This window comes from Magallana gigas, chromosome 4 (genome assembly GCF_963853765.1).
Source record: "Magallana gigas chromosome 4, xbMagGiga1.1, whole genome shotgun sequence".
Taxonomy (NCBI): domain Eukaryota; kingdom Metazoa; phylum Mollusca; class Bivalvia; order Ostreida; family Ostreidae; genus Magallana; species Magallana gigas.
Window position 1 is genome coordinate 3,769,256 of NC_088856.1, and position 144,179 is coordinate 3,913,434.

General features: G+C 32.8%; 6 protein-coding genes and 1 long non-coding RNA gene across 13 annotated transcripts in view; 6 read left to right on the forward strand and 1 right to left on the reverse strand.

The window, feature by feature from the left end:
* Positions 1 to 11,452: 11,452 nt before the first annotated feature.
* Positions 11,453 to 19,481, forward strand: LOC136274714 (uncharacterized). The gene is made up of 11 exons (XM_066082217.1): positions 11,453 to 11,477; positions 11,974 to 12,045; positions 12,577 to 12,648; positions 13,104 to 13,175; positions 14,140 to 14,217; positions 15,042 to 15,176; positions 15,390 to 17,198; positions 17,286 to 17,357; positions 17,840 to 17,917; positions 18,247 to 18,312; positions 18,846 to 19,481. Exons 1-11 carry the CDS (start codon positions 11,453 to 11,455, stop codon positions 19,055 to 19,057), a joined length of 2,691 nt encoding a protein of 896 aa, XP_065938289.1. The 3' UTR covers positions 19,058 to 19,481.
* Positions 19,482 to 26,912: 7,431 nt separating this feature from the next.
* Positions 26,913 to 44,008, forward strand: LOC105338315 (receptor-type tyrosine-protein phosphatase gamma). The gene is made up of 28 exons (XM_066082219.1): positions 26,913 to 27,108; positions 29,879 to 30,130; positions 30,393 to 30,527; positions 31,367 to 31,504; positions 31,814 to 31,951; positions 34,016 to 34,153; positions 36,300 to 36,440; positions 36,728 to 36,865; positions 37,200 to 37,340; positions 37,443 to 37,576; positions 37,741 to 37,838; positions 37,972 to 38,018; positions 38,114 to 38,334; positions 38,858 to 38,945; positions 39,083 to 39,156; positions 39,606 to 39,642; positions 39,831 to 39,928; positions 40,387 to 40,515; positions 40,801 to 40,949; positions 41,185 to 41,320; positions 41,501 to 41,647; positions 41,734 to 41,827; positions 41,979 to 42,052; positions 42,209 to 42,337; positions 42,467 to 42,586; positions 42,687 to 42,829; positions 43,562 to 43,697; positions 43,828 to 44,008. The coding sequence occupies exons 1-28, from the start codon at positions 26,913 to 26,915 to the stop codon at positions 43,903 to 43,905; spliced, it is 3,549 nt and encodes a 1,182-aa protein (XP_065938291.1). The 3' UTR covers positions 43,906 to 44,008.
* A 794-nt stretch (positions 44,009 to 44,802) lies between these two features.
* On the reverse strand, positions 44,803 to 47,921 carry LOC105338314 (uncharacterized). The gene is made up of 4 exons (XM_011443374.4): positions 47,763 to 47,921; positions 47,122 to 47,185; positions 46,003 to 46,148; positions 44,803 to 45,668 (listed from the first exon to the last, which is right to left on the reverse strand). The coding sequence occupies exons 1-4, from the start codon at positions 47,821 to 47,823 to the stop codon at positions 45,424 to 45,426; spliced, it is 516 nt and encodes a 171-aa protein (XP_011441676.3). The 5' UTR covers positions 47,824 to 47,921; the 3' UTR covers positions 44,803 to 45,423.
* A 3,397-nt stretch (positions 47,922 to 51,318) lies between these two features.
* On the forward strand, positions 51,319 to 60,884 carry LOC117682412 (heat shock 70 kDa protein 12A-like). Its single transcript, XM_034449869.2, has 5 exons — positions 51,319 to 51,473; positions 53,995 to 54,316; positions 54,443 to 54,661; positions 55,641 to 55,800; positions 59,249 to 60,884. The coding sequence occupies exons 2-5, from the start codon at positions 54,002 to 54,004 to the stop codon at positions 60,307 to 60,309; spliced, it is 1,755 nt and encodes a 584-aa protein (XP_034305760.2). The 5' UTR covers positions 51,319 to 51,473; positions 53,995 to 54,001; the 3' UTR covers positions 60,310 to 60,884.
* A 740-nt stretch (positions 60,885 to 61,624) lies between these two features.
* On the forward strand, positions 61,625 to 64,785 carry LOC136274363 (uncharacterized). Its single transcript, XR_010712670.1, has 2 exons — positions 61,625 to 62,235; positions 64,483 to 64,785. It is a non-coding gene; the product is annotated as an uncharacterized lncRNA (long non-coding RNA).
* Positions 64,786 to 79,810: 15,025 nt separating this feature from the next.
* On the forward strand, positions 79,811 to 95,504 carry LOC105327030 (heat shock 70 kDa protein 12B). Of its 4 annotated transcripts, none has more exons than XM_066080962.1 (6): positions 79,811 to 79,997; positions 85,244 to 85,305; positions 86,020 to 86,349; positions 86,451 to 86,669; positions 86,812 to 86,971; positions 93,286 to 95,504. In XM_066080962.1, exons 2-6 carry the CDS (start codon positions 85,294 to 85,296, stop codon positions 94,344 to 94,346), a joined length of 1,782 nt encoding a protein of 593 aa, XP_065937034.1. In that variant the 5' UTR covers positions 79,811 to 79,997; positions 85,244 to 85,293; the 3' UTR covers positions 94,347 to 95,504. The 4 variants fall into 4 exon arrangements, with proteins under 4 accessions (XP_065937034.1, XP_065937033.1, XP_065937036.1 ...); XM_066080961.1 differs by lacking the exon at positions 79,811 to 79,997 and adding an exon at positions 83,495 to 83,629; XM_066080964.1 differs by lacking the exons at positions 79,811 to 79,997; positions 93,286 to 95,504 and adding exons at positions 83,495 to 83,629; positions 91,727 to 92,130.
* A 33,851-nt stretch (positions 95,505 to 129,355) lies between these two features.
* LOC105334140 (heat shock 70 kDa protein 12A) overlaps positions 129,356 to 144,179 on the forward strand; it is a 17,743-nt gene continuing 2,919 nt past the window's right edge. The window contains exons 1-5 of one of the 4 annotated variants that reach the window (XM_066080968.1): positions 129,356 to 129,752; positions 130,358 to 130,433; positions 132,624 to 132,902; positions 133,006 to 134,306; positions 134,417 to 134,632. In XM_066080968.1, the coding sequence (XP_065937040.1) occupies positions 133,980 to 134,306; positions 134,417 to 134,632 (543 nt within the window). In that variant the 5' untranslated portion in view covers positions 129,356 to 129,752; positions 130,358 to 130,433; positions 132,624 to 132,902; positions 133,006 to 133,979. Of the gene's footprint in view, positions 129,753 to 130,357; positions 130,434 to 130,541; positions 130,808 to 132,623; positions 132,903 to 133,005; positions 134,307 to 134,416; positions 134,633 to 144,179 lie in introns of those variants that run through there. The other 3 variants (XM_066080967.1, XM_066080969.1, XM_066080970.1) reach the window with 3 other exon arrangements.

Genomic DNA, 144,179 nt, shown 5'->3' on the forward strand with positions numbered 1-144,179 from the left:
ACGCACTCGCTTGTCACCGCTGCGACCCGAGTTCAATACCCGTGATCGACAGTGGTTGTATGTGATAGGGTATGGCGGTCGCCCGCTTGGACACGTGGGTTCTCTCCGGGTACTCCGGCTTCTTCCCACACCAATGACCCCCTCGCGCTAACATCCGTGCCAACGAGAGATATTAATCATGTTAATATAAGTTGTAGAACTTGCTTATCAATCGTTGTAAAATAAATATGGTTCAGGGTTTTTTTTCAATACGTACATGTATATGACCGCAAAAAATGAAACTACTGCAAAATTTAAACAAGCATTATAAGTGTATTATATTAAAGGTAATAATTTTTTCTCTAACTTTTATTTCCATAACTATTTGCTATTCAACATATGAACTATTAGGAACTGGTCAAACGACTGTATTAATAAAATTAAAGATTTACTATAAATTACAAAAGAGGTAGGGGACATTTACTTTTAAGTTGAAGTTTCTGACTAGCTTAATAATAATTCAGATGCTAAAAAGTCAAGTGAAGAAAAAGAGTAAAAATAGATATCAAAAACAGTTTTTGTGGTTAAGGAATAAGGTGCACCATCCAGTCTTTAATCTATCTTCCTATAGACTATCAGATGATGAATCAAATTGCCTTAAAAATAAGCCCCTTTCTGAGTTTCACATCACTTTATAGCAAGATACAGGAATGTCTATTGAGAGCAGTCTGCAAAAATCCAACCCAGAATATTGGTAACAAAAAACACTAAATTCCTCTCTGACACAAACAAAGAAAACTATTTCAGGGGGAGGGGAATGTAGCAGCTCTTCTCATGACTTGAGGGTGGTACATTTAAAGGAAATATTCAAATTCTAGATGGGGAGGGGGGGGGGGTTTATCTGGATGGAACAATGCATATAAAAAAAATGGGAGGTGAATAAACAAGGATGTTTTGCAAATAGGGCACATGTTGAAACATTAGATTGAAGTCATCATGTTAATACATGTAATTCATGAATTGTTCATGTCTAGTTGTCTATTTCTTGAACACCCAGCTAGCTACATGTACATCATTTTGACTATGTCTGTGGTTATCTGAATCTAAGATCAAGCAAGAGGAGATTTGATATTAGTATTGACCCAAATTGTTGTTTTAAAAATTACAAGAGCGTTTTTTTTTGTTTTTATTACAGAGATAAAACAAATACATACATGTATGGAGAACTCTATCGGTAGTGTGTGCATGATGTACAAGTTGTCTAATTGTGTGGTCAAATTTATATTTGGTTGGACTGACAATTTATGAATATGAGCAATTTTACTTTCTAAATTTCTGTCTAAAATGTTAATTAATTAAACCTTAAAATGAGTTGTTTAATCTGCGCAATTCTCATCTGGTTTAAGGTCGAGGCTGACTTTAGTTTGCATTGTTCATGTTTTTGTGCATTCTAATCGAGTAAAATACAGTGAATTTCAACCTTTTATTATTTTTATTTAGATATCATTTATTAAATTGAACACAATAAACACATGACAAACAAAATACACATAAATATAGATTTTTAAGGAGAATTTTTTTTCAACAATTTTTCTGTGGTTTGGTAGGTGAGCATTGCCATTGATCTTGCTTTATATGATGTTATGATAAAATGAAGCTTTGTAGGAGTATATATAGGGAAAAAAAAAGTAAAAATCGTAACCCTTTGAAATTGTATACACTAAATGATGATATCTCCAGGGTTATTTTGCTTCATTTTGAATGAATCCATCATAGCAATTAATCTACATTTGTAATACATGTACTCCAAATACATGTATATATAGCAAAATTTATCAACATGTTCATATTTTGAGATGACCCTCACTTAAACAAGATGGTAGAATTTAGTATTTTTTACATGTAAGGTACAAAATGATATCAAAGAAAATCTCTATTGTAGTATTTTTTTTAAATCTGCTTCAAAGTGCGGAAAATGAAAATTCCCTAAATATTCCTATAGAAAAATATACCTGTATTTTGAGATTGCCCCCAAAAACTTGCTTTTTTTTAAAAACTAGAGCTGATGTAAATTACATATGGTTAAACATAAAGAGGTTTTCTAATGGGGTTATTTATACCCCCCCCCCCTTCCCCAATCGACCAGCTTAAGTTATACTTGAGTTCAGTTAATCAGGGACATATATTTCTCGCATTATCACTGGTGTGAGATCAGTTTGTCCAGTGTGAGACAGCAGTGTGAGATTTTTCTGTCTTACACTGTGTATTATTACGCCGCTTTAAAACATAAACAAACGTTGTCTGCTGTAGGGAAATGCAAAATCATTAATTGAGATTATTCACTAAGAAATTGTTTTGCTAAGTTAATTACAATTTATTATATTTTTATTAATAAAACTGTCGGGTGCTCTTAATTTGACTTGCACTATTTGAAGCACGCGGAGGGTAAACCGAAAGTAATCTTTTGAACGTCATGACAGAAAGTTGTCAGACATGGTTTTTTAATGTAAAATAATGCGAGAAAAATAATCATTCATTATATACTTGTGTGAGATAGTGAAATTCCACCTCGGGGCCAAGATTCACGGTTTAGGACTCGGCAAAGCCTCGTCCTAGACCGTGAATCTTGTCCCCTCGGTGGAATTTCACTATCCCACACTCATAATAATGAATGATTCTATTAGTACACTCAGGTGCCAAAACTATGTCAATTTATTTTTTCTTTTCACCATATATTTCATTGAAATTTTTTTTTTTAAGAATTGTTAAAATGAAACCCTTTGACCATGTACATTGAAAAGACTTGGATTGATACATAAAGAATTTTTCTAGCTCTTTTTGCATCTTATTTGAATATTTTTCCAACTTCTGTTACTGAAATTTAATATAAACAGTTCAAAGTAAGATTTTTCGGCTCACACATTGCAAAGAATATATAGTAGAGCTCATAAAAACTATCTCAGTGTTGTGTTTGAAATATTCAAATTTTACAAATGAGTTGTCAAAAACTAATTTGTTGTATGACAACAAGTGGAAATTGAATCTACTATGCTGGTAATCAATATCAACTTCTTCCAAATCTGACCAATAATCACACCTGAAAACCTTTTTAAAGAAGTCTTGTTCTCAATGAAATATATAGGGAAACACAAAAAATTGACATACATTTGGCGTATTAGTGGACAATCATGTAATAATGCCGGATATTCATGGTCTGTGTGTTGCCTCTTTACCAATCTTGTGCAGTAAGTTTCAGTAACATATACATTATTTTATACATGTGAATCAACCCACTTTGTGTAATGAGTTTTCTTGCAACCAACATTTACCATGCACATCTGGTTGGTTGCATTGCCAACAATTTTATGTATTTCATATGCACATGTAGTGTCAATTTTCTTACCAATATAATATATATTTCCTAGACACATATAGCAAGTTTCCCAATTACACCAGTATAAATTCACCTCACAGATGTAGTGAGTTTCATTGCCAATTAATGTACATTCCTACACACATGTAGTGAGTTTCCTTGTCCATATTCATTTAGATTACCACACACATGTAGTGAGTTTCATTGCCAATATACAGGTAGCTCTCAATGGCTCGAACTTTGATCGCATCAAAGTTCTTGATCGCTGGAAGTGACTCTAGGGTCCCGATTTTTTTCCCTATATAACTAAGCAAATTTACTTTTATTTTCTCAAACTCTTGATCTCTCGGAAACCCTTGATCTCTCTAAGTCAAACTGCAGTCCCGTTCATAATCTATAGTTTCTTACTCTCAATGCCTCGAAGTCGCTGTGTATCTCCAAGCGCTATACCTAATTAACACCTACTTGGTCATTTAATTGGCTCCAGGCGTTAGACGTGGGACTTGTGTCACGAGTTGTTTGTTTGGCGGCACTTGTCCTGCAAGGTGATAATTGTTTGATGACTGACTTAATACCAATACCTAATCTATGATTATCTCAACCGTTTTACGATATTTGGAGACGCAATGAAAATGAGAAGTTAATTGAGATGAATCGATAATATTGAGCCATGGTCAAATTTTAGAATTATAAAACTGTTAAAAGTATGCTTATTTGCATCATTGTCATTGTAATCATTATTGCTGAACAAGTTCTTACAGCTGGTGAAGGACCCGTACAGTGGGAACAATGAGTGATACTCAGTTATCACATTTATGACATTTCGATCGTCTCGCAGTACAGTAGTATTGAGCAATCTGGTCTTAATATGATGCATAAAATAAATAATTATATTATGAATTTATTCAATAGTTGTTTGAATTTAGTTTTAAAAACATCCAGTTCTGTATATTTTACTGAAAAGAAAACGTTTAAGCATGAGCGTAAGGTTCGCACAAAATAAATGGCTTAATCATAACATCCGGTAAGACTAATTTTAAAACCCATTGGTCAACCCGGAAAATTCTGAACTCTTGAAAACTCGAACCCTTGAAACTTCAAAGTTTTTCCTCGGTCCCATGGACTTCCAGCTATCGAGAGTTAAATACCTGTACAACCCTACACACATGTAGTGAGTCTCCTTGTCCATATTCATTTAAATTACCACACACATGTAGTGAGTTTCATTGCAAATATACATTTCCACACACATGTAGTGAGTCTCCTTGTCCATATTCATTTAATTTACCATACATATGTTGTGAGTTTCCTTGTCCATATATATACATTTCCACACACATCATGTACATCTATAGTGATTTTCACTGAATTCAATTTCATGTGATAAATCAATAGTCATCATGAGGTGATAATGATAATAATAATTAAGGTGAAAAGTCAATAATTATCCACCTTATATACATTTAGTATAATATCTCATAACTCACATTAATGAAGTATGGCATCTCATATATTAACTCACATTTTAATTTGTATTGGCAATTTCATGTATAACTGTCTTGACTTCTTCTTTTTTCTAGCTAGCTTATGTAAGTTATAAAGCAGTCAACTAAAAAGATGGCAGCTTATTCAAGGGGGAAAATTGCAGTAAGTGAAATTTTTAACATTGCACATACAGTTGAACGTTTAAGGTATATTTCAAACAACAGTACATGTGTATCGATTACCATTGATATGTTAAAGTTATTTGGGTGTGCATATCTCTCATTCTTTAAATAAACATTTTACCGGTGATATCTCAAATTCTCAGATATTTAGATGTTTATTCTTGTTTTTGCTGAGTGTGACATATTGAAGTTTTCTATAATTATCGTTCGTTCAGCGTTCACTTATTGTTCGAATTCAGTCCGTTTTCATTCATTTTCATTCGGAACTCCAAAAATGAAAGAATCGTTCTCAGCAAAATGAGAAAAGAACCCTTGCGTTAAGGTGAAAGGAAACTAATATTACACATAAAGCATCATTTTAATAAGAATTTAATCCGTGGAATTTAAAGTACACATTCTTGAGCAGGTCAGTTTTTTGTTGTTGTTGTTTTTTCTCCTAAACGGGCATTATTTTTGTTGATCCGAAAATGGTGCAAGTATGCAGTTACTGTGAAAATATTATGTTACACAATACAGCGATAAATTGCTAAACAAATAATATTTAATGATTCATTTTAAGACAGTCAGTCCAGTCGTCTAAAAACAGAAGAATTCAATCAACTAACGATTTGACACACATATATATAAATATAAGAAACGTACATTGTATTTGTGTACTTTTCACGATTCATATAATAACTCCTTTAATGTCAAATCACAAACATATTCATGTTTGACAATAAACTGAACAGATCAACTTAAGATAGTAAGCATAAATGCGTGTTAATTTATAGATTAACAATGGTTTTATGTATTAATTAGACATTTTTATCATTACATTACTCAATTATCTGTTGATAAAATTAAAATTATGGTTTTAAATTTTGTTTTATTTAACTGTTATTCCTAAACATAAATGGTATGGTATAACTTTAAAGATAATACAGGATAGATATCATTTGCAGGATAGTCGATAGGATGGGATTGTTTTGTCAACTTTCAAGATAGCACCACTGTACGTGTAGTTTGTTAGCTTGTTTTTTCTGATTTCCGTCAAAATACAATGTAAGGATAACCATCGAGGCACTCCGAATAAATCGTTCATCTTGCGTTCACATATCGTTCATCGTTCAGCGCTCCATGATGATGTTCACTCTGCGTTTGCTCATCGCTCACTGTTCATTAGCGTTCACCAGATTCCGTTCAGCGTGTGCTCACGTAGAATGTTTAAGGGACTGTTTGTGTAAAGTTAGCATTCTAATTTATGTATGTAGTATATCTTTTATATTTATGCACGGTGTCAGGGCTCTACATTAACTTTTTTTACTACTTGTCCATTCAGACAACTGATCATAACCGTGTGCATTATATAAGTAATATTAATAAAGTTTTTATTTTGATCTTGAAATAGTTAAAAAGGAGTTTGCAAACCAAAATGGAAGGCCTTAAGGTAATTTGATTTTAAAATCAATGTGATAGTTTAAATGACAAATTTTGCATATTTTGAAATAAAACTTTTTTCTAATGAGTAAATATTTATTTATGTGCTAGAAACAACGAATAAGCCCTAAAAGAGAGGCAGAATTTATGTGTCGTTCTGGACTGGACAGTGATGCATTAAAAGTTGAATTTATCAACAGAAGAATTGGTGAGTTGCATCTAATACTACTATACATTAAAATAATAGACTGTCTTTTGTTCTCTATTTTTAAACATCATTGATATTTGAAGATTACCAGTTTGTTTTTATTTTTTCTCAATCAAGCTTCGCTTATTAATAATCAACAAAAATTCCTTCTAAAAATCCGGAAGTCATCTGGATTTTTTTTATTTTACAATCTTGCGCATGTGCATTCCATTCACGCTTAATCACGGGAGGCTCTTTAGTTTATGTTTCCACAATATCACACTTGCATGGATAAACTCAGAAACGATAATACAAATATGTTTAAATTTTCATTAAAAATTTGCTATATCCTGAGAGTTTGAATGTCAACATGGTGTGTTAATTCGAAGTGAGTAAAAACATTGGTAAAAAAGTGTTGAATTCTTCATTACCCGTAATATGAATTAATGAAATTTTTTAGATGAAAGGTATTTACAACCTCAAAATGGTTTGTTATGAATAATTTGACTGTTATTAATCGCAATGCAGCTTCATTAATTTTCTCCAAAACTGTTTCGGAGGGATTATGCAATTTTGCTACATTACGGGTATATGAGAGGCATTTCAACTGTGGTGAAGGCCTGTCCCGAGACACAGTTAGATTATTCTAACTACCGGTAAGCAGAGTGTAGTGAAATTAATAGCATTATTGTAGGCTTATAAAGCTTGGTTATGTAAATATGGTGTGTCGATGTATTTTTTTCGTGAATGTCCGATATCATATGCAATATGTCAAACTGTGCATGCATGGGTCAGAGTCTAGTGTAATAGAAAATAGTATCATTTCTTTGTTTTTATGTACCAATCTACTCAGTTTCACACATTTGTTTCCCTTAATTATGCAGATCCTTAAATGAAAAATGTCATTAGTTTCTGGAACAATTTTATCCCTTGCATTTGATTATAAATCACAATTATACAAATAATTCCATAATAAAAGGCTTTTATAAATAAATTAGGTTTGTACATGATTTGTGAACACACTGTACAATCATGTAATGCAAAATGTTCACCAATATTTTTTTCTTGTTTTAAGGATATGGGGTTTTTGCAACTCAAAATTTTCCAAAAGGAAGCTTTTTGGTAGAATATGTTGGAGAGAGAATTGTGCCCAAGGAAGCAGAAGAAAGAGAAAAGAAGCGCAAACTAAAACATAGTTATATGTTTTACTTTAAGTGGAATGGTCTGAAGTGGTAAGCAAATATAATATATTTATTGTGATTGTTATGAGAGAGAGAGAGAGAGAGAGAGAGAGAACTGTTTTATTTTTTTGTAATACAACTTTTTCTGGTTCTTATGAGAATGTGAAATTGATATCCATATACAGTTTACTGGATGCTGGGAATTGTACAATTTATGTCAGATTTTGATGACAGAAAATTAATTAGAAGAACTGCGAACGCTAAAACCGTTTCCCGCCTACATTTTACATCCAAAAATTTCGGAATTTCTGTCAGATATTCAAAAACTAAGTTTTCTACTAAAAAGTATAATCAAGTCCTAATTAATTCATATCAAAGCAAAATTTTTAATAAAATTATTTATTTTTAAACAAAAGTTTTGCTAACTCGGGGTCTAAACAATTTTTCATTGAAATCGGTCTCTATGAGTGAGAAAAATTTTATTTAGCAGGCAATAGTGCATAAAAACTTAATAATAACATATTACGATATGTATTAAAGTAAAATTTCACTTTAATTCAAATCTGTTTATTAGTTTTAGAAAATTTACAAAGCAAAATTCTTTTTTTGGAATGTATTTCGGTCTGTAGACATATGTTCCCCTCCCCCCCCCCCCCCCGTGAAACAACAAACCCTTTGGTAAAAATATGCTAAATAACAATAATTAAAACCCCTCAAAAGGAATTTTTGTTTCACGGGGGGGGAAAGATGTTTTAAAAAACATTTCCGTTTTCCGTTATTTTCTATTATGAAATGAGCTTTTTTAACCCAAAATACAAAGTTATCTCGCTTTTTTTTACCCAATCATTTATATTTAATGAAAATATACACAAATGTTTACATTATTATAAAAAAATAACTTTAATTTGACAACTTTCAAAAAATGACTTTTAGTTAGGCGGCTAGACAATGCTATCGTTCGCAGTCCTTTAATAAAAATATTGCGTTTGAATATTCTCACCACCCTGGCAATTTGTTTTTAGAATTTGCAGTGTTTCGGGCAGGTTATGAGTTCTGAGAATTGGCGAAAAACCATTGTTACGTACATTTCAACTAAATATGGAGATGAAAATGATATTCTATATAACTATTTGCACTTTATAAAGGAAAGTAAAGTGAGCATGAGATAAAAAGTTTTATACAATGATTAGGTATTTTCTATTACCATAATTACACTATAATTCAGTGAATAAATCATTTTGACATCTTTGCTTGATGACTAAAATAACACAATGCATATGTAACGGGATTGGAAATATAATGGCGGACCAGACAGAGATTTGAACCAGGCATCCAGAATCACTAGATATGTACTCTACCAACTGAGCTATATATAGCCACCGATGATCAAACCAGTCCGACTTTCACACATATATGTGTAAATTCATTTTCATTAAATACCCACCCTGCAAAAATCTATGAAATTGCTTTTTTTGTTTTTAGCATTGATGCAACTAACACTGAAAGAAAGGGGAGGTATATAAATGACGAGGAAGTCGGAAGTCCGTTGAATAACTGTGTTATGCGCCTTTTGGTTATCGAGAATTATCCAAGGCTCTGCCTCTTTGCAAATAGAGATATTAAAGCTGGAGAAGAGTTAAGATATGATTATGGGGAAGCCAACCTACCTTGGCGACAAGTATGTGACAATTTTAATAATTGTTGATGTGTTAATGTGATTAAAATGTCAAAAGCATTTCAAATATATATATATAATTTAACATTTCATATTGTTTTTACAACAAGAATTAGTATAATCAGTGAATCAATTAATTTGTAACCTGTGTAATATTTTCAGAGTTCACTGCATGAGAGTACACGTAGTTCAGAACTGCACAGTAATAGATACCATTAACATATCATTAAATAACATTTCATTCATGAATTGTTTACATATAGTTTTAATATTTTAAAAAATTCAAACTTGTTACTTTTATTCAACCAAAAGTTATATACATGTACAAGTAATACTATAGATTCCTAATTAAATTCTAGAAACTATGAAAAAAATTTGGCGTTCGCAATTTTATATTCTTGTGATTTGATGCAAAACAGTTAAATGGCTGAAATAAGGACTAGCTTAAAATAAGGAATCTATAGTATTAATCGATTTTATATTAAAATATGATTTCAGCACACTTTTTAATATTTTGAATTATGGATTTTAAAAAACTGTAAGGGATTGTCGGAAAATTTTAATTGAATAAACCTTTTTTACTGACAAAAATGCAGGTATATGTAGGCAATGACAAATATTTTCATATTAATGTCACCAAAAACTGTTATACATTTCATAGCGGTCAATGCTTGTTTACTGCAGAGCTTAAACATAATCATATTGACTTCATTTTTGAGACTTATTAATATAATACTTCATTTATTACTCTTGAAGATGACAAATAATTGTGCAATTTAAAATGAAAAAAAAATTAAATTGTGATTTAAAATAGTATATGTCTCGGGCAGCTTTTCTTTGATTTGTATATGTGGAAGGGGGGGGGGGTTACATAAACTCTTTAGTGTTCAAGAAAAAGATTAATTCTTCATCACGAAGACTGCATTCTTACCGATAATTTGAGACATTTGATTGGCTGAATAACTGGGTTATGTTCTAAACTCTGAATGCATTGCATTTCTCAAAGACTGCTAAATGGAATTATGCAAACTTTGGAAAATGATTTAATAATGGTCTACAAAAAAAACCTCTTTTTTTAAACTGAAATTTGGGTTTATGAATCCATAATCTAAGATAGAAAAGCTGCGGCCTTTTCAAATAATCATTTGTTTAAAATTTACAAATTGTATGTTGCAATGTTCATATTAAACTTTTTAAGCTTTATTATTCAAATAATATTACCTTTTACATTGTACTATGTTGCACTTTTTCAGAAAGTTATAAATCTTTCTAATTCATCATTACATTGTATATTACAAACTTTGATAAATTATATCATGTTTCCTCTCTGTAAACCATTCGGCGGCCTCCTCATGCATATAAGCCCTATACAACAAGCATTCTGAGAGTATTGCATAAGCAATACACGTCCCCTACCGGTTTGTAGAAATTTGTGAAAACAATGCACTGGTAGTGCAGAATATCATTCTTACCGTCTTCTGTACCCCGAATCAACAGACCAACCCGATAACGAACCCGATTGTAATATACAAAAAACCCTGTCGATTAAATTAATAACACAATGCTTGAAACTATTTTATAGAACTTATTTGTTTGTTAGAAACAATAAAAGGAATTGTCCAAGTAATGCACGATATTATTACTTACTACATACTTTCCTTGTTTATTCAATACACATCGAACCCGATACCGAACCCGAACATTAAAAAATTGGAATATAAAAAATTAATTTTCTCAAAAATATGTCAACCAGACACTACAAAAATGTAAACTTGATCTGTAGTTTGATATTTTGAAGCTGTTCAGCAAATTTCATGTCATTCCTCAAACTCATAAAGATCGAAAAAAAGCGTGGAAAACTGAAGTGGGACAGACAAACGGACGGACGGACAGACAGACTGACGGATGCAGAGGAAAGCTATAGTCCCCTCCGGTGAAACCGGTAGTGGACTAATAAAACATGCATACAGAATGTGCCAGGGTTCACCTACTTCTTGTATGTTTTTAAACGGTGACCAAATGCGATGTTTTTACAAAGTTTGTGAGCCACAGTAAGGTTGACATCTAAAATAAAAGTTAAATGTGATTAACAAAAACCAGGAAAGTTTTTTTTAATACAGTTACCATAATGTGCAAATCATAAGAAATTATAAATTTTTGATTTCGATGAAATTCACAATTTTCTGTTGGGGAAAAATCTTTTAAACAAGTTTATTAACGGTATGTAAGTTTTAATTCATTTGTTTTCCAATATTTACTAAAAATCAATCAAAATGACTGTATTTTATGTATACTGTAAAACAGATGAAAATTTATATTTTCCTTGTAAGACAAAAACTTTTTTTTTAGCATTCTAACCCCTGCTTTGAACTTCCTTTTGCATGTGTCTTGCACTCCTGAGATTCCATACTCAGCTTCAAAATATTGAAATCTTGTACTGTATTGATTTTGACTTATTTCTTTCAATTGTTACAACTATTTTTCTCTTTAAGATTCACCTGATGATAATCCATTTGATGATAACCCATTTGATGTCAACTATGACAGTGAGGAGAACGATGAAGGTTACTTTTACTTAATGTTTCTAGTGTTCATTTTGATTTGATACATGTACATGTATTAAAATGTATTTAATATTTATGTGTAACATGTCATAACAAATACTGGTACACATTTCCTGCACATGTGGTGAATTTCCTTTCCATTTTGCATGCAATTCTCACACATATGAGTGAATTTCTTCGCCAGTGTACATTTACTACACATGTAGTGAGTTTCATTGTCCATATTCATTTAAATTACCACACACATGTAGTGAGTCTCCTTGTCCATATTCATTTAAATTACCACACACATGTAGTGAGTTTCCTTGCCAATATACATTTCCACACACATGTAGTGAGTTTCCTTGCCAATATACATTTCCACACACATGTAGAGAGTTTCCTTGTCCATATTCATTTATATTTTTCAGTGTCTTTGCTTGTGATAACATGATAACATAGTTAATTTTGTACTATACAGTCCATTAAATTCAAATAGCGTATAATTTGGGTGCAAGCAGGGTTTGCTTATTTATATTTTCTTCAATATAGAAACTATTGATACTGACACAGAGAGTGAAAAAGAAGTTGATGATGATTCCAACACTGCATCCCCTGTGGAAGGTACTTTTCATTCAGTTGATTAGATACAGATTTTTTTTAATATTTCAGAGTTAGGTGGCTTATCATCAACTATTAAGCAGGGTTTGCTTATTTATATTTAAATATTTAATTGTACAACTGCTGGAAATTGTCAAATCCATCATAAAGCTCTTCGACCTTCATTGGATTTGATCATGCCCCGACCAAAATTATCACCCCATAATACTGAAAGAATGATTCCTTATTCCTTAATAACTACCACACACATGTAGTGAGTTTCCTTGCCAATATACATTATCTTCACACACGTAGTGAGTTTTGTTTTCAGTATACATTTATCACGCACATTTAAAAAGCAGACTTTAATGAAATTGATTATGCGGACAAAGGTTTGTTTATAAATCATGTTTTTATTTTCTGTCTATTCCCCAAGAATTTTCAAGGCTGTTTATTGATGTGTCTTTTCTTCAATATAGAAACTATTGATACTGAAACAGAGAGTGAAATAGAAGTTGATGATGATTCCAACACTGCATCCCCTGTGGAAGGTACTTTTCATTCAGTTGATTAGATACAGATCTTTTTTAATATTCCAGAGTTAGGTGGCCTATTAAAGTAGAAGGTATTGCAACAAATGTTTCAAATATAAGTAGTGTGTGCACTGTTCAACCTGCCAACTGTGCAATCCCGTACACTGGACATTCTGACCTCATACTTGTATTTTATTCCTAATTTTTTTATAATGTATCTAGAATAAAACACTGTACACTGTAAGTTTCATAACCTGAGGGTTTTTTTTTTTATCAAAGAACTTTGAGTAATTCAACACATTACACAATGTACATGCACAGTAATTGCTTGTTGGTTCAGGTTACATAGATGTCCTGTAAGGTTAAAAGTTATGGTCGTTTTAGAGCATAGTTAATTACATTTTCTAGTTAATAGTAAATACAGTAAAACACGCTTATAACGAAGTGCCAGGGACGTGAGAAATTACTTCGTTATAAGCATAATTCATTATATCTGTCAAGTTTACAATATGTAATAAAGTCTCAAGGAATAAAAATCACTTCGCAGTAAGCATCAATTCATTATGAGCGTGTTCGCTTTAACCGTGTTTTACTGTAGTGTGTACTGTGTAATTTCATACCTTTTGTGCTACTTGAGGTGAATTTTTATCGAGATGTAATTAACATTGTATATTGTATTGCAGTTCCATGTAATAGTAGAAAGCTAAGCACAGAGAGATCATCATGCCCACCCCATGCAAAACCTGAGGCTCAAGGACAAGGTATTATCTTTGATTATATAGATTTAAAACTTTTTACGGACACCACCTGCCAGTTGCCATTAGTGACAGTAACTTAATTGCATATATTACAGTTTATTATTATAGAATTTTAATTATACAAATATTATTCAACTAACTAAAGGTGATCAGTTAATTACCGTTTGTGCTGCTTGAGGTGAATTATTATCGAGATGTAATTAACATTGTATATTGTATTGCAGTTCCATGTAAAAGTAGAAAGCTAAGCACAGAGAGATCTTCATGCCCACCCCATGCAAAACCTGAGGCTCAAGGACAAGGTATTATCTTTGATTATATGAATTTTCATTCTTTTAGGGACACCTCTTGCTAGTTGCAATTAGTGACAGTAACTTAATTGCATATATTTCAATTTAGGTGAAGTGATAACATGATAACACAATTGATTTGTACTATACAGTCCATTAAATTCAAATAACGTATAATTTGGGCGCAAGCAGGATTTGCTTATTTATTTTCAAATATTTAATCGTACAATTGCTGAAAATTGTCAAATCTATCATAAAGCCTCTCGAGCTTCATTGGATTTGATCATGCCCCGACCAAAATTATCACCTCATAATAATGAAAGAATGATTCCTTATTCCTTATTAACTACTACACACATGTAGTGAGTTTCCTTGCCACTATACATTATCTTCACACACGTAGTGAGTTTTCTTTCAATACACATTTATCACGCACATTTAAAAAGCAGGTACATCAATTATCAGTCATTACTTTGCAATAAAGCATTCATGCAATAGTAACTTTGAGATAGAGTAAATCACAATGTCAGTAAGTTAAGAGGTAGGTTATAATGTAAAGTGAGACTGCATTAAGACTTTGGGGGATCAAGAGTTTTGAGAGATTTAGAGTTTAGAAAGTCGAGATTAAATTTATCTAGTTATATAAGGAAAAACAATTGGCACAGGAGAGTCCAAATAGAAGATAGGCTGATTATTTTCACTGGCTAAAATATTTCAAACATGATTTGTTAGGAATATTTTTTTCCATAGGTTTAAATTTATATGTAATATTAAATTAAAAAAATTTAGTTTGTGGCAATAAAAAATGGACATAAAATTTTCAGAAATAATTTCAGAAATTTTAGAACACCCGTCTGATGATGATTGTGATGAAATAGCTGAGATCAGTGATTATGATGATGACAGAGATGATGATTATTATCCATCTGAAAATGAGAGTGAGGGAGATGGTGATCTATTAGTTGAATCAGGTATATTCCTTGACCATAATTTCATGCTGTATTTCCTAACACAAATTATTATTTACTTTCATACAATTTAGAACACAAACACTTTCATAATTTCTGTCTTTTTTAATTAAAAAATGCTAAACTTAAAGAAACATTAAAAAAACCCAGAAATATATTGCATTTTGTATATAATGTTCATATCAAGGCTATGCATGTTTTATTTTGTGTTTGTAGATGATTCTTATGAGACCCCTAAAACTACACATGTCAGTGACAGTGAAGAAGAGAAAGATGAACATTCCTCAGTCAGTCAAGTGTTTCCAATGTTACAGGGGACAGAGAAGGCAATAACTTTTATGAAATCAGATAAATCAGCAAAGGGACATTACAGTAACAAAAGGCATGCTTGTCTTTTCTGTGAAAAGGTTATGCCAAATATGGCTAGACATCTGTCACTAAAGCACCATGAAGAAGCTGAGGTTGCCAAAATTCTTATTTTGCCCAAAAAAAGCAAGGAACGAAGACGCCTATGGGAGGAAATAGTCAACAAGGGAAATTTCCATCACAATTACTCTGTTATTGAGAAAGGAAAAGGAATAATTATTCCCAAATACAGGAAAGACGACAAATCTAAAGCTGATGTCAAAGATTATGTACCATGTTATTATTGTAAAGGATTTTACAAACGAACAGAACTTTGGAAACATACTGCTTCTTGTGGAGGAAAATCCAAGGAACTTAAATCACATACACGGAACCATGTGAAACTTGGTCGATTGTTACTTCCTACATCATGCAATAATGTGCAGTTTGAACTAAAAGTGCTGAATGTAATGAGAGATGATAAGGTGAAATCAGTTGTCATGACAGACAGACGTATTATAGATTTGGGGGTTAGAATGTTTCAAAAGCATGGTCACGAGGAGCATAAATACTTATACATATCCCAGAAAATTAGAGAACTTGGGAGATTGTTGTTGTTTTGCAAGAAGAGATCTATCAATTGTGTGGATGATTTGTTGAAAACAAGCAACTGGGATATCTTGATAGAATCAATTAAGTCAGTATGTGGTTTTTTAGATACAAAGAGAAGCTATACTGCTCCATCTCTTGCAATAAAACTTGGTCAAAGTTTAGTGAAGTGTGCAAACTACATGAAATCAGAGGGGTTAAAGGAAAGCAACGAAGAGAAGGTTAAAACTGCTGATGCTTTTCTCACCTTATATGAAAATGAATGGACAGAAAGTGTTTCATCCCATGCACATTCAACTTTAAATGAGAAGAAATATAACAAGCACCTTATTATTCCACTGGTTGAGGATGTTAAAAAGTTAAGCAATTTTTTGCATCAACAAGCATATGAGCTGCGCGCAGAAATAGAAGTAGGGAAATCAGACTTGTATCCTGAACTTGCTCAGGTGTGTTTGGCACAAGTCATTCTATTTAATCGGCGACGTAGTGGAGAAGCAGAGAGAATGACTGTGTTAGCCTATAATGATGCGTTGAAGGGTAGTGGAGAAACAGATCCTGTTATTTTGAGTACCCTCAATGAGTTTGAGAAAACGTTATGTAAATCCCATTTACGAGTAGAGATTAAGGGAAAGAGGGGGAGAAAAGTGCCAGTACTTTTTACAGAAGAAATGAAGAAGTCTATTGACATTCTTCTGGAAGCTAGAGAAGAAGCTGGTGTCACGCAACCATATCTGTTTTCAAGGCCAGGGATATCCAAACCATATAGAGGCACAGACTGTATTCGAAAGTTTTGTAACTTAGCTCAGCTTCAGAACCCTAGTGCAATTACTTCAACAAAACTCCGAAAACAACTTGCGACACTAGCTCAGATCTTGAACCTTAGTGAAACTTCGCAAGATATTCTTGCCACATTCCAGGGCCATGATATTAGGGTGCATAGGGAGTTCTACCGGTTACCCGAGAGTACACTACAAGTTGCCAAAGTCTCTAAAATTTTACATGGAATCAATAATGGGACCATTGAAAAATTCAAAGGAAAAGACTTTGATGAAATTGATTTCGCTGACAAAGGTGTGTTTATAAATCATGTTTTTGTTTTCAGTCTATTCCCCAAGAATTTTTAAGGCTGTTTATTGATGTGTCTTTTCTTTAATTTAGAAACTATTGATAGTGAATCAGAGAGTGAAATAGAAGTTGATGATGATTCCAACACTGCATCCCCTATGGAAGGTACTTTTCATTCAGTTGATTAGATCCAGATCTTTTTTAATATTCCAGAGTTAGGTGGCCTATTAAAGTAGAAGGTATTGCAACAAATGTTTCAAATATAAGTAGTGTGTGCACTGTTCAACCTGCCAACTGTGCAATCCCGTACACTGGACATTCTGACCTCATACTTGTATTTTATTCCTAATTTTTTTATAATGTATCTAGAATAAAACACTGTACACTGTAAGTTTCATAACCTGAGGGTTTTTTTTTTGGTCAAAGAACTTTGAGTAATTCAACACATTACACAATGTACATGCACAGTAATTGCTTGTTGGTTCAGGTTACATAGATGTCCTGTAAGGTTAAAAGTTATGGTCGTTTTAGAGCATAGTAAATTACATTTTCTAGTTAATAGTAAGTAGTGTATACTGTGTAATTTCATACCTTTAGTGCTACTTGAGGTGAATTTTTATCGAGATGTAATTAACATTGTATTGCAGTTCCATGTAATAGTAGAAAGCTAAGCACAGAGAGATCATCATGCCCACCCCATGCAAAACCTGAGGCTCAAGGACAAGGTATTATCTTTGATTATATAGATTTAAAACTTTTTACGGACACCACCTGTCAGTTGCCATTAGTGACAGTAACTTAATTGCATATATATATATTACAATTTAGGTCAAGTATTATTCAACTTAGGTGATCAGGCGATTTCCTTTTTGTTACAGTGAAACTCCTAAAAACTAGCAGAATTTTCAGTTCTTTATAAACCTAAGAAACTACCAATCTCTTAAATCTTACCATTTATAATTTGGTTTAAAAAGTGGATGTTGGAGAGAAATTTCATGGTAAAGGAATTTAAAGGAATGCTAATATTACATTGTATGTCTGTTCAATGTTACAGGCTTTGCAGATGGAAAACCGCTGATGGAACCCAGTTCATCTAGGACGTCAGGAGGGAGAAAACGAGGTATGTAGAAAATCTAATATCATTTTGAGGATAAATTACACAAATACTTTTTCTATTGATTCCGAATTAACAGATATTTTTATAAAACTATTTTAAAGTAAACCCATTTGTAGTGTCTTAAGGAATTAGTCCAGGACCTATTAAAATGGTAGGTCAATGATAGGCATTGAATATTTAGATAGCAATATTTTCAATGTTCAGGTTCATAAATAGTTTAATTTTTATGTAGCTTAGAATGTGGGTTTGAGCCTTCAACACACAGTAAATGTACAATACCTTTACTTAGATATTCAGTTTTATATCTTTTTTTATATCCAACCTAAAAAAAATTCCACTACTTTTTTAAATTCTTGGATACAATGAATAAATGAATATCTTTTTACTATATTTCATACAATTATAACATTCAAAGGAAGCATACCAATTTTTGAATGAAGACTATACATTTGGGCTGAAGAACAAATAACCTTAATGACAAAAATATGATATAAATACAGCAATTTTAAAATAATAAAATCTTATTTCTTTTACAGCCAGTGTTCAACGTCACACATGGACTGCTGTAGAAAAGGCATCCTTGGAGCGACAGTTTAATAACTTTATCAAACTAGGGAAAACTCCTGGTCAGCTTGACTGTTTAAATGCCATTAGGAAGGAAAAGGCATTATCAGGCTTCACTTGGCGCAATGTGAAGTTTGCTGTCAAAAACATTATTACCTCTCGTCTGAGAAGTTGCAGAAAATGAAATTCCACGTGGTCACAACGTTAAATTTCTATGTGTTATAATTATGTTACCGTAATGAAGTTCGAATGCATACTGTTTGTGCTGGATTATCAATTTGTTAATAGCATTATGCCAGTATCTAAATTTAATACAGGGTGCATGCATTTGTGACAAATGCTTATTGGCTTATACAAATGTACATTTTTTTTTGTCTGTTATTCTACTTCCTATTCCATGAAACCTTTTGAAATGGCAGAAATGGGTAGACATTTGACATTTTAATTGATTAAATATGATCAGAAATGTAAAGAAGGGCACGCATCATGCATGCTAATGTCATTAATTGAATTCATAAACAAAATTTCATATATCATGAATTACTATGAAATTATGTACTTTTAAATTTTAGCTTAAAAGATGTTTGATCCTTAAATAAAATGAATTATAATTAAGATTCTGTAGTTGATTTATGTTTTGTTTGAAGAAGTGTTCAAAGTCCACAGGTCTAGATTATACAAAGCAAGTGGCAAATAGGAATTTATTTAATTTAAACAGTATATGTTTTTAAAGAAATGAAACACACATGAAGACTTTTCAATTCAATTAGATTTTCTTATAAATTCAGTCTTGATAAGCTGCGTAAAAATCAGCAAAAAATCGTAATTATTTAAGTCATACAGTAAATGTGTAAAGTCTTTTATAGGCAAAACAGTTAATAATAAAAGCATACAAGTTGCAATGGTACTAGACTGTGCATGTCCATTGACAAGAAATATTACTCGTATATGTTTCAAATTACAATACTTATAACATAAAATGTGGAATGAATTTACACAATTGAATTATATATAATGTAATTAACATAAGATTCTTTGTATCGAAGTAGGGTTTAGTCCTAAATATAATGTAGTTTAAATAGAAAACGTGCATACGTGGAGAAAAGTGTGAAATGCAGTTCAATTTTATTTATCCAGAATTCTCTTAGTATATATTGTTCTCCACAAATTTGACAATATATGCGTCTTGAGTATACCATGATGAATTGATTAGATTAGCCTGAGGCAAATGTTAAGGAGTTGATCTAGAGGATGGAGTTTATTCATGTATTAGAATAATTCGTCTTGCAGCTTGCTGAAATTATTAGATCTCTCTCTCTCTCTCTCTCTCTCTCTCTCTCTCATTCTCTCTCTCTCTGTGTTCAGTAATAAATGGTTTATGTGGTAAATTTCCTTTGAATCTTCAGTCGATCACATGACTAGCTAGATGTATTGACTTTCGGGTAAATTAGGAAGAAATACACACTGTAGTGAGTTTCTGGTGTGTATTCACAATGAGTCATGTGACCTCATGTAGTGACTATCAGGTATAAAATCATAAACTTTTACAAAGAGATTTTGCTTATTTCAAATAGCAGAATAGTAAAAAGATGTCTTATATTACTTAGAAATATTATTATATATTAAATAGCACAACTAGAACATAGTGTAGCGAATTTCAGGTGTAAAGTCTGATGTAGTGAGTTTCGGCATAATGCAAGTATGTGTGTGTGTGTGTGTGTGTGTGTGTGTGTGTGTGTGTGTGTGTGTGTGTGTGTGTGTTATGCTTTAAGTATTAAAGCATTATCGATTTAAATGCCTGTGTACTAAATTTTGTAAATTGCCAGGTGAATCTTGTTGCAGATATTCGGTTTTAAGTTAAGTTTTTGGTGAATATGGCTACGAGCTACAATTCCATATATACAAAATTGCTAAAAATTAGTTAATAGAAATGTTACCGCATTCTAAGTTAAACCATTGGACAGGTAAAATGATCATTTAATAACTAATTGGCTTGAATTTGATTTTTGAGCAGGATTTTCCACCTATTTGAGAGTAATCTAATTTTTTTTAGAGTCAAACGAAAGATTAATTATGTTTTTTAAATCATTCCAGTCTAGCAGCACTTACAGAATAACAGTGTTCTTTTTCTTTGTGTTCTCTAGACGTTTCAATATTCACTGGCTTATTGAAAACTAACAATTGTCCGTGAAATCGTCGTAAGACAAAACAAATACTTCGGTACGATGGACTTGTGACTCAAAACGCGGATGTTAGTTCTGCAATTAGGAAGGCGAATTTACGTCTGTTGCATGACAATCGTAAAACGTAAATATAGTTCCAACGGGCATGTTGCGAGTCGCAATTTGTCTCCAAATAATACCGTACAAGACACCTGCGACTGACACGTCAAACGTTCGTTTGTCTTACGTTGTACTTGCAATCACCTTAATACATTTTCTTTGCTACGATTAGCCACGACTTTAACGAGGCGATTTATATAAATCAAGTGAATTTTGGCAGTTAAAATTTAAAAGACTGATATCGTACATATGTATTGAAATTCAAAAAAAATCAGAAGGTAAAGAGAAAGGATATATATGATGTAAAGATGAATGTTTCACTAAAAAGACAGTTTTAGTTATGGGTGCATGGTCCAATTGTTTTTGCTCTTAAGGTCAAATAATTTTCCATACAAACCAATTATCTTCGAAAGTTACAGACTTTCGCTCATTGACACGGGCAGAATTGGTTATCTTTCAAAGTTAGAAATATTCAAAGTAAATAAAATAATTTCTTCATGGGCAAAACAAAAAGCTAACAAAACTGCATCATGTGAATATTTAGAAAAGGGAACCGTTTGGTTTCGTCCTCAGAACGATTGCCAATGGGTTTATCCAACCCGCATGTTATGCATCGACTGCAACAGACTTTATGAATATTAGTGAACAAAATATACACTGGTTTATTTTTGATTTGCCAAATTATCATAACCTTTATATACAGCGATGTCTAAGTCGTCATACAATTACAATCGCCTCGACATCGGGGGCGAATCGAAATTTGGTGCGAGGCGAAATAACGCGGTACCTCTTTATGTCGTTGGTTTTGTAACCGTAATGTGTTTTAAGTTCTGTTTTCTTACATCATCTTTGATACCATTTTAACACCTGAGTACATTTTTTTAAATTCCATTTAATTTATAAATGTTGTACATCACGCTCCACGAGAACTTTAAATTGTATTCTTTTGTAAATCTGGAGCATAAATATCACCCTGGTGAAATGAACTATATACAAAAAATAATAAAAACAAGTGATCAAATAATTTGATTTGCTCCATTACAAGGAGTAATCAAAGTACTCATAGTACTGAAAAGCGCTAACCCAGCTTCTGAATGTATATCAAGGATAAACAGTGTATGTATATAGCATTGCAGCTTCTGTATTGCCACTATACTGTATTTCCTCATCACTGCGTGACACCCCCTGCAATGATGCATGTAAGCCCCGTACATTAAATTTACAATAGCGCGTATGATTCACAATAGCCCGTGCAGTTATGTGCATAAACTTGGGCCCCTGAAACTGGTTCCCTAACCAGTTTAAATGATGTATACTTCTGTTCATAGGGGCGGTTATTCGATGCACCGGAAGTAGACGTCTAACGACAATAAAGCGCTAGGCTATGCTTAGCACTTTAAAAATAAAATGTGAACAAATCCCGCATTTTATTAAAACAAGCACATTGCAAAAGTACAAAGGTATCAACATTGAGAATTTATGTACATGTACTAAAAGACGAATGATGTTAACATATACTGTAAATTCCTTATATTACGCGAGTACTTAATTCAGCGATCCTGCTGGTTTGAATCAAATCGTGGGAATATAAAATCGCAAATATGGACTTTTTTCCTCTTTTTCTTCTGGTTCTCAATCACAGAAAATAATGGCGAGATTTTAAATTCCGCGGAGGGTGCTTCTCGCAATTTAACGCGGATTATAATTCCTCGCGTTTAAAAGGGAATCTACAGTAATAAGGGTGCAATCATAACTATTTACAATGAGTTACTATAAAACAATGTATCCAGTATATGTTGCTAATATTTAAAATAAAAATTTAAAAAATGAAAGAAAGAAAAAACAAAACAAAACAAAAAAGCAGTGAAATCAAAAGCATACTGTTAGGGCAGATGCTAACAGTAAACGTTAGGGAAATGTTGACAAGATTTGATAGGCAATAAGGAAAAGAACGGAACATGGAATAATATATGATACCGAGAATAGACGCTGGATACAGTTTGACCATGTGATTCGACGTGACAAATATATGATCATAAGAAGAGCTGTTAAATGGTCTTCACCTGGAAAGAGGAGGTCTGAGAGAGCACATAGTATAGGATCATATAAATGGCTGTACTTAAATAAGATGAAGTGTTTACATACTTTATTGATGTTGTATTTTTAGTATATATCTAGTGAATTTTTACTGATAAGCCAAGAATGTCACTTCCTTAATAGAGTTAGAACTACAAGGCAGGAATGGATGCTCCGACCTTTTTTGTTCATGTATTCTTATTATTATTTGGTTCAATATACCCATTGATGTTACGTGAGTATTAATCTGTTTGTTTCTCTTTTGGGTTCTGATACATATGTTCGATTTCCCGAAGCCGCGACGCCAAAAATATGCATTTTAAAATACAGGCAGGTTTTTATCTTCGCTTATTTATCCATGTGTGTGTGTCTAAAGACTTAAGAAAAAAACGGGTATTTCTTTTAAAGATATGATCGGCATGTAATATCATTGGTCGTAATTCGAATGCATTAAACATGATAAATAAGATATACAGCACCTATTTGTTTATTTCCGAAATAGCAATGCATGAATAAACTTTACTTTTAGTAGGCGAATTATTCCTCCGATGAATAAACTTACGCATATGTGAAGAAAAACGTGCATTGATCATTATGCATGTAATCTTATTTTTTACTATGAAAGCAAATGCATAAGAGTAACATTTTTAGTAATTTACGTGTTATTTAAGATTTAAATGAGGTTGTCATTGCATAGCAAAGCGCAATGCGTGTGCAAATAGTAAAATTTGCTGGATGCCTCATATGGACACAACTGTGATCAGCCGAAGCCATTCACAAAAACTCATACAAGTAAAAGCTTTCCAAAAAGCTTGCCTGACTAAAATTATTCAATGGAAGCATGCACGTATCATTTAGGCCATCTTATCAGAAACGAATTTTAATTTTCGCTGCTGATCATAAATTTATAAACGGAACGTGTAAATTTAAGGCGAAATGTCAGTCTTTTCTTCGATCTAGAACATGTACATATATATCACTTGAAATTAAATCATTTTACTAATTCCATTTTTTAGGAATGTACACATATCATATAAGTGCATGTAGGCTTGAAAGCTGCAGATTGAATAGTAATTTGTTTTAAAATTATATTTGTTATATAAGATGCAAAATGAAATGAAAGGCATTTTAAAAAATTTCCAACCATTTGAATTATAAAAGGGTATACAAACCAAACACGTATTTTTTTTTTGAATATGTGTGGGGCAGCTTCATCAAAATCATCTTGACAAGCAATTAAAAAAGGGTGAATTCTTAAATTCATGAAAAAACCTTAACCTTAATGATAATCCAACACCAATTATTACTTACATTGTACCGTAATAGACAATATACAACTTGTTGCGATGACCCCCTCCCCCTTTTCCACCGTATGCTGATCTATTTTTAAATCAACATTAGACTGCATGGTGAACGTCCCTTTTACATGAAAACTCTTGTTCGCTGTTGTTATTACATCCCATAAAACATTTTCATCAATTGTGAATGTAAATGCTGACACCATAAACATTGTTCTGCAATCGTTTTTATGAAATATGATATAATTGCTTGCTCCCATTGTCTGCACTGTTTCGGAGAATGCAACTTTTAAACCTTAGATATGCATGACGTTATGACGTCAGGCAATTACGTTGTGTGGTTATTATTGATTTATTGATTTATGAATAGTATCTTTCATTTTTTTTATTTTATAAGGAATAGGCACGAGAAAAGGATGATTTTAAGCTTAAATTGAACGGGTACATGTATGCTGATAAAAAACCTTGATACTATAGACGGAGGAGTACTAGTACCAAAATGATTTGCGGTGATAAAGATAGCATATGTGTGTGTTTACATTAGTGGCGAAATTATTTGACGTAGATTAATTACCCTTAATATTAAAACAAGATTATGATCTTATATCACCTTTCTCAACATAAAAACACGGTTTTCAGTATTAACATCTACTTTGCAATCATCACCGAACATTACTCTATTCCATCATTATCAGCAGCTTTACACCTTTAAGTCTACACTATAATAGCCTGGGTTTTTTTTTTTGGCTTCTCGTATTCTAGCATAATCCGTATAAGTCTTCACTTCGTTGATTACATGTAGTTATTTTTGTTCAAATGGAATCCCAGTTCTCGTTAAACTAAGCTATGATGTTAGATAGGCTTCTCCTAATTCTTTCTTTCACTAATCATATAGGGACTTGAAATCGATTTGAGATCATTATATATATATATATATATATATATATATATATATATATATATATATATATATATATATATATATATATATATATATATATATATATATAATAAACTGGTTTACTTGTGCATTTTGAATGGTTGACCAATATTCAAATGTAAGAAGTCAAGTTATAAGAGCGATAAAGAGGCAAGAATTCATTGATAAAGCAAAGCTCGAGTCTTATATTTATTTACAAAAATTATAAGTAGGGAACTACCATTTTACGCCAAACAAGATAAACTGATTCAATGTTTTCATAAATAATATCATCAACACAACAAACCAACATTTGAATGAAAAGTATATTAGTACAGTAAATATGTAAACAATACCCATATATACTCGAGCTTTGTTTATAAATAAAAAAAATTCAAATTCTTTATCATTCTCATAACTCAGTACTTGACTTTCGAATTCTGACAAAGCATTCAATAAATATAGAATATCACTCTGTTGTTTTGATCTCGGCCCTGGTATCAGCCCGCGTGGTTGGTATCAGCCCAGCCCGAAAGGCTTGGACCGATACAAACTGAGGGCTCTTTACATGGCGCTATTTTTGTAATATTATTTTTCAATTTTCAGCAATAAATAAAAATATTCAGACGTGTAAGGTGATGCTTTGGATTATTAATTTGTTATTCTATCGTTATTTTACAAACTAGTCTTAATTTAAAACAAAGATATTTGGAAAATAAGCGATTTTAAGCTTGAGGACAATACACCCCTTTGACGACGGGCTGAGACAGAGAAATATCAGCCCCGAGGGCGATACGGCCCTAGCTTCCAGCTGCTGTCTCACCTAGTCGAAAACATGTGTATTAGGGCTGATACATTACTAGGTATATGATATACCCATATTTACCCTTCTAAAAATAAGAAATAGCAAAAAAAAAAAAAAAATTGAGCTCAAAATGTGTCCAAGTCTCTTTAAAAGGTTATGAATATCTTTCTTAATAGATTCTCTCTGCTTCCCTTTCGACGATTTATAACACTTTTTCGCTCACAATATCGGTAAACTACAAAAAAGAGTAGGATTTTTAGTCTTCTGCTTCTCCGAATAGTACTTCTTTTAACCTCTTCTAGCTATGTACTCGATTTTCTACGGACGACAGCCATGTTGTTTACAATAGAAATATACAGCAGACGAAGATAGTTTTGCTGCTTTATACATTATGATATCTGTATGATATCTGATAGTATCGCTCAAGATTTAGACAAATTAGGCCAATAAAGACGACATCTTTAAATGACAAAACGTTGATCAGCGCAGGCGAACAATTACGTGAAATTTATTTATTTGGATGATCACCGATAACAAATCAATCTAGCGAGCTGGGAGAGTTTTCGATATCTGATTGCTTTAATTGTATTCAAGATACTTTTACTTATTTTCAACTGTTTTTACTTTCAGCAAACATTGCTTTCAATAAATCTACATATATGTCAAGTACTTATAATCCAAGTACTGCATCTGATAACGCTGTGGACGGGGATAAGACAGATCTGTCTCATACCGGGGGTCAGTGTGCTATATCAGCTGATGGACATAAAACAGCGTTGTGGTGGGTGGACCTTGGTGATCTGAGCAGCATCACCAACATCACCATCTACTACAGGACCGATAATGCTCCTTGGGGTAAGTAAATTGAAGTTTTAGTCTTAAGGATTAAACTGATGCCTTACAGCAGAAATCTACCGATGAGTATCATACGTTAGTAACTGGTAATAAAAGAAACTGTTCTTAAACTTTTAAGTAGAATAAAGTAATGCGATGTTGCATATATATGAGGGTAATGTTAACACGATCATTTATTCCAAATTATAGAACTTTCAACATATTTTTGTGGCAGTATTCTATTGTTAAACACATGATTATAAGGGTCTTCTGTTGGTTACCAAAAGAAACCCCTCTTGTTATTCGTCGGTTTCCTTTTATTAGGGTTATCCGTTGGAAGCTATGGAACTATTATTCTTGTTATGCTACAGTCTCTTTTCTTCTACATTAGGGTCTTCCATTTTATTTATTTTTCTCCTCTTTCCTTCTATTATTACTATTATTAGGGTCTTACATTTCTAACAGAGGACACTCTTGTTATTCTACTGTTTCTTCCTATCATTATTATTTTTTCGGATTTTTTTTTACGCTATTGCTCGTGAACTACAAAACCAATATCCGTGATATTTTTTTAGAACTGATAGTGCGTTGAAAGATCCTGAAGTAATAAAACTTTGGGCTTATGACGTCGCTTCCGTTTTGAGATTTTGAGGATGTAGTGAGTTTTTAAGGACAATTTGGTCCACTTAACTCCTCCAAAATCAAATGAGATAAAAACATCAGACTTCCGGGGGATAGAAGATGAATGTCTGTAGCCGATTCTATTAATTTGATATTTTGATAAACGTGCAAGGCGCCAAACTTTGCCAAAATGCGATAATTTGTACCAATTTATTTACGAAATTTTCGCACACATTTAAAATAGTTTTGAATGTGTAAATATTTAGTTAAAACATGTAACGCAAAAGTCGTTTACATTTACACGTTCTTTCATTTGATATAAAGAAATAGGGCTGATCCCTCAAATAAGGTGCCTCATGGGCTTTAAAAGCTAATAACTTTTTTTTAACAATAATTAACTTTTATTTATCAAAACCAAAATATTTTGTTTTGGAAAGCATAAAACCAAAAGATCAGCAACCCAGACCTCCTCACATAAACTGTTGTAAAAGCTTACCGAAAAGCTAACGATTACCCAAGTTAGACACAGATTTTGTCCATAATTATTTGACAAATGGTGCTACATGTATGAATTGATGTTGTTTGGTTATAAGTGTAACATGAATTCATTGATGATAATAATAGTCGTCTAATAGCGCTTCACATGAATTGATGATTTTATTTGACAAATAACACTACATGTATAAATTGATGATATTATTTGGCGAATATTGACACATGTATTAATTGATAATAGTTGTCTAATAGCGCTACATGTATGAATTGATGGGTTTATTTGACTAATACCACTACATATATTAATTGATTATATTATTTGGCCAATAGTGGTACATGTGTTAATTGATGATACTAGCTGTCTAAATTTAACAACACATTTCAATGTATTATTCTTAAATTACCAAACAATTCACAAATTTTGTAACTTTTTTTTTCTGAAAATGAAATACTCTATCGGATGTATTCATTGAATGTTGAAATTTGCCTGCCTGTATTTCAATATTTTATTTCATAGCATTTTTTAAATGGCTAGTCATATTTTACGTAAATAACTGCAATAATTGGTCTTTGTTCTTAGTTCCAGTTGAAACAAAAGCTATTTTGAAGTATTTCCTATTAACAAGCGTTACATGTAGGCCTTATAGGAGGTTTTTTCATAGCAAGTGGTTATATGCACTTTGTTACGTTCATTACTGTAACAAACACTCAATAAATATTAAACATGTTATTATATTAAGTTAAAAGATTTTTATAAGTTGTGTTTCTATCAAATATCATTTCAACAAAATGCTAATGTTGTAAACTTTGCTTAAAAAAATAATAGGAATTGTTTGATAAGTATACTCATTACATTTGAATACATGAAATATGAAATCAATTGCTATTGTATCTTCAAACAATATAAGCTCCAATTTTCATGTTGAAACTATTTAATACGAAAATGTTAATTTCTACGAAAATGTCAAAAATATCATGTTTTATATACTTTTTCCCCATATTTTTTTAAAGAAAATCCGTTGAATAACCTTAATTTGAAAAACAAAATGAATTATTGTCGTCCTGTACAAAAATCTGCTATATATTCCTTAGAAGAAAAATCTTTTTTCGGACAAACATTAATGTTTTTCAAGCCTTATTTATCATAAAAGTTTAAGTTATATGCAGACTTATCATACTAGCAGGTTTTTGCAACAAAAAAAAATTATAAATAATTTAGCTCATATTGCCTTAACAGTTTTATGTCAAAGTGGATACCCATATATGTAAGGTAACTTCTCTTGAAATAGGATAGTGTCATTAATAAATTGAGAAACCAATCTATTAAATATGATAGCTATTTTTTTTCATTATTGCACAACGTTCATTATGAAAACCTATATTCAGGTAAGTTTTCCAGATAAATTTATTTGTGGGGGAAACACATTCTAGAAAACAAAATTGCGTGGGTGGATCAAGAGAAAAATCCAACCAAATGGGGGCAATATTGTTTAAAACCATTTACAGTAATAGATCTCTTTTTCCTGAACAAAATAATGTATCACATGCATTTCAGGAAACATGTGTAATACATGCCGAATACATATAATTTGTATGTTAAACGTTGATCAAGAATTTATACAAGATCACATAATTATTTACTCACTATAGTAAGGTCTGTATGATGTTTTTGTAGGAGAGAGCAACGGCTTCACGTCGCGATTTGTTGGTTTTTCTGTTTTTGTGTCGAATACGACAAATAAAGAAGATGGATCACTTTGTTTCCATGACAGTGAAATATTCAACCGATCAACCATTCCGGCGGTCTTAACGTTAGACTGTGAAATGCAGGGGAGATATGTAATTTATTTCAACCAAAGAAGTGGCTCCCAACCATCATACTATTTCACTTATGCCTATGTTGAATTATGCGAATTAGAGGTTTATGGTGAGTACAGATATTGAGAAAAACTGTTATAAAAAGTAAGCTTCTACTTGGATACTCTTATAATCTTTGTTAAGAGGTACATGTAATAAAAGATAATATTTGTTATATGAATTTTGTTCAAGTGTCACAAACCGAACACAATGTTGCTGATAAAAAAAGGATGATGAAATCGAAGCATGACATTATGCAACGATGACGTCATTATATTACTATTGAACATTTTTAATGTTCTGCTTTAACAACATTAAGTATATCTTTTTAGGATGTATACGCGGCAAGTATGGGGAAAACTGTATTAGAGAATGTCCTGTCAACTGTTTAGATGACATCTGCAATATTTTTTCTGGAACCTGCTATTTGTGTGATGATGGATATAAAGGGCCAATTTGTAATAATGGTATATGTCTTCTTTGTAGTTGTTTTCAATGGAAAACATTATGGGTTAAAGGGATATATCATTCATCACTTGAGGGCTATATTTGTTTTTTGTAGAATTTAATTAAGGTATAATGACAACAATTGTTCAAATACATATTAAACTATGGCTCTTAAACATTTTTTTTATTTCGTTAAATTACCCAAACCTCGCTTGAGCTTCAACAGTAAGTCATCCGCAACATTCATGAAATTCATTCAAATATACATTACAATTAAAAAACTTTACAATGTAAAAAAAAATGAATCGGTTAAACACAACAATTTTTTTAGGTTCTTTAGACACATAGAATTAAAATGAAATGCATAACCAATTTTATCAATGATACTAAACATTACATAACGATTGTTGATTGAATACTACTGTAGACTGTTTTCCAATGATAAATTTAGATCTGTAAAAAGTCGGAAAACTGTTTGTTTTTTTTTTTACATACAATAACGAGTTTTAAACATATCTTTCTTAAAACAATAAACACAATCAAGGAAGTAAAAGGACTTTATAATATATACATGAGCTGAGACATGTTTCAAAGAATAATTAAACATGATAACTAATTCAGAAGATAAAAAAAAGTAAAGGGATCGCACACATATAAAAGATTTTGTCGAATATGAACTGATGAACGGTTATATCCAAAGTTATTTTAAATATATGATATTTTTGAAACGATTATTCTAAAATATGACTTTAACTGCTTTCTTCACAACAAAACATTTAGATAAAAAAAAAATACCCTTACGTATCAAGCAGGTATATAATTTAAATATTTAACTATTATGATTTTGTAATGATAACAGAGTGTGATGGTGGGAAGTACGGAAGAGGATGTAGTCTGACCTGTGGAGCTTGTATTAACAACACACCATGTCACCACATCAACGGGAGCTGTTTACAAGGGTGTGGTCCGGGGTTCAAAGGCCAAAAGTGTGACGAAGGTTTGTGGTCACTCATTAGATTGTGTATCATACTAAGATATCAAAGACATTGACTTTACAATTTCGTTAAATGCCATTGCAAATGGGCATATTGTTTGAATATCACTTTTTGAAACAAAATAGTAGAATAGACTGTACCGTGGGGATGTAGTATTCAAAGTATTGGCAAACTTGTTTTGTCTCAACCTACATAGATTGTCTTTGAATGAAAGTATTTAATGAAGTAGTGTCATATTATCGATGCAATCAAGTATTATCTTAATATCATCTTTTATTTGGTGCAAAAATGTGCAAGTTTTTATTCTCAAGAATGTGACGGTAACAAATACGGACCAGAATGTAGTCTGACCTGTGGGGCTTGTATTAACAACACACAGTGTCACCACATCAACGGGAGCTGTCTTCACGGGTGTGATCCAGGATACAAGGGACGAACGTGTGACAAAGGTGCGTCGATATCCTAGTCCCAACTAAATAATTTCTTTTCAAGGAGTCAATCCAAATGTGAGGTAAAGTTACAATGAATGGAAAACGTTGATCATATTTATTATCTTGTCTTCTACTGTTTTACATCGAATGCTTGGTATGCTATATAAGTTTTGTCGTCTAAATACTTTTAAACCTTACGTTTGTCAGCATGAACTTTTTTGGACAGAGGCTTTCATTTGATTTACGCAAAGAAATCTTCTTTCAAATCCTAATTATCTATTGGATATCCACGCATTGCCATATTTTTTTTTCTTTATTTAAAGTATATATTAATGTATTTCAGATTTAATGTTAATTTAAAAATTATACAATTTCAAAATCATGAACAATTTTAGGGTCAAACATCTGCCTGGATATCTTTTTTTTTTAGTTTTCGAGGCTTTCAAACTCACTTTTCATGGCTTTAAGCTGTGGACTCATATATTTTTGTAAATATATAAAAATATTTAGATAGTTAATGATTTACAAGCTAAGAAGAAGCTTCTCCGTCGTCCTTCTCTGGGAATTTGGCAGGACAACAATACATATAACTATAATTGTATAACTAGGACACACTCAGTTTAAACTCGCAACTTACGATATGCTTGAATTGAATGTGTATCTGGGGTAAAATTAATAAGACTCAGTCTCGTAAAAATCAATTCTATATATGATAAAAATCCAAAAAGTTAGAGGAAATATGAATACATTTAAAATGTTTCCATTGTAACTTATATGAAATTTAAAAAAAAAATTCTTCATTATTTTTAGATTTGTTATATAAACACGATTTATTTTAATTTTTGGTTTTATCTGCCTTGTAACCACTAATGACACATAATTAATTAACCAATAATAAAGTAACACTGATGGTAAGTGAACTCACCATTTATGACAAATTATGATAAACGTTGATCATTATTGAAGTAACAAGCCGTTTATAAATGAAGAAATATTATTTAAGAATTATGAGTGGTGCTCAATATGTTTTTGAAAGTAAGAAAGATTTATTAAAAATTATGGTGACTAAACACAGTAGAGGGTCTGTTGTTGCCTAAAAAACCATAAACATAAAGAAGGTTTTATTGCAAATGCAGCGATAACATGAGGATACATTTTATATCGTTAATGTCAAATATCAAGTGGGAGAAGAGATCGAAAAGATTAGTTTATGTGTATGAAGTTCATGTCTTTCTTGTCAATGGTCAGTTTGTTGTAAAAAGCTCATTTATGTTAAAAGGAATTCGAGTTATATAAACTTGAATGAAATATCTTCGTTATAACAGTCCTGAAAGAGGTTTGTTTCTTTGCTTATAGTCTGACAATTCTGCAAAATTTATTTATTTGTACTATAAATCCATAGTCTAGACAAACTTACTTTATTTAGTTTACCTTGAAATAGATTCATATGCAGACTTGTTAGAAGTCATGATTATTAAAAGTATGTATCTTAAAGATAAAGTGAATATAAGCAAATATAAGTTGATATAAAGCTAATATAACCAAACATTGCTAAAGCAAAGTAGAAATTGATTGCAAAAATGTATCTGATGCTTCGTTCATCCAACATCAGACATGAAAATGCAAAATGTAATACAGTACTAACTCATACATAATTGTACCATTATTGATTGAAGTCCATCCACAAATACAATAAAATATCATCAATGGTACTTATTTTGGCTTTGTTTTTCATACTATTAGTGGATTTAGATTTTAATCGTTCGTGATTCAATTTTGAAATTATATCACTAATCATAATGGTCGACATAGTATTTTGATAATGAAAAAAATACTCATACATCATTAATGGTCTTGATGTTGACCACTAATGCAACTTTATACTATTAATGGATACTGTATCATTAGAGGTTGCTACAGATGCTTTATCCCTGACGACCATGCAAGCAAGATGTTACCAAAGGATAACATATTTAGTTTTCAATATGAGAAGAAGGGTTCTGATAAAGATTATTAACATAGATATTATTTAAATAAATTGTACATTGGTTAGGTGCATGTAATTATGATTTTTCGTTCTAGAATGTGACGGCGGGAAGTACGGACCAGGATGTAGTCTGACCTGTGGAGCCTGTATCAACAACACACAATGTCATCACATCAACGGAAGTTGTCTACAGGGGTGTGGTCCGGGGTTCAAAGGTCAAACGTGTAACGAAGGTTTGTTCAGACTTCCATCCCTTTAGTTATAGCATTTTTTTTAAAATTTTAAATGCCTTCCTATTCCTCTTTGAATACCCTTTATACAACGTAAATTGCTTTAAATCTTTCTTTCTTTTAAATGAATGAATTAATAAAATTATAATTATGCTTATTTAAAAAAAAAAAAAAACAATCTATTTTCGGTCCCTTTTTTCTGAGTAACACTCTCGTTAATTGGTACCTATACTACTGATATTGCTACTACATAATATTGTTCCTATATGTAATCTAATGTATTCTTAACTTTCTGTCATTAGTTTTTATATCTACGATGGTTGTCCCAAAATATTGAAACCAAGCGGCTTTTTCCGTAAATTAAAGTCACAGAGAAACTTGACCTTACTAAAGAAGACATAATTAAGAATAAGAACATGATATTATATCAAGAACAGACAATTGAGATCTTTAAAATACGCGTTTTTCATGTAAAAATCTTAAAAGGCGACGCAATGTCAAAATGACAAAATTCATCTGGATTCATCTTATAGAAATTATGACCGCATGCAAGAGTAAAATTAAATGTTATTAATTAGATAAAAACAATTAAGAAGAATTTTGAAACCTTGTCTAAATTTCAATGCTATTTTTTCATGACGCGATTTTTTAAAACTTTCATGAGGTATTTTGCGACGGGTAAAATCGTTAGGTTGAAGAAAAATGGCGGCGTCAACGTCTGAGGAGGCGCACCAGAACGTGACACTATTTGGTAAAAAGTCTTTTAATATTACCAACGGACACCCATAAGAGGCGGAACGAAACAAAAGCTAGCAGAATATTCTCCTGCTGTAATATTTAAGTGGCAAAAAAGATACACAAATAGAAATGGCAAACAGAACTTGAAAAGAAGGGCCGTTCGAAAAAAAAAATGGACGACAATATAATTAAAATCTTTTTATGACGTCGGACAGTGCGGGAGATGAAAGAATGTTAGGGATCTGCAAATCGTCAATTCACTGCATACTATCTTAAAATCTATGAATTCAAAGGGTAGGCACATGCTTCATCGTGTTAAATGACGTCAAGAAGATATTTTGGATCGCATCCTAACGACAGAGAAAACTGAAATTCTAGTGTTTTTGAAACACTTTAATGCCGCCACAAAAGCTGTGGGTTAGAGTATGTTTATCATGAACATACACAGCATTATTCTTTCTAATGGAGTCCCCCTGGACACACTGTTAATGCTGCCAATTAACCTACGGTTGTGCGACGGGACCTTATACATGCACTCAGGAAAAAAGAAACCGATATTGGCTGCAAATAATAGAAACATAATTTAATACCAGGATAATACAACGAGCCACACTGCAGAGCAGACAAATCTTGGATTTGACTAACTCAAATCCAGCAGAAAAAAACAACCGTACAATCTAGACTTGGCACCGATGGTTTTTGCTCTATTTCTTTATCAGAAGGCTGAACTAAAGGGACACTGATTTTCGTATTCGGAGGAAATGAAATTAAAGACATCACGAATCCTTGCTCAATTGGATCAGGCATTATATATTGTTTTAAAATATATGTCGAAAGAAGATTTGTCGACATAATGAATGCATTGAATATAACGAATAACATTTTGAATAAAAAGCTAGAAAAGCAACCTCTGTGAAAATTTCGGATTGAAGGCCTAAACGGACAATTCCTTATATACCAACATTTTCTTAGTCATTTATTACAATAACCTAAATTTCTTGAGTATACCAATCTATTGGGTTTTTTTTCTCAAATTATATTCAAAAATTGTACTTAAGACCTGAGTAAAATGTTTTATACCCGCAATTGCTCTGGTTATTTTTTCAGTGACGTGCTGATTCAACAAAGACGTTATCGCGTTAACTTTTTTTTCGTACATTGTGCCGCCGTTTGCTACATTAACGTACAAGGGGTGTTTTTCCAAAAACATGATCAAGATTTAATGAGATAATTATCAACAAAAACACCATAAAGTGACCGAAACAGTATAATTGGGCTTAATGTTTTTTTTTCTAATTAATAAGCTCAATCTACGGTGTTTTGTGAAAACTTGTGAAAAGATGCAAGAACTTTACCTGTAATGCAGGAAGATTGCAAACACGGAAATAAAAACTCTCATTTCGTATTGTAGAATGTTCCCCCGGTACATATGGCATCAACTGTAGAGAAGCATGTAGCACGAATTGTAACACTCCTCAAAGCTGTAACAGAACAACAGGAGAGTGTATTGGGGGATGTCAGCCCGGATGGAAGGGATTGCATTGTGATCAAAGTATGGTAAACTTGGTGGCATAGAGTATTTGGTTTTTTTTTTTAAATTCTCAGATTAATTTTTAGTTTACGTTTACTTGGAATAACTATAAATATAATATCACTTATTTTTGTAATATCAGATATGCCAAAACAACTACAATAGTATAGGATTGTAAGTTGTAATAAATTTTAAATTGATTTCCAGAAAGATTCAATGCAATTTTATACAAAGATGTAGTTAAGAATTAGTATCAAAGGTGTTTTTAAAATATGCAAATTTAAAACGTCTTCAAAAAATGTATTTAGAATGCAACCATGGAGCTTACGGGAAGGATTGTAAGTATGAATGTGGCTCCTGTATTAATCAAACTCACTGTTATTATGTGAACGGATCTTGTTTAGAAGGATGTGATCCGGGATACATGGGCGATAAATGTGACAAAGGTAACATACAGCCACGCATTCGTTAAAAGATACATACCACGTTTCAAATTGATAACAACATTTCAGAATAAACACTTTCCTGGAATTTATAGCAATAAAAGAGAACTGGAGCATACTTTCAAAATAAACTACTAATTATCACCTAGATACATGTTTCGTCATCGTGTACAATTCGACATTTCTCTCTCTCTCTCTCTCTCTCTCTCTCTCTCTCTCTCTCTCTCTCTCTCAAAACACTTACAACACATTGACATGTTGATTTATAAGTAATTTTGAAACTTTACTTCTTAAAATGTGCGATAATACAAACTAAACTAACACACTTCAATTCTAGACTGTCAACCGGGTAAATTTGGACAAAATTGTAAATATACATGTAGCGTCAACTGTAAAGACTATAATAGCTGTGACAAGACATCAGGTGATTGCGTAGGTGGGTGTCTACACGGATGGCAAGGCAAACACTGCAATAGAGGTACTATCTGTTTATAAAACATATACACTTGTTATCAACTATTTATGTTTTTATATAAACACTGCTTACGTTTATTTCTGATACTTATCTGTTTAATTGGAGAATGTAACAACGGAACCTATGGGGACTGCATCCAAACATGTGATTATTGTCAGCAACAACAGTGCCACCATACAAACGGTTCCTGTTTATCCGGGTGTTCTCCGGGTTATGAAGGAGAAACGTGCAAAGATAAGGTATTATAGATATGTGCCTTAATGTTCGAAAGACAAACATCAATCTATGTTGACTTATAATATTTGATTTATTACATGTGTACGATTATCAACTTTAAAATATATTCTCTACGTCTATCTCTTATTTATGAGGTTCTTTTGTCATATTAGACTTTAATTTGCAGATAAAAAATCCTACCAATATCGAAGCAATCGTTGGCGGTGTTCTCGGAACAATATTTGTTGGGGCAATAGCTTTCATCGTCGTTATCATGTATAAAAGGTTTATTATTTTATATAAATTTTCAGTTTTGATATAAAAAAAAATTATCATCCTGTGCTTAATAGGCATTGGTCATGTTTGCAATAAATCCCTACATTATAAATTATTAATTTATGTTTATTTTTGATTATAGATGGAGATCAGGAAACAAGTCGCCAAAATCAGATCGACCTCTAGTCTGTATGAATTAACAATATTATTTGATAACGTGTCTAAAATATGTCTTTGGTATGGTTAACACAACATACATTTGAATTGTTTATTTCTTTATGAAGACAACACACAATCTGCGAATCAGGGGTTTTCCTGTTTGCCGGAAACCGACCCGAAATCATCATCTCTTAGGTTAAGTAACCAGTTAACTAGCAGTGTAAAAGATGTTGGGGATGTGTATGAAAATGAAGAGCATGTGCCAGATATATCCATAGATCAAATAAAACAGACTATTGACGAGAAATCAAAAGATAAAAATGCAGGGTTTAGCAAGGAATATTCTGTAAGTCACAAACAGTATTTGCAAGTTATTTTTTTAAAGAACGGCAAATCTTGAACATGGATATTTAATCTTGCAAATGTATCCGATTACTTTGGATAGTATAGTCAAGTGTACACTTTGCAAAAGTTGTTTCCCTTTGCAGGGTCAACCCAAAGGTCAAAAGGGAAACACTAAACTTTTTCCTGCGTTATGCTACCAAATTATTGGCGTCGTGTGATAACATTTTGTTAAATTGAACTTATTCCTTCAATATGTGGGTTGTGCCATCCTGGGACAATCAAAATACACAAAGAAAACAGAATTTAAGTGTCAAATGACAAAGAAACTAAACTCTAAACTACAAAGGCTACTGTAAGAAACCATTGGGATTTTCCCCAAAGATGGCGACCAAGGGACATAACTTTTCTAAAGTGTGGATTGGTCTTTATCACATTAAATATCAAAATAACATCATAGCTGTACGACAAAAAAAAAAATGAAATACCATGATATATCAAGAACGATAATGTATATCTATTTTTAGCTCATTCCATACGGCGAGAAGTTCCCATGTTCTGTTGGAAAACGACCGGAAAATGCAGCAAAGAATAGATTCAAAACAACATTTCCCTGTAATACTACTTTACTGATGTATTTTTTAAGTTTAAATATGTTGAGGTTTGTTTTAATTACAATGCTTATATATTTTGATTTCATTATAATGCCCTTTGTTTCTTAACAATTACTTTAATATTTATTTCATGAGAAGATGACCATTCTAGGGTTGTTTTGAAAGTGGACAATGCTATTCCATCGGACTATATTAACGCTAATTACATTGATGTGAGTTATAATATATCAAGATTGATTTTGTTTTTAAATTTTCTAAAGATTTATCTCAATGGTATTGAAATGTTTTTGATATTTTGTCCGTCGTTGTGTATTCTAAACGTCGCAATTATGTATGAGTTTAAGTAAGTATTTATTTATTTAAAGTGACATGTGTATACATTTTCAAGTGTAATATTAATAGCAAAAGGCAATACGATTTGATGATATGATGGAGAATATACACGTAGTCCGTTAGAATTCTTGAGTTTGTAGCTCTTGTTTTGACTTCACATTTTATATAATACAGTTACATGTAATCTTATTTTCTCAACAATGGTGTTTATAGTTCCTTACTAACGTCTGCAACGTTCATGTAATATAACATGGATAATGTACTTCAGGACTATTGCGTTAACTACTCATGGGCTTACAATTCACGATTTGATTTATTTATCATAAAGGGTCCTCAGAGGGAACGGGAATACATAGCTTCACAAGGTGAGAGACAAGTTAACGTGTGAAATACTTTTACAAATGAAACCCCCGTTATTATTACATGATGGTATATGTTATAGCATTTAACTATTATCTGAAAGGCCTGAGATTGAGCTCTTTAAAGACTTTACATAGAAAAGGAACCTTACAGTTCGATGTACGTAAAAAAGATTTAACAATTTATCTTACAGGACCAAAACAGAATTCTGCAAACGATTTCTGGGGAATGGTATGGCAGACGAACACAACCCAAATTGTCATGTTAACAAACCTAGTGGAAGGAACAAAGGTAAGTGCAAAGTGTCATGTTAACAAACCTAGTGGAAGGAACAAAGGTTATTTCAAATTGTCATGTCAACAAACCTAGTGAAAGGAACAAAGATAATTACAAATTGTCAGGTTGATAAACCTAGTGAAAGGAACAAAAGTATTTACACATTCTTTCATTTTTTTTTATTCAAACTGTAATTAGGAAAAATCTGCGAAAACGGTTTTAAATTACACAATATAATTATTATACTGTTCTATACGTAAATGTAATTTTTCAGGTTTTTGAGTTTTAAGGTCTTAATTATTAAAAATCAATGTCATAAACATTAGTGTTGCATATGCTTTCATTCAAATATTTTTCTAACCAAATGAAGCTAAAAATAATTTTTTTTTACACACTTCTGAGCATTTATTGAATATGACTTAATTTAATTTTGATGATGATGATATTCTATGATAATTCTAATTTTCTAATAGGTAAAATGCGCCAAATATTGGCCAGACAGTGGTGTTGAAAAAGAGTGTGGAAACTTAAGAATAAAATTGGAAAAAGAAAATCAATTTGCGTTTTATGTAGTAAGGAGTTTCAAAGTCTTTCACAAGAAGGTAGGGTTCAGAGTAAACTGTTTATCTCAGTTCTTAAATTTTATATAGTAGTAAACTGCCAAAATGTTTTTTATTATTAATTGCTTTGCACTTTACCATTTTCTTTTCACTATAAATCACTATGAATGTCAAAACACGTAATTTCATATATGTTTTAAAAATATTTGCAGTAGATTTATGGTAATGCTACAGATACAATTTCCTATCTAAAATTATTAAAGACATTGTTCATGAAAACATGCATATATACATGTACATATGTGATGACGAATTGCAATTCTCTAGGCCAACACCTCGCGAACTTTGACCCAGTATCACTACACCAGCTGGCCTGACCATGGAACACCAGAGCCCCTTTTCCTTGTGATATTTCACCATCACGTGATTGCCTCCAGATCACCAAAGGATACGTCTCCAACAATCGTTCATTGCAGGTACATGTATATATGACATTGTCTCCAAAAATAGTCTCGCACTAAATAGATGTTTCATATTGGTCGTCTAGTATTCCTTAATGCGTTTCTATTTAAATAGGTAATTACCACTGTATTTTTTAAATATATTTTTAAAAAAATTTAAATATTTTAAATATTTCTAAAAGTCTTTTAATTTTTCCTTTAAGAATTTTAAACATTTGAATTTAAAAATGTTTCGTGAATTTCGTTAAAGTGCCGGAATAGGAAGAACTGGAACTTACATAGCATTAGATGCTCTATCTAAGGCTGGGAAGATGACGGGAAAGATAAACGTCACAGAATACGTTAAGTCCATGCGGACAGACAGAATGAATATGGTCCAAACTCACGTGAGAAAAACAATAATGTCTTACTGTATCAATAAAAAATTGAAAAAGAGATCGAAAGTTTGAATAAAAAAATAAAAAAAAAGTAAAAAATGTACAATATTCACAATCTCCGAATGAAAAGTTTGTATTAAATCAACAAATATTTTACGCACTCAGAATATAAGAAAAGTTTTCTTGCAGGAACAATACAAGACAATATTCCAAGCTCTCCACGACGTTTTCAGAGCACCAATACAGTCTTTAAACATTTCTGATTTCGTGAAGAAAGTAGAAAATATGAGCAAGGAAGAACCTGCAAACTGGACCGTAATCAGAAAAGAATTCCAGGTAATTTAAATAAATCAATCAATATCTCAGCTTACTACCGTTAGGTGTTTTATGTTTATTATTCATTTGTTATATTTTATTTTTAGCAACTTTTGGCCATCCTTCCTGTTTATCAACAAGAAGATTATAAGTTGGCAAAACAAAACAAGCCTCCAACATGTTCCGATAAAATTCTTCCACGTAAGAAATTTTGCAATTTCTTTTTTGTTTTTCATTTTTCCTATAAGAGAACAATTTTTGTTTAGGTGATGATTCTTTTTATTGTTGTTCTTGTTCTTATCGGTTTGGTGGCTTTTTGGTGTTTTAATTTTCATATACTTTTTATTTACAGTTGATAAGTTCAATCTGAACCTAACACCACTCCCAGATCACAGGAGCTGTTTCATCAACGCCATTTATGTTTCTGTACGATTTCTTTCACTAAAAATCATACACATAATTGTCAACATTTATTAAATAAACTTTTCAGAATTTTTTTTTAATCTAAATGTATTTCATATAATTAATGGAAGAACATATGCATGTGGAATGAAACGCTTATTTTTATATTGTTCATTATAGTCATACACAAAGGAACACGTCTTTATTGTGACACAATACCCAGAGAATGCCGTTGACTTCTTACGACTGCTAAATGACCATGAATCAAATTATGTCATTCTCTTGGATCCTTCGGATGAAATTGAAAAGGTTTAACAATTATACAATTCATGTGTGTTAAGCTGACAAGAAATATTCATGGGTTTTTTTCAATCAGTGATTTACGTGTCTACCTACCATCTATCTTAAATCATTTATAAAACTTGAATTATATTTTAGGTAAATACATGGCTACCAAGCACTCCAAAACCTGAGTTTATTTCACCCTTTACATTCCGTTTCCAGTCTGTTAGCAACACAGACTTAAAATTGAGGACCTTTCTTGTTGATCAAAATGAGGTACGTTCATCTGAAAAATTATACACATTCATTCTACATCTAGGTGAAACTATGTCACACTTATGCTATGGGTTTATATTTACTCTTAAACGTCTTACAGCAGGACACTAAGACAATCGTTGTGGTCGAACCAAATAAGTCGCTTAAACTGGAGAGTGGGAAACAAGACACATCGTCTGTAAGAGCATTGGTGAACTATACGCTTGGCTTTTCTCCTGAAAATACCATTACTATTGTGAGCAAGTAAGGTTCTATATATACTTTTTATCACACGTTTCTCTGCATTTACGGTAAACATTACAAGATATATCATTTAATCATAAATTCCATTTGTATCTTGCGTTTTGACTTTATGGATGTCATACAGTCCTATTTTTTTGATAAATTAAAAAAATGTAGTATAGTTTTTAAGTTTGTATGAGTATATAATCTTATAGGTGTAAAATTAAGTCCATACACATCGAAACATTTTTCATGTACATGTAATCTCCCATGTTGTGGAGTGTATCTTCGTTGGCCAAAAAATATCTAACAATCAAAAATCGTTGTTCATTATGGCTTTAAATTTGAGTAAGTGCTATATTATTTTGGATTATTAATGCACCTTCGATTAAAGAACAATTACAAATATTAATATATTTTTTTTACTCATTTTGACTATAGAATGCATAATATATCACAAAACATTTTAATTTTTATTACTTTATAATTATGTTCCCGAAGCAAAACAAAATATTTTTAATTATTTAGAAAGATTGTTTAATGTGATCATTTACGAACTACCATCAATCTTTAGAATAAAGTATATAGTCTGTATGAAAAAATAGGTTATATTCAAATTTCAAAGCTTTTATTTTTTATATTTTTTTCACCACTAGATTTAAGATATAAATTGCTACATAAATAATTTCTAGAAGTTATAAGGTACATCTGGGGGATAATTTGACCACACATCTTCCTTGATTTTATTTTTAGAGACGGTGCTGAGCTTTGCGGAATGTTCTGTGCTATCCATAACTGTATGCAGCAGCTACACATGGATGGTAACATTGATGTCTTCTCAACAGTTAGACAACTGCAGATCTGCAGACCAGAATTCTGCTCCTCTCAGGTTCATTTGGGGGTTTTTTTCAATTAGATAAAGAATTATGCCAAAAGCACTATTTTTGTTAAAATTAGAAATATTTATCATGACTTCCAAAGTCATATATTATGTATTCTTTGTTTATTTTGTTATTTAGGATGAATACAGCTTGATTTACAAAGCCATAAAAGACCAAATCCAGAGCGAAAATGAAAATCTGTATAGCAACATGTAAAATGATGGATCCAAAAAGACAATAGTGATAAATGAAAATCTGTATAGCAACATGTAAAATGATAGATCCAAAAAGACAATAGTGTTAATGTTTCAAGATGGAACAATATTTTAATGCTTTGATCATGGAAAAATGGCAGAAATATCCATAAAAATTTTGTTTCGTGTACCTTTGGAAACAAAATATTTCAATGTTTATCTATAGTTTAATTTTTTATTTGAATATTAGGACACGTTCTTCTATGCATCAATTTGTTAATGAAATTACTTTAAAGATTACCTAATTCATATTTCTTTTTGTGAATAGTGTAATGATATGCACCTTATATAGTAGACCCATGATGATATTGAAATGAATCTGTTCTTTTCAATTTGATAAATGTTTTCAATAAGAAATTGTTGAATTTGACCCTTATAATTCCATTAGTTAGTATTTGCAGTGAAATATGTAGAAAATTAGACGACTTGTCTTTAAATAAGACACGAAATAATACCATATATAAACGGAACCTCGATTAATTTTTCATTTTGTATGATTAAGTAGAACGTGAAGAAAATACAGCATTCTTTAGCCAGCCAAATTGCAATCAACAATCTCTTCTTCGTGTAATACACATACGTTAATTTTAATACTTACATGTTATGATATTGTGTGTCTTACTAATTTGATTCTGTGATGATCGATCTTTATAAAATACAGAAAATATTTTTTTTATTGTATATGCATAATTTATACTAATAGCCTTGAAAAGATAGAGATCAACAACAAAATGTTAGCAATAGTAACACTGTCTTCGTTTCTATTTACTGTACATTTTGAAATTAATATATATTCATTTCTTACAAATGCATGAATAATCTTTATGTGTTTATGAATATTTCATATTAAAAACAAACGCAGAGAAAATACTTGTTTTAATATAATATGAGAAGAAAACAATAACTTATGGTATTTAACCTGAGCTGTAAAATTGTTAGTCAGCAAGACCACATATTTTAATGTATTCTAAACGTAAAGATCTCATTGCCGATGTGTTTGGCATTAACCTTAGCTGAAGGACGGATATGAAGACAATCCAATAATGGAATAGATTTATTACCTTTGAAACGTAACTTAATTGCACATGAAATATTTAAGTGAAAAACATGCAGTTGGCAGATGACTATACAATGAAAATCAACTATGTTTTCTGCTAGGAGTTAGTTTGAAGTATCAACTTCAAATTTATATTCTGATAAAATTTTAAAGCCCTGGTTTTGCAGTTGAGTTTGTTTTTTGTTTTTTAACTATTGCTGAGCAATGTGCATCCTTAGTTCTACAGTTACTATAAAGCATTTACACGGATTAAAGTATGTCTTAAAATATGATGTTTTAGGTTGCTCTGCTGTATACATGCACAATGCGTACAGGCGAGGAATGTTTTGGAAAAATGGGTTAGGTCTCTTGCTGTTTCAAACAAAATTTCATTAACTTGTATAGGTCGAAAGCGTCTCCAAATTATGAAGTTTTGAGATTATGTCAATATTTAGGCGGAAGTGGATTGTTTGACACAGATTCGTCGTACGTTGGAGGCGGAGGGACGTCTCCAAATCGAGTCCCTGTTCCGGAGTAGGAGCTAGGTTCGGAGTATCCCGTGGGTTGGGGTTCGTTATTTTGGGAAAAGGACCAAATCATGGGAGGGGCGGATGGGGTCGAGTAATAGGTGTGAGTACTGCTGAATCCACGAGCCTGGAGATTGGTGGATTGTGTATGTGTTATTTGGTCTGCAATAGAAAATTATATATTTTTAATACATGTATAAAGGTTATTGTAAAATCCAAATGGTAATTTTCTCGAGGCTGTTGCATGTTAAAGTCAAACTTCGAGTATCAACATCTTTTTCACAGTTTTCCGAAGGAAAAAATAAAGAAGATGCGGTGCTTAATTTTGAATTATTATACAAAGATTGTTTTAATTCCCAAAATAACAGTGCAAATGTGTTTTATTATTCACCTTACCTACTATAAAACCTGTCAGTATCTTATAATAAGATAATATGTTGTTACAATTTAACAGTAGATATTAACAGAACAGCAGCAAGTGATTTAAAGTGCTTACTTGTGTTTCCACCACTAGGGCTGATTATGGCGCCATGTCTTGTGTTTTTGCAGCAACACTTGACGCAGATAATTGTGGAGATCGCAGCAATCAGTAATATGGCAACTGTACCGCCAACAATAGATCCCATGATTGCATCAATGTCTCTAGATTAACAAAATGACAACTTACATGAAGGCATTAATCCGCAGTACTGATGAATACAATTTCTTTTTTAACTAAAGTACGATTGGGCAACTTTTCCTGATTAGAGTATAAGCAAACTATTATGTATGTGCAGGAGTGTAGGAATAATCACATATTTTTATATCATTATTCATATGATGATAAATTCCCTGCATAGAAAATAACCCACCCACCCCCCTCCCGTCCTCCCTGGAAAAATTATCTGGACCCGCGCTTATGTTATGTAATAAACCCAAAACTAGGAGAGATGTTCTAAACAACACGGTTCTGTTAGCATATATAGGTTGGGGATTATTGCCAAGCAATACCACTTACTTTTAGGTTTATTTCTTGGTTAAGCGTGATTAAAAATATGTACTCTTATGGTGTGTATTCTTCAATGCGTGGTGTACATGTATCTTTTTAACACACACAAGTAAAATGTTGACCTATATTTAGGCATTAGAATATTACATAATAAATTGAATTAAGAAAATCATCTGTTACCACAAAAAATGAAACAATATCAAACATGTTAAACAGGAAAGAAATTTTGTGGGATGTGTAACATTATTATTTGACAAAGCATTAATACATTTAAACTTTAACAGTAGTGAGTGTGATGAAAAAGTAAAACACCCTTGTAACAAAGTCACAGGAACGGGTGATTTTACTTCGTTATAAGCGTAATCCGATATATATCCGTCAAGTTCACAACATGAATTAGTGTCTTGGGAAATAAAATTCACTTCGCTGTAATCGTTCATTAAAAGCATGTTCGCTTTATACGTGTTATACTGTAGTTCTGTTGATAATGTATGAGTTTGTCTTATCTATACTCGTATTTGTTAAATGCATTTATATCCAAAAAGAATATACAAGACACAACAGTAAAGGTAATGTGTAAATGATAAACCGTATACGATGCACCTGAGATGATATATAGGTACTTACTCTCGACAGTAGATGTCATACTTCTCCTCCTCCGTATTACAATCATGATCTGCGCCAACAAAGTCTGTAAAGTTACAGAAAAGAGATATGTTGATTGGTGGCCTCAATAACTAGTTTACAAAAATAGCTAATCATATACCGGTATTTCTTGAAATTAAGTTAAATCAGCTAAGCAGATGATTCTTGAAAATTTGATAGTATAAAAAAGTTTTACGTATACGTAAACATTACACTATTGCAGTAGTTAGATCTATTTTTCGTAAATAAATATGAATATATATCAAGTAATAATATGTACACATGTTTACTATTACTAGCTGGTAGTTAGTCAATGTCGTGTTTCAGTAAATGTTTTCTTTAATTGAAAGGTAGATAACAGTCATATGAAGACAGAAAAACAACAAAATAGGGATAGGAATTTCAAACTTTTTTTTGAAGTTTTTTGTTTACTAAGGCTTTGCAGACATGTTAATATTGTCCTGAACTGCAGTGTGTAAACAGCGAATAAATCAGATTTTCTAAAATGAAAGTTGCCTAGTGATTGTTCCAACAACGACTTAATAACAAATTGATCGTAGAAGTACGACACAATATGTTTGATAAACAAAACACCATTATATCATTTTTATGTTGATACTTACCTACTAACCTCACTAAAAATAAACAAGAAAAATATGCCAGTGAATAATATACAGAATCCATTTTGAACAAGTTCAAGTTAACAGATACACTTCATTTACAGCCAGTTTAAACGTCCCTGGGTGTTTTTGTGATTTGTTATGCATGATGCATCGGGATCGATAACGGTGGTTTAAATGCCACCGATCAATGCTTTTAATTGATTTCCTAACCAGTGGTTACAAAAATCTAAAGAAATACTATTTCGAAATGATTTTGTCCAAACACAGTTGCATTGATTAAGCGATTTGGATTCTTTACATATGGAAAAACAACAACTGCACTGATTCACAAGTTTAATCATATTCATCTTCTTTGGTATTTAGCAATACTGCTTCTTTGCGCTCCTGAAAAGTGCGTGTAACAGAAATGGATATCAATAATTGTAAAGTAATAAATATACTGAAGGTACACTGATTGTCTTGCTTACATTTTGATAAAATTAGAAACAATTCGAAATGATTATTAACTTTTCATCCTTCAGTACAAGAAAACAGTGATGTCTTTATATGTAGAATATATACCTAATGTTCATGAATGGGATTTAAAATCAAAGTACTGAGAGTACTGAAAGACGGGGTCTTGAAAGTTTGAATTTGTAATTGTCCTGGATTTCCTCGAATATGCTTCCAAAATTTATGAGTTTGAATTGGTTGTTACAATCTATGTTAATTCGGCTTTTTTTACAATTGTCTGATACTTTGTCTAAATTTTACTCAATCCCGGCCTTCATAATTGTAGAAAATTGACACAACGGATTATATCATGTAAAACAAGCATTCTGAGAAGAGTAGTGCATAAGCAATACACGTCCCCTACCGGTTTGTAGAAAATTGTGAAAACAATGCACTGTTATGCAGAATATCATTTCTTACCGTCTCAACAGACCGACCCGATTACGAACCCGAGACTGGTTGAACGAGACTGGAGTTCAATATCAATAGTGCTTGGATTCATACAATTTTTAGAATTGTTTCGATTACTAATACATAGTTTGAAATCTATCTTTAAATATTACACAACATGATTCATATGAGATTTCTCGAAATTCTTGTCTGAAAAGTCTAATTAAAGTTCATATTATAAAAAGTGCGTAATTTAAATACAGACTAAAAACTAATTGCAACGCAAGATAAGTTGATTTTAGAATATATGATAATCGATAAAATCAACTCCCGTCAGTACTTCAGTACTTTGATTTTAATCATTAGATTTATTCAATTTTGTGATCCAAGGGAAAATCCACAAGTCGGACGGTATCCGTAATAAAAGTTTTATGAAAACCCCGAAAACTCTAAAATACTGAATTAACAAACAAAGTGAACGTTTGTATACCGATAAACACAGGCACCTGACGTTAGAAATATTTTTTTTTTACAATAAGATTCCAAGAACTTTGACAATAAAAAGATTTGTCACGGTCGCCATTTTGATTTTTTAGACCGACTTATCCGACACGATTTTCTCCATTTGCGATTCATGCAAAATTAATAGGTAAAAATAAATCCGTTCGCCACTTACTACTTTTTTGTGTAAACTCGTCACCTACACACATTACAATACAACCGTTCCTTTCATTAAAAATCATACTCCGAAAATCAGAGACATAAATAACAGAGATTGTCAACCCCGCCATTAGCGTGTAAATGTTACGGGACCAACTTTACTTTGAGAACTACAAGTGCAACAGCAATCTTGTATAAGTCATCAAATTTGAACCTGATAGTGAGCATGAACCTGTAAATATTTTAAGCATGTTTTATTTATCAAATATTTACAAAAACTCTTTATTTAGTTTTTAAATTACTATTTTAAAACTAATCGACTTTTCACAAAGTAATTGTAATGCATTACTTTACTCATGTAATGGTAATGTAATGCATTACTTCAAGAAAATTAAGTAATAGTAATGGTAATTTAATTCATGAAGCAATGGTAATGTAATGCATTTTTTTTACAATGTAATTCACTCCAAGCCTGATTCCAACTAAGCCGGAAAACATGAACATTAACATTTAACTTGGTTCTTCAATCGATAATATTGTAATACTATATATTATATGATATATAAGTCTTCCAAAATGTATAATCTATTTTAGATTATGCTTACAATGCATTGTTTAAAATTTAAATTCAGTTTAATCAACTAAAGAGCCAACGAACGAGAAGGCAAATTCAGACTTGTTTTTATTTTCTTCGTACAAAATTCCTTTAATGACGAACAGCAGTCATACCGCAAGTAGACTGGAAGCCAATGAAACACCTATTTAATTTGAAAAACATCTGTGTATAACCCGTCCCGATTTTAACTTCGGCTTGCACATGAATCGAAGTTTGGTAGTATTCAGGTGAAAGATTGTCAAAATAAAATTAACAATTTTTTTCAAAAATGGCACATTGCGTTTGGGAACTTTAATTTCGATTCCACCACAAACCTCTTCTATTCACGTGACCCCGTCTAAAAAGAAAATAGCATTATTGGACATACTTTTGTACTTCTCTTGTAGTTCTTCTTGAAGTTCTTATTCGTTACTCTGTCATTTTATTCCCAATGAAAAGGATAAGCTGTATAAACATAAGTTTTCGTAGTAATAATATTTTTCGGGATCTCTGCAACAAATATTCTAGACACCATTCCTTACCATGCAAATCACTTTAGTCAAATGCTGCAGCAATGATGTGGACAACGGGTTTTAAAAATTGAAAATGTATCACATAACATACAACTATTTAACACCTGAGGAGGCAAAAGAACGATAGTAAATCATTACAACATTCCCTCATCTTTTTTCCTGAAATATTGTGGACTAATATATTGTAATCCATTGACCAGCGGTCCCAGAGATTGCAGTCAGTTGACTGGCAGTTCAGGTTTCAATAGTTTAAAAACGGTCAATACACAAGAATACATATACAGAAAAGACGAAAAGTTTTAATCTGTAATAAAACAACAAAATCCCTTTGATTAGGTAATGTGTTTAATTTACTAGAGTCTGTCCTCTTATAAATTAAAATGCTTTTGACCGACCCTTTTTTTACTATCAAAGCTCATAATTTCAAACTAGCATTTTAATGCAGATGTCAACAATTTCGAATGCAAGTTTTGCAGGGAGATTATACAAATTTGAAATGCTTCGTAACACTTGCTACCCTTTATTCACGATTTGACGTAAAGGTTGAAAATACGCAACAGTTGCCTTCAGAAATTCCGCTTGCATCCTTTTTTTTTGTTCTACAGAAAAAAACAACACACAAATATTATATAATTTTTCACAAAAAAAATAAAATCAACAACAACAAACAAACAAACCGAGTGCCCTTTATCGTGCCCATGGTGTGCTGACTCGTGTTCACAGACTGTGGAAGACATTTTCGTGACGCACTGACATCCGAAAAAACCAAAACGATATCCTTATAAACGCACTTGCCATATTACTGCGTCAATACTGCGATTATGTGTGATACATAAGCGCGCCAACATATCTCAATTGCAAGTGGCGCTGCAAGAAACTTAACCGCGCTGCAACAGAGATCACTCTTCGTTTCTACTGCGCATTGATCAGGACGCAGAGCCACGACCCGTACTTTGAGCATGCTAATAATATGGTCCGCCAACTTTCGGTTTGTATATAACTTCCTAGTAACAAACTAGGATAATCAGACCAAGAAGACAGGTAAGTGTATCGTATATAACTGATCTTATATAATTTCAAAAAATGTGTTTTGCATAGTTTAATGTAATTTACCGTAAAAACATGTACTACATGTAAAAATGAAAGAAATGAATTCTAAGGGCATGCCATTATGTCATAGGAAAATGACATTTAATATTTGTTCGACATCAGTTCAACTGATGTGTACGATAACTTTAGCCAAGAACGTTCTTAAATTGGTCTTTAATAATCTTAAATAATCTCATAGAAATAAGTTTTACGTAGTCGCAAACAACGACGAGGTCTTCCGTCGAATCCTAAAAGATTATCTGAAAACATTAACACATTTCTCAATTGCAACAAGACTATGCAGTTTGAACTTAATGCAGTTTCTTGATACTTTAAAAGTGAAAACTGTTTATTTTAATCCAATGTTTACTTGCTCATCTACCATTATTCTTATTTCTAACCGGAATATTTGCAATGTCTAAGACTAAGACGTCATCGGACATGCAATCTGGCCACTTCTTTCGAACCGGTCATATATACCAATTCGAAGTTGTTATTATTGGGTTTTTTTAAAGATTTTAATACCGTGCTCTGGAAAATAAAGCAGATTTAAAAATTCATTGAACAGACACTCTTCTATCATATCGTAAGCCCTGCACTCATCACTCCGTAATGACTGTAAATATTTCAGGATGAAAAAAAAACTTTAACAAATAAAATTTATGCAACCATTTATGCCACAAAGTGATTCTGACCTAAGCCCATTTTGGAAAAATTTTTCTATGTTAAACATTTTTATATGAACATACCTTTTTATAAAGGTCAGTTTGTATACGCCGTCGCAATTCCGGCGATTAGTCATCACCATTTTAATAACCTTTTAAATCTGCGAAAAAAATGAAACTATTTTTATAACGTGAAATGTTAAAACTAAAGAGATGAAATAACAGGAAAAAACGCAACAAGATTTATTCATTCTTAAATGAATATAAAATGTTTTCCGTAGTATCTATACTACTAGATAAAATAACGAACTGGAATTGTTATGTGAAGAAATGCCGGTAAGTTGGGGGAGGTGGTGGGGGCTTTCAGCTGTTCGTGATTTCATACGCACTGTACTTTACACACAGCTTTCGCTTTATATGAGTTTAGTAAATAAGCGAATCTACATATTGACCATTGTTAAGGTCTACAAAGGACTGTGCTGTCCATCACTGATTTTAGAATAAAATAATTTTATTAGAACACATTTATACTAGGAATATGGTTCGGACATCACAACATCGCCTTTGCTTTAAATACGCATGTGCGTATGATTCGCAAGTGGTGGTCGTTTTAGTCATTACATGGAACGAAACTTTTTTATTGATAACATAAATTAAAAATACATTAAAACATTTTAAAACAAGAAATTAATGTATTCAATCTTTCCCCCTTGAAATACTATTTACAGTGGTGTAGTCAGTACTAGTCACATCGGCCGTGAAAAGTTTCATTATCAAATTTTCATTTTAACAATTATATTCAAATGTCACGAAAAGCAGTCGAAAATAAGAACATACTGCACATTCGAACAAAACATAGAGTAGCGGGACTAGGAGGTGAAAGCCATCAATCATTCAACCCCGGAGGAGAAAGGCAACTCTCTTTAATCTTAGTCTAAATAATGAATAAGAAATCATTCTTTGAGTATTATGAGGTGATAATTTCGGTCGGGGGTGATCAAATCCAATAAAGTCCGAAGGGTTTTATGATAGATTTGACCACGCTCCGACCGAAATTATCATCTCATAATATTCCAAGAATGATTCCTTATTACTTATACCGTGGAATCATTAAAATTCGTGGGGGCCAATTTTCGTGGATTGCTTAAATTTTACTGGTTCAAGGGGACGTAATTTCGTGTATTCTATTACACCTACAAAGGGAGATATGACTTTTTAAACCTAATTTGTATATTCGTGGAGGTTGTTAATTCGTGGATGAGAGGTACCCACGAATTCCACGAAAACTGAGCCACCACGAAATCTGATGATTCCACAGTATTTATATAATTTTAAGCCATAGTACGATTAAACATTTTATTATAAATAAACAAACCCCGCTGGTGCCTTAATTTGGCCTCATTTGTATTATGGGTTATATAGTACAAAATCGATAGGTAGTGTTATCACAAGCAAAGACATGGGAAAATGTAAATATAAAATTTTTTTTTTAGAGAAAGATGGATAGAAAGGGTATCATTCTCTTGCTTTTCGCAATACTTGAACCGTCTCTTTTTACAAATTTTGTTTATCTAACTTGATCGAGTGGTTAAAGTCTTATTAAATTTTTTTCAGTAGCAGAAATGGACCATTTTCCTTTTAATCAAGCATTGTTTCCCGATAAATTCAAATGAAAATTAACAATCTTTACATTGATTTCAATAAGATAAAAAAAAAACGCACACACCAAATGACATTACATGAGCAAAATGCTAGAACCAACATGTTCTGAGTACACTTAATAATAACCAGATGAATGTACCTTACAGATACAAAATGGCTTCAGGCAAACAAGACAGTTACTTGCTGGTTGCAGCGATCGACTTCGGAACAACATATTCTGGATACGCTTTTTCTACCAGACATGATTTTAAGAGAGACCCAACAAATACGTTTTTAAAACAGTGGGTGGATCCAACAAGTTCAATGATGAATAACAAGACATCAACATGTATTTTGTTTACTAAAAAAAAGAAATTCAGCAAATTTGGTTTTGAGGCTGAGGCCAAATACTTGGATCTTATACTTGACAAAGACCATATGAACTGGTACTTTTTCCGAAGATTCAAAATGTCTCTTTATGATGTTCAGGTAAACTCTGAAAGCTCTTTTTAAATTTACCATTTGTATCTTTATTGACAGAGTTACCCTGTTTGGTTTTTAAAAGAAATATGCATTACGGGATATTTTATTTATATTTATTTAAATTCCTATTAGTCGACCGATGAAGAAGTATATCTTGAAGATGAAACAGGAAAACCAATGGCTGCTTTGATTGTATTCACCGAGTCTCTCAAATACCTGATAGATTCTCTCCTTAACGATGCAAGAAAGCAACAATCTGAAATCCACCTGCAAGACATCAAGTGGATACTCACGGTACCAGCTATATGGTCAGACCCGGCCAAAGCCTTCATGCGAAAAGCCGCTGTCGGGGTACATGTAATCTGTTAAATAAACTGTACGATATTATTCAACAACAAAATGCTGTCTTTAGTGATTCATGCGTGGGCTATAAAGGTGGTGATATTGCAGAAAATGCATATTTGTGGATCGAATTTTAACATATGAATACAAGGAGATACATTTTTAATAAAATCGTCTCTAAAACCCATTGGCCAGAGAAGCTGTAACCTCAACCAGTGTAGATTTACGTTTTACGTTCGTTTTCTTTCTTCAAATTATGATCTTTATGGGTAGAATCAGGACACAATAGAGGGTCGAATCTTTAATATATTATGCAGAGAAAATCCTTACAAATCTTTTTCTGGGAAACCATTTAACCGGAAAACCTTAATTATGTGTGAAACCGCCCTTCAATTCGTCATTATAAAGGCATTTTTCACACCATGTACAACCATTCTCTTTAATTAAACCATGATTCCTGCTGATGGATTGGTCTATAAAAGGGGGATTTTAAATAAGAATTCTGAAAATTCTCCCCTTAAATACTATTTAATTTGACAATTCAGTACAGAATTGTTTTTTTAAATGTAAAAAATAATAAATTAAATTGTATCCACTTTTGTTTTTTAATTTGTCGAATATTAAACCCTTTTGTTGTTTTAGTATACACGGGAAGATTTTACCGTACAATATTTCATGCATATTTTCTGACAAACAAAATTACTGCCAGAGTAGATAAATGACAGGGTTATGTGCAAAGGTCGTTTTTAAAAGTTGTGTTTAAGCGTTTAAAAGTATGTAGTCTTAATGAGTACTTGTGTACTTGCGTGTTTTAAACGAACACAAAAATTATTGGTCCCATCAGAAATTTTTTGCATCAGTTAACGCTACAATGATAACGCTATTTTTTTTTATCGATATCTGTGTAAACATTTTTCAAGTAAATTCATATTTCAAATTACATTGTTCAATACTTGTATATTAAGAGTGTCAATCATTTGTCACACAGGCAGGAATAGACACTGAGATGCTAACAATAGCATTGGAGCCTGAAGCGGCGGCCATGTATGTTAAACACATTCCTTTAGAAAGAAGTGTGGATGGAAAAACAGGCGATGTGTTTCAAACATTCTCTCCTGGGTCAAAATACATTGTGGTCGATGCTGGAGGTTTGTAATGAATTTATTCTAAAATTAGGAAGTTGAAATCCGGTAAATAGGGTGTTAACTGGCAATTGCTTTAGGTACTGTGAATATTGTGACGTATATCTTTAAGTCAGTACGAAAGCCAAGAAGGCTCATTCGAGATTCAATGTCTAAATAAACCAATTAAATCGTAGATCTTAAAACATGTACCCAATCAATATCTAATGTTTTAAATGCACATGGTCTGTACACGTCCTTACGTACAAATAAATGTCATATTTTCTCTCATGTAAAGGTTTTCAATGGTTTAATTAATTTTGATTAATTACCATAGACAGTATAAATAATTAGATGAGTGATAATACTGTGTGTTTTGCGAATCTAAGTGAATTTGCTTGCCCTTTGTATATTTTTCTTGCATATTATTGTGTAAAAATCGGATCGCCAGAAAAAAAAATGAAAAAATCTTTTAATCTGGATAATAAAAGTAAAATATTAATTTTAGCTATAATACGAATTTTAATGAAAAGATCGACCTATATAAATAGAGATTACAATGAAGGTCCGATATCATGATTCGAAAAAAGTTCTAAAATAATGAAAGTTTTACAACTTCATCGACAAACATGTTTCTGACTCTCAAAAGGAAACATAAATTTATGTTTATTTGGAAGAAGAGGGGGTATTTTTAGTAAAGATAAGCATCGGAGCCTAAATCCACAATAGCTTTTGAAATAATAAGCATTACACGAAAACAAAATATAACATGTAAATGAATTATTTATGTTAAAATGTGATTAAACATACAGCGACCTTGATTTGTCGGACTATGTGTTGTGTAGTAGTATAAGTACAAAAAACTTTGCAGTGGATGTATACATCTTTAGAGCGTAACAAAAATACAATGTGCATATATAATTCAAATTTAAATGTCCATTTTTAATATTTATTGGGGGGGGGGGGGCAACATAAAAAATAACTAAGGTGTGATACCAATGCCTGCAAATAGTGCATTTCATTCTGTTCTTTACTGTCGATAGAATGAATTATACAAAACTAATTATAAATTTTAAAAAAATGCAAGCAATCAAATCTTAAAGTTATTAACATTTTTGGATGTATATCGGGATATAAATACGGGTTGGTCACGTGATCAAATCTCATAAAGCCCGAAGGCGCCAGACGGCGAGGCGAAGCCAGTCAAAAATAAACCTTTTATGCAAATTATGACAATAACAAAGCTCCATACTTTTTCTTTTGTAATGACCAAGAAAGCCACTTCGATTACGATGACGTAACAAAAAATAGTGCAACAAAGTTGCAAGAATTTGATTATCGTGATCAATAAATATGACACTAATTTCGACAAGACAACACTTTTTTTATTATTAAAAAGGGAAACAGAAAAGAAAATCCACTTATAGATTTGAAGAAAAAAAACGATTGAAGCTTGGCGGAGTAGTACCACCTCTGTTGAGGTCGCAGAGCGGTTAGAAATTTAAAAAAACGATTGAAAGTTAATTTAAAATTAGATTCTACTTAGGCATTTTCAGGGGAAATCAGATTCAAGAGCATAATGATTTCCTCCGACATTATAGAGGAAAGCCATTTTAACTTCGAAATTCTTTTCACGGAACAAATCGGACAGAAAAGCACAAGGAGTTAAATTTGACCGTGATCCGTGAATGGACTAAACACGAAAGGTCTGTGATATTGCGTTTGCAATTTTGACCGAGTCTTGTAATAGAGTCAGAAATGAATTTTAACTGAATTAACTCCTTTGACAAATTGCGATTGTAATTTTCAAGAACGCCTCGTTACGTTGTCGATCCATAAACATTTTGTTTACAGGCCTGATGTGTTATCTAAAACATGAGTCATTTATACCCGCAATAAGTGTTGTATTTTTTAAAAAAATGAATGAATAAAACTTCGTATAACAAAATACAGATACTTTTATTTTTTTATGCCTAAATTATGTTTTCATTACGATATCTAAATAGGTGTGTTTCAGCACAAGTCGGTTAGCTTTTGCAAATAGAAAAAGTAGTGACCTAGATTATTCATGCGCTACTTTGACCTCTTGACCCATGATGATGTTATACAGAAAACAGCATATTGCGCAAACAGTATTATATAAGGGAAACATTTGCAAGTGTAAATATTATTGATTAAATATCATGAAATGTCGAGATAAGCAGATGATGCGTCGATCATATTGCCGACTATTAATTCGCACAAGACGGACTTACAGATATATCCGACAGTCACGTGTTATGTTTAAACCAATGAAAGTTTGACATATCAGTTCCGGACCCCTCCATTTTAAATGGAAATTCCGGTCTTATGAAAACTACATAGTAAATTACCTCGGGTTTATAGGGAATAAAATATACTCGGGTTAAAACGCATCGGAAGGGAATACACACGGTGCGAGCTAATACATAGAAGATTTACTTATCTAAATAATTGTGTCTGTTCTCTGTAAACTAAATCATACAAATAGTTTTTGCTATGGACAAAATAACATTTAATGATATGCAATATCAAATACGATTGGTCATTTTTTTTAGACCAGGTTTTTAAAATGATCCATGATTTCATCGGTTGATATTAAATCTCAAATTTGGAATCTCCTATTGTGAATCCCTCTTTACGAATCTCGAATCCAGAGTGAACCTTCTCGGCCTTCGAGAAATAATGTTTAATTTTTTTTCAAATGTTAAGAATTTATAAATCTAATATAATGATCCGCAAAATATAAGTCATTAAAAAATCTGGTTAAAAAAAATTCGAACATCGTTATTGCCAAAATCTGAGCTTCCCTTTTATTGATTATAGTAAGTGATGCGAATCCTTATTTTAGGTTCCTATAGTGATTGCATTCTTTTAGACATCTTTTAGTGCATTAAAGTATTATTTTAAAAAAAAGAACTTTAATAGTTTACATGAAGGCGAAGAATAAAGCTAGAATGTCTCTTTAGATGTACTTACATGTACAAGCCTTGAATTCGCCGGGATTTAAGGCAGAGCTGTAACATTAACCGATTTTAATTTATTCATAGCAAATTGAGTAATATGCATTAAAAATCTAAATTAAATCTCTAAACATCACATTTTTGTCTTCTGAAATATAATTTTAAATAGCGTTGTCAAACACATGAAATAAGTTTGAATCACATTTAAGTTTTAATTGTGACTTGAAAAAGGGTGAGAGAAAGAAAGATTTATTACACATACGTACAGAATGCTTAAACCACGTGAAAAGGATCTCTAAATGTCTGTGTGTAAAGACCATAAACCATAAGAGAGAAACATTGTCATTCATTTTCTTCGAACAAAATTGTTTTTGTAGAAAAAGTATCGAGATAAAGGGTACGGTTTTGGCAATATTGTTAATATTACCTGTTTACTTAAACAAACTCTGTATCATAAATTACTGAAAAATGTGTATATATTTATTTTCTTAAAGGTGGTACAATTGATATCACGGCACATCAAGTCATGGAAGATGGCAATGTCAAAGAACTCATCAAAGCTACAGGAGGGGATTGGGGAGGCACTAGGGTAGACGGAGAATACATTGATTTAATCAAATGTCTGATTGGTAGAACAGCCACAGATGATCTCAACCAAAACGCACCTAACGTATTCTTCGAAGCTTGTAGGGAGTTTGAGTCAGCTAAAAGAACAATCAAACCAAAGTCTGATATAACATTCAATGTACGTATTCCCTCAGATATAGGGGAAACCTACACGAGGACGCATTCGGGTAAAAATTTGAAGTCTGTCGAATATGTTACAACAAAGCGTAAAAAACAATTCAAAATATCATTTATCGGGGACAAATTGAGATTGGCATCAAGCGATGCAGAGAAGTTCTTTGCCAAATCCGTTAAAAAAATTACTAAGCATCTTAAAAAAGTATTTAAACAAAAAGATGGAAGAAGTATTTCAACCATTATTCTTGTCGGTGGGTATGCCGAGTCTTTAATCCTTATGGAAGGGATTAAGTCATCATTTCCACACATGCGCACCATTATTCCACAAGGGGCAGCATGGTCCGTTCTTCGAGGTGCGGTCATCTTTGGTCACGACCCGAGTCTAATTAGACAGAGACGGAGCAAATACTCTTACGGTATTGATGTTTTTGAAACATTTAATCCAGCCAAGCACGATGATAACCGTAAGTATGAAAAAGACGGGGAAATTCGATGTGGGAAAATATTTAGTAAACTTGTGGAAGTTGATCAAACGGTTACTGTTGGAGAATATCAAGGTGAAGGTGTTTATACTTTACATGCGTTTGGGACGAAAGGAGATGTAAAACTTTATTCTAGTACAGCAACGAATCCCCAATACGTCGATGATGAAAATTGTTTCTTTATTGGATATATTCTGAAACCTGGACATAGCTTTCTTCTAAATGAAGATATAGTTATCAAGATGTGTTTTGGAGAAACAGAAATTGAATTCAATGCACACCAACCAAAAAGTCAGAAGACGGCCAAGTACTATCTTGGACAAAACTAGCAAAAGCCTGCCATATAATTTGTATGTACAAGATTTTATCCTGCATCCTACATTTTCTTCAGATCATAAACTATAAAAAAATGTTATGTCATATCAACATGTACATGTCTTTATAAATAAGTAAAACCTTACACTTTTCAATGAGGTATTCTTCTTTCAATTAAAAGTAGGTCAAAAATACTTTAACATACATGTACCATCTTAATTCACAAAATCATACCTTTATAGTGTCCTCTCATAGTTTCGTCTGCTTGAGTCCATGATTTACATGTACTGTAACGGCGAGGCTGGCTAGCGCTATTCAAGGATTCATAATATACTGTATAAAATCCTCTTCAATCTTTTACCGATAAAGCGTTTTAGATTATTGACCATCAGAATGTAGAATACTTAAGACAGCTACCAATTCCTAAAACCGTTGTGTTTCCAGCAACAGATTTACCATATAAGTACCACAATGACTATTTATTTACAGTGGCATTTGGGAAAGTTGTTCATGCATACTGCTAGTATTTTATGTCGACGTGTATTTAACTTGTTTATTTTTAATTTTCACTTGCAACGACAGCCAGTTTCTTTTTAAGGTCTTCCGTTTCCAACGGAAGACCTTTCTATTATTGTGCGGGAAAGATTATTTTTCTTTTTAGGGTTTTCCGTTTTCAACGGAAAACCCTTTTGTTATTCTACGGTTTCTTTTTAGGGTTTTCCGTTTTTCAACGGAAAACCCTTCTGTTATTCTACTGTTTCTTATTATTATTTTTTTTTTTCCCGCAAATTTTGTGCACGAGATTTCTCGAACATTTTTTGTATGATTGCTATGAAACTTTCAGGGTATGTAGATGATATTAATATCTCTAGACGTTTTTTTCAAATTTTTAAAATTCACTTCCGGTTATGAGTTATTGCCCTTTAATTGAAAATTGGGGGGTCTTTTGTCCAGAGTTGATCTCGGGAACTACAGATGATAGATGCATGAAATTTGGCGAAATTGTCGGTAACATTTTATAGTTTTGCTGGCATGAAAATTTTGGTAATTTCTTTGTTAGTTTTTGAGCTATTTGTCGCCAAAGTTTAAGATTTTTTCGGGGCTGAAATTTTGTTGCTTTTTGTATTATAACCTTTAAACTAAAAATATTTTGTTAATACATATAGAACAAAAGTTGTTTAGAATAACGAGAGCTTTCATTTAAAATTAAGAAAAAAGGGCTGGCCCCTATAATTAGGGGTCAGCAGCTCATACACGTATTTTTCTGATAGCAAAAATCGTTATCATTTTATGAAAAAAAAATAATTCAGTTATTGTTAATATATTAAATAATGTCATTTGGTATCAAATTTAAAAAGTTCTGTGCCCTATTTTTTTCAAATTTCATAAAACAAATATGTGTGAATCGTAACGTTACATGAACGAGTTAATTTGTCTACATAGAAACACAAGCGAACAAATGCCACTTTAAGGCCCAGGCATATACTGCATTACGTTGTGTTGCGTCTTAGATAAATAGTTGTGATTCAATTTCATTTTTTTTCATCTATATCATTTATGAATTCAATGAACACACATTATTTTAACGTTCTATGTGCAACTATTTGTCGGGGCGCCCCTGTTTGTAACCCCCGCGCGCGCGCCGAATGTAAACAGTAACGAACGGCATTGTAGAAAAGAGAGAGCCGTAATGCAGAAGAGAAGTTGTGTATTCTTTCGACGTACAAATGCATTTTCAATTTACTGTGAAACATATGAACATGCACAGGGAACAATACTACATATTTGTTTAAGGAGGATATTTTTCTCGTGTGAATCGTTTACGAGGAAATTCTGACAGCCACACTTCTGTCGACGATCAGCCGTTGATAAGCTACGAGTAATAAAGGGGAAAAGATGGACATTAAAGTGTGTGATTTATGTGGATGTTACTGAAGAAGGTGAGGCTTTTACTCCTTTTAAAGTTTAAAAAAGTTAAAGTTAAAATTTAGTATATAGTATAGATGTACATGTAAGTACGTGCACACTGTTTGTTTTTGTTATGGTGTGGGTGTTTGTTTACTAGGCTAACGTGTAATTTTTACATGTTTCATGGATGTTTAGACTCGCTCGAGGTTCATGGGGGACTGGAAAGGGTAACTGAATTTATCTATTTAAAAAAATAACAGATTGTGAATTTTCAACTCAAAATTCAAAGCAGGGTCTAATTAGAAACATATCATATATTCTTGTGCAGAAGACTCCAAATGTAGTCATGAATATCCTGTAGACATAACTTCAAGTAAATAAAATTGTATACTTCAGACTTCAGAGTTAAAACATGACTTTAATATCTTTATGATGCCAATCATTGTATCATTAGAAAGGTTTAGCAGACCAACGGGTACCCGGTACATGTACTTGTACATGTAGGTTACAAGTTAGAACTATGCGTACTATTCTACCAGTTCACATAATTTTTCTTGTTTAGCAGTTATGATGTGTACTTAAATTGTCCTTGTTAATGTTTTAAATGTAATTTTTTATTCTCTTTTTTTAATCTGACTACTGGCAGTACTGGCCTGCGAGCAGTTCTCGTCGAGGACCATTTCTCGCTGGTGCACTGTAACATCATATTTTCGTATATAATTTTATGTGTTGATAAAATGACGTAACAATGCACTGGTGAGAAATGGTACTCGGCGAGAACTGATCGCACACCAATATTGATTAATTACAGACAAAAACTGAAGGTTGCGCGTGTTATTTTTTATTGAACAACATTGTTTAAAATAATTCTTTATATATGTGATGATCAGACCGGTTTGAATACCAGTGCCAGATAGCTCAGTTGGTAGAGCACCTGACTAGAGATTCAGGGGGCCCAGGTTCAAATCCCGGTTTGGTCCTTCATTATTTCTCCCATCCTGTTACAATATTGGTGTTGTGACCAACCCCTGGAACTAACAGGTTAACTCCTGCCAGGGGTGATCTTCGAGGGTGAAGATCATTTAAGGGGGAAGGAATGTGACGGTCAGACTGGTTTGAATACCGGTGCCAGATACATGTAGCTCAGTTGGTAGAGCACTTGACTAGAGATTCAGAGGGCCAGGTTCGAATCCCAGTTTGTTCCGTCGTTATTTCTCCCATCTTTTACATATACATGTATATCAGATATATGACAGATGATTAAGGGTAATCACATGTTTTGCAAGATGCAATAAGTGTTAAAAACCTTTACTTTACAACACAATACATATAAGTGAATATTTATGTTTCCTGTTATTATTTGGTGTGGTTTTCTTGACAGTGTCGCATAAACAATTTACCCGCTCCTAAAACACAAACTTTCTTTTTGTGGATTCAGCTTACCGCTGATTGGCTGCTGTTGCAGCAGACAAATAAGATATGCACGCACAAAACACAATGAACTTATCAGAGAATGAGTTGAGTTTATTTCAACTGTTGGAATTTGGGGTTGTTTTTTTTTAAATGTATACTTGTGACAAAACATATATGTGGTACATACAGCTGTAGCTTTGTGAAGAAAATTTTGGTTAGACCATATATACCTATCATGCAAGTAAATAATATTTAAAAAAAACTTGCAATTTATGGCGCATGAAATATACGCTAGTTTTATAAAGATTGACATACATGTAATGTACCACATTCTGTGAAAAATAATCTATTAAAAATTCTTCATTAAGTTTACTCATACATGTTTTATGCTTATTACACATAGTATTGTTTTTAAAACATGTAATTTATAAGAAAATAAGCAAAAACCCTTGCTTAATTTATTTGCAAAAAAAAAAACACAGTAGAATTGATAAAAAATGGTATACCAGAAGCTAATACCAGTACATGTACTTTGACGCTGTTCGGTGGGTAATATTCGTTTGTAATTTACGAATTGAAATATTGACTGTTGCAATAAACTCTCTCTCTCTCTCAAACTCTCTCTCTCTCAATTTGATAAGTGTTTATACCTATGAAAATTTTTTAATATTATATTATGACTTGATATGCAAATTTTTGATCTTGTACTGCCTAAATGTTATGTCATGTATTGGGATATGTCATACCTATTACACTGCATGGTCAGTGTATTTTTTCCAGAAATACTATGCATATGTTAATGTAAACACAGCTATTACTAGTACATGTATGTAAACACAGCTAATTATTTTTTTTTTTTATTTCAGCTCAAAACAGACTCTTGTTACCACATGGCTTTTACCGGTACCTGTTGATTCTTGTGGGTCAGCTCCTGAGATTAACCTGTCACCTCTATCCACATGCATATTCCTTGTGTTCTACAGACTATTTACCGGTAATTCAAATTAAATCCGATAATGCATAAACAATAATGGAACTTGAAGAAAGCATCATGCCATGTTGTGGTTTGTGTTTGATAAGAAATTATGAAAACAAAATTAAGGCTGTTTATAAAGAAATTCATAATTGCTGTGAAAATTTGTTTTTCAATAAAAGTATGCAATTATGTTTCCTTTATTTTTTATTTCATAAAGATATTTAGATGTGTTTACATAATTGAAAAATCCCCCCCCCCCCCTCTATTTAATTGTCTGCATTAAGATTACATGTAGGATATGTAAATGTACATTTGACTTTGAAATAACATCTGCTATGATAATTACTATTGAAATGAACAAGAAACAACCTATTTCTACCTTTCTAAGGTATATATGCATAAAAAAAAGTAGAAAAACATGTCAAATTTGAAAATTTTTCATTGAAATCAACTCGATCTGTCACCAGCTACCTGGGTGTGTTTGAATTTAATTTTAATTTAAGGCAGATGTCTAACTTGTAGGTTGTAACTTACTGTTTTAGCATGGTTAGAAGGAGACTAGAAATCAGAATAGATTAGATATTCACTAAATATGATTGTTAGCTTACTTTTTTCATGAAAACAAGAAATCACAAGCAGGACAGCTGTCTATTTGTTAATTAAAATGGTACAAATCATACAATAAACAAATAAAGATCAAATTTTAGAATCATTGATGATTGTTTGCATATGTGTGAGAAATTACTCAAGGAAATTGCCACACGTTTCATAAAATTAGGTAAAACATTTCAAACCATGACTTTTTATGAAAATCAAAAGATTGGGGGGTGGGGGGTATACATGTAAGGGTATTTCTAAGTGATGTGAAGCTTTTATCATGATTATATCATGTAAGGGTATGTTGTATTGAATAAGGTTTCTTTTTAAAGGTGGTTGAACAAAAGTTGACCTCTAAAAGGTCAGGTAAAGATGTTTTACTATGGAGAACCCTGTAAATCTGTGTTTACTAAAGGAAATTGGAAATGGTGGGTTCACTTAAATGGCCATATTTTTATTAAACCTCAATGGAATTGGCAATATGTGGTATTCTTTTTCTCAGAATTGCATTAGCTTTCTTAGTCTTTTCATAAAAATGTTAGTGTACTAAGTTAAAGGTACAAGGAACAGTTTCGGATAAAGTACCGTCAATATTTTTGTAAAATTGAGAGTGACTGTACTTGAAGGTTTATCATTGTTGCGTAGATTCATGAAATGAATTTTAATGATTATCAATAGTTAGAGGGATGTCTCTTGTTGGAATTGGTAAGCAATATTAAGGCTGGGCCTAATTTTAAGTACATGAGAAGCAGAAATAAATTGTGAAACTTGCGGCTATGACAGATATGTTGACTTTACAGTGAAATTGAAGGTTACAAACGGGAGGTTATATAACATGAAATGTAGGTGGATGGGATATTATATGCCTATTTAGTATTTACTGGGTATGAGGACAATAGCAAGTTTATTGTCCCCAAAGACAGCAACTATTTAATGAGGCAAAGCCAAGGGAAATAGTTGCTGTGGAGTGGGACAATAAACTTGCTATTGTCCGAATAGTCAGTTAATTGGTATTTCATTATACAGAAGAAAACTTTATTTGTCAGCGATGCACAATTTCTTGATGATAAACAAATTAGAGTTAAATCAAACTTTGTATTTAATGATGCGATCTTATTAGGTCAGAGGTGTTCCGAGTTTAAGGTGATATGGGACACTTCCATGTTGTGACGTATTGTTTTTCGAAATAAACAATAAAATAAAGTGTAATTATATAAGTACATGTAGTTTCTTTTCAAAAATGGTCACCTAACTCCTTAGCACAGTGGGTTAGAGGGTTACTAGGAACCTGTAAGTCATGAGTTCGAATCCCGCTGGGGTTTTTACAATTTTTACCTTTTCAAATATTTTTAAAAGCTATTTTTTGGTTAAATATTGTAAATATTGATGACTATTCACCATGGGCAGATAGCATGGATACTATTTTAAATTAGATAAAAAGGCATGTTTATGCGGGCGCCTTCTAGTGATCAATTTGTCCGTCTGTCCATCCGAGATGGCTTGACAGGAGCATAGCTTCTCTCCCCTTGGCCCAATCTGGCTCATACCTCATCCACAGGGTTCCTTTGGTTGAAGGATGTGCAGTGACCTTGAACCATGTTTTTAGGTATAAGGTTAAGGTCATAGCAGAATTATATATATAAAATCCTTGTCTGGGGCATATCTTTTTTCCCTTTGGTCCAATCTGGCTAATACTCACAGAGTGTCTCTATGGTTAAACGATGTGCAGTGACCTTGCATGAAATTTCTAGGTAAAGGGTGAAGATCATATCGGATCATGCAAAAATCCTTTTTTGAGAGCATATATAATTTCTACTAACCCTTATTTGGCTCAGACTTCACATAAGCAGAGCGTTTGAGTAAAGGGTGAAAGGGTGTGTAGTGACCTTGAACCTATTTTCAGTGAAAAGAAACTGTGAAGGTCATAGCAGAATTATATTTTTAAAAATCCTTGTCCGGAGTATATCTTCTCTCCCTTTGCTCCATTCAGCCTCATACTTCACCCACATGATGCCTTTGTTCAAAATATATGCAATGACCTCGAATGATATTTGTAGATGAAGAGTCAAGGTCATATCAGATCACACAAAAATCCATATTTTAAGAGCATAGATATATTCTCCTTTTAGCCCCAATTTGGCTAATATTTTACCTTTACAGAGTTTATTGGTTAATGGCGTGCAGTGACCTTGAACCAAGTCTGTCAATGTGAAGGCAGGGCTCGACATTAACGCTTGTCCGCTTGTCTGGTACCAGTTAAAAAAATATGCGGACAAGTGAATATTGCTGGCCACTTGTCCGACTGGACAAGTGCATTTTTTATAGTAAGAAGTCACCAACATTTAAAAAAGTAAAGAAAGTTTTGTGATAAGTTTATCTGTAGTCTCGTTATAAGTTTATCGATTAGTTATTTTGAATTTCGATCCCGACATCAAATTGCAATGCAATTGAGTTACTCTTGATCGGGATTGAAGTTCACTAATTTCAAACAACTTTCAAGGTGTGGATCTTAGTTCTTACAAAGTACCAAACACATATGTTAAGAAAAAGAAAGGAAGAAAAGGTAGCAAAGATAAAGGATTATGGAAAGAAATGTAACTTATTTTAGGTGTCATTCATCATTGATAGACTATGATGGCATTCCATGTTTAGTTTAAAAAACAGCTGAGAAATCAATATAACAGTTACATGTATTTTTAAACCTGATGCTAAATTTAAGATGTCTTGTAATTTGCCATGACAAAGCTACAGCTGACAAATCATGTTTAATGTTATATAGAACAAATACATGTACATAATTATAGGAAAGACACTTTAAGTTTCCATTTAAAAAGTCAGGTTATTAATTATAGCTAGAGTATTAATCAATAAATGATTTTATTTTAGTAATAGAGTACTGTAGTTCTCAAGTTGACAATATTTGATCTTTAATATTGAAAATTTTTCGGACAAGTGAAGTTGAAGTTCGGACAAATAAATGTTTTGGTCACTTGTCCGAATGGACAAGTAGGAAAAAAAGTTAATGTAGAGCCCTGGAAGGTCATAGCAGATCTTTTTAAAATTAGTTTTAGACAGTAGATTATTTTCCAAATACATTGGCGGATCCAGAGGGGGGGTTCCGGGGGTCGGAACCCCCCCTTTCTCTGGGACATATGAATTTTTTTGAAAACGTTTAATGCCTATTTAAAGACAATTTTTCCCATTTATAATAGAAATACTGTAATTATCTCAAATAAATGCTTTTAAAATTGCTTATTTAAATAATTTCGTATTACGTCCCATAATTTTTTTCTTATATAAAAAAAAACCCTATCGATTTTTTATCGAAATAAAGTACATTGTACTCCCCTTTAGCATCCGGTGTTTACTACACTGAGTAAACATGTGGAAAATTAAAGAAAAAATACATAAAATTAAGCAGTATCATAGATTTATAATAACATTTACAATGTATCTTCTACTCTATTTCTTTTTTTTTTAATCGAATATAGTTCGTACAGTTTTGAACTGACAAGCCATCGAGTAAAACGACTTAACGGTTCAAATACGAGTACACGCATTCGTTTTACTTTAAAAAGCCGCTTTCAAATGTATTGTTTAGTTAATTAACCTAAATAATTATAATAGATGAGTTTTACTTCGTTTCATACGAAAAATACAAAGAAAACTACATGACCCGCTTATGCGGGTTATGCTATTTTTCTGGAATGCTAGCTACCTTCATACCCACTTTTAAACACAAAAGAAAGCCTTTTTTGTTTTGTTTCCAAGAATAGGAAATTCTGTTACAAACATACCTTGTAAAGGGTTTATATGTAAACCATTATGAAAATGCACAACTTTTCAAACTTTTCTTTTTTAAAATGCTCGCGTCTGTACCAGTCCGGATGATGTAGCGCACCCATTACAGAGGTCACATCAAGTTCCCTGGGACGACAATTGCTTTTACCATTGTATTACACACGTACCATATTTTCAGCAGATAAATTATCCCCATTCTTTTGTCATATCATGTCATTTAGACCTTTATTTAAGAAGGCAATCAATAGAAATCAAAATCGATAAATAGTTCAGAATTTAAAAACATCAAAGACATAAAAAACATTACCAAAATATCCATTTATTAATAGTTTGTCATAATTAGTCTGAGTTGTGTTTTGTTTCTTAGTGTTTCTTTTCTATCAAGCAAAGACGCACTGAATTTATCATTGCTGGAAAGTTGGGTTTCTTAAGGCTAGATATAATGCAAATATTCCTTATCTAAACCAAAAAGGCAAAACACTCAATAATGCAGTGCACTCTGCTGTTGATATAGATGTGAAATAGATGGTGATGAGATAAATGTTTATTAAATACAGTTGTATACGCACGGAAAACGTTCAAAAAGTCCTTGTTTATTGACAAATGATGAATTTTGCACATATTGATTTTCATCAAATGGAACCCCCCCTTTTCCAAATTGCTGGATCCGCCTCTGAAATATGCTTAATCTTGGTCAGATTGAACAAAAATGCATGTATGTTAGGAGGAATGAAATTGAATTAAAAGTTCTATGCCAGCTGGAAAAATTTCAAGTTATAGCTCAAGGTCAAAGCAGAATTCTCTGAAATTACATAAGCGTGGCCCTTTGAAATGTTCACCATTTCAATGTTGTCTGGTTCATAGTAATTTTACATAGAAAATATTCACTGAGGTACAGTAAAGTAAACTTAACATCGATAAGTTTCTGACAATTAATGACGCAACGAGCACACAGTAACGAAAGGTCAACCCTTTAAAAAGCAGTGAAGAGAAAAAGTTGCTCAGAATTATGTTTTAAACAAAATTGATTTTTTACGTAAATTTTAATTTTGCATTCTGGGTTAAGAAAAAAGATGTTAGTTCAAGGTAAAGTAAACTTGTACCTAAAATGAAGTCAAATTTGTTAAGTCGTACTTAAACACATTGGTTTTTTTTGTTAAGTCGTTCTTGAAAAGGTTAAGGGTTTTTGGTTAAGTCGTACTTAAAAACATTCGGATTATGTAAGTTGTACCAAGAATCATTCGATTTTTTTTTATCTTTTTGTACTTAGGTTTCTTTGTTACTAGATAAAGAACTCTGCTTCTTAGACGTACTTGTAGCGTTGCTTTCGACATTAGCGGAAAACCCACTCGTTGCTCTGCAACGAGCTTTGCTCTAGTTCTTTATTATTATACTTTTTTTTCTTTTTCTGACTTTTTTGGAGCGTTATTTCTCAGAAACTATTCAACCGATTTACACCAAATTTTTAGGAGTTATAAAGCATCAATGTCGCTACTGATTATTAAAATTTCAAATGATTACGTCACTTCCGGTTTCAGATATGGACGATATTGTAAATTTTTAAGGGTCATTTTGTCCACGCATCTCCTCTGAAACTAATCATGATAAAAGCTTGAAATTTGCAGGGATTGTAGATGAATGTCTGTAGATTTCCCTCCATGCTTCCAATTGCGAAAAATGCGCAAGGCCTAGAAGCTCGCCTGAACCTGAAAATTAGCACCATATTTTTTCACAAAATTTTCGCACATTTTCCGTAATATCTTTTGACGTATAAATATTTTGTTAAAACATGTAATGTAAAAGCTGTTTCAATTTGCACGGGCTTTTATTTGATATCAAGAAAAAGGGGCTGGCCCCTCAAATTAGGGGCCAAGAGGGCTCTAAAGTCTATTTGCAATAACTTTTTAGTGAACAATAATTTGTTATCAATTATAGAAGCAAAAATGTTCATTGTACAGCTGTTTATCTATACAGTGCCATACTTAAGTCATATATTACGTAATAAGGGGTTTCAAGGGGCCAGAAGTTCAAAACTTTGATCGTTAATATCTGAAAAAGGAGAAATATTTTGAAAAGCAATGTAGAACAAAAGTTATTCAAAATAATGTTTTGTACAATATGCTACCTTAAATGTTTTTGTTTATGACCCCATTTAGGAGTTAAAGGGTCGGCCCCTAAAACACATTTGTACAGATATCTCAAGAACGGTAAACATTTTGTGAACACTTGTAAAACAAAATATGTTTATATTTACAAGACCTTTCATTTGATGTCAAGAAAAAGGGGCTGGCTCCTCAAATTAGGGGTCAAGAGGGCTCTAATGTCTTCTTACAATAACTCATTACTGAACAATATTTTGTTATTAATTATAGAAGCAAAAATGTTCATTGTACAGCTTTTAATCTATACATTACCATACCTAAGTCATATATTACGTCATTAGGGGTTTCAAGGGGCCAGAACTCAAAACTCTGATCATTAATATCTGAAAAAGGAGAACTATTTTTAAAAGCAATGTAGAACAAAAGTTCTTCAAAATAATGTTCTTAACAATATGATACCAAAAATTTTGTTGTAAGTGGCCCCGGTAAGGGGTTAAAGGGTCGGCCCCTAAAATGCATTTGTACAGATATCTCGAGAACGGTTTACAATTCATGAACACTTGTAGAACAAAATATGTTTATATTAGCGAGACCTTTTATTTGATATCAAGAAAAAGGGGCTGACCCCTCAAATTAGGGGCCAGAAGGGCTACTAAGTCTTTTCATAATAACTCTTTTCTGACCAATAATTTGATAATAATCATCAAGCAGCAAAGAAGCTTTTATTAAGCTTAATTTAAAACCGAAACCCGTTTTAAAATCGGACGATGCATTACAGAGATATCGGGGTTAAAAAATTATTTTTTTCCGGAAATTTTGATTCCGCGTCCTTGGTTTAAAAAATAGCGTTATGTTTAAAGTAAAATTAACTCGTACCAAAAATAATTGTTAAGTCGTACTTCAACACATTCGGATTTTTTTTGTTAAGTCGTTCTTGAAATCGGAAAGGTGATTGTTAAGTCGTACTAAAAATCATTCGTATTTTGTTAAGTCGTACCAGGAATAATTCGATTTTTTTTCATCTTTTATATTTAAGTTACTCTTGTTATTGGTTTAAGAGCTCTGCTTCTTACAGGAACTTCCAGCTTTACTTCCGACATTAACGGAAGACCCTACTCGTTGCTTTGCAACGAGCTTTGCTCTAGTCTTTTTTTTTCTTCCTAGACGCGAACTTTGAGGCTTCATATCTTGCTTATTTCTGAACGGTTTTTGCTCAAATTTTCAGGGCTAATGTACTTTACAAAACACTATCTGAAGCAATTCATAAAATTTAGAATTCCCTTTCCGTTAAAGAGTTATTATCCTTTTAAAATTTTTTAGGGCCTTTTGTTTCCAGACAAAGGCTCCGAGACTATGATAGCAGGGAATGGGAATCCAACGAATTTGAATAACAGAGACATTGTAGTTGTGCACATCTGTTTTTGTTTTTAGATTACGTTTTTTATTTAGGAAAAGGTAGGGGATCAAAAAACAGGATTCAAAAAAGTGCGAAAATTTAGACATATTTTCCTTTATATCTTTTAAACGAAAAATATTTTGTTAAGACATGTAGAATAAAAGTTGTGCAAAATATAGAGGGCTTTCATTTGACACCAATAAAAAAGTACTGGCCCCTTAAATTAAGGGCCAATGGCCCCTAAAAATTTTGCTTAATAACTCAAAAATGGTTAGGATTTTGATATGGCTGTCGCTGGAAAAGTTGTTTGTTGGGATCTCATAAAGGTCGTTACAATGTTATTTTGTATGTGATTTGTGTAGTATGAGTGTAAAAAGCTTTACATGTTAACATGTACCTGTTTTCATTTGACAAGTTAACGAAAGTCTTTGCGCGTACAACACGCATAAAGTCACCGCAGAAAGTATGCTGGTTTATACAAACGGCATTAATTCATAAGAATTTTTTTTTTTTAGAATACGTGCTTTTTTTAGGAGTTTAAGTCATTGTTGTTAACTGGTTAAGTTCTTATAATGCTCAACCCTTAAAAACGGGATTTGGAAAACAAATCATTGTTTTTCTTTTCTAGTAAACCACAAAATATGGAATTAAAAAAAATCTATGCATTACATTTTAGTTATTAATCCATACATTTAAAATCTACCTTGAATCAGAGCTGGTGTGTACCATTACGTAAGCTCTCCCTCGCCCGCGGCCGAGAAAATCGGTCACCATGGTCGCGGCTGGACTACCTAGCGGTCAGGGGTTATCTAATACACGAGAGTTGCGTCTCTCATATATGAGTTTATTTATCCGCAAACCCAAGAATTTTTTTCGTTTTGATTACACATGTTTTTTATGGATTAAACGATTGGGTGTCAATTAAGAAATCGTTCAGTTAATTAATAACAGCAATGTCATTCTCAATCTAAAGCAATAATAGATATAGATAAATTGTGGGTTTTAAGTTTAAAATAAATAACTTCTATTTGATAGAGTAAGGTCATTATACTGCAATTTTCAAGGCTTACTGGGTTCTGAGCTGTGTGGGTCTGTGCGTTGTACCTTTACGTAATCTATCGTTCGCCCACGGCCGAGGATCTCAGCCACGGCTGCACTACATAGCGGTTATTTATACACAAGATTCGCACACCGAGACGCACACTTCCATGCATATGAACGTGTTTGAGTTAATATAGTCGTAAATACAAGAACTGTTTTAATTTTATGGTATAAAAGTTTGTCCATTTTGTATTTATTTAATTAAATTTGAGTGTAAATGAATATTAATGAACGATATTACTCCAAATCGGAAACATCGTCAGACATAAATTAATGGTTGGTTTGTTTATATAAAATATTTTATAAACTGTACAAATAATGTTTTAAATCAACAACAACAACCCCCCCCCCCTAAATATTAAACATTTAAATGATGATCATCCATCGCCCATGGCTGAGGAGATCCGGCACGATTGGACAAGTGATCCGCGGTCGGTTCGTGATCTTGTACCTTATCACGCGTTCATGTTTCATATTTTGGCATTTTGCACGGAACCAACTATATTTTATTATGTTTTCAACTATTATTTTGGTTTAAGATGAAAAGATAAATTTATTTTACTTGTACAGTTGATTAAGCATTGGTGTATACGATAGCGTACAAGGTAGTTTAAAATCAAATCAAATTATAATCAAAGTTCCATGTTACGTGTTTGCGGTAGGTGCTAGCACGATAAAAGAATTTCCTGAGTTGAGGCATTCGATGATTATTTAAAAGAATATTCACATGAGTTTTAAACAACTTTAGATTAGATTCTATCGGTCACATATTAATCACTTCTGTAGTTTTTCTACATGTTCGTTTCATTATGGAAGCGAACTCATTGCTGCCCCCCCCCCCCCGCCCCCTCCTCCCGCCCCGCTGACAGGAGCTCGCGCTGTATTTTTTTTTTTTGGCGAAACGATATCAAGATCTGTCGAAAATCATTTTTGGTGGCTTCTTCTTGTTTCACTTTCCCAACCGTTTGTTTATTCGGTCAGTCTGTGTTAAATCAATCGCCACGTGCGACCGAGAATCTAGTGTCGCTTCAGCGCACACAGCTCAGAACATATATAGCCCCGGGTCATCAATTGTTATGTAATTGAGTAACAGTTGGAATGGTGCTTTTACTACATAAAATATAAATAAAAAATCATCCAGAAAAAATGTTACCGTAACTCAATAGTCAATACCAAAAATAAAAATCCGTATGATTACAAACTGAAATCGGTTTTTCAGTATTCGGCGGGATTTGATTTTTCTTTTAACATTAGTATTTTTATTGGTTTCAGAGAATACGATGTAAAAATACAAACAGGAAATTAATCTAATATTATTTACATTGATAATGTTGAAAAATATTTAAAATTAAATTAGTCACATTCGTTAGAAAACAATGTTATACAAACATCCGATAATTTTTTTTCCTATGTCGTATCATTCGCGTAAATAAATATGTTCTGTACATATCCATGTACCTCAGAAAAAATTCAAATGATTAAACAAAAAAGAAAGTTGTAATTACTATTTCGGATTTTTTTCAAAGTAATTTAACATTGTATTGAAAGCACAAGAAATAAAAATGATTTACATTTTTGACTCAATCTTCGTATATATTACCGGCGCTCCTTACATGTATAACGGCGTACAGTGTATATAGATTATCATGATCTATTTGAATTAAGTTCCATTCGTAAAGATTCCCATAATAATTAATTGCATGACTGTGTACATTGTAGGCAAATCCCTGTGCGTTAATTACGTCTTGTTTTCCGTTAACAGTGGTTTAAGTAATTAAAATAATTACTTGTAAAAATATCTATAATCGGGATTCCAAAGAACTTACTTACCGCAATTCATAGAAATGATCAGTATGTTTTCTTTCTATGTTTACATTTAATTTTGTTCAAATAATTAATAAATTTTCTATCATTTAAATTGTGTGCTTCATCAAATACTGATTCCAATTACCTTGAAGTCATTAATTTTTCCATTGGCTATTGACAAAAAAAGAGACACTTGACCATCCAATGAAAACAAATACACAGAGTTTGATTGACAGGTTCAGCCAGGTGCAGGTCTCACCCGATGTCCGAGGTTATGTGTGCCGCGAGTGGTCTCAATAAGAGTTATCGATGTAAATAAATTAAAAAAGATACATGCTTATCAAAACATGCTCGTGTAAGTTAAAGTTGATTAAGGCTTGTTCCAACAGAAATCATGTTTTGCTAACTGCTAATTTTTTATGTATAGCGAATTTTAATATTGTACAGTCATTTTACCGGTAACGAATCAGTATGCGGTGTCTCGTGTATGCAACTATTATTATCGGAATTCCAAATGTTTTTATTTTTTGTTTAAATCGCGTTTCTTTGTCCTTCTAAACTGTATCAAACTTCCGAAAATATAAAGGATGAATTACGGAGACAGTAATTTCAACACCCCCTCCAGTTTCCTAGTTTTGAATTCGTTTCTCAGTATCGAATTAAGCGCCCTTGTTCTCTTCTGACCGAATATTTTGAGGCAAATTAATTTCAAAAATATACTAGAGGTACATGTTAATGGACTTATAAATGAACAAGGAAAAACAATTGTGGGAATATGTCATTTGAACAAATTATATGATCGTTATTTTTATCATACCGTTTTCCGGTCAAATTGAAACTGGACTTGAACATTTTTCATTTCCGTTACTTTATAATATTGAATTTTCATAAAAACACTTTATAGTAGTAATTGATGATAAGTAGTTGCCATTTTCCTTTGTTTTTCCCGTATATCTATCAATTTTTGCAGCCAAATAATACTTCTGTCGCAATGAACCGTAACTAGGAAAACTACACGTGGTTCTATTTGAAGTCGTAATTTCATTCAAAGCTCCATTATTATTTGATATGATGTATTATCTTTTTAAATGAATTATATTTACTAATTATTCACTAAATAGGGATCAATAACAAACTTATTTTCATAGTTAGGCTTTCGTTTTTTCTGTTTTGAACATCCGGCAGCTCATATCTGGGGCACATTTTTAATTTGTAAACAATTCGGTAAATAATCGTGCAAATGGCAAACAACTTCACGCACTGATATAATATTTATTTCTGTGTTATAATCACCTAGCTAGAATTTTTTTAAACCTCAACTTTGTCTTCCACCAATAATTTTTCTAAAAATTATTCGATACTGGCAAATATTCGTTACCGGTAAAACTGTACCAGTACTGAAACATCGTATAAAAACGTTATATATACATGTACTCTGTAACTAGTCGTCTTTTAATACATATACCTTTCTTTTGTTTGTTAAAAATAAATTCAGTTTTGTAAAAAGATAAGTATATCATTTCTTCTAGATTTTTTTTCTTCATGAAAATACCTACAAGAGAGTTTTGCCAATCACAAACAGTTTAAAGTACATGTAATGTAAAACACGGGCTCCATTTTGAAACAAATTGTCAGAGAGTTCCGAATGAAATCTGATAAACGTTTCACATGGTTCACGCACGCTTTGCTCGAAACGATTTAAACGCATTGTCCGAAATTCTGCACGCTTTGTCCGAAACGCTAAACGGTTTACACGAAACGCTTCACGATTCACACGAAACGCTAAACGGTTAATACGAAACGTTTTTCGCACGTAAGTCGCACGCTTTTTTTGTTGTAGTAGTACGTTTCAGGGTCTGTAAATTTTGTCAGCACGCAACAATTCTAAATTGCGCATTGTCTTCAAAAATTTACAAATATTTAAATAAAGAAGTTATCTTAGAGAAAAGGTTACGTGTTTTGTAAACGGGTTCGGTTAAAAAAAAACAAACACCAAAATTCCTGACATGACACATGAGTACATACTGTTTATTACAATGCTTGCTACCCTCTGAAAATTTAACTCGCCATTAAATATTTCATTTTTTAAAATAATGTTTGTTACGATTACATAAACTGTGTGCGACAAATAGTTTTCCTAAAACATTTTCTTATTATACCCCCCCCCCCCAAACAAAGTTTGGGGGGGGGGGGTATATAGGAATCACCTTGTCCGTCCGTCTGTCTGTCTGTCCGTCTTGTCTGTGCAATTGTGTCCGGTCTATATCTTTCTTATGGAGATACATTGGAAGTTCTTACTTCACACAAATATTGCTTATGACCTATGGGTGTGTCATGACCTTGACCCAAGGTCATTCGGGCAAGGTCAAGGTCACTGGCAAAAAAAATGCAAAATTCGTGTCCGGTCCATATCTTTCTTATGGGGAAACATTGGAAGTTCTTACTTCACACAAAGATTGCTTTTGACCTAAGGGTGTGTCATGACCTTGACCAAAGGTCATTCGGGCAAGGTCAAGGGCAGAAAAAGTGCCAAAATTCGTGTCCGGTCCATATCTTTCTTATAGGGAAACATTGGAAGTTCTTACTGCACACAAAGATTGCTTATGACCTTAGGGTGTGTCATGGCCTTGACCCAAGGTCATTCGGGCAAGGTCAAGGTCACTGGCAGAAAAAATGCAAAATTCGTGTCTGGTCCATATCTTTCTTATGGGGAAACATTGGAAGTTCTTACTTCACACAAAGATTGCTTATGATTAAAGGGTGTGTCATGACCTTGACCCAAGGTCAATTGAGAAAGTTCAAGGTCATTGTTTCAAAAAAGCTAAATTCTGTCTGTGTCATGTCTTATTAATGGAAATATTAGAAGCTAAAAATTAACAGTTTCCAAAAATAAAGCAGTTGTTATTTATAAAAAATGGACAGTGAAATAGATTCATCCAATATTTTCTATAATAACAAAAATACACGCGTAATGATTTTTTTCTTAGCGGGGGGTATCAATTGTGAGCTTGCTCACAGTACCTCTAGTTTTCTTTTTCAAAACACGTTTTATATGCAGCCTTTCAATCACAACACGTTTTTATAACAAAAGCAGAACTGAAAGTTAATAATTATAATCGTTTGACACCATATCACATATATTTTCAACTCGCAGCAACAACGGAAGACATACTCGTGGCTTTGCCACGAGCTCTGCTCTAGTTGGTTTTTTTGTTTTTGTTTTGTTTTTGTTTTGTTTTTTATTTTTGGTGTTTAATTGATTTTTCCATAAAGTTGGCAGCAGAGTATTTAAGTAAATTAATACACTGATAATGTTTTTAAAGTATATAAAGTAGCTATAGAGTAATAAAGCTGTTTAAACTCCCTAGTTATCTAATAAATGTGGATCACTGTATTCAGATTTCCAGTATTCCAGTACTACAAGACTTTAGAAACCCTGTATTTAGGGAACCGGGTACTTTTACTTTATTTCAGACGAGTTTATTAAAGGTGTGTGTGTATCTCACTTCAGAAAAGAATGAGAAGTAGTTTATAGCATTGTAACCCCAAAACCAAAAGTTTATGTGTCAATGCATAAAGAATTATTTCAGAAACCAAAAATAAAAACTTTATCAAATCTTTCTTAATATATAGCATTTTGACCTTACCTTTTGTCGTTTCATTGAAAAAATAGCGGTTTTCTTTAACTATGGGGACGTATGATTAGGAGTTACATTGTAGAAGTAACTGGCGTTTTTCGAAAACGAGACGAGGAATGGTCGCGCTTATGCTTTACCTCCGGCGTCGGCGTCATGACCTAGCAAACTATTTTTACTGATTTTTAGCTTTCTAGCGAACCTCTTGCTGAGGTGACAGTATTTACATAAATTTAATATGGTGGCAAAGTGTACCTTGTATATAATTAAAAAGAGGGTATTTATTTTTATGATAAAAAAACAGTTAATCTTAGATATCAATACGTAATGTGTTTATTTAGTTCCTAATAATGATAATTTATAAAAACGTTTTTATTGCATATCAAATGTGCCCGGATATTTGTAATCTGAGTATTTTGATTTCATAAATTAATAATCAATTAAAGTATACCATTGAGGGAGTCAGCAAGATTCCAGTTCCCCGAGAGGAAGTCTATTTCCCGAGGCGAATTATGGTATACTTTAACCGTTTTATTATACGGATACAAACAATCAATCAGAAAAAGTTCAAATTAATATAATTCTTCGTGTGTATCCATCAAGTTATAACGTCAAAATGAATATAATTAAATTGCAAGCGCGATGTACTGTGACGTAGACAAGTTATGCTATACGAAAAAGATTAATACGTATAGCCAAGAGACGTTGAAGTTAGACGTTGCAACTATATTTAATTGATTCGGAATATTTTGGAATTTTTCCTCCGGTGAAAAGAAAATTCCGAATAGGAGTGTATCTGTTCATTGAACCGACGCATCTTTTTAGTGGGAATCTGCTTACAGCGATTCTCGGGGAATCAGCGAACTATATCGAATTACTCTTTTAGAAAAAGTGAAATTTAAGTAGAGGTATAATAAACAAAAATACCAACTTTCGTTTTGGATTTTAATTCCTGGTTACAAAGAAGGTAAGTGTAACATATATACCTGATTTTATATATTTGCCAGAAATGTGTATTACATTCAATGGAAATAACTAGCCATTACAATTTAAATAGATTACCAATCTAGTCATTATAGTGATTAAGAAAGCTTTTACCTAACAAATGGATTAGTGTCTTTGAATAAATCACTTAGGCCTAACTGATTCTTGTTAGGGAATGTCATGGAATGATAGCATTTGATTTAAGAATTAAAAATTGCCACACAGAAAATAATTTTAAACTAACTGCAATCTCATTGCAAGCAACAAGGAGGTCTTCAGTTAAATACTGGTATTTTATTTGAGAACATGAACACCTTTCTTTACAATATGGCTTGTCTAACAGGGTTCTGTGCAGAACTGCACGTTTGTTCTTTGATTTGCCATTTCCAAGAATACCATCAGCTATAGCGACTAAACTATCGGCTCTTTTCTCCTGCCCATAGAAGTAAATATTTAATTTTTTTTTTCTCCTCTTTTTCGAAAATTTGTTAGTAACGATTATAATATAATGATTCACAATATATACTAAAATTTATGATAATTTATCAATAAAAAGTCTTGAACAGCTAATTTTTTTCATAAAAAAATCGTTCCTGCTGGAAAACACCGTATGTTAAGTAATACATTGATGTTCTTAATCTCGCAAAGTTGTCGTTCGTTTTCTTTTGCAGAATGTATTATTCGATTGTAGAGAGTGATCAGATATATTTCTAAGCGTTTCCCAAAGTTGTGGAGATGAAATATTTATTAGATGTATTTATTTAATCATTTTTTAGACGCTTAAGCTCATTGTGTGCAAATGTCATGAAATGACAGTTTTCCCATAACTTACATAAATTTTAAAATATTGCTTTGTAAAATTTGAAAATTATCAATTTACCATTAAATTAATGAGTTCAGACGGTCAAAGATAAATTTTGCTAGATCAGCCTTTTGACCAACAGCTAAACGCATCGATTGTAAACATCAAACAGCTTAACGTTTTGCAAGGGGTGAACAGATAAGGAGTTTCTACGAGTTTTTCATGTGGTGTAAACAAAAAATTGAGATATATATTTTGAATACCGAAAAAATCTTTATCATGCAATTGCGAGCTGATAAAGTACATACATTACTAATATTCTTTTAAAAAGGGAAATAACCAAGATAAGGAGAATTAGTTTTAATGTTTCTTTAAATGTTTTAATATGTTTTCAAGCGCAATACTCTTATTACTCTTATCAGCAGGATTAATAAAGCCTCACCACACGTGGCCTTGGTACTCTACCTTTGCACACACTGACTGTAGGTTTTTTTGCGTTGAAGGGTGAAATCTGGATGTTTAATTTCTTTGTTTCATTATCGTTATATAAGGTTTAGTATTCTTTCCAAACGCTTTACTGATTATAGTCAATAATAACGAAAGTAATCGTAAAAATTAAGCAAAGTAAAACTGAAATAAAATATACAATACTACAATCACGGCTGACAGTACTTCTTTGGAGAATATTCAAGCTTCACATAGCAGTGGTTCAACTTGTTGAATAATCATGTTAATAGTATCGATGCCGGGGGAGGGGGTAGTAGCTATACATAGAAAGATACGTCTCTGCAGGAGATTAATAGATAATGCACAAGTAATATACAATAGAGACAAAGTACCACGCCATGTTTATCCATTGAATCTTATAATATTATTCAATATTTCGGTCAACACTAGATGGTTCTTGAAGAATCCTAATTATTTGACGTCACGACCAGGAGGCTGTATAAAAAGTATAAAAAGCCACAATACCATTAAACACAATTGCTTGTGGACCCCTAACAATTTTTTAAACTCATGCATTTTCATACTTACTGGGAATTTGACGTATTTTTATTAATTGCCACATAGGTCTATTCATTGCATATTGTGTAACTGCAAATAAGATATTTTTTCCAAAAAAAAAAACATTAAGAAATGAATTCTAAACTAATGTTGCAAATTTTGCCGCTTGGTGGTGTCCGTCGAATCCATCAAGCTCATTATCGACTTCACGTGCAAGCTGACCGGTAGCAATAGAGGAGGCTCATAAAGCCTCATAGAGCTTCCGTCTAATTATTTAAATAAAATGCATTACAAAAGGAGAAACATTCTTCATCAAATAGAAAATATTAAATATCTGTATAACGATCTGACCCCATAACCCGAGGAATCCGGTGAAGGATAGACCAAATGCTGTCGCCCGATTTATACACTTAGTCACAATGAATCAGTATAATCACGTAAGTCAGATGTACATATTTTGTGTCCTTTAACAATGCTTTATATAACGTAACTCGAAATAAGAAAAGAACTTTAGTTCTAGCATATCATTTGTTCGGGTTGTGATGGTTTTTGATGTCATTGTTTGCTTTATTCCTTGCAAATTTCATAATTTCTCCATTTTGGGGGATACCTTTTCACAATTACGTATATCACAATCATATTAATTGCGTCATTTTTAGCTGTTTAATCTAAGACGTCTCATTAGATTAATTTTATTTTCAACACTAAATAAAGTCACAATTTCATTTAAGGATGACGTTTACTCAGAATGAAAAAAAAATCCACTGATGATAATGAAAAACCATCTATTGTGTGTTATAGACCTTTGCTTGTATTGTTATTTTTCACTTTCAGAAAAGTAGGCCAATGACCTACTTTTTGAGTTAATGGCCATTGAATATTTATTGAAAATTCAAGAAAAATCCCATAAAATTTTACACTACGATTGAAATTTTCTTAATTATAAAAATATTACAAATAATTAAACACTTTAAAAAATAAGATACAGTTTATGAGTGGTAGTGGCACTAATTCATTAAGATTTCAGCATCAATTTTTAAAAATAATTCAGTCCGAATTTCCTCTATCAGTTTTCAAATCCCTACCCATTTTTGATTCAATTTTACAAAAAATTGAATGATGATGATACAAAAACATTTATGATATTGAACTACTTATATTTACCTTATTCTGTTGGCATAAAATTTATATGAGGTCAATGATCAAAATTTTGAGATATGATGTCTTTTATCGTTTTTAAGCATTATTCAATATTATAATTATTCGTGCCATAAGATTTTTTTAATGAATAAGTGAGGTAAAACCAACGGAAAATATGCAAAATTACGTAGACTTAAATATAAAATCCTAACTTTTAATATTAGACTACTGCCAAAAAACTTTTAGCAGAAAACAAAATCTGCAAAATTTAGTCCGAATTTCCTCTGTTTGGCTAGAAGTCAATTTTTGTTTGAGCATAATTCCAATAATAAAGTAAAATTATTGAATGTTTTGTCAATAATAATTCATTTCATAAATACTTTTTGTGTTAGAACAAATTTCACTCATTACTTTGAACTTTTTAACAATCGGAATTTGAGAACTCAAACCCTGAGTAAATAATACCCTTAATTGAATCCATTACATCTTTATAAAATGCAACTGAGCATTCGTTGCTGGTTAAAATTTCCTTAAAAGCTACAATAATAACATTTTTTGTTTCTAGATAAATAGCATTACATTTGATACAGTTTATTTTCTGGTTCTCCTGTGGTTGCTGATGTCGGAGTGCCAATAACTAAGGGAAATGTTAAGGAAGGTTATTTATGGTGAACATATTGAGAATGTACTTTTTGTAGAGATAAGTTTAATAGTGCAATTATAAAGGCGGTATGTCATTCTAAAGAAATATCAATGGCAAAAGGAATGCAAGAATGGTAAAAACACATCTATAATGTAGTTTTTTTTAATAATTGCTTGCCATTTAATTTTTAATTTTTTTTTTTTTTTTTTTTTTTACATTTTTTTAAAACTTCTGCCCTAGGGATTTCTTTTTCTGTTCTTTATATTAAAGTTATTGTCAAAAGGCATTAAATGGTCAAATAAAAAACACCCTTTAACTCCTGGTTTGTTCCAGGGGTCTTATTAAAGTTTGTTTTTTTTATGTATGCCCAATATCCCAGATTTGTCAGATAATGGCTATTTTTTATTTCACAAATTAAAGGCGGAAATGGTGATCTTTATAGTAATATTAAAACATTCAGACATATTTAAGTAATAGGAAATATATAACATCTCATATTAATGGTCGTTAATATAAAATACATGGTTACTGTCTTGAAATATATGAATTAAGCTATATTAAGGCGGGTTAAGAATATTTGACAGAGGGCTAGGCTTGCTGAACCTTCTTCACGTTTTTGACCCTAGCCCAAATATAGCTTATACTTCGAGGCATTTATATTTATTCCACAATATAATATCAATTTTACGCTTCAAACGAGCTATTCTTAACACATTTCGCTGAATATCCGCAATTGAAACTATTACGCCATGGCGTTAACCAAGCAAAAGGTTGACGTCACAATACAAATGAAACGCAAAAGCGTGCGTACTCGATTTGTACTCGGCCTCGTTAAGTCTAATTATTTTAAATGATAAACTCATATACCTTTAACAGTCTCTCCTAGACAATGCAACGTCAACCGACTGATATTGAAGTAAGCAACATCACGTGGGTTGCCAAAGTACTTTTTATTTGGTTGAAAATGCGAAAGCATTCCAGTACAAACATCTTCGGCGTAGGTATTCTTTCGACATCAATAACAGTCTAAATGTTAACGTTTAGTAGAGGAAACGGGAAAAAAGATATTTTGATTAACCTAGATCTAGCACCAATCAGCCACTCTGAAATCTTTTACTAGATCTTGACCTTAACTTCACAGATATACGCAGCACTGCTGAGGTGTACAATGAAAATATCAACGGATTTCATAAAACTTTGCATCTTTATAACAAAAACTGTAATCTATTTTTATAGAAATAATTCGATAAGTTGTTCGATCCTTTGTATATTATTATGCTGTTAAATACGTTTCCAACCAACCATTTCATAGACAGATAAATGAATAAGCAAATGCCTTCCATTTGATTAGTGCTCTTTCTTAGACTCAGATATTAAAAATCTTTATTTTTAGGACTAACATTAAAATTAGAATTGAAATTATCTAAATCTATGAGTTCTCACTTGGCTTTATAAAAGACCCCTTAAGTGCCTCAAAATTGCTTAACGACCATTAGTTTCCATTGCATGCACTTTGTTTGTGCCTGGTTACATCATTATTTTTCAAGATCATTAATCATATAAAAGTGTATGTGGCCTTTAAATAGAAAAGAATCTTCTTTCAGCACAGTCTTACAAGTGTAATGTAACTCCATTTTAGGACAAAGGAATACTGCTGCAGTTTAATCATTATAATTAGAGACAACGAATATGGCAGAATATGTGAGTATCCAATAATTCAACTTGCAACTGTGTTGCAATTTATTCTTTCATGCTTCTCTTCAAAATTATGAATTAAAGATAATCATGTTTATTCATACTAGAACTTAAGCATCAACTTTCATTTGTTTTTCACCATTATCTTTGAAAGACTGGGGTTATCCGAAAGTTACAAATTCGAAAACAGAACTCATAACTTAAAATCTGTCAACTACAATTTCATTTGTTCTGTTCCACGACCTTTTCGCAAACAATATAAAAAACAATTCAAAATACCTTATTCATATAATTCTTGAGAAAAAAAAATAATTCGTTATACCAATTTCAGTCAAGCGGCGCGATGTACGACGTCAAAAAAATTCCCGTAATTGAGTCGTTAAACCCCTTTACGGTAATATATTATAAAATTGGTTATTTACGCTAGTGATAAGTACGCGTTTACTATAATCGAACTTAAAACGAACAATATGGGTATTAAATACGCGGAAACATGAGTCTTTACCTCTGCTGTTGCAACGATTACGTCGCCGTTTAATACGAAGTCAAACTTGACATTGTTGCAAAATGCACTTAAAATGATCAAACATTCTGCTACAGCATCATTGTCAGAGAAAATATTGTTGTTCTACAAAATGAAATAAGCTTTCAAAATCTCAATAATTCTTTGCTTTTTAAAATCATTGCATTATAAATATATAAATTATTCGTATTTTGAAGATTCAGATGGATAACGCACAACAAAAGGATTATCTCATAGTGGGGGCAATCGACTTTGGGACAACATTCTCAGGATACGCTTTTTCTACAAAGCATGATTTTTTGAAAGACCCAAGAAAACTAGGAAACATTAGCATAAAGCACTGGGCGGATCCTATCAGCACAATGACGTATAACAAAACCTCAACATGCATTTTGTTCACTGAAGAAAGAATATTCGACAAATTTGGTTTTGAGGCAGAGGCTAAATATTTGGACCTGATACTTGACAATGATCATGAAAATTGGTATTTTTTCAGAAGATTTAAAATGTCTCTTTACGAAATACAGGTAAAAATGTATATTTCATTTGAATCGTTAAGTTTCTTGTATTATCCAATATGAATTATTTTTTGCGTATAATTTACGCCCGTTGTTTTTTTTGTTTAAAGTCAGAAGTCCAAGAAATATTAGTTGAAGATGAAACTGGAAAGACTATGTCTGCTCGAAAAGTGTTTTCCGAATCACTCAGATTTTTAGTGAATTCACTGTTTGATGAAGTGAGGAAACAACAAACCGATATTAAAATGACTGATATAAGATGGGTTGTCACAGTGCCAGCAATCTGGTCTGATCCCGCAAAAGCATTCATGAGGAAATCTGCAATAGAGGTGTTCCTTTCTATTATATATTTTTAATTACTTTAAAGAAAACTTTGCTTTATTACTTAACAAATCGGGACAACAATTGTTCAATAAAATTAAAAACACTCTGGCATATTGATATCCGATTTGAATTAGTTGATTATTACAGGCTGGAATAGACTCTGGTATGTTGACGATAGCTTTAGAACCTGAAGCGGCAGCTCTGTATGTTAAACATCTTCCTGTAGAGAAAAGAATTTGTGAAAACGAGTGCGAAGACTTTGAGACACTTGCTCCAGGTTCAAAATACATTGTTGTGGATGTTGGAGGTATGGTATGCGTTGTATCAAGCTCTAATGATAAAACGCCGCTTAATGATAAAAATATCATTAAGCGTTGCAATTGCAACCCCTAATGCTATTAATTATTGCATTAACAGTTGAAAATATCAACCACTAATGATAAATCGCCGCCTAATGGTACAATTTAATCATTAAGCGTTGCGAATGCAAAGCAGACCTAACGCTTAATGAAACAAGTAAAAAGCTACACGGTCAACCCCTAATGATACAAACATTTTTATCAATAAGCGTTGAAATTGCACTCTTAATGATATAATAATATATCTTAATGTAGAACACTGATTTGCAATGGACGTCCGACTTGTTGTAAATGTCTATGGTGGTTATAATAAAACATAAGTAAACGTTATAAACATCTACACAACTCAATGAAAATCACATTTCTAGAACTCCTCCCCACCAAATAATAAAGCATTATGATGGTACTGTACATGACTACATCCACGTGTATATTCGTCCTCTTTTGACTTAAACTAAAATCTTTAGTAAAGAGATATTGAACATAACATTCTTTTTAAAACAATTACAATGATACATGAATGTCATTAAAATGGGTTAGTATGATTGAAATATTAATATTGAAAAATATTTGCACAGTAATTCCTTAAATCAATAATTTTATTGTAAAACATCTTTACGTAGAGATAGGTTAAAGAAGGTTTTTTTTTATTTAATGCACCCTGGTTTTCAAAATAGCAATTTTTATCTCCAAGAGAATGATTAGAGATGTAATTTTTTATGCCCGTTAAATGATAGCATCAGTGATATATTTAAACCCAAAATGTATGTTTTAAACCTCTTAAATCAAAATTGCTGGGAAATTTTACGAAATAACTATCTATGCTACGGAATAACTAATTTGCTTTGATTTCCAAAATTACAGTAGAAATGAGTGTCATATTCAGAAGTAAAATATTGTCTCCAAGCCCTTTAATTTGAAATAAATTATATCAACAGACTTACTTTGTCATAAATGGTTAAATGATATTAGTCTGACAAAGTCAGTTGGCATTCGATTAAGTCAATTCATGGCTAAAATAATTATCTGAAAATTGAAATTTTTGTCTTAGTTAGATATTCATTTGTATATACATTTTCAATTATATTGTGACCAGAAAGCACTGGATGTTGACAGTCATCATCAAGCATTTATCAAATAGTATTGTACCATGCAAATACTGGCTACTGACATTCACCTTTTAGCATTATATTTTAATTTTTATTGATTACAATGCTTAAGAAAAGATTGCTAGTGATAAACTAAAATCTGAGTGTCAGTCGTAGAGTTATAAGCGAATTACAGAGCTCACAATTCTTTACCTGCAAACAAAGCGCATGCCATGTTTTAGTTTACATTGGTTCAATGTACCGGTTTTTCAAGCTGACCCCTCTCTCTCTCTCTCTCTCTCTCTCTCTCTCTCTCTCTCTCTCTCTCTCTCTCTCTCTCTTAATTCACTTTAAGCATAAATAAATTGTTCATAGCGAATAAGTGTCATTTTGATAAAAATGAGCACACTCTACATGAAAAATGAAGAAAAGTGACTCCTGTAGAATAATGACCCCTTATAGATTAAAATTTTACATTATGAAAAGTTTATTCCATTGTTAGGCATTATAACCATGCTGAAGTTAGCAGCCGCTAACAGCTGCCACAAAGCCAGTAGAAGCTAACAGCCAATAAGGAAAATCATCAAAGTACTGAGAGTACTCATACAGAAAATATTTTTTAATCTATCATCGGCATACTTTAATTAATATCAGGATGAATAATGCATCAATAATTTGTAGGAGCATTGACAACTTCGGACGCAGTAAAGATCGGCTGGATAAAAAATATAAATGCGTCTTGTGAGCAAAAACAAAGGAGATATAAACCGTTCAAAACCACCTGGTGGTATCCGTAAAGCCCAAATTTGAGACCTGAAAATAATAGTCCTATAGATCTCCTGCACTGCCCTGTAATTCGTTTGATTTACACTTTAAATAAAAGGGAGAACAATTCACCACAAGTTCAAATGACCTAAATGGACACATTTAGATTGGCAAATTTGCCGATGCAATTGAAAAATCGCGATAAAATAATTTATAAAAGTTATGCAAGCTGTGCATATTCTTTTTAAATAATAAAGGTATATGAAATGTTGTTTAGAATTATTCATGTAAAGTGTCAAGTATAGTTCAGCCGATTTATACACAAATGAAGCGTCATTTCCCGCCATATGTCGACGAGAGAAGAGACGTAACTGTTAACAATCAATCTGTGGAAATGAAAGTGTGTTTGTGTGTGTTTGCTACAGATATGAACAACTATATACAGCGATTTCTTTACAAGTTCTGTGTTTATAACTTCAAAATAAGCTGAACAGTTTGAAAATTCAAGTAACTCAAATTCCGATATCTTGGATACGGTGTAACCCATTTCTATTCTTGTTTACAGCGGGGGTCATTTATCTTTATGTTTAACATGAAAGAAATAACCCCTGGGTTTATTTTCTTCAGATTATTCTACAGCAACGCGGGGGTTTCATTATTATTCGTCGAAAAATGACCCAAGGTCATTATTTTACGGGGGTCATTATTCTTCTTTACACCTGCATTATTGGCTGCAGTATATGCTATCTATATTCGGTAAATAGATATTGTAAGAAAAACTTTAGAAGCAAAGTCTTCAAGGAAAATCTTACTTGAATTCATACGATGTGTATTTTGTATATGTTATTTCATATTGCACGATTGTATCTGAAATAAAATGATTAAATCATACCAAGAAGAAAGAAGATGGGGGAACAAGATAACGCAAATGCCCATTTGGTTTAGTCGTAAAATAGAATTTCATATTTAATTTTTTCCAACTAAATATACTTGATAATGCTATGATACAAGTTTACAAAAGGACAATTTCTAACTATATTCAGTTTTGAGTATTTTAAAAAACGATAAGAAAAAAAAAATTCTAAAGCTTTGGTTGTATCGAACCCACAACCGCGAACCTTAGGCCTATAATCATACCTAATGTCTGGTGCTCTAACCACTGAGCCATTTCAATCACAACACACACCCATTGTTAAATGTTATATGCGACTTCAACCACGAATTTACGGACTTGTATTATTTTTCTAAAACGTTCAATTGTTGCGATACAGTTGGCATTTGTAAAGTATAGTTAGTCATCTCTCCATGTTTTCGTTGATTAAAATTGGTTTGATTTCCTTTAAACCTTTTATAGACTATGACAATAAGATGGAGCTCAGACACACTATATAAAAGAAAAGGCACTGAAGTTCTAAAAATGGCACTATTTGGAGGTTTTGACACGCATACGTCAGTTTAAATCAACCTATTCCAAATATTTAACATATCTATGGGTTATAAATTGATGTTATGGTAAATATACATTGTTTTCAATAACTTAGAAAGAAATAAGGAGATTTGTTGATATTTTAATTTTAAGTATCTTATCTTTTCCATTTAGGGAGTTTACACGCCTTATTCATCCATCTTCTTTGTTTTGTACTCATTTATTCCTAAGTAATTAACCATGAAAAATAACATTCTTGCACATTATTTTCCATTCATAGTCTACCAAACTTCGTGACTGGAATTTGACCTAAAAAAATAGTGATAGATTATACAAAAAGCTTAGATAATATATAGAAACAAAGGTAACACATATCTAAGGTTATACAATTTTATATCACCATCACCTTAGCCGAAAGCTCAAGTGAGTTTTTCCGATAAAAATTTGTCTTCTTTTTGTCGTAGTCTTGGTCGCTGTTGCTGGCCAAGGAAATTCAAGTCTGTACGAAAGAAGGATTACACCCTATTTCAAGGGAGATAAATAAGAAATCAGGAAACTTAATATGCATTTTTGTTTAAATATCAGGTCATATCATGACCATGGGGGTAGATTGGGGCCACAGATGTGGGAGAGGTGGTCAAACTGTTACATAGTAGTATATTGTGAAACTCTTTAAAAATCTTTTTACCAACCGATTGAAACTTATGTGTAAACATCTCATGTAGTTTTGACTGTAGTTTGTTCAAATCTTGACCACCCAGGGGTAGGATTGGGCCACAACGGAGGATCAATATTTTACATATTTGTAAAGTGTTGCTCAGGTGAGCGATGTGACCTCTGGGCCTCCAATTTTGTGATTTTGTGGTGTTTAAAATGGTAAAAGCTGTTTAAAAAGGTTTGGTATCTAATATAAAATGTGTTTGAAAAATCAATTTTGTGCCGGAAAATTTTGTTTATCAGTTAAAAATATAAAAAAAAAACACGCATAAAAAATAAAATTTTGAAGATTAAATTTAGCAGACTATATCTTTATCATGGATTCATTCATTCTGAAAGCGCATCAAACCCTTTGACATTGATTAAGAAAATAAAACAAGATACTTATTGACCATTCATTCTGAAAGTGCATCAAACCCCTTGACATTGATTAAGAAAATAAAACAAGATACTTATTGACCACATCGCATACTTAAGTTCATAAAGCACTGGCAAGAACACGAAAATACACTGCTAAATAAATGAATTATGTATACCATTCTATTTCAGTACGTACAGAACATGTGTTTAACTTCAAACACCTACCCAGGGGATTTTTAATTTTTAAAAAAATTAATATTTGCTTATATTCATTTATAAATAAGGATGTTTTAAACAAAGTTTAATTGAATTTGAATTATTGATCTCCCTTTGTATAAGTTTTGCAGGTATTTTACTTTTGGAAAGAAAGTGGTATTAAATGTAAGCAGTTTATATATTCCTATCCATAATGATGATTTCTACCAAACTTAAGGATATGCGGAACACTGATCACGTGAATATCATTGTTTTGCTGCTTTGATTTGCTAACTCTGTTATAATTACTTAAATGATACCGATTTGATTTTATGACGTTTTCATGTATTTTTATCTATTACACCAAACATGATTTGTTAGATTCCCCCGTACTTTACGGCTCTTAAGTAGTCATTGTCACAAATACTGTTTTAGAGAGACTGCAGGAATCGGGATTTATTTTATTTGTTCATAACAGAGAAACATTTTTAAAATTTCTAAAAAGAGGATAGGTGCACTGCTTATCACAATATACCCCATTAAATGGTAAGAAAGAGGTCGTAAAGTTTATAGTGCACACCGTAATTTTGAAATATGTGTTTTAATGAGTTTTTTGGGCTCATCATAAATCAAAGCCAATGTTCTAACCGATTTAAAGTATATTGCTATTTATTGAGATTTTATCAAATATGACTTTAAAGTCAGTATGTTCAGTATTTAAACAGGGAACAACTTGTTTTGTCAAAAAAATAACAATTTCGGTAAAACAAGTTAAAAAAAAAGTGGCAATGAAATTAGTATATTTTGCGACGGACATTCTAGTGTCTTTAACTTTGAAAAATTACAAATGTTTATTGAGTAAATAAGTAATAAATGAGTTCCATCATCCTGTTCTTTCTTAACTGAATTTGATCTAGTGGCTCTAAAAAAAATAACACTAGAAATGCATTTCGTCATACGGAACATTATTTCAGAATATGATATGATATTGCATTGAATCATGTGATACGATATTGTAGAATGTGAAATTTTATTATATGCTACAATATTGTATTATATGATACAATATTGTCTACTAATATAAAATATGATATAGTAATGTATTATATGATGCAATATTGTATAATACGTCAGTTATGTATCCCAAAATCTTATTTTTATATCTTATAATATGATTTTGTTTCATACTAATTATATGATATTGTATAATGATTTAATATTGGAATGTGTAATATGTTACATTATGGTATTGTTCCGTATGATACGACATTGTATTGGATAATATGTTATGATAAAATCTTCATTCTGTATGTATAATTTTTTCCATCCATCTTTCTTTCCTAGATTTTTTTTAAATGGTGTGAGTTTCACATTTTGGTTTGTTATTATATCATTAAGAGTGCAATTGCAACGCTTAATGATAAAAATGTTCGTATTATTAGGGTTTGACCTTGTACTTTTTTGCTTGTTTCATTAAGCGTTAGGTCTGCTCTGCATTCGCGACGCTTAATAATAAACTTGTATAATTAGGCGGCGATTTATCATTAGTGGTTGATATTTTCAACCGTTAATGCAAGAATTTATAGCATTAGGGCTGCAATTCCAACGCTTATTAAACTTTTTTATCTACATGTAACATACCACCGAAATCATTGAAAGTGTTTGAGTTTGCTGTAAAAGAATAAATTAAAAAGTAACTCACACTTGACAGGGGGTACAGTTGATATAACTGCGCACGAGGTGCTGGAAGACGATCACGTCAGAGAACTTATTAAAGCAACTGGAGGGAACTGGGGAGGCACAAAGGTGGACGAAGAATATATGGATTTTATCAAACGCCTCATTGGTGAAGATACTGCAAGGTACATTGATGAAAACACACCAAGTGTATTTTTTGAATCTTGTAGGGAGTTTGAAATGGCCAAAAGAACAATCAAACCCAATTCCGACGGCAAATTTAATGTCAGGATTCCCTCTCAATTTGGGGAAACCTACTCATTAATACATTGCGGTAGAGAGTTGAAATCAGTAAAAACTGTCTTTACAAAATATGAAAAACATATTACCGTTTCATTTACTGGAGACAAACTGCGATTGAAATCAAAGGATGCGGAAGATTTCTTTGCTGAATCGGTAACAAAAATTGCTGATTATCTTTCAGAACTTATTGAGCAAAATGGTGATAATGACATTACTACTATTATTCTTGTTGGTGGCTATGCAGAGTCTCCAATGCTCATTGAGGGAATTAAATCCAGGTTTTCTCACATGCGCGTAATCATCCCTACAGAAGCAGCATGGTCAATTTTGCTTGGAGCAGTCATTTTCGGTCACAGTCCCAACCTTATAAAACATAGACGAAGCAAGTATACCTATGGCATTGGCGTAAACAAAAGGTTCAAGCCTTCTGAACACGATGAAAAACATAAATATGAAGAAAATGGAGAATTTCGATGTTGGGGGCTTTTTAGTAAACTAGTAGAGATCGATGAAATTGTATCGGTCGGAGAATACAGAAAAATTGATAAACATTTTCATATAAAAGACTGCAAAGAGGAAGGGAACTTCAAATTGTACGCTAGTACATTGAAAAGTCCAAAATATGTTGATGAGGAAGATTGTTTCTACATCGGGCATATTTTGTCGCCTGGTCATGAGTTTCTTCCCAAACATACCATTTACATCGATGTGTGTTTTGGAGAAACGCAAATCATGTTCTTAGCACAACAACCAAAAAGTGATAAATTTTTTCTTTGCTATCTTGGAGATTGATTTAAAAGCCAGCGGCTTATGCGTATTCATGTTACTAACACAAAGGTAACAATATATACTTATGTTAATCAGATTTGTTGAGTGAAAGACACCAAGACAATAAGACTTGCATTTTTTTCTTGATATTGTTTACTTCATTGTTTAGTGCATGTACTTATGACTCATGTGTAGATATTTTGTATCAGTCGTTTGCACATTATCTATCTGAAAATTAGACAAAAAACTAATCTAGGGCATATATTTTAAGAATATCAATATTTATTTTGATTATAACAAGACCACGTACTAGAAGAAAGTATAAAAACCATTGATAGAACTTTTTATTCTCTTCGATCAAATATGTAATCTTCCGGTTCTCAACTTTTATGCAGTTTGCACAGAAAAAGAGATATATAGCATCAAAGCAACACAAAACACAAGATTCTATTGGCACTTTTCAAGTTGTGTACTGATCAAACTACTGATAAGTGTTAAGTATGAAATTCAAAGTATACGTGGTAGTGTTGCTCTAATCGGATTTTTTATATCGTAAACAACGACAGAGGAAATACTGGGCGAGAAACAGATGTAAAACTACATACCTTTTAACATATATTTGATAAAATTAACATCTGTTTTCATATTTTCAACAAAAAACTAATCAAAATACTTATAGTGTTCTTATATTTCTTATATTTTAAATATGTTTTCAGTGCTGTTTACAAATTTAGAGGAACATTACACCTACATTTATGACGTCATCCTTTTGTAAATCAATTGGGGGGGGGGGGGGGTTGTCTCTTGTATATTTATATACATTGGATTTTGGTCTACGTATTGTTGCTTTAAAATCTGTGACTTTTGTCTACGATTTATTGTTTCAAAATCTGTATAGGAGTATGATAACTTTAAGCTTTGTTATATATATCACGTTGTTCCCGTTGAAAAATGCCTCAAGATAATTAACATTAACAGTTCTCCTTGTTGGTGATTTTGTACGAAAATGTTGAAACAATATTTTTTTTACATGGTTTTATTTCCGATGATTATTTACAAAGACTGTAAAGGGATTTAAAATATTGTATATATCATTAACATCAAGGTATTTGTTAAAAACTAAATATTCCGCATACGAGGGTCAATAAAAAATACGAAGACAATGTGGTTGTCTAGCTATCACATATTCTTCTGTGAAGTCATAACTAACAAACTAATTTATGCAACAATACTTGTTTTATTGATATACGAAGTTTCTTTTTCCATAAAAGGAACTTCTGTTACCCAATTTTAATATCAACATGTTTTGTCACCACGGCGTACGGTATCATTTAAAACATAACGTCAAGATGACGCACGCACAGATTAGAAATATCCAATCTTTATATCACCCTGAGTCTTTTGTGCTTTTACCTATACAATTAAAATCAGAAATATAATTATTTCACTTGAAATCTACTGAGTAATCACTAGAATTCGTAGTGGCTCAATTTTCGTGGTATTAGGGTATCCCTCCCCCACAAATTTCAATCCTCAACGAAAACAATTTTAGACAGAGTTATCTTTGTTGCTGAAACAGTAACCGACGCATCCACGAAATTACATCCCCACGAATGAGCAAAAAAAGTCGAAAAATCCCCACGAATTTAAATGATTCCCCAGTAATTTGTTCACATTTGTTCGAAAATCATATATTAGTTCCTATAAGTTTTCTTATTTTTTACCGCATGTCTGTTTACAGTAAGGAAATTCCTGAACGTCTCATGACGTTGTTTATTTTTTGATCAAATATTTATAGACATTCCACTCTCTTTCGTATTGTTTAATGTCCAAAATATATTTACCACAACCCCGTTAAATGTGTTAGAGTTAAACATAAATGTGAAAATAATTTTTCACTTTTTCTCGCATTTTCTGTTTTTATACGCTTTTTCCCGAGCTAGATTGAAAATGAAAAATGACAAAAACAAACAGTCAACCATCTCAAAAATCCATAAAACGAAATGCAAGTTCAAAGCAGAGCACCACGGACCTCTAAAAAGATAAAGGATGAATCAGGTGCCAAGGAGGAGTAAGCATCCTCTGCTGACCGGTCACACTCACCGTGTGCTCTTTGTCGTAATCGAGAAAAAAACCCGGAAAAGTCCGTAGACAATACCATACAATCCATACTGTTAATACTCTTTGTTGCGCCATGAGGTCCGGTGACGTCAATGTTTTAGTCCATTTTAATGAGGACTTAATGTCTTCGGTTACTGATATCTGTTCAAAAAATCTATATATCCCGTCATTATATTTACCGTCGTAAATCTTAACTTGTACGAGTTCTTTCTCAAATTTGCCATTATCAGGGTGATCTTGAAAATCGTTTAACGCAATTACAAGCTTATTTTGATCATACTTCTGTCATGAACATTGAATTTCCTTTTCTATCATGTATCATCCTATCGTATTGTGCGTGTATACTGCTCCATCTTGCTGTGAAGTATATCATTAGGCTGGATCAGTTCTTGTAAGTTTTCCGACATAAAACAAAGACTGTCCGAACTTAAAACATTTCTTACTAGACAAAAATAAAAAAAAAACATTTCTTACTAGACAAAAATATCCTATACAGCTCATCGAATCAGCAATACGTAAGGCGACAGAAACGCCAATTGCAGAACTTCGATCAATTAAACAACGTGAGGAAAGCAACAATACCAAAACTCCTTTTGTTCTCACCGACAACCCGAGGAATCACAACATATTCAAATCAGCCAAACAGTTTTTCCCTATTTTACAACAATCGGAAAACTTACTTCACAGCAGACGGCAACCTCCAAATCTGAAGAACATTCTTACCAAAGCCAAATTCACTTCAAACCCCGTAAAACCAACTGTATCTAAATGCGATCCACGATGCGGGACATGTCCTTTTCTTCAAACCGGTCCATCCATAATGTTCAAGAACGGTATGCATTTCAACGTTAAATCAACAATGAATTGCAAATCCAAGAACCTGATTTACTGCATGACCTGCCCTACTTGTGGTGACAACTATATAGGACAAAATGGAACCAAACTCGCGGATAGAGTGCGCGTCCACGAGCAGCAGATTAGAGACCCATCTGTGAGGAACACACCATGCAGCGGCTTTTTCGATATATGCGGAAAGGGAATGTTTTATATTTTTCCTTTTTATAAAGTGAAAGAAAACAATGAACAATTGCGTAAAGCTAAAGAAAATCATTTTGTTAAACTGTATAAACCTAAGTTAAATTCTTAATATTATGTATTTTTAACATCTGCATATATATACATGTATATAAACATGCATATACTTATGTACATGAGACACTGGACTTTTATTATTATAATTGTGTTGACTCTTTTTATGCACTGTATAATGTTTTGACGTTACTATTGTTTTGACGTCATAATCACGTCTTCAACTCTTCAACAGTTTGTTTGTACAATGTTTTGACGTCACTATGTTTTGACGTCATAATCACGTCTTCAACAGTTTGTTAGTCTCGTTCAACCAGACGCTCGGCTGTCTCCGTAAATCTCCGACGAACAGAGAGTCTGGTAAAGCGTCACGTTGATAACTGCTACCGATAGGGGGCGCAGATTTAGTTTCATTTTGAATCGTTGTCAATGTGTGCCGGTTAAAGATTTGTGTGATATACAGTACTTTATTTTCTTGCCGTGAAAATTATGGAACTTACGTCAATTTAGTCTTATACTATAGTCTTGCTTTCCATAGACTCTTTAAACATGGCTGAACTTAAGTTCGACGAAGCGGTGAATGTTTGTTTACAACCTTGACGGCTATAAAATAGATTAATTATTGGTTTTACCCTATCCCGTAAGGTAACACTGCAAATAAATCCTTTCCATTTATAACCGTTTTTAAACTTTCCAGTCATAGATCTTTCAGTTTAAACGGCAAAATCGGTTGCTTCTGTCATTGTTTACATGTTTTAGGAGGTGTGTTTCTTTCAACCAATCAAATTCAATACCAGGATTTTGGTAAGCCTCGTTTTGACGTTACAAACATTAACGTGACGCTTTACCAGACTCTCTGCTCGTCGGAGATTTACGGAGACAGCCGAGCGTCTGGTTGAACGAGACTAACAATTTGTTTGTATAACGTTGCCTACCTAACGTCACGAGATTGACGTCATAATGTTCTTGTTTACTTTGTTTTTAAATCTACTGAAGAGCCCGGTAGGGCGAAAGCGCTATAGATAAAAGTTGTTTGAGCATTGGACTTATAAGTTGCTCGCTAGATAGCTTTTTTTCTTTTATTATATATATATATATATATATATATATATATATATATATATATATATATATATATATATATATATATATAGACTAAGACTTCTAAAAGAGATGGCTTTTATGATTTTATTCTTTGTGGGATACAATTGTCATATGATATCATGGTTATAAATTTAATAATTTCATATGTTAAACAATATATTTTATGTCCTAAATGCAAAAGATTTTTAATGGGGACTACTTGGTCACGAAAATAAATGGAAAAATTGCTTTCATTCATGTCATTGATTATTTTTTTAATATCTTAAAGTAACCACTTAGCACAAATTGATTCGGTATTAGTTATATGCAAGACAACCAATAAAAAATATATAATTTTATTGTGTAATTACATTAATTATATTATAAAGTACGTAACATATGACTCCTTAACACCCCTTCATATATGTCGACCATTCTTGATGTCGTTCCTGACATTCAGGTTTTGTGTTTGTCACTTGTGATTGTCTTCCGGTGTTTAACATCTTCGCTAGCCAAGGGTCTTCGGTTCACTTTGCTCCCTATAAACCCTTTCATTACGAAAACTTGGTGATGTGGTGGCGCTATCTAGCGAGCAACTTCAGTTGCGCCCGCCCCTTGCATATTTACATTTTTTAATCGAATAACCATCGAGTATATACACACTACAACATTAATATAACTTAAAAACATGTTGACTACCTAATATCGAAACATAATGAACGATGCTGTTAAATACGAATTAAGTTATAACCTAGGGAAAGCACGCGATGTTTTATTCATAGTGTTTTGTAAGGACCTGTACCGGGAGTGAAAAAGTCGCCAATTTATATGAAATTTATATGAAATCTTTCATGCCATAAAACCAGCCATCGTTGTCGTGAATATTGCGGACAAAAGAAATTTAATAAAATACAGCTCATGGAACTCTTAAAAGCAATAACCATAAGTTGGAACGTATATACTAACGGGATAGGCAACCTCTACATTCACCATGTTTACTTCCCATGATATCGCGCGAGCCTTGACAAGTTAGTAGAACTATATTCATTCCCAGTAAAACATACAGGTTTTGAAAGCGATCTGGTTAGACCATCATTTGGGTGGCACTGTACTCGAGAGCTTGTGTCTCAACTTGTGTAAAACGAATGTTTTACCAAAGATCACACTTGTGTTTTTTTCTAAAGTTTATACTGACCAGCACTGCGATTGGATCAGCTAGTCGCAGCTGCAGCCAATCATAAAACGGAGCTTATCACTACGTTTTCGTTATTAAATCCGCCAAGGGTTTATGGGGAGCAAAATGGACCGAAAACCCTTGGCTAGCTAAGATGCGTTTATGAAGTATTTTCTTTAATTGAGAAAAATTTCAAATACGCTATGGTGTTTTAGAGAATTGCCAAAAACACCTTCTCACTTTAATATCCCTTGTTATAAAACATGTATTTTTATTGCATTTTCCTTAACACTACCTTGAACACGTAGAGCTGTTTAACGTCGTTTATTCGGTTGTTTTCACAATGAAATATTAATAATCGATTAACAATCTATCCATTATCTTTTTAGAAATGAAAATATTAACATAAATGAATAATCTGTTTAATTTAGTTCACTTCACATTTTCATGAAAATCTCAACACCTTTTTAATACATACACAAAGTAAGGTGCCTTTCATCATTAGCTATTAGAATAGAAAATAAAATAATGACAAAACTAGGCTTTCCTACGCATATAAAGTTAGGTCAAATATTGATGACGATGCATAGACATGAGGTTAAAACATGATCATATTATATCAAATTAGATATATCAGTTTTGTTCAATATGGAATGTTTTATGAACAGTACCTCGAATGAATTCGACTCAAATAACAAATAACAATCTCCTACTCTAAAAAAGTAGTTCACAAGCTCAGATGCATATATTTTCTGATGGAGCACTATCATTAAGCAAAAAAGCATGCCTAAATCCTGACACTGGGTGTCGTTTTTAATAATACTTCTTGAACTCTTTAATATAACATCTTGGCAATATACCGACCTGTAACACTTTTGCCCTTCGGCACCAGACTTTGTACAGCTAAACCATTACCTCATAAAATCATGCAATGAAGAACCTACTTTTTCTTATGGTTCTTTTGGCAACTACATGCATTTCTATGGTGTTGAGTAAGTCATATTTCACATATTTGAAAATTGCTTAATTGAATTTAGCCAATACTAAGCGGGTTACCCAATGTTTGGTCATATGTCAATATATGATGTATCCGTCTGGCTGAAATCGTTTGTTTTTACACTTCAAAATAAATTGCACCCTCGAAAGCAATAATATAAAGAAACATGTATCTGCCAGCACTTTCGATTATTTCTCTGATTTTGAGACACTATCGTGTCTGTTACTGTAAAGTCACATTTCGACCAAAGGATGACTGAACCTAAGGGCATTTAAAAAACGTCACAGACGAAATAAAATGATGCATGCATTGCAGTATGTATTTATTTAATATTAGAAAATGAAATTTGCGCCTTCTTCCAAAGTCAATACAAATATACATGTTATAGGCTTTATTAAACTTGCAAACTCTTTAAAGTATGAAATATCATTAAAAGAATAACATTAAAAATAAACACAAAGAGTATGTTGCCGCTTTTCTAGTTAAAATGTCTATACCACTCTTTCATTTAACCAATAATTATTAATCCTTGCCAAATTTTAAAACTTATTCATAATTCTACATTTCTATGCAAGTAAACAAAAAGAAACAAAAGAAAATGCATATTTCTGAAAAATACATAATTTTAAAATCAACTTTCATTTTGGATAAATTCTTTTATTATAACACCTTTTATTATAAGCCAACGATAAATCAAATCATATCATGTAATTACGCTATCAACTTTATTTTAAACATACCCATATAAAAATAGAAGTAGAGAAATCCTTTTCCTTAAAAATAGAATTGTATTACAAACGTGTTGATAAATATTAGATGAAATTTTAATAACTTTATATCAAATCTCGATACCCACATACAAACATAGGAGCGATCTATAGATATTCGTCTATATACCTTCCTTTTCGAAGGGACAAGTACCATTGACCATAACACTTATCATAGCAGCTAACATTAATTGAAAAAGCTTTATGAAGTCAAATATATAAATATTTGACCCAATGCCGTTTCAAATGTTGTTGCGTCAACAATTAAAGAATTAGGGTACTTTAATTCATCATAATATCCCATATTGTAGCCTATTTATCCATGATTGATTTTCGTATGAAGGGGCTATAACTTATGTAGTTTACTTGACGTATGACCATCACCTCCATCTTTCGATACATAATAAGATTTATTAATTACAAAATAAATCAATTTATTTTAGAGTGAAGCTAAGGTTTTTTAATTATTCCGGAATTTTTTATTCCGGACATTTGTACAGTTTTGGTTTACGTTTAACAAACTTTTTGAAAAAGGCAGCAACCGGGATGCACATGAAATAGTTGTGAGAAAAATATTTTCAAATAAGTGAATCTTTTGTACAAAATATCGTGCGAGATTATTGAAACTGGTTCGAGTAACAATTTACAGTCGCAATATTTACGTCGTTAGTCGAAAAAATAAAGGATTAAGTCGATGTTGGTGGATTTCTTTTGGCCTGACGTTAGCGTGCGCACATCATGCCAAAAGTAAAGAAGAGTAACCGGATTGCAGAGCGGAGAGAAGGTCCGACAAAAAATCAACAGCAGTCAAAAGCAAAGAGGGGGCAATCTGTAAACAGGGACACTTCGGAGACAGTTGAGAAATCCCCAAAGGTTGACCATGTGGTTAGAAACACAAAACCTTGCCCGGAATCAGGTACAGTTCAAAATTTTACTGAACACAATGATATTCCTCAAATGAATGTTAGCTATAACAACGTTTTAGGTTTAAATGTTTCTCAAGAGTTGAAGAACAAAATAATTAACGGTCAGTACGTAGACTTGGCAAAAATGTTTGTTAATTCCAATGAGCCTCAAAAACAATCGCTTGTTATGGTCAACGGCGAGATTCAAGCTACCGAAAAAAATGCAAAAAATATTACTAATATTCAACAATGGACAGATGCTTTTATCATATTTGCAAGCATTTATTTGGAGGCTCATCCTACTAAAGCCTTAGATCTCTTGAAATACATGAATGACGTTAGGTTAGCAGCAGCTAGATCATCCGGTTTAGGTATTACCAGCAATTTGGATTAAAGCTTGCAAAAAACCCATTGGGAGCATGGGGGACAGTTGACCCAGAATTGTGGTTAATTTACATTACACCTATAAGTAGGTCATTTCTGGCTGCTGATACACAAAACCAGAGTCAGAATAGGAAGTGTTATACATATAATTTTCAGGGGTCTTGTTTCAAGGCACCCTGCGGTTATTTGCATCAATGTATAAAATGTAATGCCCAGCATCCGCTAGCAATTTGCCCAGAGAAAGAGCAGATGCAGTCTCCAGGGGGGACCAGCCATTTCGTAGCCAGGGCTCCTATAGAGGAAAAAGGGTACAGTACCAAAATACAGGGAGTAGAGGAGCATTCCATTTTAGAGGGGGCAGGGGCATTCACTACTAGGCTCAATGTCTGGAAGTTGGGATATACCCCAATCAAAATTCAGAATATAAAACCACTACTACAAAATTATTCAAATAAGGCTATAGGAACTGAATTATTACAAGGTTTTCAGTTTGGTTTTAGAATTGGCTATAAGGGTCCAAGGCTAGGGGTGAATCAAAAAATTTAAAATCCGTTTTGCAATTTCCAGAAGCAGCAAGGGAAAAAATAAATAATGAGGTTTCTTTAGGCAGAATTGCAGGCCCCTTTTCAAACAAACCAATATCCAACTTAAGAGTTTCGCCAATAGGTAAAGTCCCCAAGTCTGGAGGTAGCTAGAGATTAATAGCACATTTTTCTTATCCAGAAATGAAGTGTTAATCATTTCTTAGACCCGGAGGACTGTTCGGTTGCATACACAACTCTAGATCAGGTATTACAGGAAGTTGCACGGTTAGGTAAAGGCACTGTTTTGGCAAAAATGGATATAAAGTCTGCATTGAGACTAATGATTATAAACCCAGGAAATTTTGACCTTCTAGGTTTCAAGTTTGAGGGAAATTAATATATTGATAAGTTCCTGCCAATGGGCTGTGCAATTTCTTGTAATCTATTCGAAAAATTTTCAACATTTTTGCAGTGGGAATTGAAAGACAAATTGATGCGGGTAAAATTTTTCATTATTTAGATGATTTTTTTTATTTTTGGGTGCCTCTGGTGCAGATGAGTGTGTTCAGCTGATGCGAGGGTTCCAGGACTTGTGTGAATTCATTAATGTTCCCTTAGCACAAGAAAAGACAATGGGTCCTTGTACAAACATATTTTTTCTAGGTTAAGAAATAGACACCTCAAACATGGTTGTAAGAATCCCACCAGAAAAAATACAGCAATTAACTGCACTTCTAACATCAAGTTTGATCAATAAATCTCTCCAGCTTCAGGAAATTCAGAGTATTGTTGGAATTTAAAAATTTTTTAGCAAAGGTGTCCCAAATGCAAGGGATTTTAATATGCGGTTTTATGATGCAACTTGAGGAATAACCAAACCTCATTATCATATAAAATTAAGTAGTGGTATCAAGGAAGATATAATGATGTGGTGAAAGTTTTTGCAAGACTTAAATGGAGTAAGATTGATCCATGAAAGTGAGTGGTTAAGCAGTGACAATATCGAGTTGTACACCGACAGCAGTGGAAATCCAGAATTAGGGTGCGGTGCTTTCTGTCAGGGTCTTACTGGTCATGGCCCCTTGGTTGGGAAAGCTCAATCTTCATGGAAATGTCATTTCTGGAATTAGTGCCTATACTACTGGCAATGTATTTTTGGGGAAAAAAATATTTTGCAAACAAAAAAATCATAATGTATATTGACAACAATGCTTTTGTATCCATAGTCAACAGGCAAACATCGAAATCAAAAAGGGTTATGGTATTATTGAGGAAATTGGTACTCTTGCTCCTTAGAAATGACATCATGTTTAAAGCACAACACATATTAGGGAAGAAAAATAATATAGCTGATTCTTTATCTCGTAAACAGTTTCATCACTTCCGTCAGCTAGCACAGTGGGCAGACTTGAACCCAGAGACCATTCCAGACGAATTTCTAGCAATGATGTCAGAGATGAAGTAAACAAATTATTACATCTAGCAACAGCACAAAATACACAAGAGACATACAGACAAGGGTTGACATGTTTTGAGGAATTTCGTGATACTATCAGCCTTGAAAGGCTTTGGCCCCCTCCTTTAGAGCAAATTATACAATTTGTTGGTTACATGTCAGCAAGAGGGTTGGGAGAATCTACAGCAAAGACCTATCTGTCTGGAATTTCATACTATCTCAAGTTGTATAATTACACAGATGTGACTCAAAATTTCATAGTCAGAAAATTATTAGAAGGTTATAGAAGAAAGGCTAAGTCTAAAGATATCAGATTACCAATAACATTAAACATTTTGGAGAGCATATTGAAATCATTGCCAATTGTCTGCAATGATATTTATGAAGCAAAACTTTTTGCAGCTGCTTATAGTTTAGCTTTTTTTGTGGATATTTTAGGGTAGGTGAGATAACTGAGGGGAAAAAACAAGCTGTAGGTCATGCAGTCCAATTTAAAAACCTAGAGTTGTCATCTGATAAATCTTTAATGAAATTATATCTGGAACACTCCAAAGCTAATCAAAGGGGATAGGGGGAAATGGTTATTATTCAGAATGTTCAATCATTAACTAGCATAAAGCCAGTTTATATTATGGCAGAATTTATAAAAGTTAGACCCATTAGACAAGGCAACTTGTTTTGCCACTTTGGGGGTCAGCCGCTTACTCGTTTTCAGTTTACATCGGTGCTGAGAAAAGTATTGAAAACAATTGGCATTGATAGCACTAAGTACAAATCCCATTCTTTTCGAATAGGTGCGGCTACCAATGCAGCCAAATTGGGCTTGTCAGATGATGAAATCTGTAAAGCTGGTAGGTGGAAATCCAACTTTTACAAATCATATATAAGATTTTAGGAATGTAGTGGTCTTAATTACAGTCACATTTACTAAAAATATTTCTTCAGAAATTAAAGCTTGGTTTGTGGGTTCTTCTAAAGTGAAAAGAGCATTTGTTGCAGCCAGAGATAGGCCAGGTGGAGTGTCCTTGGGTCTTCAGAGGTTAGGGATAAATATGTGGTGGCAAGGAAAAGGGGGTATGATCTGGACAGACATTTATAAAAAAAATTAAAACTTTGTTGAAAGTTAATGACAAACCCCAGTATTTGATAATGCATTGTGCTGCAAATGACATGGGCAAAACAAAGTTGAAAGAGTTAATTGAGAATGTCAAAACCACTTTAGGGAAAATTCAGCTACTTCTGCCTGATACAAAAATTATATGGTCACAATTGTTCCCTAGGAGGAAATGGAGATACTCTGAAGATGTCAATGCCATGAACAAATCTTTAAAAAGGTTAAACAGCTCCATTGCAGTTGAGCTTGTTAGAAAGGGGGGGGTGGCTACATTAAGTACCCAGATATTAAACCCAATGATGAGCTGTTGTTTGACAAGGATGGTGTTCATTTGTCTGAAAAAGGAACTGAAATATTTTTAAATACAATTTGTGCTGCTATTGAACAATTTAGCAAAACTGGGATACTTGTTATCCCAAACTCTACTAGTTTTGAACCAAGTTTATTGTTCATGTGGGATGTGGCAAGGTGTAGGCTAAAGGAACTACCCGCTTCCCCCACATGGTGGCGGTGGCTTCACTTAATACATGCAGTGCATGCATTCACTTTCGCCATGTGGATGAATGCGCGTGTTGTTCCCGATCTACTTGTGCACAATTGATGTGCAGTTGAAATTATTAGATAATGACAATTTGAAGTTGAACAATTTTTGTCTCGGGTTGCCGTTTTCAGGAATCTGAGTTGACCAAGTTGGTGTTTTGCATTAATATTGATTGCAGTTGTTGAAGTTGTAATATTGTTTTTGAGCCATTTGCTAACTTTTTATGTTGCAAATATTTTCTTTGCCGTTAACCGGAAAGAATAAATTGCACAGTTGTTTGTTTGAAAATTGTTGAATTTTTTAGACAATGATGTGTTTTTGACCATACCCATTTGGTGTCAATGCACTAATGGCATTTCCATTGTAAAATTATGATGTAATTTACAAATAATTGATTTACACAAATTTTACTCAATGTCTTGAAGCCAAGACCAAATAATGCCACAGAGGGGGTTGGATTCCAATACATGAAAACGAATAAATCTGTTGTGAATCTGATTTGGTGTTTTAATTTTATCATTTAGAGTTCAATATGGCATGTTAGAAAATATGGATTGGTTTTATGAGTGCTGACCATGTTGAGTGTTAGCATGCTTCAGGTCTACAATAGTACAATTTATATAAACAAAACAAGTCATGGTATATGTTGCTCTTTGCCAACATCGTGACTTTAATTGTTACATAACATTGTAACACATTGCGTAAAATTATATAAAATAATATTACGTAATACTACAATTGAAATTTAATTGAATTATGTCACAATTATGCATTTAATCTTAATAGGATGTAACTATAATTAATTTCCGATTAGTAATTAATAATAAAATACAAATATGAATTTTATTAATTGGCTATATTGAGAAACTGAAATCGAAAATTGGTTACGTAATATCGTCAGACAAATGCCTTGTGGTCTGAAAACGCTTTGTACATCTACAATAAAATACATGCATGAAAAAAGAAAGGAAGAAAAAAATGAAAAATAAAAAAAAAAAAAAAAAAATTACACTGGAAAGGTGGAGGGGAGGTGGTGGATTTTTAAAGAAAAGGTCCGAAGGAACAGAAGCAGCGTTAAAAAGTGTTACACGTGTGTCGTCCTGAAAGAAAGTGAATTAGCGCATCTTTCTAAACAAAGTGAGTCGCTAGAATTCACGCGTTTAATTTCATTCAAATGATGACACCGACTTTACGTGACCAAATAGAGCACTCTCCAGTTCATGATAATACGAGGGTTGTTCGGAAATTATTGAGACAACTCGAATATTTTCTTTCCTAATTGACGAATTTTGGTAAAAATTGGCATAGACACTGAAGTTACGCCAACAAATAATAAAACAAAGTGATATTAAAAGAATATCTAATATTTTGTTTACGACGATAGATAAACAAGTCGGTGGTCGGGGTACCCGGCGCAGCCATGAACTCGGAGATTTAATGACTTAAACATCTACTTTATAAGTGTCCGTAGAATTACAGTTAATGATAAAAGAAATCAAATTAAATATGTTCATTTTGCTATTCTTTGCGACTAACTTTTGATTAAGTTTCACTGATGTTTGAGTTGAAATACGGATATGGTACACATATATTTACCAAACAATAGAAATCTGACAAAGACTTTACATTGAATTTTGCTTCAGTTCATCATACTTTTTTCACTGATTGTTTAACTAGAATTAGGTCAAAGGGATTAATTATCAAGTACTTTTGACACACTAACTGTTGTCAACAGTTCTAAAATATATAAAAAATAACTGCAGGAGACATTCGCAGTAATTAGACTTTCGGGAAAAACAACTCGATTTTCCCCCTGAAAATAACAAGAATGACAGAAAATGTAAATGATGACATCTTGAAATGAAAATAAAAGATGATAAATAAAGAATAATCTTATTTCCGTTCGTTTGTAAGGTGTTTAAAGCACAGGAGCAATAAGAAGCGTTAAAATGACGTTGCGAAAAGTTTGCGGTTGCGCCGGGTCATTGGACGAAGGTAGGTTGGTCAGCTTACCAGGAATGATCTATTCATGCCTTGAACAAGAAACTTTTCACATTGATAAAGTTTTACTATCCTGATTTACGTTTTGGTGAAATTTCAATGGTTTATCTTTTTTACTAAAAGAATGAGAGGAAATGTCTCAATTATTTCCGAACAACCCTCGTACACATTAAAAAAAGTGCGATAACTTGTAGAGCGAAAAATTGTAAAATTAATATATATAAAGCTTTTTAAGTAAAATTAAAATTCCTTTATCCATAATTGATTTCCGTATGAAGGGGCTATAACTTATGTAGTTTACTGGACGTATGACCATCACCTCCATCTTTCGATACATAATACTAGTTAGTAGTTAGTCAATGTCGTGTTTCAGTTAATGTTTCACACTCTGAAAGTAAAAGCAGTTTCTTGTTTACTAAGGCTTTGCAGGCATGTTCATTTTGTCCTGAACTGCAGTGTGTAAAAAGCGAATAATTCAGATTTACTAAAATGAAAGTTGCCTAGTGATTATGCCAATAACGACTTAATAACAAATTGATCCAAGAAGAACGACACAATATGTTTTAATTTGTTTTACGGTGCTACTGTTCTGGCGAGCGCAGCAAGAATTCAGCATACCTTGTATCATTGTCAACTTAGTGATATTTTGGTATCAACGAACTTTAAAGAATTGTGAGAGAGTATTGCTCTACAATAAGTATGTGAAAGGTACTAATTTTAATGGTTATGATACACACAGTCCAACCCCTACCCCTCTCCAAAGAGAGAGAGAGAGAGAGAGAGAGAGAGAGAGAGAGAGAGAGAGAGAGTCCGGTCCCTGTTTGTAGGTGTGTAATTTCCCACTTTTAAATTTAATGGTTCTACTATATGCAATATCTACATAGATTTTTTAACTGTTTATTTTTTCGATTTATTCCTTTTTATTTCGTTCAAAATGTCCTATTGTTTATTTCCTCCCTACTCATATACGTATCTGCCTACTGTACATGCTTGCACAATTATCTTTAAAATGGTTCGATGAGACAGTAAAGTATGGCTCTTGCTAGTATATATTTAAATAATCCCTCTATTAAAACAAAATAAAAACAAATCATATGTCAATAAGGCAGGTGTCGCAGTCTATACTGAAATAGCTAGTACACGCATTACAGATGTTTGATCCACCTCTAAATACTGTAGGAAACATAGCGCGAGAGCACTGTGACGTCATCCATGATTTTGTTTGTCTTTGTTTACGTATCTCGACTCAATTTGAAGGTGTGGAAGCATGTAACAAATCTTTTGAGTCTCGTCAACGCAAATGCGGTACTTCAAACCTTAAGACACCGTAAATTACGAGTTAAAAGTCGGCCATTTTTGGCATAGCACCACGGGTGAAAACATTAGAGTGCATTATGGGACGTAGACAAACAATTTAGTTTGATGAACTGTAGGTTTAGTTCGTTCTTTTTCCCGCGCAAACTGGTTCTCAGAGTTGCGCTCGCCATAAACAAAACACAATTATTTCATTTTTGTATTTTTTATTTTTTTTATGCTTACCTACAAACCCACTGTAAATAAACAAGAAAAAAATGTCAGTGAATAATATATTTGTTATGCATGATGCATTCGGATCGATAACTGTGCCACCGATCAACGCTTATAATTGATTTCCTAACCAGTTGTAACAAAAATCTTTAAAAAAAATACTATTTTGAAATTGTTCTGTCGAAACCCGATCACATTGATTAAGCGATTAAGATATTTTACATATGGACAAACAACAATTGCACTGATTCACAAGTTTTATCATATTCTTCTGTATTTAGCAAAACTGCTTCTTTGTGCTCCTGAAAAGTGTGTGTAGCAGAAATATATATCAATAATGGAAATGTTATGAATATATTGGAGGTACACTGTCATTTGTCTTCTTTACATTTTGATAAAATTAGAAACTTATATAGGCATTTTACACGCTCTATCCACCTATAACTGTAAGTAAATCATGATTCCTGCTGACGGGTTGGTCCACAAAAGGGGGTTTTTAAATAGGAGTACTGAAAAATCTTCCTTCAAATACTATTTAAATTGACAATTTAGTTCAGTAGAATTTATTTGATTAAAATGTTGAGAAAAAAAATTCTTTCGAATTTTATTCACTTTTTATTTTTTCGATTATTAAGGTAGCTAAACACAGTTTCGTATAAAATCCAGGGGGTTTTCCCCCAGTGAATAGCATGATGGGTAGGGATTTTCCTGCTATTTTTGTGCGGTATACATGAAATAATTTCTTTTTTATTTTCAGTTGCATAGAATATAGTCTTATCTTTAGAATAGATGTAAAAAATATGCAGAAATGTTTTTAAAATTAATTTTGTGAGTCTCTGATATAGAGGGAGGTAACTCGATAAACATCCGGATTTTACATTTGCAGAATTTCATGTCTTGAGTAGCAGGTAATATAGCTCTTTAAAAAGCTGGCGAATGTACCCTAAAATAACATGAAAACAAGACTTTAAGACTTGCTCTGTGAAATGCTTAGAACTTGAAATGGCTGATTTGGTTGCAATTTTGTGTTAGGGGGTGCTAAAAATGAATGGGTGTAGAGCAATTTGGGGCATTATCTCCCATATTTACCCCATATTTCCATCGTCTAATACACCTTATTATTTATTGATAAATGTGTTATCTTTTAATATTTACAAAATTCATCATTTTATCTTTCCTTTGATATATAGATATATATGTAACACATTTTAACAACATTTCTTTATAGGGGTCAGTTTTGCTTGTCCCTCATGTAATGACGTCGCGATAACGTCATATAGAAAACTGTGTTTTGCACCCTTAAGGGACACACATGAAATAATGTTTTCTTCATTGTTCTGCATGCTCAGGCTGCAAAGTGGTTGATGTGACTTATTTTTTTATTAAAAATCATACAGTATTGGTTTCATGTAACATTAAAGCACAAGTACATGTTTTTACATGTGTTGCATAGGCTTAGCCCCCCCCCCCCCCCCCCCCCCCCCCCACTGGTTAGACCTAATCATTAGGCACATAGCAGAATAGAGGGTTCAGCCCCCCACTTTTTCTTCGCATGAAACATAATTTTTCATTTGAAAGATTGAGAAGTTGGAGTCAAAGGTATACTACCCCCCCCCCCCCAAGGTAAACTACCCCCCTCCCCGCCCACCCCCCCCCCACCCCCCCACATAATTTTTTTTGGAACTTAAGGTATACTCATCCCCCCACGCCCCTTGGATAAGGATTTTCATGATTTTGGGGTAAAAATATGTTATGGCCGGGAAAGATGTTTTGTTTTGGAAGTATAGGTATAGGATTACTCCTCCCTCCCTCCCTCCCCCCCTCCCCCCCCCCCCCCCCCCACGGATTAGGATTTTCATGATTTTGGAAATTAGGTTTTTTCTCTCAATATTGCATCGGACGCCAGTGTGTTGTACATGTTAAATGTGCATGTTAAATATGTCATTTACTTACAGCCCATTTCAGTGTCAGTGTCTTTTGACACAACATCATGTCAGTATTTTCTATGATATTGTTTCAGACCGCTGGATTTAAAGTACATATTTTAAAAAATCTATCATGTCCAAGGCATATGAAACCCCCTTCACAACAGAAGAGAAACAATTTTTATACTCAAAGTTGTATAAATTTAATGAATTAGATGGTTGTCATATATGGTACGGTGCGACAGACTCTGATGGATATGGCATCATAAGACCAACTTTCCGTCTGAAAAGACAAATTTTTACCGTTCACCGTCTTATGTATTATTTGGAAAATGATTGTCATTTTCATAACATATCATATCATGTTTCCCACTTATGTCATTACAAAAAATGTATGAATATTCAGCATTTATCTCTGGAGCCAGGAGAAATTAATGTCCAGCGCAATAGCTGCAGACAGTCAAAGACATGCTGCGGGCATGATGGTTTTAAAAATTGTATTTTTAGGTAAGCAGAACACAAAAAAATGAACTCTGTTTTTGTTTGGTTTTTTTTTCTGTTTTATTAACATTTAGTGTTTGTTGACATTTATTGCATAGTTGTGAATTTGTACCAGTTCATTACATGCATTTGAGTACATGGACCCTTGTCTAATTTTTCGATTACTTTTTCTACATTTTGCAAGATACCGCTGTATTTTGTACTTTGGTGTCTTTTTCCTTTGCGAATGGTACAAAGCTAATATATCTTTTCGAGTCATATAACGGAAAAAAGGGGCGCATTTTGAGAAATTAAGACCAAGGGATTTTGCTAACAGTACGGACGACTTCCCAGTTCCAAATGTGGATGAATGGCATGCTGAGTGACATAGTCCATTAAAATTTCTTGAGAACAACACAGATTTTGGTGCATATGTAAAAACTCTGTGATGCAAGCTCTCACATTGATTGGTTGTATATAGATTAGCAATTTTATTCAAAATTTCAGTTGTCAGGGACTTATTCATAACCGATTCCAGCTTGCGGCGGTCTTCTGTGACCAGACTTAAGTAACTTCCATATGGAAGATACTGAGTACTGAAGGACTCCAGGTGAGCATTGCAGGCCAGGGATCTCTCTGCACAATGAGTGTGGGATCCACTGAAGCATGTCACAATGTTCTTCATAGCCATCAGTGCCCTGGTCACAAAAGCCCCCTCTGCTGGGTACTTCTTTTTAATCCTTACGAGTTCGAGTCTCACTCTCGACCGGATACATGTTGCCAATTTTTGGCGAAAGATGTCTTGATCGTAACCGGCCGGGAGTTTTAAGAACTGTATGGATTTCACTTTTTTCTGAATTGTGCGTAGTCGGTGAACAAAACATTGGAAGTACTTGATAACGATTTCATTTTTTTTCCCAACTTCTCTAACAACCTTGCTGATTTGAGAGCTTGCATCACTAGTTAAGGATTTTATGGATACAATTTTGAGATCATGAATCTTTTGCAAGTTTTTAGTGGTCAGTTTTGATTCACTGGAGGAGATAGACTCATCAGGGTTGTAGGTCAGTGAACATTTGTTGTTCTCATGGGTACACATGTTTATTTTTGAACACAGTTTGCTCGCAGTGGCCATTGCAATTGGGAGGTTAAGACCAGTTGTCTTCTCAATCACCGGACAGAATGATTGCGTGCCGGCTTCGTACCCAGTTTGGTTACGGTTGTTGAAGCACGTGTCCGTTTCGACATCAATGTTGTTTCCCTCTCCGATGAAGGTTGCCACTTGGCCGGCAAACTTCTGATTCTCAACCATGGATTTTTCATTTAGTTCTATCATTTTTTCACATTGCTTATTGATTTTGTTGTTGATTATAGTTAAACTGGGAGCACGAATATCAAGACAAGCCATTAACATCTGAACGTCGGTTCCTCCCATTTTGGATTTGACGGTGGCCATAGAAAGGCCTTCATTTAAGCAGCCTGCGGCGGGACCTCTTTTGTTGCTTGTACACTCGGTGTACAGTTTATGCACACCGGTATCAAAACCACAGTTTGTGCAGCTCGCCTGCAGACATACACACAATCCTTTTCGCTTAGCAATTGCCACATTGAAACTGTCTTGTCGCCTGCAGTTATGGCTAATGCTTGATTTAATGAATTCTTTTAACTTACAGAAGTTAACAATTATATTTTCTGATGAATTGTCTAACGGTTCATCCTCTTTTCTTTCATGTTTAGGTCTTAGCTTTCCTGGAAGGGTATTTGGAGGACCCTCATACTTTAGAATTGAAGCGTCATAGATTGCTTTCTCCGGACGACACACAGGGATATTGACAGAGGTGGACTCCGTGCAAGGAACACTGCTGATAGGCTGCTGATCCTTATTCCAAGGTAGGTGTCCCTTTAGAAATGTAGTCTTGCGTGTTTTCTTCTTTTTGCCTTGCCTGTGTCTATCAGTTCTAGGCATGTTGAAAATCATTTAACAGCATAGTCCCTCATTCATGATTGTTTACATTGTGATGATACATGTATGTGATTATGACGTCATGTATATTGTGACATCATCAATGCATTTGCATTGTGACGTCATAGCATGTCATCAATCAATCAATCAATCAATATATATATATATATATATATATATATATATATATATATATGTATATGTATATGTACATGTATATACATGTATGTGTATGTGTATATACATGTATGTGTGTGATGACACTCTATGGACATTTGAGGCATTCTCTTATTTCAACACAATTTCACATAGAATCATCACTCATGTGTTCATAATTCAACAAATGTAAATCTAAAACAACAGAATGTGTAGTTGGAGGAATTATTTAATATGTACTGAAGCATGTCATCAATATTCACACATGCAGTTCAATTCACGGTGTTCTTTTTATTAGATAAAATGAGATAATGTGAGTTGATGGTCAGTTCTGAATTCTTGACTGTTCAGTCTTGTTTGTTGGGTCAGTCAATGTCTTGGACATGTCGTACTAAAATACCAATTTCTCGGCCATTTCTTGACTATATTGAATGCTGCATACACCAAAATGTTTGTAATTTTGTCCTCTTTGCATCTAAGCATTACAAAGTAGCATACAGAAATGTTTTATTTCCTTTAAGGTAGCTAAACACAGTTTCGTATAAAATCCAGGGGGTTTTCCCCCAGTGAATAGCATGATGGGTAGGGATTTTCCTGCTATTTTTGTGCGGTATACATGAAATAATTTCTTTTTTATTTTCAGTTGCATAGAATATAGTCTTATCTTTAGAATAGATGTAAAAAATATGCAGAAATGTTTTTAAAATTAATTTTGTGAGTCTCTGATATAGAGGGAGGTAACTCGATAAACATCCGGATTTTACATTTGCAGAATTTCATGTCTTGAGTAGCAGGTAATATAGCTCTTTAAAAAGCTGGCGAATGTACCCTAAAATAACATGAAAACAAGACTTTAAGACTTGCTCTGTGAAATGCTTAGAACTTGAAATGGCTGATTTGGTTGCAATTTTGTGTTAGGGGGTGCTAAAAATGAATGGGTGTAGAGCAATTTGGGGCATTATCTCCCATATTTACCCCATATTTCCATCGTCTAATACACCTTATTATTTATTGATAAATGTGTTATCTTTTAATATTTACAAAATTCATCATTTTATCTTTCCTTTGATATATAGATATATATGTAACACATTTTAACAACATTTCTTTATAGGGGTCAGTTTTGCTTGTCCCTCATGTAATGACGTCGCGATAACGTCATATAGAAAACTGTGTTTTGCACCCTTAAGGGACACACATGAAATAATGTTTTCTTCATTGTTCTGCATGCTCAGGCTGCAAAGTGGTTGATGTGACTTATTTTTTTATTAAAAATCATACAGTATTGGTTTCATGTAACATTAAAGCACAAGTACATGTTTTTACATGTGTTGCATAGGCTTAGCCCCCCCCCCCCCCCCCCCCCCCCCCCCACTGGTTAGACCTAATCATTAGGCACATAGCAGAATAGAGGGTTCAGCCCCCCACTTTTTCTTCGCATGAAACATAATTTTTCATTTGAAAGATTGAGAAGTTGGAGTCAAAGGTATACTACCCCCCCCCCCCAAGGTAAACTACCCCCCTCCCCGCCCACCCCCCCCCCACCCCCCCACATAATTTTTTTTGGAACTTAAGGTATACTCATCCCCCCACGCCCCTTGGATAAGGATTTTCATGATTTTGGGGTAAAAATATGTTATGGCCGGGAAAGATGTTTTGTTTTGGAAGTATAGGTATAGGATTACTCCTCCCTCCCTCCCTCCCCCCCTCCCCCCCCCCCCCCCCCACGGATTAGGATTTTCATGATTTTGGAAATTAGGTTTTTTCTCTCAATATTGCATCGGACGCCAGTGTGTTGTACATGTTAAATGTGCATGTTAAATATGTCATTTACTTACAGCCCATTTCAGTGTCAGTGTCTTTTGACACAACATCATGTCAGTATTTTCTATGATATTGTTTCAGACCGCTGGATTTAAAGTACATATTTTAAAAAATCTATCATGTCCAAGGCATATGAAACCCCCTTCACAACAGAAGAGAAACAATTTTTATACTCAAAGTTGTATAAATTTAATGAATTAGATGGTTGTCATATATGGTACGGTGCGACAGACTCTGATGGATATGGCATCATAAGACCAACTTTCCGTCTGAAAAGACAAATTTTTACCGTTCACCGTCTTATGTATTATTTGGAAAATGATTGTCATTTTCATAACATATCATATCATGTTTCCCACTTATGTCATTACAAAAAATGTATGAATATTCAGCATTTATCTCTGGAGCCAGGAGAAATTAATGTCCAGCGCAATAGCTGCAGACAGTCAAAGACATGCTGCGGGCATGATGGTTTTAAAAATTGTATTTTTAGGTAAGCAGAACACAAAAAAATGAACTCTGTTTTTGTTTGGTTTTTTTTTCTGTTTTATTAACATTTAGTGTTTGTTGACATTTATTGCATAGTTGTGAATTTGTACCAGTTCATTACATGCATTTGAGTACATGGACCCTTGTCTAATTTTTCGATTACTTTTTCTACATTTTGCAAGATACCGCTGTATTTTGTACTTTGGTGTCTTTTTCCTTTGCGAATGGTACAAAGCTAATATATCTTTTCGAGTCATATAACGGAAAAAAGGGGCGCATTTTGAGAAATTAAGACCAAGGGATTTTGCTAACAGTACGGACGACTTCCCAGTTCCAAATGTGGATGAATGGCATGCTGAGTGACATAGTCCATTAAAATTTCTTGAGAACAACACAGATTTTGGTGCATATGTAAAAACTCTGTGATGCAAGCTCTCACATTGATTGGTTGTATATAGATTAGCAATTTTATTCAAAATTTCAGTTGTCAGGGACTTATTCATAACCGATTCCAGCTTGCGGCGGTCTTCTGTGACCAGACTTAAGTAACTTCCATATGGAAGATACTGAGTACTGAAGGACTCCAGGTGAGCATTGCAGGCCAGGGATCTCTCTGCACAATGAGTGTGGGATCCACTGAAGCATGTCACAATGTTCTTCATAGCCATCAGTGCCCTGGTCACAAAAGCCCCCTCTGCTGGGTACTTCTTTTTAATCCTTACGAGTTCGAGTCTCACTCTCGACCGGATACATGTTGCCAATTTTTGGCGAAAGATGTCTTGATCGTAACCGGCCGGGAGTTTTAAGAACTGTATGGATTTCACTTTTTTCTGAATTGTGCGTAGTCGGTGAACAAAACATTGGAAGTACTTGATAACGATTTCATTTTTTTTCCCAACTTCTCTAACAACCTTGCTGATTTGAGAGCTTGCATCACTAGTTAAGGATTTTATGGATACAATTTTGAGATCATGAATCTTTTGCAAGTTTTTAGTGGTCAGTTTTGATTCACTGGAGGAGATAGACTCATCAGGGTTGTAGGTCAGTGAACATTTGTTGTTCTCATGGGTACACATGTTTATTTTTGAACACAGTTTGCTCGCAGTGGCCATTGCAATTGGGAGGTTAAGACCAGTTGTCTTCTCAATCACCGGACAGAATGATTGCGTGCCGGCTTCGTACCCAGTTTGGTTACGGTTGTTGAAGCACGTGTCCGTTTCGACATCAATGTTGTTTCCCTCTCCGATGAAGGTTGCCACTTGGCCGGCAAACTTCTGATTCTCAACCATGGATTTTTCATTTAGTTCTATCATTTTTTCACATTGCTTATTGATTTTGTTGTTGATTATAGTTAAACTGGGAGCACGAATATCAAGACAAGCCATTAACATCTGAACGTCGGTTCCTCCCATTTTGGATTTGACGGTGGCCATAGAAAGGCCTTCATTTAAGCAGCCTGCGGCGGGACCTCTTTTGTTGCTTGTACACTCGGTGTACAGTTTATGCACACCGGTATCAAAACCACAGTTTGTGCAGCTCGCCTGCAGACATACACACAATCCTTTTCGCTTAGCAATTGCCACATTGAAACTGTCTTGTCGCCTGCAGTTATGGCTAATGCTTGATTTAATGAATTCTTTTAACTTACAGAAGTTAACAATTATATTTTCTGATGAATTGTCTAACGGTTCATCCTCTTTTCTTTCATGTTTAGGTCTTAGCTTTCCTGGAAGGGTATTTGGAGGACCCTCATACTTTAGAATTGAAGCGTCATAGATTGCTTTCTCCGGACGACACACAGGGATATTGACAGAGGTGGACTCCGTGCAAGGAACACTGCTGATAGGCTGCTGATCCTTATTCCAAGGTAGGTGTCCCTTTAGAAATGTAGTCTTGCGTGTTTTCTTCTTTTTGCCTTGCCTGTGTCTATCAGTTCTAGGCATGTTGAAAATCATTTAACAGCATAGTCCCTCATTCATGATTGTTTACATTGTGATGATACATGTATGTGATTATGACGTCATGTATATTGTGACATCATCAATGCATTTGCATTGTGACGTCATAGCATGTCATCAATCAATCAATCAATCAATATATATATATATATATATATATATATATATATATATATATATATATATATATGTATATGTATATGTACATGTATATACATGTATGTGTATGTGTATATACATGTATGTGTGTGATGACACTCTATGGACATTTGAGGCATTCTCTTATTTCAACACAATTTCACATAGAATCATCACTCATGTGTTCATAATTCAACAAATGTAAATCTAAAACAACAGAATGTGTAGTTGGAGGAATTATTTAATATGTACTGAAGCATGTCATCAATATTCACACATGCAGTTCAATTCACGGTGTTCTTTTTATTAGATAAAATGAGATAATGTGAGTTGATGGTCAGTTCTGAATTCTTGACTGTTCAGTCTTGTTTGTTGGGTCAGTCAATGTCTTGGACATGTCGTACTAAAATACCAATTTCTCGGCCATTTCTTGACTATATTGAATGCTGCATACACCAAAATGTTTGTAATTTTGTCCTCTTTGCATCTAAGCATTACAAAGTAGCATACAGAAATGTTTTATTTCCTTTAAGGTAGCTAAACACAGTTTCGTATAAAATCCAGGGGGTTTTCCCCCAGTGAATAGCATGATGGGTAGGGATTTTCCTGCTATTTTTGTGCGGTATACATGAAATAATTTCTTTTTTATTTTCAGTTGCATAGAATATAGTCTTATCTTTAGAATAGATGTAAAAAATATGCAGAAATGTTTTTAAAATTAATTTTGTGAGTCTCTGATATAGAGGGAGGTAACTCGATAAACATCCGGATTTTACATTTGCAGAATTTCATGTCTTGAGTAGCAGGTAATATAGCTCTTTAAAAAGCTGGCGAATGTACCCTAAAATAACATGAAAACAAGACTTTAAGACTTGCTCTGTGAAATGCTTAGAACTTGAAATGGCTGATTTGGTTGCAATTTTGTGTTAGGGGGTGCTAAAAATGAATGGGTGTAGAGCAATTTGGGGCATTATCTCCCATATTTACCCCATATTTCCATCGTCTAATACACCTTATTATTTATTGATAAATGTGTTATCTTTTAATATTTACAAAATTCATCATTTTATCTTTCCTTTGATATATAGATATATATGTAACACATTTTAACAACATTTCTTTATAGGGGTCAGTTTTGCTTGTCCCTCATGTAATGACGTCGCGATAACGTCATATAGAAAACTGTGTTTTGCACCCTAAACCCTTTTGTTGTTTTAGTATACAAGAGAAGATTTTACACTACAATATTTAATACATATTGTTCTGACAAACAAAATTACAGCCAGAGTAGATAAATGACAGGGTTATATGGAAAGGTCGCTTTAAAAGTTGTGTTTAAGAATTTAAAAGTATCCGACGTATTTGTACTGAGTACTTGCTTGTTGAGTGCACGAACACAAAAATTATTGGTCCCTCAAAAAGTTTTTCGCATCAGTTAACGTTAAAATAATAAGCAATCATAGGTTATTTATGAAGCTAATTCTAATCGATATCTTTATACATTTGTTCAGAATATTCATATTTCAGATTACGTTGTTCAAAACTGGTATATTCAGAGTGTCTATTATTTGTCAGGCAGGCTTGAATAGACACTGAGATGCTTACAATAGCATTGAAGCCTGAAGCGGCGGCCATGTATGTTAAACACATTTGTTTAGAAAGAAGTGTAGACGGAAAAAAAGGCGATGTGTTTCAAACATTCTCTCCTGGGTCAAAATACATTGTGGTCGATGCTGGAGGTTTGTAATTGATTTATTCTAAAATTATAAAGTTCAAATGCGGTAAATAGTGTGTAAACTGTCAATTAGGTACTGTGAATATTGTGACGTATTGTTTTAAGTCAGTAAGAAATCCCAGAAGGTTCATTCGAGACTCGACATTCGAAATACCAGATTCGAGATTCAATGTCTAAATTAACCATTTAAACCGTAGGTCTTAAAACGTGTCCCCAATCAATATCATACTGTTTTAAATATACATGGTCAGTACATGTCCTTACGTACAAATAAATGTCATATTTTCTCTCATGTAAAGGTTTTCAATGGTTTAAATAATTTTGATGAATTACCATAGACAGTATGAATTATTATATGAGTGATAATAATGTGTTTTGCGAATCAAAGTGATTTTGCTCGACCTTTGTATATTCTTCGTGTATATTATTGTGTAAAAACCGGATCGCCAGAAAAAAAAGAATCTTTTATTCTGGATAATGAAATGAAAATATCAAGTGCAATTTTAGTTATAAAACTAATTTTGATGAAAAGATCAACCTACAATGTATATAAATAAAGATTGCAATGAAGGTCCGATATCATGATTTGAAAAAGTTTTAAAATTTTGAAAGTTTTACAACTTCATCGATATATCTGTTTCTGACACTCGAAGAGAATCATACAGGTATGTTTATTTGAAAGAAGAGGGGGTATTTTTAGTAAAGATAAGCAACGGAGTCCAAATCCGCAATAGCTTTTGAAATACTAAGTATTACACTTATACAAAAGATAACATGTTAATGAATAATTTATGTTAAAATGTGATAAAGCATACAGCGACCTTGATTTGTCGGAATATATGTGGTGGTGTCATACAAACAACTTTGCAGTGGATGTATACATCTTTAGAGCGTAACAAAAATACAAAATGCGTGTATAATTTAGATGTAAATGTCAATTTTGATTTTATTTTATTTTATTTATTTTTTTTGGGGGGGGGGGGGTGAGAAACTACATAAAAAATAACTAAGGTGTTACCAATGCCTGCAATTAGTGCATTTCATTCTGTTCTTTTTTATCGATAGAATGAATAATACAAAACTAAAATCATAAATTTTGAAAAATGCAAGCAATCAAATCTTAAAGTTATATTGTTTCAGTGCATTAGATTTGGCATTTTAAACAAATTGACACGCGTTCACCTTTTTCGTTGACTGTTTAGAATACATATCTTTCGTTATTTAAAAACAATAATGCCATATGTAGGTGTTTACTTATGAATAGGAATCATAAAAATTTTAAAAATATTTGTCGTACGTGAATTACATATAATGTGACTATATTACTTATTAGGTTTATTTCTGACTGACTACACTTATAGCTTGGCTTCGCCTCGCCGTCTATGAGACTGATCAACCCGATCTACTTCTGTAGTCAGTCAGTAACAAATCAAAAAAGTATTATGTTTTCTCGAGGACTATTAGTGGGACATTTATATCACAAGAGGCGATGATCTTCATAAATCCATACATAAAAGTAGCATATAACTCGTCAAATCCAACACAGTCGATCTATTCCAAATATGATTTTCATCTTTCAAACAGTCTTTGAAAATCTTCGATGCAGCCTTGTTGATTCATGTTTTGTTGTTTTTTTTAATTCAAAATAATTTATTCCTTTCCTCCACATCTGTTTGAGCAATTTTCGATTACTCTGATTCAGACACAAAAATGTAACGTCAATTCATATGGCAACTTGTCTTATTTAAAAAAAATTGCAAAGAGCAACTAATTCACTCTAAAAATTTTAAGAACACGGTTTTTATATTGATAAAATATCATGAGATGTCGAGATAAGCAGGTGATGCGTCGATCGGTTTCCGACTATTAATTCGCACCAGTCGGACTTACAGATATATCCGACAGTCACGTGTCATGTTTAAACCAATGAAAGTATGTATGACATATCAGATCCGGAACCCCTCCCTTCTAAACGGAAATTCCGATTTTATGAAAACTACATAGTAAAATTACCTCGGGTTTTCATAATATATACCCGGGTTAAAACGCATCGGAAGAGAATGCACACGGTGCGAGCAAATACATAGAAGATTTACTTATCTAAATAATTGTGTATGTTCTCTGTGAACTAAATCTACAAATACTTTATAGCTATGGACAAAATAGCATTTAATGGTATGCAATATCAAAAATGACTGATCACTTTTTTTGACCAGGTTTTAAGAATGATCCATGATTTCATCGGTTGATTTAGGTATTTTAAAAATCTCTTTTAAGAATCTCTCTTAATTAAGAATAAATGTGGATCACTGTATTCAGATTTCCAGCATTCCAGTACTTCAAGACTTTATAAACCATGTGTTCAGGGAAACGGGTACTTTTACTTTATTTCAGACGAGTTTATTTAAAGGGAAAGGTCAGGCAAAAGTAAAGAAGGGTTGAAATATTTATATTTACCATAAAAATAATGGCAAACACTAAATTCATCTTAACATGATCATAATTCAAAAGCAATCACTGATTGAAAATCAAAGTTTGTCAAAGTCATGTGAGCTGTCATTTTCATGCTCTCCACTGGTTAGAGTTAAATATGTTGTGGCTTATCATCGGGTTTTATCGCAGCATCCCGATAACTTCCAAACGTTCTGTGATGTCAGCATACCCCATTCACAGTTTTTAACAATTCACATGTGTGGTCAGTGTCTAGGGAAGTTACACATCCCTGCTGTTTCTTAAACATCATAAAATTGAATAATAATAATGGGAAGAACATCTGGATTAAGAATTAAAGGATCAAATTGGTCATGGTCAGTTATACAACCAATCTCTCCCATATTTTCTATTGTATAATTGCAGTGTTTACAACACATGCATTCCTCGCCAGTTGGCATGACCTCAAACTGTCTACAGGAACACCATTCCTCTAATGTTGGAATAATTTATTATCGGCAGGGAGATTTTCAACTTCTTCAGTATATTCAGGTTTAAATGCATAAGGTACTATCCCAAATATATTTTTATGCGCCACTCTTGCAGAATTTTGTTATACAAAATTGGGTTAGTTTATCGAAGTGGTAAGCTGACGTCACAGAGATGCTATCATGGCAGCATCCATGCGCTTGCAGGAGATTTAACACTGACCAGATAATTAATCGAAGTTTTGGCTTAAGATGAGATCATGAGATAAAGAATATGGTCGATGTTTTAAACAAACTTTTGTTTATATATTTCACTAGAGATGTGTTATACCTGACCTTTCCTTTTAAGGTGTGTGTGTATTTTACTTCAGAAAAGAATGAGGAGTAGTTTATAGCATTGTAACACCAAAACCAAAAGTTTATGTGTCAATGCCTAAAGAATTATTTCAAAAACAAAAAAATAAAAAAATTATCAAATCTTTCTTAATATATAGCATTTTGACCATTTTACCTGTTGTCGTTTCATTAAAAAAAATAGCGGTTTTCTTTAACCAATTGGGGACGTATAATAAGGAGTTACATTGCAGAAGTAATTTAATATGGTGGCGAAGTGTACATTGTATATAATTAAACAGAGGCTATTTATTTTTATGATAAAAATATATAAAGTCAGGTGCCTGTGTGTACAACAGTTAATCTTAGATATCAATATGCTAATAAGGCTATTTAATTTATTTAAAGATAATGATGACTTAATGTGTCTGGTTAGTTCGTAATAATGATAATTTATAGAAACGTTTTAATACATATCAAATGTGCCAGGATATCTGTAATATGAGTATTTTGATTTCATGAACTAATAAACAATTAAAGTATACCATTGAGGAAGTCAGCAAGATTCCAGTTCCCCGAGAGCAAGTCTATTTCCCGAAGCGAATTATGGTAAACTTTCACCGTTTTATTATTCCGATACAAACAATAAATCAGAAAAAGTTCAAATTAATATAATTCTTTGTACGCATCCATCAAGTTATAACGTCAAAATAAATATAATTAAATTGCACGAGCGATGTACTGTAACGTAGACAAGTTATGCTATACGAAAAAGATTAATACTTATAGCCAAGAGACGTTGCAACTCGAATTAATTGATTCGGAATATATTGGACTTTTTCCTACGGTTAAAAGAAATTACTAAGTGTTCTGAAGAGAGGTGTATCTTTTCATCGAACCGACACATCTTTTTATAGGGAATCAGTCTGTTTACGGCGGTGCTCGGGGAATCAGCGAAATATATCGAATTACTCTTAACTAGAGGTATAATAAAGAAAAACCAACTTTCGTTTTGGATTTTACTTCCTGGTTACAAGCATGGTAAGTGTAACATATATACCTGACTTTATTTATATACCAGAATTGTGCCGTACAGACATTCAATGTATATAAATAACTAGCCATTACAATTTAAATACCAATCTAGTCATAATACTGATTAAGAGAGCTTTTACCTAACAAATGGATCAGAATTTCTTTTTTAAACTAAACGCAAGCAACAAGGGGGTCTTCGGTTGAATACTGGCCTTTGAATATATCACTAAGGCCTAACTGATACTTGTTAGGGAATGTCATGGAATGATAGCATTTAATTTAAGAATTAAAAATAGCCACGCAGAATTTTTTAAAACTCAATGCATTCTCTTTGCAAGCAACAAGGTGGTCTTCGGTTGAATACTGGTATTTCATTTAATTAAGCAAAGTAAAACTGAAATAAAATATACCATACTACGATCACGGCTGACAGTACTAATTTGGGGAATATTCAAGCTTCACATAGCAGTGGTTCAACTTGTTGAATAATCATGTTAATAGTATTGATGCCGGGGGAGGGGGTGGTAGCTAAAGATAGAAAGATACGTATCTGCAGGAGATTAATTGATAATGCGCAAGTAATATACAGAGGCAAAGACCCACGCCATGCTCTTTTTTTATTTTCACACATTCTGCAGACATACAATGCTTATGTTTATCCATTGAATCTCATAATTATTCAATATTTCGGTCAACACTAGATGGTTCTTGAGTAATCCTTATTTTTTGATGTCACGGCCAAGAGGCTGTATAAAAAGTATAAAAAGCCACAAAACGATTACACACCATCGCTTGTGAACCCAAAACATAATTAATTTTCTTAAACTCATGCATTTTCCTATTTTCATACGAGAGAAATTATGCTTATTAATTGCCACATACGTCTATTCATTGCATATTTTGTAACTGCAAATAAGATATTTATTTCAAAAATAACTTTAAAAGATAAATCCTAAACGAATATTGCAAATTTTGCCGCTTGGTGGTGTCCGTCGAATCTACCAAGTTCATTATCGAAGTCACTTGCAAGCTGATCGGTAGTAATAAAGGAGGCTCATAGAACCTCCGTCTCAAAATTACTAGAAAAATGATTTTCATTAATTGCCACATGTAAAGTTTTATTTATTGTATATTTTGTAACAGTAAAAAGATTGCTTAATTTAATTATAATAATGAATAATGAATCCTTAACGAATATTGCAAAATTTGCCGCTAGGTGGTGTCCATCAAGCTTATTACCGACGTCACATGCAGGCTGACCGGTAGCAATACAGGAAAGCTCATAGAGACTCATAGTGCCTCCGCCTAATTATATGAATAAAATGCATTACAAAAGGAAAAAAGTTCCTCTTCAAATAGAAAATATTAAATAGCTGTATAAGGATCTGACCCCATAACCCGAGAAATCCGGTAAAGGATAGACCAAATGCTGTCGCCCGATTTATACACTTAAAGTCACAATGAAACGCTATTTGGACCCGCCTTAGGAACTGCAGTATGGCAATTATATGTACGATATTTAGCGTATGCACATGCTATGCACTATACTTTGTGTTCTTGCGTATGCACAATTCTTCGTCATGTAAACAAGGCTCGTGTCCTGTTTTTGTTTACATAGGTTCAATATACCCGTAATTTTTTTTCAAGCTGATTTGTCGATCTTTTTATTCATTCTGAGCATAAATAAACAGTTTCTAACGATTACAACATTCATTTTAGGTCTAAAACTGGAATTTCACTTCAACATTCAAAACGTAATCAAAAAATTTGTTGAAATAGATAAGAATTGTAAGCTCTGTAACTCGCTTATAACTCAACAAATGACACTCAAATTTTGTTTGCCTATGAAGAATACCTTACTTTAAACAAAAAAATGACCCAAATCATGACCATGCCCATTTGATATATAATTCTAAGTAATGGAAAAACTGAATTTTATATCAGTAAATGTAAGAGGTCTAAATACAGAAAAAAAAATAGATTCATGGCTTTTTGATAGGAAAATTAATGTTGCACTTCTGTATTAACACATTTTGATAGAAAATATGAATATAAATACAACTCTGGTTGAAAAGGGAAAACGTTTCATGCATACAGGGATTCAGTATTTAGTAGGGGTGTACCTATTTTTTCCGGGGAAAATTTTGATATCATAGTTATAAACTTTAAACCATTGCTATCTATAATAAACAAGCGAGAAAACATATGTGAATAAGTTATCCAAAAAAAAATATTATCATATCTTTTTTATGATGTTAAAATTTGTTTAAAAATAAATCTACAAAAACGAAAAAATATAGGTAGATTCAGGATGCTTTTAGTGCAGAGATTAAAACTTATCAAATTAAACATAAACGGGTTTGCATCTAGATAAAGGTAGTTAGTATTGATTGTATTCATCAAATATGTTTTTACAAAAATTTTCAGGATATGACATCTAAGAGATTACAAGTTTGCGTGCGTTAGCATTTCACACTTGCAATAATCGCTGTAGCAGAGAAATGTCATACAGCACATTTTGAGTTTTAAATTACAGAAAAAGATAAGATTGAAACCAGATGCAGAGTTAGGTCTTATATAAAATCGACAGATTTCACATTTCTGGAATATTATGTAACAAATGTTTACCTTCTTTTAGGACAAGGCCATACAGTGACGATATATACTAAGTGTTCTCAAATGGGTCACATATGCATACGTCTGGTCGTTCATGATATATTTTATTTACCAATTCTGTTAGGTTGTATGATACCTATAAAAATTTGTGTGTTTTATACTGTGCCACTTTTATGCAAAGTAAAAAAAAATCTGCCATACAACTGAAAACCTATAAAACGCAGGTTGGTGCAAGAAATTATTTATCTTGCCGTCACCATATAATTATCTGTTGTTAAGGTATGGCTGAATTTTATGCTTTTGTATTTTATTTAGGTATAAGCTTTTAAATCTTAATTGCTCTCGATATATAAATCATGTAACGTGTGTGACGTTTTTTCTGTTAGAAATAAATATCGTTCAAAAGAGATGCACTGCAAAAAAAGCATCTTTGAAGAAAAGAAAATGATTTAAAGAAAAGAAGTACTACACTACATAAAAATCGGACTAATCGGGAAATAAAACATCAGCAAGAAATCACCATTTTGTTTTTGAATTTATAAATCTTTGTTAAATATATTTTTGAAATTCTACTTTGATTTGTTCTTTGATAACAACACTGGAACGTTGTGTAATTTTCCACATATCTTAAGTATTCCATTCTAAGGCGAGACAAGCTACTGACAAACAAGTTGATAAAACAGGACTATCAACAGTTTCGTTTGAAGTCATCTTTTTGTAATCTCTATGGTCGATACAACGACCTTGTAAGCAAATACAATATTCTATAAGGAACAATGTTTACTGGATGTATTCACCTGGGAAACAAATATTAGCATTAGTGATAGGTTAGTTCTAATTTTTTCAATAAAAGGTATAAATCATTTTGCTTATTTTTATTTTTACATTGAGTGGTGTTTATAATAAGCACACATCTAAGAGTTTTATTATTTTGTTTCAAAAAAAACTTCATTCGGGCCATTTAAATTGAAGTTAATTTTTTTTTCATCATAACTATATTATTACTGTGCATATAAGATCGGCAAATTGTCAACTTTATAGCATTAATATATTCATTTCGAGTTCTTTCAATTCAATCTAGTTTTTTAGATTACTTTAATGTCACTCATGTTTTGTGAAATTATTGGGTTTAAGGTTCAATATTGATTTGAATGGTATCACAGATACAGACAATTGAAAACGTAAATATTATGAAATGTTTATAAGTTTAGATGTTTTAAACTATCACAAAATTATGGAAATGTTCTTTTTATTAATGTAAATTTTTGTGTGCATTGAACTGCAAATGATGTTTCGAAAAAACGCTAGACGACGGATTAAGTCTTTTAAATCCGATAAATGGGTCAACATTTTATCATTTCAAAATCTGAAATTTTGTATTAATTTTTTTTTCAATTGCCAATAGATCGATACTTTAATTGCAAAAAAGGTCTTCCTCATTGCGTCTGACTTATTCATAAAAAAATTTGACAAATATATAATTTAGATTCACCTTTCAAGCATGATTTCGTATAGCCTATAGCTAATACAATTTCACGTCATACATTGCTGCAAAAAAATACAGTCTTACGTTTGATTAAAAGTTTTGTCTGACAAATGATTAGAGACTTTGGTAGATTTTCATAATTAGTCGAATTCAAACATAGTTTACCTCTGTGCTATTAGTTTTATTTCAATACGCAGAAAGTTATAATCAATTTTTGGGGTAATAAATCTATAAGTTGTTTCATCCTTTGCATATGACTATACTATAAGATGTTATCAAACCAAAAACTTTGTGAACAGATAATCGCAAATTTATATAAGTATGCAAATGATTTTCTTTTGATTTTGCCATGCGCTCTTTGTTTGACTCAGATATTTCAAACCTTCATTTTAGGACAGAGTTGATATTATCTCTATCCATAAGTTCCCACTTGGCTTTATAAAAGACCCCTTAAGTGCCCCAAGGTTGCTCCACGACCATTTGTTATCATTGCATGCACTTTAGATGTGCCAAATTACATCATAGATATTGGGGATTATCACTAATATAGATGTGTATTTGGCTTTTAAACAGAAATAGTCTCAGTTCAGCCCAGTCTTAAAAGCGCAATTTTACGCCATTTCTAATTTATATAGGACATAGAATTACTGCAGTCTTATTCATAATAACCAGAGACAATATGGCAGAATATGTGAGTACTGTATTGCAATTTATTCCTTCATACTTCCTTTCCAAATCAATTAAGAATTAAAGATAATTATGTTCATTATTACTAGAATTTAGATAATCATTAGGTTTCATTTGTTTTTCACCAATGTCTTACGTATATAGGAGGGTTGTTTCAAAGTTACGGAAACAGAACTCATAATTTAAGATCTGTTAACCACAGTTTTATATAACGTAACTCGAAATAAGAAAAGAACTATAACTCTAGCATATCATTTTTCAGGTTTTGATGGATTTTGATGTTCATATTTTGCTTTACTCCTTAAAATTTCATTTCTTCATTTTGGGGGATACCTATTCATAATTACGTGTTTCACAATCACTATAACTGATTCATTTTTTATCTGTTTAATCTAAGACGTCTCAGTAAATTATTTATTTTAACACTATATAAAGTAACAATTTCATTTAATTAAATCCATTTCATCTTTAAAAATTGCAAAAGAACAATGTTGCTTGTTAAAATGATTCAAACCAAACACCAATGTAAAACATCTTATAATCGTTATAAAAAACAAAAGCAAAGCAGGTATTCCTTAAAAGCTACAACAATAACATTTTTGTTTCTAGATAAATAGCATTACATTTGATACCGTTGTTTTCTGGTTCTCCTGTGGTTGCCGATGTCGGAGTGTCAATAACTAAGGTAAATGTTAAGGAATGTTTCCTTTGGGGAACTTAAAAAGAATGTAATTTTTGTTGAGATATGGTTTATAGTGCAATCATAAAGAAGGTCATTCTTAATAAGAATCAATGGCAAAAGGAATGCTAGAATGGTAAATACATATCTATAGGGTAGTTATTTTTAATAATCGCTTCTCATAAACACTCCCATATTACCTTTACTGTTCTACTTAAGTCTAATCATTTTAACTGATAAACTCATATACCTTAAACAGCCTTTCCTTGAAAATGCAACGTCAACCGACTGACATTGAAGTAAGCAACATCAAATGGGTTGCCAAAGTATCTTTTCTTTGGTTGAAAATGCGAAAGCATTCCAGTAAAAACATCTTCAGCGTAGGTATTCTTTCGACATCAATAACCGTCTTAAGTTTAACGTTTAGTTAACGAAAGGAATCTACATATTTCTAAAAGTTTAGATGTTTATAGCGCTTCGTAACAATAGTTTGATTTGATAAGGTGTATCTGAGCTTAGCGTTATAATAAACCCACTACGATAAAACGTGTTTGAAACTGTTTTTTCCAATAAAATGTGAATAGAAATCAGCTAAAATATCATTTTTTTAAATTCATGACAAATGATTTATTTCCGGAATGCCTACAGTCACCTCCAAAACGACATAAAGTATTCTCTTGACATTCTAGAAAATAATGAGTATCCGAATTATTTTTTGAAGATTTTTAATGGATATTAAGATTATGAGATTATTTAAATAATTTCTTGACAGTCAATAAGTACGGGAAATAATCTTTCGATTAACATTTGATTAGATTTAGCACCAATCAGACGCTCTAAAATCTTGAACTTAATATTGACCTTAACTTTACAGATATACGCAGCACTACTAAGGTGTGCTATGAAAGTTCAACGGATTTCATAACACTTTGCACCTTTATTACAGTATATTTATGAACAGTTATTCTATAATGATATAAATATGATATTAAATGAAGCTGCATAGTAATTGTCACATTGTTTGACACTTACTGTGGTCTCTTGAATTGACAGTTACGGGATAAATGTTGAGAATTCTCCCGAATTGAGTCATACACAAATTTCAATATTGCTTGGGCATACCTTTTTGAATTTAAAATTTAAATAACTAAGTTTACCTGCCTAATACATTCTGGAAAGTATTGCTGCTTTGTTCATAAATATAGTTCATCTTTTATTACTATAGATATTTAAGAAATGAGCTACTGTTGAAATTCATATGACTTTGCAATTAAATATATTTACAAAGCAAATCACTTCCCAATGATGAGAAAAACATTTTTAAGATTTTTTCTTTACTTATCATGGTACAAATGTAATGCTGAATACATGGATTTCTTCGCATATTGTTTTCTTTAGTATAAAGAAACGATAATTCATTTCGATAAATGTCTACTATGGAAACCTTATCTTGTTGCTTACACCTGTGATGGGCTATCTTATAATCTTTATCAATGCTACTTTTCCATCTTTACCATTGGTACCTTCACAACGCAACAACTGAACGGTGTTTTATTACCTATCACATTATATCAAACTGAAAAGAATGAAAGAAAATTGGTGACTATGGGTGACTATGCGTGGCCACTTAAAATTTATTCTTACATTAAATTGATCTTGAAAATTTACCTGTTATCTCAATACGTAAGTACCTCTCGTCTTTTTTATAAAACTGATAGCAAACATTATATTCAAGTTAACATGTATTCTTAATACATGAGACCAGGATTAAAAAAAAATAATTTATATAGATTGCTAGCGTCTAAAGTTCTAAAAAAATTCTTTTGTCAAAAACAATATTTTAAAATCTGTGTGAGTTGTCAAGAGCTCATCATATATTTTCAAAATCAATTACAGAGCTATTGATTGTTTTATTTAACTTATATACTTATTTTTACCGATGTTGTAGTTATTTATTGTGACCTTAAGACTTTTGTACGTTTTCTTACTTATAACATATATAAATTTCTATCAATTCTGATATGTTGATTGTCATTTTCGTCTCAGAGTTTAAAGATATATATATAGGTTGTTTATAATTTCAAACTATTAAAAATAAATCAGTGGTTTACAATGAAGTCTCATGTCCACCATATGTGTTTGCCACCAAAAATAAATGGTTTCACAGTATTAACGGACACGTATTTTTATTTGCAGGGGCCAAATGCTAACTAAGGAATCATCAGGCAATTACTTTACAGTCACCATTATGCCAGACGCTAAAATAAATAGTTTTCTCTCACATACTATATAATGACTCTTCTAAAAAAGCTAGTATCAGGCTTTATATCTTGAGCAAACATTAAATTATATATTTTGTTATCATCTACAAATACTCGTTCAGATGACATGAGACGTCTCCAACTTCATCATCATAGATTGCTGCGAGATATGTTGAGTGTTACTCGTATAGGCTAAGATAAAATCAACAATAAGGTAAGTAAAGAGTTATCGTTACACTCTAAGAAAATATTACAAATCTCTCAAAATTATTAAAGTTTTAGCTGTCAACTGTTTCTAAGGTCTGAGAAATTTGTAGGTATGAGGGGTTCAGGACAAAGTTTTTAAAATATGAGGCATGTTATTATTACCAACCCAAACTCCCGTCGGCTCTTCAGATTTACAGACCAAGATGGCTTCGTTTGCATTCGATGTTTTTTACATTTATCTTTATTTACTTCACGAATTTTCTTTCGGTAATTATACTGCTTTATATCAAACAATACTTAACTCCATTAATCTTTGCCTTCATTTCTTATCTTCAGTGACATTTAAGCACAGGCACCTGACGTTCTTTGTTTTCACAAAAATATTACCTAATAATATGCCATGTACACATCTCCACCATATACTTTTCTAAAACTGTCACATCAAACTGACTTTACGCTTGAAACGTTTGCGATTCTTTTTATTTCGCATTTAGTCATTCAACATCAAAGTTTATTATCTACTTAACTAAACAATGCATTTCATTTGCAATTGATAAAACTCTTTTCCTTATTTTGTATTGCCTGCTTCGAGATTGCGACAAATTGTTATAGGCTTAAGTTCGAAAGCAAAAGTAAGAAAACCAACGGCAGAATTACTTGCAAACGATTAGATCTTATCAAACAATTAAAATTCAACAACGATTTCTTCAGCCGGTTGACATCGTTACAAAACACTTAAAACGAACCAGTTTTAAAAACTACTAGTATTTTTTGTTTATCTTGAACTTACATTTCAATTTGTTTTGTGCAGTCTAGTTTACGTTAGATGTCAAACTTTCCATAATTAAACGAAAGCAATTCATATTTATACTTTGCAAAGGGAACTATTTATTTTATCTACAGAGTGTTAGTATCAGTATTTTCAATTTTTAATCTTAATGTATGTTTTAACAACAACGTACATTTTGTGACAAGGTTTCAAAAACCACTTTTATAAAAATAAAAATGCATATGAATTATTTTAAATCTTTGTACGTTATGTGTAATGATTTTAATAATTTTTTTCAAGGAAAACATCAATTAAATGAAACAACGGAGCACTTTTAAAATCAAAATGCCTCACTTGCTGGTAGCTGCAATAGACTTTGGAACAACATATTCCGGATGTGCGTTTTCTTTTTATGATGAGTTTAAGAAAGATCCAACAAAGAGTTTCGTAAAAAATTGGATTGATCCTAATAGTTCAATGATGTATTGCAAGACGTCAACATGCATTTTGTTCAACGAAGAAAAGGAATTCAATGAATTTGGTTTTGCTGCAGAAGCCAAATATTTGGACCTGATGTTAGAAAATGACCATCATAATTGGTATTTTTTCAGAAGATTCAAAATGGTTCTTTACGAAATTCAGGTAGTTTCTTTTTCAGGAGATTATGCTCAGTTGCATACATGTTTTTAAAATTACAAATGTTATCATTCTATGCAAACAAATATATGTGTTATTTATTTATTATTTTGAAGTCAGAAGACCAAGATATTCTCATTGAAGATGAACATGGAAATACTATGCCCACTCTAACAGTGTTTTCCGAATCTCTGAGATATCTGAAGCAATCTCTTTTAGATTATGTCAATGCCAGTGTTATTATTTCAATGGATGATATCAAATGGGTCATAACAGTGCCAGCTATATGGTCTGACCCTGCAAAAACGTTCATGAGGAGAGCTGCCATACAGGTATTTCATTTGATCACAAATTTGTGTAACCGATCTTGGACGAATAAAACAAAACACCAAGACGATTGTAGGGTTCTATATTATATATATTCTGAGCGTTACGTCGCATTAATCGTTTCACCCTAAAACAATACATAAAACATATAAGCACACCACTATAACAACACAAACATTATAGACATCACAAACATGTATAACATACATTTACTTATAGGTCAATTATATCGCTTTACATTTAATCGCAATACACGATAAATCTGAATTTTATGTTAAATAATATTTCCAACTCTTAGAAACATCACTCTAATATATAGATTATATGAAAACTATTTACAATAATGAATTTCAACAGATAGTTACCACTTTATGGAACTAGGTGCACGACACTGCATATACGTAGTATCAATCAGCGGATCAGGCTCATTATATGACTTGACCTATTTATAATTTATACAATATATAAGATCTTGTCTACTATACAATTAAATATATAAGACATATACTGCTCACTGATATTTACATTGTACTGTATTCAAAACGTTCACTCTACACACTCATACTTATATATTAACTTTATTAATTATTTTAATCTAGTTTAGAATTGTATTTATTTAAAGAATTATGTTTTAAAAGAATAACTTACAGGTCTGAGTCTGTATGCTTTGTCTCAGTCTGAAACACACCTGTCTGGCTTGAAGTCTTGGTTGCAATTAAAGTATTACAGAACCAGAATACAAAAGAATATCTCCCGCCAAACTCTATCAGTAGTGACCAATACTGACCAATCACAAACCGTAAATATAAAAATACCTATCTTCAAATGGAATAATCCAAACCACTGAAATAAATAACCTCAACGGACTATACCATTATTTATAATAGGGGTGTTTAAGTTTACACACACTTGTTAGTATTAGTGCAGCGCAAAGAGTGAAAGATGGAAAAAAATGAATGAATACCGGTAACTAATGCTAAAAATAAAACTAAGTCAAACTATCACAAACTCCCCCCAGTTGTGAAATGACGTCCTCGTCATTTCAAACTGAGAACTGAAATAGCTATGATCATAAAAACAATATATCTACAATTTGCTAATAATGTCTGAAATGCAACCTAATAAAATATTTCTTTCCTCTGACCGATTTGTGTTTTCTAAAATTTGCTTCAAAATACTCAACTCTTCTCTTCGCCTGTCGCAAATCTGATACAGCTGATAATCGGCAAATCTCTTTGGCGGTCGTCTAGTTCTTGCAGATCTCCTTAACCCTATCTCATCACCAGGTTCAGAGCCATCACCCTCCTCATCTTGGGGTGCAGGGTCTTCCGCGGCTTCCCTTTCTGGCTGTGTAACCTCTTCTTCTACAACTCTAACTGGTTCCTTAGAAATCTCTATAGGAGTTCTTTGTACAGGTACCTTTACAACTTGGATCTCATATTCTGAGTCACTATCACTGATATCTAGATCTGCCACATCATTTTGCTGCTTCAACTCTGTTTCTTCTTCATTCTGTGTTGTGTCCTTCTGTTTATTGGCTCTCGGTTTGGGAATTGGTTTCTCCTGAAACTCTGGGTCTATGCATCCTATTGGCAATAGGAGGTTCCGATGAAGAGTTCGCTTCTTTCCGGTTCCATCCTCTCTCTGTACTACATAGACTGGTACTTCTTTGTTTGGCTGGCGCAATACGATGTATGCTTCCTCCTCCCACTTATCAGCAATCTTGTGCTTACCATCGAAAGCAACAACCTTGACAAGAACTCTATCTCCTTCATGAAGATCTATACCTCTTACCTTTAAATCATAATACTTACCCTGTTTCACTCTAGACCTATCAGCTGATTTCCTCGCCAGATGGTACGCTGTCTTCATTCTTGTTCTGAGGTCTTCTATGTACTTGGTAAGTGATTTTTTCTCTTGGTTGTTGATTCCGAAAGCAACATCAACTGGCAAAAGTGGTTCACGGCCAAACTTCAATCTGTACGGTGATTGTCCTGTACTCTCATGCCTGGTACTGTTGTATGCCTGCACCAGGGGAGAAAGGTACTTCTTCCAGTTGGTCTTTTGGGCTGGATGGAGAGTTCCAAGCATGTTGAGTAGCGTCCTGTTGAATCTCTCACACATCTCGTTTCCCATTGGATGATAGGGAGTGGTCCTTGATTTCTTCATCCCTGTAATCAGACATAGTTCCTTGATGATATTTCCATCAAAATTTGCACCCTGATCACTATGTATTCTGACTGGAATGCCATAATTGGTAATGAAATTGTTGTAGAAAGCCTCTGCTGTGGTTTTAGCTGTAAAGTTCTTCGTGGGCACAGCCACAGCAAACCTGGAAAAATGATCTGTAACGATCAGTATATGCTGGAAGCCTCCTTTAGATGGTTCAAGTGTCAGGAAATCCATGCACACCAATTCAAGGGGGTATGATGTCTGGATTGGCATGAGAGGGGCTCGCTGGTTAGTTGGAACCTTTCTACGTAGACACCTATGACAATTCTTGATCCATCTATCAATATCACAATTCATACCGTTCCAGTAGAATCTGTCGCGGACCAGAGATGTTACACGGTCACGTCCTTGATGTCCAAAATCATTGTGTAGATTTTTCAACACCACTGGAATCATATCCCTTGGAACTACTATCTGTTTTATGCATGTATCATCTATGGTAACTTTCCTCTTTAAGATTCCTTCTTCCATAATTAATAGATGAAAATTCCTAATAAGTGCTAGAGAATGAGCAGAGGTTGGTAGATCACTCATTCGGGGTCTCTTACCTGATTTGACATAATGCACCCACTTCTGTAATACTGGGTCTTTGTGTTGAGCTTCTTTTCAGTCAACCTGTTGAAATTGGGAAATTTCAGAATTTAACTGATTAACTAATTCTGAATCTACAGATAAATTCTCTACAAAAGGAATCTCTAACTGAATAGATTGACATAATGCTTTCATACATTCACCTGAAATAGAAGACATGTCATTAGTTTGTTCAGTTAGTCTTGATAGTCCGTCTGCGTCTGAGTTCTTAAATCCAGGTCTGTATTGAATATCTAAATCAAAATTAGCTAAAGAAGCCAACCATCGATGACCTGCAGAGTCTAACTTGGCTGAGGTCAATACGTAAGTAAGAGGGTTATTATCCGTCAAGACTTTAGTCTTACTCCCTAGTAAATAATCCTTAAATTTGTCGCATACTGCCCACTTCAGTCCTAAAAATTCAAGTTTGTGGGCGGGGTAGTTTTGTTCTGGTTTAGTGAGGCTCCTACTGGCATAGCTGATGACTCTCTTCACATCTCCTTGTTTCTGATATAGAACTGCGCCGAGAGCAATCTTACTTGCATCTATGTGCAGTTCAAATGGCAGGCTGTAATCAGCATAACCGAGTATAGGTGGAGTTGCTAATGCTTCCTTCAATCTGTCAAAAGCATTCTGTTCCTCACTTCCCCACTTCCAGACTTTTCCTCTCTTTTTGCTTGATCTCTTACTATCTGTTGGTATGGGCATCAACTCTGATAAAGGTCTTGCTATCTTGCTGAAGTTTCTGATAAATTTGCGGTAATAACCGACAAAACCTAAAAATTTCCTAACTTCTTCTGGAGTTGTAGGTATGGGCCAGTTAAGAACTTTGTTCGTTTTCTCTGGGTCTGTCTCAATACCTTGATTAGAAACTATATGACCTACATACCTGACTCTTTCCTGAAAGAAATTACATTTCTTAGGGGAAAGCTTCAATCCTGCTGCCCTTAACTTGTCAAATACTTGTTGAAGTCTATCTAGATGTTCTTCATATGTTCTTGAGAAGATGATAATGTCATCAAGAAAAATAAAACAGATGTTAAGGTTCAATTCTCCAAGACAGTCTTCCATAAGTCTTTGGTATGTAGCCGGGCTGTTCGAAAGGCCAAAGGGCATCCTATTATACTCGACGAAGCCTAAGGGGCCAACAGTAAAGGCTGTGCGCTCTTTGTGACTCTCCTCAATTTCTATTTGATGGTATCCAGATTTGGCATCTAGAACTGTAAAGTAGGAATTGCCCGATAAACTGTCTAGAATCTCCTCAATTCTTGGAAGGGCATAGGCATCTTTCTTGGTCTTGTTGTTCAACTGTCGGTAATCCACACACATCCTTAAATCTCCGTTTTTCTTCCTCACCAAGACAACGTTGCTGGAAAATGGCGACTTGGATTTCCGGATGATTCCTGCTGTCAGTAGCTGTTGTATGTGATCTCTGACTTCCTTAAACATGGATGGGGGTATTCGCCTGTGACGCTGTCTAAAAGGTGTATTATCCGTCATCTCTATCCTGTGTTTGACTGTGGTGACGTGGCCAATATCTGTCTCACCCCAGGAGAAAATGTCCCTATTTCTCTCTATCACCTCTTTGGCCATGGCAAATTCCTCCTTTGTCAGGTTGTCTTGGGCAATATTAAAGTCTACTGCCTGGGACGTGTTGTCTCCTGCAGGAAATTCTGGTATGTCCTCCACAGTGACTGGCTGAATTTCTGCAATAATCGCTCTAGGTGGTACCCTGACAGTCCTTGTTGTCACATTGCTTACAGTCACCCACACTGTCTCTCTCTTCTGGGGATTATAGTCCACTAAGTTTGGGATGATGTCTAAATCTGCAGGAATTGCTGATTTCTCTGTTGTCTGAATAATTGCCATGGTCTGTTTATAAGGAAACATCTTGTCTGCATATCCTTCTATTGTCATTTCAGAATTTGGTTGGATAGTAATGGGATTTCTTTCCGCAGACTTGATTACTGCCAATCTGTATTTATTCTTCACTAACTCTCTTTCCCTTAATGCTAAACATCGAAATGTCCAATACCAGGGCTCATGCAGTCTTGATATCTGTAAGAATCTTTCTCCATGACATTCCTTTATTCCTCCCATTATGGAATTAAGAATGTTTGTCCCTAGTAATACTGGAACCTTCTGGTGATAATCTGTATCATTAACTACCAGGAATAAACATGTATACTGTCTGTCATCTCCTAATCCTTCTGATATGACATCTAGCTCTACCGCACCTTTATAAGGTAAATTACTGCCATCAGCACATTTCAACTCAAATAAATCTCTGATATCTTGAATTTCTACATCTTGCAAATTTTGTTCATAAAAAGATTCACAAATAGTGGAAACTGTTGATCCTGTATCTAACAATGCTGCTGTAGGTATTCCATTTATTCTTATCGTTACTTCTGTGTTATCTCCAATAATTCCTGGAACTTGACGCTGTCTATCAGTACAACCTAGCGTCCGCGTCTCGAAGCAGGTCGCTGTGAGTTTAAATCTCTTTTGTGGTCCAAGCGTACACGACAGCCATATTGTATATGTCCAACTTGTCCACATCTATAACAAACAACTTCTCCCTCATTTCTTCTCTCTTGTGGGTAATCTTTTCCTCTGTTTCTATAATTTCCTTGATATTGTTGATCCTGAAAATATCCTCCTTGACCTTGAAATCTTGAATTATGTGGTTTCTCAGTTTGATATTTCTGACGTACAACATCAATATCCTCTTTCATCTGATTCACTTTAGTGTCCATCTTTTGAATCATTGCTTTCAATTCATCCATCTTTGAATCACTGGTAACAGTCTGATGGATAGTGGCTTTCTTACTGGCATCTTTATGTCTGATCTTATCTTGTTCTACCTTCCTAATCGCCTTTCTTAATTCATCAAAGTCAATGCATTCTTTAAATATATGGCCAGTTATGTCCTTTAGGTTTTCTGCAAGTCCATTCCAGAACATGTTTCGCAACATCTGATCTGTGTTTGTTGGAACAATTTCTTTTTGAGATGCACTGTAAAACTGGGACAAAAGATTCTCATTGTCATCAACAATTCCATAGACGCTGTCAAATCTCTGCAAAATTTCATCAATGGATGCTTCTGTTCCGAGTCGCATCAGGACTCTTGCTGCATTTCCTCGAAGTGATCTTCTGATGCTCTGCAGAACTGCTGATGTCTTAACGCCATCTCTAATCAAACACTCAACTTCATAACGCCACAAATCATATGATGTTTCACCTTTCTTATCTCCAGAAAAGAATGGCAGTTTCGGAGTGTTAGTGGTATATGATGTTGTTTCTTTTGGACTACTTGATGCATCATTATCCTGAGGCATGTCCATCTGCAATGTCCTTGGTGCCGCCCAATTAGCATAACTAATCAACCAGGATTTAAGTTCTTCTCCAGATTTTAGTTTTGGTTTTACTCCAAGTTCCTTGAAAGATTTAGCTAACTTTTGCAGTTCCTCCTGTGTAAGGTCCTCTTCTGACATGATGATTAAACACCTTATATGACTGAACTAACAACTTAATAAGTTTCTATTCTAATTAAATTCTAAGCCGATAACCCTGAATAATCTGGATAATATAAACTCTGAAAAAGAAAAAAAATGTATAAACTAATTAACTGCCAAATAACTTAATTAGACCAATTAATAATTCTATACTAATTAATTTAAAGTTAAAGGCAATAAGTCAAATTCAATCAATAAGTTCTGAAAAAAATTTAACTAAATTTATGTAAGTTTTAACTAAATAACTAAGTTCTAAATAAATAACTAAGTTATCTCAGTACTGATTACTACTAATTACCCAATAATAAATCCTTAATATGTAAAAAAATACAAAAGCGGAATGAAATAGGCACGAAATAGAAGAAACCGACACGAGTTGATTAATATAAAGAAACCGACACGTTTACTTAAATATTGAAGTCAAATAACCTGAATATCAAAACACAAAATATACCCAATAGATTCGTAAATATCTTACACCAATTGCATGTATACTTTACTCCTTACTCCATGATAGGCATAATTACCTTCGATGAAGTCAGACAGACAAACTCAATGAACTGATTATGTCAGATAAACCGTTACTCTATAATACTCTAATAATCAATGATAAATGAGAGAGCTGAAATGAAGTGCAATGTTAGTAAACACTCTTTTCACACAGGGTATAGAGAGTAATACCAAGTCTAAGCTGCTGTAAAACAAGATATACTATTTATTGTGATATATTCAAATCAACCTGATTAGTTCTTATCTGAAGAAGACGAACAGACCAGCCAGAACTTCAATACCAATGACTGATTATCAAATAAACACCAGACTTGCACCAAGAATTGTCAACTTTGTTTCCACCGGATGTTATTACAAAGTGTCAAGGTCGAATGTCAAAGTATAATATTTGTAAAAATTAAGATTTCGGATATTTCCGGATTTTAGTTCAAGCAACGTTTTTATGAATTTTTGCTCTTTCGTACGTCTTTCTTGCTTTGTTTACAATTGATTATATATTAAATGACTAAAAAAATATATAGTGGCCAAAGAAATTGAGAAAATATAACAAAAAAATACACAAGTTTGGAATTGACCTACTAAAGTAGACAACAGCTGATCGCAATCACGTGATATATATCAACGTTTCAACATACAACTAGTTTGTGGTGCGCAATAGAAATTTCTTACCAATCAATGATTAAATTCCTTATGAACATGTACACAACATATACATTTCACAACACATTTACAAAGATTTCACAAAACACAAGACACAACACACACGAGGACGAGAATAGTAACACACGTGGATCTCCTCGAATAAACACTTCCGGTAGATGACGTCACCAAAGTGCGGGAAACTCCACGGATTGTTTTGGCGGGTCTTCGTCGGCCTGTACGTTCTCGTCTGGAATTCCGTCCTTGCACGGGAATGGGCGTGCGGGGGACGTCCACCAGATTGCCGTTAATCCTAAACCACGTTGGGCGCCATTTTTGTAACCGATCTTGGACGAATAAAACAAAACACCAAGACGATTGTAGGGTTCTATATTATATATATTCTGAGCGTTACGTCGCATTAATCGTTTCACCCTAAAACAATACATAAAACATATAAGCACACCACTATAACAACACAAACATTATAGACATCACAAACATGTATAACATACATTTACTTATAGGTCAATTATATCGCTTTACATTTAATCGCAATACACGATAAATCTGAATTTTATGTTAAATAATATTTCCAACTCTTAGAAACATCACTCTAATATATAGATTATATGAAAACTATTTACAATAATGAATTTCAACAGATAGTTACCAATTTATGGAACTAGGTGCACGACACTGCATATACGTAGTATCAATCAGCGGATCAGGCTCATTATATGACTTGACCTATTTATAATTTATACAATATATAAGATCTTGTCTACTATACAATTAAATATATAAGACATATACTGCTCACTGATATTTACATTGTACTGTATTCAAAACGTTCACTCTACACACTCATACTTATATATTAACTTTATTAATTATTTTAATCTAGTTTAGAATTGTATTTATTTAAAGAATTATGTTTTAAAAGAATAACTTACAGGTCTGAGTCTGTATGCTTTGTCTCAGTCTGAAACACACCTGTCTGGCTTGAAGTCTTGGTTGCAATTAAAGAATTACAGAACCAGAATACAAAAGAATATCTCCCGCCAAACTCTATCAGTAGTGACCAATACTGACCAATCACAAACCGTAAATATAAAAATACCTATCTTCAAATGGAATAATCCAAACCACTGAAATAAATAACCTCAACGGACTATACCATTATTTATAATAGGGGTGTTTAAGTTTACACACACTTGTTAGTATTAGTGCAGCGCAAAGAGTGAAAGATGGAAAAAAATGAATGAATACCGGTAACTAATGCTAAAAATAAAACTAAGTCAAACTATCACATTTGCTCGTCACTTTTTTAATGGACATTTTCACCTGTAGAATGTCTAACGGCAAGTGCGCAATAAAAGCTAACTTGCTAATGATTTAACTTACCGTATTTATGAACCATGGAAACGGTTAGTGATGTGTAAAATGATACACATCTGAGCGTGATAGCTCTACTTTATAAAACAAAATATTTAGGTTGCTATACTTAATTACGATTAAGTACTAATCGCACTTTAAAACTTACTACTAATTTAATCATAGCTGAAATCATTCTGCCTATGATTTGAAGTCACAATATATGAGCTTTTTGAACTTATTTGTAACGGATTAAAAAAATAATAATCTTTACTGTAAAACGATGTATTTTTGTCTACATTTGTTTTACGGGTTGCTTCCTTAATGTTCTCGTCTGAAACATTCAGTTTGAATCTCACCACAAACTCCTAAATATTTTTTTTTTATTTCCACATGTGTTAAATTATATTTTCCAGAGAAAAAAGTTTTTAGAGCTATGCGTTTGGTCCTGTTTTATGGATATTGTTATATCTGATAAAAATGTTACAGACGGCCAGGTGATATTTTCTAAATATAAATCGATATCTATTCAATTGAGATCAGATTTCATGTTCAAATTTACTCAGGTTGCAGCGAACGCATATTTTCAATTTTTCTAAAAAAATCATTTAAAATGAGTCTGACCGAATACAGCTTTTGTATTTGGGAAATGGTTTTTCCAAAATGATACTTTTAAAATCCTTAAATAATATATTGATGTGTCCAA

Bases quoted from the DNA above. Each gene is read 5' to 3' on its own strand.
- LOC117682412 (XM_034449869.2), top strand. From the start codon at position 54,002: ATGGCTTCAGGCAAACAAGACAGTTACTTGCTGGTTGCAGCGATCGAC. The intron at 54,317-54,442 runs GTAAACTCTGAA...AATTCCTATTAG, and splicing joins TGTCTCTTTATGATGTTCAG to TCGACCGATGAAGAAGTATA. The intron at 54,662-55,640 runs GTACATGTAATC...TTTGTCACACAG, and splicing joins TGCGAAAAGCCGCTGTCGGG to GCAGGAATAGACACTGAGAT.
- LOC136274714 (XM_066082217.1), top strand. From the start codon at position 11,453: ATGTGCCAGGGTTCACCTACTTCTT. The intron at 15,177-15,389 runs GTATATTCCTTG...TTGTGTTTGTAG, and splicing joins TGATCTATTAGTTGAATCAG to ATGATTCTTATGAGACCCCT. The intron at 17,358-17,839 runs GTACTTTTCATT...ATTGTATTGCAG, and splicing joins CACTGCATCCCCTATGGAAG to TTCCATGTAATAGTAGAAAG.
- LOC105338314 (XM_011443374.4), bottom strand. From the start codon at position 47,823: ATGGATTCTGTATATTATTCACTGGCATATTTTTCTTGTTTATTTTTA. The intron at 47,186-47,762 runs GTAAGTATCAAC...GTAACTTTACAG, and splicing joins ATTTTTAGTGAGGTTAGTAG to ACTTTGTTGGCGCAGATCAT. The intron at 46,149-47,121 runs GTAAGTACCTAT...TTGTTAATCTAG, and splicing joins TATGACATCTACTGTCGAGA to AGACATTGATGCAATCATGG.
- LOC105327030 (XM_066080962.1), top strand. The intron at 86,670-86,811 runs GTGTTCCTTTCT...TGATTATTACAG, and splicing joins TGAGGAAATCTGCAATAGAG to GCTGGAATAGACTCTGGTAT. The intron at 86,972-93,285 runs GTATGGTATGCG...CACACTTGACAG, and splicing joins CATTGTTGTGGATGTTGGAG to GGGGTACAGTTGATATAACT.
- LOC105338315 (XM_066082219.1), top strand. From the start codon at position 26,913: ATGTCAAGTACTTATAATCCAAGTACTGCATCTGATAACGCTGTGGAC. The intron at 30,131-30,392 runs GTGAGTACAGAT...ATATCTTTTTAG, and splicing joins ATGCGAATTAGAGGTTTATG to GATGTATACGCGGCAAGTAT. The intron at 34,154-36,299 runs GTTTGTTCAGAC...TTCGTATTGTAG, and splicing joins AGGTCAAACGTGTAACGAAG to AATGTTCCCCCGGTACATAT.